The sequence below is a fragment of the Ixodes scapularis genome, unplaced genomic scaffold, assembly GCF_016920785.2.
Source record: "Ixodes scapularis isolate PalLabHiFi unplaced genomic scaffold, ASM1692078v2 PGA_scaffold11__112_contigs__length_91849675, whole genome shotgun sequence".
NCBI classification, from domain to species: Eukaryota; Metazoa; Arthropoda; class Arachnida; order Ixodida; family Ixodidae; genus Ixodes; species Ixodes scapularis.
In genome coordinates, this window is record NW_024609837.1 from 17634830 (window position 1) to 17779008 (window position 144179).

At 43.6% G+C, this 144179-nt stretch overlaps 1 protein-coding gene across 1 annotated transcript; it reads right to left on the reverse strand.

Moving 5' to 3' along the window:
- Nucleotides 1-8718: 8718 nt before the first annotated feature.
- On the reverse strand, nucleotides 8719-85129 carry LOC8031857 (neurotrimin). The gene is made up of 6 exons (XM_042289148.1): nucleotides 85065-85129; nucleotides 84853-84928; nucleotides 81623-81907; nucleotides 32742-32952; nucleotides 23718-24014; nucleotides 8719-8855 (listed from the first exon to the last, which is right to left on the reverse strand). The coding sequence occupies exons 1-6, from the start codon at nucleotides 85127-85129 to the stop codon at nucleotides 8719-8721; spliced, it is 1071 nt and encodes a 356-aa protein (XP_042145082.1).
- Between the last annotated feature and the right edge of the window lie 59050 nt (nucleotides 85130-144179).

The window sequence follows — 144179 nt, forward strand, 5'->3', positions numbered from 1 at the left end:
CAATTACTCAAGGGACACTGGAAACTTAGTTTTTTGTTTAGCGATTATCTCTGTTACATTTGTTATTTGGGGCACTAATTGCAATGTAGAGAACGGTGCATTGTTTCACGAGTGTCCCACGCGAGTTTGAAGGTTTGACAGGTCTTGCTCGTGTTGGGTATCAGACACGTGTCATCGCATTTTAATATGTATTGCTTTTTCCTGACTTAAAACTTGAATTTAACTTTGAACGAATGTAACGCAAGTCCGCCATAAATATTTTTTACATCTTACATTTTTCTTTTATTTGGCATAAAACACTGGTAAATATAATAAAGCAAGAACGGGTAACGTTAAAGGCGCGTAACAAATATTTGATGAGACATGTTGAAACAGAATGTGATGCGTCAAGATTCCTTGCGTGAAAACTAACGGGCTATATAAATATTGTCTCCGTCGAGCGAAACGTTTACTTTTTGCAGCTACCAGAAACACCACTGCAGCTTTAGAGCGAATACGCTCTACCAATGTGTTCTTAGATAATTATTTAGTAAAGTTTAGTTGTGAACATTGCCACGTACGTGGATAAGTTCCCAGCCCACGCGGCTTTCAGGCTAAGGTTTGGCGTTCAAACACCGCCTACACTGTCCTTACTTTTTCTAAACGTAGCGCTTCTGGCGATTTTCAGTTCGTTCTCGCTACTAATTGCGTGTTCTGTCTGAAGACCGTTCCTGAGCACAGATTATCTATAAAATCTGCACAAAGCACTGCTTCGAGGCAGTCGCCATTTATTAGCAAGATGTGCCGTGGCCCTTTTGTATTAGTTTCAGACACAACTTAGACTCGTTTATGTTTATTTTTAGTCTTAAAATCATCTGTTGTATTTTTATTGTGACAGGATCTTACCCTTTATTATAGCGGTTCGCTCTAGCTAGCGAAAACAATCTTGTTCCCGCTTACTCACACGTTTGACCAAATTCATCATGGACGTTAATGCTTTTATGTATCAACTAGAACGTGCAGAGCCTACAAGGACGTTAAGAAGCGTAAGCAGCCCTAACATTTGAAATTTAATTGTTTAAGGTACGACACTTGAGTACCCGATAAGGTATACTTAATTCAGATACCTAAATCCTGCCTCTAACCAAGTCTCTCAATCAAACATCTGCTTTGTTATATCTGCGACGTCTCAGCTTCATGACGGGGTAAATATAGTATTTTCTTTATTAACTATTATGACTACGCAGCGGGCCATCTTAAAGCGACCTGTTCTTTTCATCTTGCCCAACTGCCGCCGCGTGACGAGCCTTTTAAAAATGAAAATATCTTTACCACTACCGTGTTTGTCTTCTCGTCGCAAGAAGAATATTATATCTAGGTTTATTTTGTTGTTAATTAGGTCAACTTGGTTGCATTTATATGACGACAGTACCGATTTGGAGCACACACACCCACGCACACACACACACACACACACACACACACATATCATTTATAATTGGCGCGTTTAATAATTCGAAAAAAAGTTGCCGCAATAGTGACCATGCCTATATTTTTGTGAAGCTGCCGGGAATGACCGGACCATAAATTGAATAATGAAAACCTTTATTTTATTTAGATTAATAACTTGAAATGTGTTTTGTGTTTTACAGCTCTCTATTCTACATAAATTCCACTGGGCGCCACATCGGCCATGAGTAATATAGTCCGTTAAAATACATATAAACGGATGGAAAGATACATAATTTCTTAAATACGAATAATAGTGCATCGAATTTGGTATAATCTAGATCGTGGTGTCATGGCGTCAGTGACGTCCATACTGAGTATTTCTCTGCGCGTCGTTTTAATTCTTATTGCCAACCGGATTTTTTGAGAAGATATTAAATAGCACCCCTGTTGGCCACTTGCCTGATTTCTAGGCATCATGGAACAATCGTAGGTTTCTACATTATAGTAAATTCCATGTTCTTGAATGTAGAAAAATAACTGAGCATCAATCTGGTACATACCGTGTAGAGGACACGTCTGTAATTGAAATTTTTTTCTTTTTGTGTTTTCTTTGAAGTAGATTTGGCAATCTGTACACTTTTTTGTGTGTGGGAGTTAGTATTCTACTTGTAGCTTTCGCGTAAGCGTCTTCCCATTGTTTAGTTTCTTCTATGAAAATATTGTCGTACTTGACAAAAAAGTGTATTAAAAATATCCACTAGTCTCCGCTTTGGACAGACTTATCCTTGGAACTAACCGCTCTGTAAAACCTCTGTATGGCAACATGAGCACGTTGCAAGCGAACCGGTAATACAATGAAGATTGAACGTAAAATTTGTTGCAAACGTTGTCGTAGGAGAACAGAATATATTATTTTAAATGGACGTTTTTAACAAACAAAAAGATCGGTCCGAAATTGCTGCGGCGTCTACGCTCATTCTCGAAGAATTGCGTTAGCATTTCGCGCAGCGGTTGTACTACAGGGTGTTTCAAATAGCGGCCAGGCACTTTAAATCGACTGCGAAAAATCGGTTTCTTAACCTATTGCGCTACGATTTTGTACATCGTTGTCCACGGTCGGTGCATTTTTTCTGTAAAACTTTCAAACAGAGAACTTACCTAGAGAAAACGTAAAAGAAAAAAAGAAAAAAAAAAAAAACTTCCAATGGAAACGCACCGAAGCCACCGGTCTTCAAACAATAAGGCGCCCTATTGTATGAAGACCGGTTGCTTCGTTGCGTTTCCATAAAAGTTTATCCTTTTTCTTTTTTTTTTTCTCAGGTAAGTTTGCTCTTTGCAAATTTTAAAGAAGAAAAAATGCGCCACCTGTAGGCAACGCTGCACAGAATTTTAGCGCGATAGGTTAAGAAACCGATATTTGCGGTCGATTCGAAGAGCTCAGCCGCTATTTGCGACACCCTGTATATAACAAAGCATGGTGAATGCAGCCTCTCAGCCTTTTTCAGCAGGGTCAACAATCCCGATACCCCTCTTCTGCCTGGTGCAAGCAGATCAGTTCACTTCGCGTGTGTGAATGAAAGACGTGTGCGCGATGCACGCCAAACAAAAGAGCCAGCAGACCATCCCTCGATGGGCGTGTGCCGTCCGCGTACTCTTTGTCTTCGGAGGGCCAATCTCTGCTCCCAAACTTCGGCGATTTCATGCAACCGGCGTCGTCGGTCTTCCTGGGCGTTACGTTGCCACGCGTGTTGTTCATTACAGGGACGACGACACCGTACGCTTACGGTCCAGCAAAATGGTAAGAGGACCACGCGTAACACTCGTGGGTCTAGAAATCTGCAAAGCTGGCGGCAGGAGCTTCCGAGAGCGTTCAAGGCGCGCACCCGCACCCCGCCAACCGTCTGTCGGCGTTTGCAGAATTTGTTTTCTAGCGAGTTTCCACAGCCAGTGCGGCTGTGGCGCCATCCCGTAGCGACTTGTGAACTAGAGTTAATTCAAACCAATCCAACGTCAGAGCATATGTACCAGGGCAGTAATGTTGATCCATTAAAAATTACAAAACTGGTCCGTTATTTTCAGTTATTGTTTCCGCGGATGTGAATTACTCAGGCTACGATAAAGCGGAGTTGGTTTTCCTTGGATGTTTGAAAATGTTTTCTACCTTATTATTACCAAATGAACGTAATTCTCGGTCAAGTATATTTCTTGTTCTGTCTAGAAACTACATTTCAATACTATGACTTGTTTACTTTTCCGCTATTACTAAAGGTGGATTGAAGCATAGGCGTAGACTACGAGGGGGCATCGGAACTCGTGCCCTGCCTGCCCCCCCCCCCCCCCCCTCCCCCGGGCCCGGGCCATGATCCCTACCGAGACGCCGTTTACGTGCCATGTAACGAGTGTCTAATAGTGGCATGTAAACGAAATAATGCACACGTTGCTTTTATTGACAAAATACATGGGAAATAAAATTTCAGCGCGCTTTCCGGGGGCGGGGGGAGGGGGGGGGGGGTCCTTTTTTGCTTGCGTGGAAACGCCCCCCCCCTCCCCCCGGGAAAATGAAAAGTCTACACCGCTACATTGAAGCACAATTACTTTTTATCCGACGTGTTGATATCCTTTACCCTATAGGGTAAAGAATATCGACTTGCCGGATAAACTCACTGGTCCTATAGGACCAGTGAGTTTACGCGCGTATTTTTTGCTTTATTTAAATGAAATGGGTGGTGGGTTCTGGAACTTCTTAGTTATTCTGGATGTACTACCTTTTTATCTTCCGATATCTTTATAAACTATATTTGAAAAAAAAAGAATTAATAAGTGTGAAAGTATTCATTCGATTTAAAAATTGTAGTGTTTTTTAATTTTTTTTTTACACTACTTCAATTGATATTTTGACTAAAGGCTGGAAACTTTCTTCAACCAAGCTTATCCTTGATCAAAAAGAGAGAAACAATTATTTGAGTAGAATATTGTAACGTTGAATTTATTTAACTCTATTAGTCGCACACGCTAACAACAAGCTGACACATTGATTCAAAAATATGTGACATTGGACACCACGAAATATCGTGCCCTCTTACACTTACCAGCGTTCAATGGTGGACTCCTTGTAACGTTGAGTTTGTGACACCGTAGTGGTTGCCTCCCATGAACCGCAGTGTAGGAATGTAACGGCCACGACGGGTAAAATCGGAACAGCCTTTTCTCATCATGACTTGGAGCACAGCTAATAAAGTGTGCATGTCGATTTTATCATATTGTCACTTTAGAATACGGCAGACGGTGATGGGGTGGCAGGAATAACTATAAACGATGGAATAAAAGGAAGCACGCTTTTGAGTTGTCATACTTTTATGCTGTTTCCAATCTTACATTAATCATATGGCCACAAAGCTCGCGCACTCTTTGGAAGCAACTGAAAAAATTCCTTGCCGTTTTAAAGGTATCCATAAGTTAGACAACACTAAAGGTCACATACATTTTCAAATTAAATGACACTACAAGCGTAGATTTATTTATATATTAATTTTTATTTATTTATTTTTTTTTTTGGGGGGGGGGTGTCATGGCCCAATTCTAGCAGTAAGTTCAATTTTAGCGGGCACCAACTTTTTTTTAGAAGGTTAAAAAACATTAGCATGTAATTTAACAATTTTTCGTTCATCTACTTTTACGGCAGACATGAGGAACACAAGCAAGCTTACATTCGAGCATAGTCGGTGATGATATTATCCGGTTCAGTGCCTGACGAACTTTGCAATTTCTGTTCTGCTCAAATGGCGAACATTGAAACACATCTCATTACTAAGTGTTGCCTTTGCATACAAAGTAATACTCACTGGTTAATTATTCGGGCGCTTCTCGAGGGGAAGTTCTCTCCAGCTGTTACCGCATCGTTTGTGACGCTAAGTGGTCAAATTTGAAGCAATTCACTGCCCGTACATTGTAAGTTGCCAAAAAGCACTGACGTCGTGTTTGCGTTAACAGCGCCTCGCAGAATACTTGGGCAGAAGTCCGGAAATTTTCGAACACTCATGTATTCACTCAACACTAAGTTCTTCGATATCTTAAAGTTGCGCCTCCGAGGAAAAACAAAATCTATTAGTAAGCCGATCAATCGAGACAAGACATAAAAAATCAACTTTGTAACATGAAGCCATTTTTATTTACAAAATGTACACGAATATCTTCAGCGAACGTTCGCCAACGTGAATCACATTTATGACTGAAACTAACTCACAGAGTTCGCAAATATGTGCGGTTCAATGAGCAAGTGCTTCTGTATGCGTAGTCCCTTACACTTCAGTATCCTCTCATGGTGTCGTGCTTTAACAAGTGAACATTCTTACATATTTCAGTTACTTATATGCATTCCTAAGTAAATCTCACACCCGAAAATCGCTCCTCAAGACAAAACAAAACAGGTTGTTATTGTCTATACATGAACTCACAGAGGCTTTATTTTAATATGTTGGAAAATTATGCTGACTCAAAACGTGGACTCTCGGTATTATTTGTTCTTCTCATTTTTACATAAGTTCAGAGATGAAAGACATTCGAATTATAGGATTTTTCAATTATTAGATTAAAATAAAAATAATATTTTTCTACATGTTTCATCATTCAGTCTGTATTGTTTTATTCATTCAAACGCTCTTTTTTTAATGAGTACTCGTGCGCCGCATTGTGTTTAGTTACGAGCTAATAAACCTGAGACAGCACGCTATGATGATCCACATAACACATGCGATACGTCCTACTCATAAATAATAAAAAAAATGAAATGTTCGAAGATCACCATGAAAGCTGGCGTCTTCCCTAGTTTCAAGTAGTGTCGTCGTTCACCCCAAAACAATCATGTCAACATTATTTGACCATCTCGAAGACAGCGCGTGTTCAAGAGTTTGTAAAAGAAGAAAACACAAGCATGCACTCGCAGTTCTCTTTTTGTCTTGATGAAACCTGCGAAGATGACTTGGTAGAACCTCAAAAGCTGAATCTGAAAAAAAACATACAGAAAACATGATGCATGTTTGCCTTCTCATTAACATCCCGCGTTTTCCTGTTTAAATATTCTTCTCCAAATACTCTGTTTAGTACTATATAGAAGTTATTTAGTAGTAACAATAAAAAAATTCGATGCAAATTTAAGAAAATGCGTATCTAGCTTATTCTGCCCTCAATGGTTTCACTAAACTTTCATTACTTGCTGTAGATTGAAAATAAGTTAACAATTTTTAAGTTTCGATTCCCAAAAGATCAGTGAATTATCTCAATAGGTGTGTTACCAAAAGATTCGCGTTTTTTTTCTATTACGAAACAATTAAGTGAAACATGCACTTTAGGCAGGGCTCGGCAGAGATACTCCACAAAGTAGTTGGGAATACAAATATTGAGAGACATGTGTTTTAAGGCCCAAAGTACAGATACTGAGATACATTTGTCTTTTTTGCAACGGGATATCACTGAAATACGTCTTCAAAACCGGCGCAAAAGTATTCCGGAATACAGCTACAAATTTTCATAGAAATACATTTGTTCCAAAACGGTGCTAGGTGGGGAGGGTGTAGTTAGTGGCAAGTACGAATGTTAATTTATGATTGTGCTCCTTTTTTGCGTAATTTTATGCTGTTCTCCTCACCTCGAACCCTTTACTTTTCATTAATGCCGCTAAAGAAAGCATGTCACCCATGTTAAACCACGTAGTTACAGAACGGTAAAGACCGCGTGCTGTGCCTGACAAAAAGAGTCTGCCCGAAATGAATCCTGTTTTGCCGTGAGGGCGCATCTCAAACTGTCGTATTATAAGCTTCTGAGTCATCCATAGTGTGGCGAGATGGGACACAAGGGGCCATAGTTTTTCTTCACTCAACTATTCTACAGTGTTCTTTCTGCTAAATTGGAAATTGGAGGGTACTGTGAGACGAGCTGATTTTGTTATCCTTGCCCATAACGTTTATAAACCACAGTATTTTTTGTTTTTTGTTTTGTTTTTTACGGTGACTGAGAGGGGTTATGTTACAAGGCGAGTTCATATTATAAATTACCAAGCAACTTGCACCAAAAAGATGTTTTTGTCTTTAAAATGTATCTTAAAAAGGACAACAAATGTAACGAGATGCCTATGTCTGGCAAAGTATCGCGATACAAGCGATACATTTGAAATGTGTTTAACTACTGAGATACAAATACATTTCTCAAATGTATCTCGATACAGAGATACAAATACTCGAAAGTATCTCCGAGATATTATCGCGATACATTTCTATCTCGATACAGAGGTGCAGATACTCGAATGTATCTCTAAGCTAATATAGGATACATTTGTATCGTGATACTGCCTAGTCCTGATTTGTGGTCGCTGAGCAATAGAACCATCTGTTTGTTTGTATTTGTCTAGCCTTACGTATCAAACATAAAATGACTAAGAAAATGTTTAAGGCGGAATACGGTGTCTGTGCTTTGCTTTACCTGAAGTCCGAGAACATCTGACGCTGCGAGTCAATGGGACCCATCTAGCCGCCTCAAAAACGCAATATCTTAACGCTTGTCATTTTTCTATACGTCTTCCATTGCCGTCTAAATCAATCAAGCGCAGTAAATGCCGTGCGACTTGCGCTTTCACGTTTTTGAGCCTTGGACTGCGCTCCAACGAATATTAAAGCGAAGAATAGGCATGTGCACACAATTGAACTTTGTACTGATGTTATTTTCTGATCAATATATAGAAAATGATGTACCAGAGGCAGTTCAAATGACACGCGTCATGTGGTAATAAAATTTAATGCAAGCTATAAACTTACCTGATCTCTGTGGGAGCCAGTTTCACAAAGGTCTGAACAACACTGGGCTGCCGTCAGTTCGCCGCACGTTTTAACACGTTTTCGAATCACACACAGGGAAACGGCAGCAGTCTGTGATCTTCGTCGGGTCGCCCTTGCCAGTCCACTGGCCGTAGTGAAGTTGGCAAAGTCTACTGGAAGGTAAGGTTGGGGAAGGTACTCTATCTGACATTGATTTCTCATGCACTCACTCGCTAACATCACCAACGGGGCTTGAAGTTGGAGACAAACAAAAAAAAACACGCAAAAAATGAATGAGCACTGGAATATCCACGGAAGTCTCCTGCTGGACTGCGGCCGTAATGGTAGTTTCACCCGATTACTGCGATGTCACTTTCGGTGTATCAGACCTCACTTCTGATTCCAAAAGTCCCAGTCAATCCCCGGCACGAGAACAAGATGGACGATTGTGTGTAGCACTGTCGATCTCGAAGACGCTGTGTTACCTCAGCATGACACCGGCGATGACGTAGCACATGACGTAGTGGACAACCGACCAATGGAAAATTGTCGCGATTGTTTGGGAGGAGGAAGATGATAGGGGCTTTCCGTCGTGCTGCATCGCCGCTGGTTTCTCACCTGCAAAAGAAAAATAACGTGGAAAAAGAAATATCTTGTGAATCACGCGATCATCTTCAATTGCACGTTTCAAAATGTACCATTAGCGACTTGTGCGACCCAAAGTGTCGCTGTGGTCGCAACTCGCGATTGGCAAAACGCTCACTGTGACGTATTCTTCTGGATTAACTTTTCCTTAGCCGACGGAAATCAGGGCGGACAATGTAGGAGTGTCAACTGTACGATGTGCTTTTAAAAATTCGATGATTCGAAGCTTCCATAATTGTTTTCAGATACACTATCGCACATGTATTTCGCAACCGATGATACGTAGTCAAGTATTACAACTCATAACGTCACGGTGAGGACAATTGTGGTTGTGGCGTCACGAACGGGCACCGTACGAGGGCGCCACCTAAATATCTCGCCCCTAATCGACCGTGGCAAAGTGCGTTAGAAGCTTCTGGGGTGTATTAAGCATTAATATTCCATTAATAACCTAACGGGGGGTGCACAATAGAAATGTTTCGTGCAATCTTCGTTGGCCCCTTTATGGTATTTCCATTTATAGATCTTACAAAAAATACTCAGATTCATCCGTATGCATTAAGAGCAACGATCCCCTGATGTTTTAATAAAATATTTCTAGTACCTAAGTACTCCCACAAACCATAATAAATACATGTTGGGTGTCTCAACAACAAAAAAAGTTAAATTTTTTTTTAATTTTTGTTTGCTAAATGTAAGCACTATATGCTCTAAGTAAGCTATATTACGCTGTCTAAATGTCGTTAACAAGCAAAAAAAAAAACACAAAAAAGGGAGATGGTTGTGTACTATACTGTAAGCTAGACAGATGGTAATTTCAAGAAGGGCACACCGAGTAGTAAAACTCCGAAACACAGATACAAGTTTCTTTTTATGACATTTTGATCCTTGTCTTAGCGCCAATGCAAAGACGTAATCCTAGTACGTCTTTTTAGTAGAAGCCCACTAGGCACGGGTGGACCAAGTAATACGCATTTAATAGTTCTACTGCTTAACTATATAAAACGGCATCAATAACGCACGTTTTAAATACAAATACAGCGAGAAGCTTAGACGGTTCTTGAAATTTTACTTCACGTTTTCTTTTTCCGTGTTTTAATTACTATAGTTTGCTTGAAGACGCCGAGGGCCACAAAACTATGTTTAGTTATCTTTGGAGACGTTTTATATTTCGAGCATCTACCTAGGATGTATAAAAACAACTTTGAATGCACCATATTAGCTTTAGGGTTACAGGGTAAGGATCAAATTTATTAATGGTCACTTTTAGAAGATTATCACGGAGTTAATAAGGCGTAATTTCAAAAGAGAAGTATTTAAATCGTAAAAAACAATCTGCAAGCAACAAACTTGCGACAAACCCGGAGGAAGAGGGGGGGGGGGGGTATTGATGAGCAGGCCATTCACTAGGTCTAAATGTTGTTTTCTTTGTTGTTTCTACAAACATTCATAAATGACGCTGACGGCAGCACATGTATTCTTTGGTAAAAGCAAGTCCTACAATTTTTTTTTCGTTATTACATGACGAGCGTACTCTTTTTTTCCCTCGCAGTGCCTTTCAAGCGTTATTTCTATGTTTGTTCAGTTTTGTATTTGTACGATAATTTATTTGATTCTATCACCTGTTTGTACGTTGAAGGCGATTTTAGAACTTTTAAAGCGAAAACGACGCTGCATTTTCAGCTACAAAAACCAAAATATGACAATTATTGTTAACACTTTTCTTTAAAGCTTAAAACCAACTTGGTTAGGATTTTTCAATACACTGCCACTCATTTAAAGCTACATACCGGTGTCGTAACTTCAAATGTATAGGGGGTCAACGACATTTATATTACGTCAGCGTCCCCTCAGAGAATGTCAATTCTGGTTTTATAACGGATAAAATAACACGTGCGGCCAAACAAACGCACTAAAATAGAACCTAGAATAATTTTAAGAGCTTTGGTCAGCGAAGCGCGGGGCCATATTTATTCTGAGCAATTTATTATATTTGTAACTATTTTTTAATCTTTCCAGCAGTAAAAAACAGAACATGTCTTAGTTATGCGTATGATATATTTTTTATTCAGCGTTAATATTTGTGATCTAACACTTCTCACCGAAATATTATTGATATCCGCGAGATCGGGGGCCAGCTATCCTCAAAAGATCCAAGGGACCGATGGGACATAAAACGAAGATATTCCAGTTTCTTCCGTTACCGCTAGGCAATTCGGAAATTGCGGATATTAGAAGAGACGTGGCGGCCGGTATCTGGCACTAAAACGTTTTTTTGTTTTTTTTTTTTTGTTTTCTGTCGAATGCGCAACCATCTAAAAGTACAGTATGAATGTATCAAGGGCATTCACACCTCGGCGCGTATCTGGCATAAACGTACAGTTCAGTGTTTTCAAGGATTCATTTTATTTTTAATTCCTGATTTTTTTTTTGATTTTGTTTTTTTCTCTCAGTTTGGTGGGGAAGCCTTGTGTATATTTTTTTTTCAGACAAAAAAAAAAAAAAAAATAGGCATTTATCTGGGTTATGTAGGACCTCGACGATGGATTCCTCAAACTCAAGAAAACATCCGCGTGACCGAAATGTGTGAAATGCCTTTCAATACCGATAATAGAAAAAAAAAATAAGAAAGACCATGCTTCTCCCCAGAAAAGCTGCTCCGCGGATGGTTCGCTGCTTGCTGTGTTCCGAGTCAACAGAATATAACGTTGCAGGTTACGATTTTTCTACACGCGATTTTAATATTTACTTCACGTTACAAAACAACTCAAATTTATGCACTTGGTGTTAGGGATGGCTTTTGAGATCAATAATTTATGTATTTGAAGTTGACGTGCCACAAAATATTAATAAAGTAGCCCCGATATTTACGAGAAGTCATTGAATTGCGCAAAGAGCACATAATTTAAATGTGAGCTTACGGTAATTTTTTTCTTTATACTACAAGTCGTTGCCTGGCCTTTCACTTTACCGAAATACAAATTTTACGAAAATACCTTCCTAAACATATGTAGCTTATTTAAAAAAAAAAAAGGTTGGGCGCTGTCTTCATAAATTTACAAAGAATGTAAAAAAAAAGCTCAACATAAGGAATGGCACTAAAATCATCTGATTAACCTCCAATTTTACTTACTACAGACGCAGTTTTATTGTGCATTTTCTTGTCTTTCTATTGGAACAGTGCGCGGAGCATAACATCATAAACAGGAACGGTCAGTATTTTCAATTTTTGCAATCCGGAACTCCACGTCCATTCACAAGAGACATCCAAAGTATGTTCGATGCTTTAATAAAAGCGTCTTCACAATGTACTCGAATGCAATTTGAAATAGATCAACCAAAATCCTAAAGCATAGGCCATTCGTCATTTTGATCTAAACAGCGTGACAAGGTATTCATATCACACTAGAAAGGAAAGGATCTGGAAAACTCTATATGAAATCGGGTGTGCCCATATTCCATGTATGCTCTTTTTCGTGTTCTTTTTTCTCCGTCCTTCGCATGATCTGGCCGTTCGTAATATTTTTTTTGTCTCGATTTCACTTACTTATTTGTTGTTTACTGGAACTATGAGTCAAACATCTGCTCTCGACTTACTCATTTTGCATATCTTTATGTTTGCAAAAGCAATGTCGAGACGTTGACAAAGCGGTAAACTTTCTATATTACAGACAATAGACAAATGTTCCTGCTAATGGTACTCGTCGTAGCCGCTCATTGTCAGCGATGATGTAAAATTCAGCGATTTTCCACTTTCCAAACAGCAGGGAAACCGTTTTTTCACCTGCTCACTGGAGGTAACATAAAAGCTGTAAAAGTTTCATTGATTCGTCTGGTAGACGTTATAAGGCCCTGGTAAAAACAAGCCGTGTTCGAAAATTCTTTTTTAGAATGAACCTCCGGTTTATGTGCACTATGTAATGCCGCGGCCCTGTAATTCTATTTATTTATTTATTTTTTTTTTTTTTTTGGGGGGGGGGGGGGGGTGGGTAGCGGCAGTAGAAGTAAAGATGCCGAGCGATTTGAAAAAGTAGGCCGTGAGGTTGAAAATTCATTTTGAATCTACAGCGCCCAAAACTTCATGCATTATTTATGTCGCCGACTCGGGAAGCTCGGGGAATGAAGGTGCTAAGGCGCTGACGTCTGCCTTACAGTCCAAGAAACGCTTGTTTTTGTTTTGTTCTTAAAGCGGATTTAGTTCTCTCAGCGATATTCGAACATGTACGCGATGAACTAAAACAAAACGAAAAAAGGACATCTGCGTGCGTTATGCTTTAGAGTATGATATCTGAGCGAGTTTCTGGCCCTAGAACTTTGGTTGGCCTTGAGTTGTGAGCAGTCATGGAGTTTTTAGCCGTTACTATATTTGTTTGGCCAACACAACCAATCTCTTTTTTTAGAAAGAAAGTGCTCGGTAAATTTAGGATTATTAACGTATTTCAAATAATTTCTAAGCAAAAAAAGCACAAAAATTCGTCAATTGAATTGCGGATCGTATTCACTGAAAGTGCCATACAAACTGTTTCAGACATTAATGTAATATTAACCGCTTACACTCTTTGTAGTATAGAGGGCCTTTAAATTAAATATACCGGATACAACTGTACTTAAGGAACAAGGTTTAACCTTCAAATTTCACTCGATATTTTTCAAATCAAACTGAAAAGCATGCCTCTTAGTCACATTGTTCGCTACAAATGCCGAAAAGACCCTCCTAAAGTCTACTTACTGTCGTATTTTTTAATATCAATTTCTTAAACAATTAAATTGAGCAAAGATGGATGCCAAATGTGCTATTGATTCCATATATCTTTTTTATATTAATTACGTTTTCATTTTTTCTGCCACTCGACGAACCACTTTAATTCAAATAATTGTTGTTTTACTGTAATTTTTTTTTCTTCACGGTTTATGTAAATACATATGCCGCCAGAGGCTTCGCAATTTCCTAAAGCATGTTGAGGCCGCTGTTTTAGTCTTCCCTGATGTTAATATACCAAATTGGTTCCTATATAGTGGATGCGTTGAAATCCAGCGGGGAAAGCAAGTTGAACATCGTATCTAATCAAAGGGCAAGGCCTTCACGAAGGAAGCAAAAGTGGGTGGCTGCCTTTTAAAACAGTATTCATTTTACTAAGTGCCGCTGATAACTCTTTTCCTCCGCTCGAAAGTGCATTGCCTTTGTCTAGGAGAGATATTGCGAAATCTTCTGATCAACATTTGCTACTCAGATTTTGCCGTTTTTGTGTAGAAATGTTTGCTTGAATCCTTAAATAGCCTAATAGCTTACGGAGACAAAGGTTGTTGAACTCTATTTTTTACTTTGTAGAAACAATATTACTCATTTAAGATTCTCTTTGTCTACCAACCCTTATCTTTTATGTACCTCAGCTTCAGGAATACTTTTTGCACGCATGTATTTATTTTCTTTGAGTGATCTTTTTTAAAGAGGAATGGTTTGTACACAACGTTTCGACCAAATAATAAGAAACAAGATACTTGGCACAATTTTTAGCATTTTCACGTTGTTTATTTTTTTTAATTCGTACTCTAATGATTATTTGTTTTTGTTTTTCACAATTACCCGTCATAATTAACCTTTTTTAACAGTTAAGGTATTTTGAACAGGCGGTGTGGGTTACAAGTATGGAGGGAGCTCAAGAGAAAAGAGAACCGTGTTTTCCGGGCCAGGTAAATAATCAAAGCATCGAAGAAAGCTCAAACTCTGTAAGACTGCGACGCTAGCGGTTGAGATATAACGCGAAATTTCGGGATCATGACTTTATCGGGATTAAATGATAACTAATAAAAACTCAATTTTTTTCTGAGCCGATGTTCACCTAAGCGTAATATTGTCACGAGTGGTGACCAGAATAACAATAAATAAACAGGAAAAACTGAACGTTTAATGTGGCGAACTTGTGCCAAAACAATAAGAGAATAGAAAATAATAACAAAGCGTCGCGAGCGTCGAGGTCGGCGAGACAGCAGAGTCGAGCGCTGGGGCGAAACTGACTCGACAAGGTCGCGGGTGGCCTCTTATCTAGAGTGAGTCACTATCTCGAAGATTCGGCGGAGAAGGTTCGAGCGTAGCGCGCTCGGGGCAAGAAGGAACAAGCACTTTCTAGAACAAAAAACAAGGATGAACGATAGTTATGTCCGCAGCAAGAATGAACGAGAACTTCCTACAAGTCCGTGACCCTGCGCGCGGCATTATCCCCCCCCCCCCCCCCTTTAAAAAGTGCATCGCCCCGATGCAGCACAAAACGAAGAACAACAAACAAAAACAAATCCAAAACAAAAAGGCAGCAGAATCGCGAGTCGCAGTTCACAGTTCACAGTTCACCCGTCGACGAGGGTGGAAAGTTCTATCGTTCGTAACACGGCTTCAGCCGGACGACGTGCACCACCTCGGGTCGCGGCTGACGTCTTGCAGATGGGCGCGTTCCGTCGGGTAGAACTTCATAGTTCAGATCGCCGAGGCGTCGGATGATCTTGTAGGGTCCGAAATAGCGTTTCAGGAGTTTTTCGCTGAGACCGCGACGACGTATTGGTGTCCAAACCCATACCCAGTCTCCGGGTTGAAAGTGGACGTCCCGGCGACGAAGGTTATACCGGCGTGCGTCGACTCGCTGTTGGTCTTGAATCTTGACTCTTGCCAGTTGACGAGCTTCCTCCGCGCGCTGGGAGATGAGTTGAGCGTCGTCGTTGACATCACCGGTTGGCACGTGAGGCAGCATGGCGTCGAGCGTCATGGTAACCGTTCGGCCGTGTACCAGTTGGAACGGTGTCATTCCCGTAGTTTCTTGAACCGCTGTGTTGTACGCAAACGTGACGTACGGCAGCACCTCGTCCCATGTCTTGTGCTCTACGTCGACGTACATGGAAATCATGTCGGCGATGGTTTTGTTGAGTCTCTCCGTCAGCCCGTTGGTCTGGGGGTGGTACGCCGTGGTGCGACGATGGCTGGTGTGGCTGAGACGAAGGACTTCTTGCGTCAGCTGGGCCATGAAGGAAGACCCGCGATCTGTAATCAGTACTTCAGGTGCGCCGTGTCGAAGGAGAATGGACTCGACGAAAAATTTGGCGACTTCCACGGCTGTTCCCAATGGCAGGGCTTTCGTCTCGGCGTATCGTGTAAGATAATCGGTCGCGACGATAATCCACCGATTTCCTTGCGTCGATGTTGGGAACAGCCCAAGCAAATCCATTCCGACTTGCTGGAAAGGCCTAGTCGGGGCAGGTATCGGCTGCAGGAGTCCTGCTGGCTTCGTCGGAGGCCTCTTACGTTGTTGGCACTCATGGCACGACCTTGTGCACAGATGGACTGTTTTCGGGAGTCTCGGCCAGTAGTACTTGTCACGAATCCGGGCGAGCGTCCGGCTGTAGCCAAGGCGTCCAGCCGTCGGGTCGTCGTGGCATGCTTGAAAGATTTCTTCTCGCAGGCTGGCCGGAACAACCAGTAGCCAAGCAGGGTTGCTCGTTCCGAAGTTCTTCTTGAAGAGCACACCTCGCCGCAGAACGAAGCTTGACAAGTCTCGGGCCAAGACTCGCGGAACTGAACTTCCTTGGCCTTCAAGGTGTTCGATCACGGCGCGAAGTTCCGGGTCGTCTCGTTGAAGTGCTCCCACGTCGGCATCTGTCACTGCACCGAGAAAACGGGCGTCGTCGTCGTCGTCAGTGCTTTCGGGAGGAGATTCGACTGGGGCCCTAGACAAACAGTCGGCGTCGTTATGCTTGCGGCCAGACTTATGCACAATGGCCACGTCGAATTCTTGCAGTCTAAGACTCCAGAGAGCGAGGCGTCCTGACGGGTCCTTGAGGTTGGCGAGCCAACAGAGAGCGTGGTGGTCCGTGACAACGCGAAACGGGATCCCGTACAGGTACGGGCGGAACTTGGTTAACGCCCAGATGACAGCGAGACATTCCTTGTCGGTCGTCGAGTAATTTTTCTCTGCCTTAGACAGTGCCCAGCTTGCGTAAGCGATCACCCTCTCTGCTCCGTCTTGTCTTTGGACGAGTACCGCGCCGAGTCCGGCGTTGCTGGCGTCCGTGTGAACTTCCGTTTCCGCTGATGGATCGAAGTGTCCGAGGATAGGGGGCGACTGGAGTCTTTCCCTCAGTTCGTTGAACGCTTGTTCTTGCTCCTCCCCCCACTGGAAGTTCACGTCGTCCTTGGTCAGATGCGTGAGCGGTGCAGAAATCTTGGCAAAATCGCGAACAAAACGCCTGTAGTAAGCGCACAGTCCAAGGAATCTTCTTACGGCTTTCTTGTCTGATGGCTTGGGAAATTCTGCAACAGCAGATGTCTTGGAAGGATCAGGGCTTACACCCTGAGCACTCACGACATGGCCCAGGAACTTGAGCTCGCCGTAAGCGAACCGACATTTTCACGGCTTTAGTGTCAGTCCAGCATTCTGGATAGCCTGTAGTACGGCTCGCAAACGTCTCAGGTGCTCGTCGAAGTCGCTTCCGAATACCACGACGTCGTCGAGATAGACGAGGCAGCTTTGCCATTTCAAGCCGGAAAGAACGGTGTCCATTACGCGCTGGAACGTCGCCGGTGCTGTGCACAGTCCGAACGGCATCACTTTAAATTCGTACAGTCCGTCCGGCGTGACGAAGGCAGTCTTCTCACGATCCCGTTCGTCGACCTCGATCTGCCAGTACCCACTCTTCAGGTCCATCGACGAAAAGTATCGGGCATGGCGCAGCCGGTCCAGAGTGTCGTCGATGCGTGGCAGCGGGTAGACGTACTTTTTCGTTACGGCGTTTAGTCGGTGATAGTCCACGCAGAACCGAAGAGTCCCGTCTTTCTTTTTCACCAGGACTACCGGTGAAGCCCACGGGCTGCTTGAGGGCTGGACAATGTCGTCATCGAGCATTTCTTGGACCTGCCTCTGAATGACTTCTCTTTCTTTCACGGAAACACGGTACGGCGACCGATGCACAGGAAGCGCGTTGTCTTCAGTGACAATTCGATGTTTCGCAACGGTCGTTTGGCGCACCTTTGACGACGTGGAGAAGCACTCAGTGAACTTGGCGAGAAGGTCACTGAGTTGTCGTCGTTGTGGGGTAGGCAGGGTTGGGTCGATGGCAAACTGCGAAGGCGGCGTTGTCTTATGTGGCCACGAAGAGAGGTCTTCTGATATTCCGGCGATTGCGGCTGCGTCCGGGAGTTCCTCGGCGTGGCCCACGGCAGTGCCTCTCGTAAGGTGCTGGGCCTCCTGTCGGAAGTTCGTTACGAGTGCGACAGTAGTGCGTCCGTCTTGGAGCTCCGTGACGCCTCTTGCGATGCCGATCCCTCTTCCTAGAAGCAACTGGAGGCTTCCTTCGAGCAAAACGTCGCCACAGAAAGTCTCATCGACCCCGACGGGTACGAAAACACTTGACTGCGGCGGTAGGTTCACGTGGTTTGCGAGGACTCGTACCGCGGATGACGTCATTTTGGGGTCCTCCTTTGGTGGAGCAGGTTTTCGAAGCGTCAGCCGGTTTGCTCCGAGGTCGATGACGGCGCCATACTCGCAGAGAAAGTCCATTCCGAGGATAACGTCCCTCGAACAGTCTTGCAGAACGACGAACTTGACAGGGCACGTCTCACCGTGGATCTTGACGCGAGCAGTGCATCTCCCGACCGGTGTGATGAGGTGCCCTCCGGCGGTTCGTATCTGAGGTCCATCCCACGGCGTCGTGACTTTCCGAAGGCGGCGGGAGAGCCTCCCACTCAAGACTGAGTAGTCTGCTCCAGTGTCCACGAGCGCTGATGCGTCGTGGCCGTCGATGACGACGTTTAGGTTATTGGACACCGTTGCAGGGGCGTGGTTTCGAACTCTGGTAGCGTTCGAGTGGGGGCCCTCCGACGTTCGTGGAGGATCTTGGCGTCGGTCGTCTTCGGCAACTCCACCTCCAGGGGTTGCCGCGCCTAGTTTCCCCGGCGAGGAGCGAGGGGCGACAGGCTTTCACGTCGGGGTCGGTGCATCGGCGAAGCTGGACGTCGTGGCGACGGCGACCGGAACTCTCGGCGGGACGTAGGCTCGGGGGACTGAGGTCGTCGCAGGTACTCGTCGATCTCCCGAGGGCGTTCACCATAACGGGGTCGCGGGTCGTTCGGGTGGAACCCGCGAAGCCCGAGTCGTCGGTATGGGCATCGGCGGTAGGTGTGGTCCGCTTCCCCGCAATGGAAGCACAGAGGGCGTCGGTCGGGCGTTCGCCACACGTCGGTCTTGCGGGGTGCGTGAGGCTCCGGGCAGGCGTACTGGACCTGGTCGTCGTGGTGTCGGTCGTGCTGCGGCGCAGGAGACTGACGTCGGGGCGGCGCGACATAGGTGCGACGAGGAGGAGGCGGTGGCCGTCGAGCCACTGCGGCGTAAGTCAACGTGGGCTCCTCGGGGGCTGCCACGACGACGGGAGCCTCTTTCTGGAAGGTTCTCTGGACTTCTTCCCGCACAACCTCGGCGATGGAGAGTGAGGCCGGGCGTACTGCAGCGGGCAGGAGCTTCTTGAGTTCCTCCTGGACGACTTCACGGATAATTTCACGGATGCCGGGGAGGGTGGTGCCAAGGTCGGATCCGGATGTCGCCAGAGTGGTTACGCCGGGGTGTCGCTGGTAGTGTCTGGCGCGTGCTTGTAGGGCCCGTTCCATATTCGTCGCCTCCGTGACGAACCCGTCGACGGTTGTCGGGGGATTGCGAATGAGGCCGCCGAATATCTCACTTTCACACCCCTCATCAAGTGGTGCAGCTTCTTCTCCTCGGTAGCCTGAGGATCGGCGCGGGCGCTCAGGCGGAGAACATCCTCAACGAAGCTGGTGACGCTCTCATGTAGGTCTTGGGTCCTTGTTCGCAGGAGATCTTCGGCCCTCTCACGTCGGTGTTGGCAGGCAAACGTCTTCTTTAATTCTTGCTTGCACACCTCCCACGACGTCAAAGAAGCCTCGTGGTTTTCCAACCAGTGCCTCGCAGTTCCTTCCATCGAAAAGTAAAGGTTCTGCAAGCAGTGCTCGGCTGACCACCCGTTATGACGGGCCACCCGTTCATAGTGTTGCAGCCAGTCCTCGATGTCCTCGTGTGCGTCTCCGTGGTACGGCGTCGGAGTTTTTGGTGCGACGGGCAGGTATACGACGGCAGGAGCAGCCGGGGCCTGCGCCTGGTCGGCCATCGTCGTCTTCTTCGGCTTGGGCTTGTCCAGTAGCAAACCGTATTCAGGATCCTCTCCCTTGATGCGCCGGCTGGTCCGAGTTTCGGGTTCCGCGGGGAGTGGTCTTCTCACTGGGCTTGGTACCGGACTTGCACTGCGGGATCTTGGAGGGGAACGCTGTACAGGCATGCGGTACCCCGCACCTCCACCAAAATGTCACGAGTGGTGACCAGAATAACAATAAATAAACAGGAAGAACTAAAGGTTTAATGTGGCGAACTTGTGCCAAAACAAAAAGAGAATAGAAAATAATAACAAAGCGTCGCGAGCGTCGAGGTCGGCGAGACAGCAGAGTCGAGCGCTGGGGCGAAACTGACTCGACAAGGTAGCGGGTGGCCTCTTATCTAGAGTGAGTCACTATCTCGAGCGTAGCGCGCTCGGGGCAAGAATGAACAAGCACTTTCTAGAACAAAAAACAAGGATGAACGATAGTTATGTCCGCAGCAAGAATGAACGAGAACTTTCTACAAGTCCGTGACCCTGCGCGCGGCAATATCACGAATAAAAGAACTACATTAAGGACGCGTTTGGTACTTATATTAGTGAAAAAAGCACTTATAAGCAAATGTAGGACATCGTTTTCTTTCTTGCCGACAAGTTTCGTTTTTTTTTTTTCAGCAAAATAGCTGTTAGATGCGCGCACAATGTCATTTTGTGTTTTGAGGATATTAGGCTTAGGTGGACGTCGGCTCATAAAGAAATTTAGTTTTTCTAAATGATCCTCTTATCCAGGTAACGTCACGTTCTTAAACCTTCGCGTTGTATCCAAATTGCTTGCGTCAGATTTTCATTGAGTTTGTGCTTTCGGTGTTGTATATTTTATTTACCGAGGCCGAAAAAGACGGTTTCCTTTTCTTAAGAGTTATGTGTACTGTTTTTCTGCGAATTTTGTTTTGGTTGGTGCACATTTATTGGAATAAAACCACTACGAATATTTAATGAGCTAGTCCCTATGTTTTTTTTTTTAGAAGTTGCACGAAAATGGGCGTCTTTGCAATAAGTGAGTGTTATCAAACTTGAAAACCATATGAGTCATACTATTTTAGTTATAAAACGAAATACTAGTGACTTGTCCACATATTGCCAAAAAAGCGTGTAACCTTCGTCTTTAGACTATCTTTTTCATTCCCATTGCAATTTCTCGGCATGCAATTTTGCCAGCCCGGATCTGGAGGCCCCTGATGGTTCACAACGTATACTTGAATTCATATATAGGATGGTCCAAGTCACCAGGCTCGATCTCAAATGGACCGTAAAACTCGACGCCTGCACTAGCCATCTAAAATTTTCATCAAATGTGTATTTCACAGGTCGTTTGTTTCTTGTAAAATTAGAAAGCATAGCTCTCTTTCTGTAAGAAATAGGGCCAAGAAACTTGCCAAGGTCTACGGCAAGCGGCGACCCAGACTACCAAGTTCAGCAGCGGGGTCTGTTTGGCGTTCGCATTGATAGATGGCGTCCGCATTGGTAGATGGCGTCGGGAGCAGCGTCTGAAGGTGCAGACGACCAGAGAAACAAAGCAGACGACACGCAGACGAAATCCGTTGGCAGCAAAAGCGCCACCGTTATGCCGACGCGTTTCTTTACTTTAAGTTTTGCCTTTATTGTCTGAATTTATTTTTTCACCGAAGGTAAATTTTTAAGAAATATTATTTTAATTTTAAGAAACCACGGTGTTCGCGAGCCGTCACGGTAAGGAGGTAGCGCCATCTATATTACAAACGCCAAACACACCCCGCTAGTGGACCCCTGTCGTCTGCGTCGCTGCCCGCCGCAGACCCTGGCACGTTTCTTGGCCTTATTTTTTTACAGAAAGATAGCTGCGCTTTTTAATTTTACAAGAAAAGAACGACCTGTGAAATACACCTTTGACGAAAAGTTTAGACTCCTAAATGCAGGCGTAAATTTTTACGGTTCATTTTAGATCGAGCCTGGTGACTTGGACCGCCTTATATATTGCTTGACCCAAAAGTAGCAAGAGGTTAATATGGTCTGATTCTTTTATATCGATAATGTGATGCAGCATGCAGAGAGAAAAATTGCTTTTTCATTTGTAGTATTATTAGAAAATAAATAAGGTGGAGAAAAATGTACTAGAGTGACGCTCTTAGTTGATACTATTGGAATATTGTGAACATCATTATTTACTTTAACAAATTTTCAACGTATTCTTTCAGGAATGATTTACGACCTTCATAAAGTGAGCACTTGCAAAGCTATCGCTTGAGTGTAATAGTACATAAAGATTATTCAACCCAGCCTTGAAATTTTTTGAATTTTTTTTAAACTCTGTGAGATAAGACTAACTTACTTCGCTTCAAGCAAGCCGGCCCTGTTCTCGTATGTGATTGTAGCAACTTACAGCAAGGGCAAAAAATAGTGCAAAACGTTTAAACAAAAACATGCTAATTTTTGCATTGCAATAAAAAAAACTAGAAAAAAAACAGGTATGGCTGCTCATTAGCCTTTTTTTTTGGCACTAGCGACGTTTTTGTTTTTTTTATTGTAATATTTAATTGCTGTCAATAGTTTCGATAACGGGCCGTCAAAAAGAAAAACTTTGTTCTTTTGTAAACACAGGCCATCCTCAATTTCCAGCGCTGTAAGCATAGTGCTTATTCTTGACATCTTCTTGAAGAATCATACTTATTCTTGACCCCACGAGTCCCCCAATTCTATGTTTACGATGCATTTGCTTTTCACAGAAAGGTTCAAACCTGTGAAGTAAGAATGAAGCATAATGTGAGATCATCAGGCTAATTAGCGGTGCTGCTTCTTACAACCGGCCTTGTTGGCTTGAAGTTGGCATAGCCTGCATTCCAACGGGCGAGTAAACTGGAGCTAAAGTTTCAATTGACTGGTCCGTTTCGACGCCGCATTTTCTTTGCCTACACTTCGCAAGTTTGCGCGTGACGTTAAACGCAGGGGCTTCGTGTTTGAGATTTTGACGTTTAATAATTTTAATTTTTGCTTTTGGTTATTTTATTTTTTACTAGACTTATCGGGATAGCATCCCCTTCAAGTTTAGCAGGAATCGAACAAAAGTCCATTGAGCGATCCATTGTCTATAGCCGGTACGCGATCTGCAAAAGCGTCATTTTCTGAACGATGCCCAATGTTCCCTGGCATGTCTCGTCGCTAAATGTAGCGTGATAGCGTCCCTGTCAAATATAGTGGCCACCGAACATAGATCCCTCCTGCAATCCACCGTCTTTAGCCGATATAAACCATAGATTGGGGGATCGGTGTCCGAGTGGGCTAGCGCACACCAGCTCGGAGCACGTGGAGCGAAAGCTCGCGCTGCAGAACCTAGGGATCCTGGGTTCAATCCCCACCCGTGCTCGCTTCGATCTGGATGGGCATCGTACCGGCATGCGGTACTGTGTGCTGCACGTTAAAGACCTCCAGGCTAGCGGTTGTACTGCAGTGGCTAAATTTATAATCTACAGCTGAGAGACAAGCCGCCCGTTTAGGCAGTCTGAGTTCAAGCTGTATGAATATACCCCCCCCCCTCCCCCCAACTTAAACCGTAGATTTATTTTTAATCGGTTTCTGAGTGTTTGGTGAGATGTATCGCGGAGACTGAGAGAGGGTTTGGGTCCTGGTATGCGTCGTCGACGCACATCGTTGGCGACTTACCGTTGACGACGTGCACGCTTATGCTGACCGGCTCCGCATTGGCCGGGTCGCAGGTGTAGTTGCCGGAGTCCAAGGAGACGGCCTTTCGTATGTACAGCCTGCTCACTGTCTTCTCTGGCCCGCCCTTGTGCAGGCTGATTTCTCCCTTGGCCGATACGTAGTTGATCATGCGGTCGTTGTGGTACCAGAACACGAAATGTGGCGGCTCCGGGCTCTGGCTGATCTCGCACGTCAGGTTGATGGAGCTGCCGGTGCGGATGAACAGGTCCGGGCCGCCCTCCACCACCGCCTTGGCCACTGCGAAGACAAATAAACAAAGATTTTTTTTATTGGGTTGCTTGTAATTTTTTGATAAATTGAGAACAACAGGGAGGCTTTTTCGAACGCCCGACCTCTAGCACACGCTCGTCGATTTTACCATGTTTCGACTTTGAGTGCATGCTCGAGGCTTATGAGACGCTGAAGCGTCAATCAATGCGAGAACCTTGCGTTGGAGGTAAGACAACTGAATGTGCTCGCATGGCCTCCTCTGTACTCACAGAGCCTGGCAGCTCGACGATGGAGCCATAGAGTGCCTTGTCGCAGATTTGGAGTGCGATGATCTGGTAGCAAACATCATCAAAGAGCCATTTCTCGGGGAACCTGGACGTCATCGCATAGCTCTGGCAGCTGCGAGGTCCCGAAACACGCTTGTTCGCTCGGGAGAAGTGTGTTTTGGCGTATCTCCGCAGCGGGGCGCCAGTCACGTGGCTCTCCTCTCATCCATTGTCTGCCGCTCTAACTTTTCCATTTCGACGGCCACTTCTCGTGGCAATCTGCCAGGCTTTGTCAGTATATAGGAGGCTGTCGTACTCCTTACCGTTCTCATTTTGTGAGTGTCTACATTTTTTTTGCTGAGACAAGTTTATGTACACTTGTCCAAAAAATAATAGTAGCAAGAGCTATCGCTGTAAACTGTCATTATTAGCTAGATTCCCAGCGTCTGCCTTTCCTATTTAAGTCGTCATTTAACCTGCAAACATTGATGTAATCATTACCACACCTTGGTTGTTGCGAAAATGTGCTCGATGAGAAGGTCGGAAATTTGGCCTCAAAAACTTGAAAAGATACATCGATATAAGCTATATAAAAAGTAGCATCGACATCTTGCACTGTGATCTATATTACCATGAGCTCAATTCCTCGGGCCCGCCTGCAAGTACTGATGAGCTGAATTTTTTTTTTTCAAGACTCGTGCAAGTATTACACGCCTTGCTTTCTACGGAGACGGTGCGGTGACGAATTCTAAGTTTTGCCCTAAACTCCTTTTGAGAAGATAAGTTCATGTATGATCTCTCAAAGGAAGCCACGAGAGCTAGAGCTGCAAACTATGATATTATTTATTTATTTATTACATGTACCCCACAGCGCCCGTGAAGGCATTATAGTGGGGGAGGGGCAAAAAGAAGAAAAACAAAGGGCGTCACAGAACATTAAGTAAAAGCACTCGCAGCCTGCAGCAAGGCATAGAACAACATGAAACTAGCCCTGCGAAAATGTAACGCAGAGAAACGCGCTCATTGTTGCACCAATATACACGTAGCAAGGAATAACACATAACGAAGACAGCATACATTGAGTGCTAAAGGTCAAGCAGAGCTTGAAAAATGTTTGAGTTGTTTTTCTCTAACACTAATTCCTCCGGTAATTCATTCCAGCTCTGAATAGTGCTCGGGAAGAAAGAATGTTTAAAAATGTCAGTTTTGGATGAGAAAGGTCTAATTTTCCTCGAGTGATCACGTCTTTGGGAAATGAAATGTGGTTCAAGTAAGTATGTTCCTTTATCAATTCCAGAGAGTTCGTAATGGATCGCGTGTAGTAGTTTTAATCGAAGGCATTTACGGCGAGTTTGGAGAAGCTCCCACTTGAGCTCCTCTTTTAAGGCGGTCACGCTTTGACGCCAATTATAGGAGTTAAGAACGAACCTGGCAGACCTATTCTGAATACTTTCTATGTCGTTTATGAGGTACTGTTGGTAAGGGCCCCATAGCTCGGAGGCATATTCAAGAATCGGCCTGATGTTAGTGAGGTAAAGGGTATTTTTTACTTCGCGTGGGCAATCTTTGAAGTTACGCCTGATGAAACCTAACATCCGGTTTGCCTTAGCTGTCATCTGTTCTATGTGGTGATTCCACGAAAGATTATGAGAGAAGTAGACGCCCAGGTATTTTACTTTGAGTGACAAGTTGATTACAATGCTGTTTATATTGCACGTGATAATTACAGGTTTTTGTTTCTTCGTGAACCTCACAAAGTGACATTTCGCTACATTAAATTCCTTTCCCCAAGTGAAGCACTAGCTCGCTATACGATCGATGTCCTCCTGGAAGGCAGCACATTCATCGGAATCTCTTACCGCGCGATAAATAACACAGTCATCTGCATACAACCGTATAGAAGATGAAACGTTTTCAACAATGTCATTAATAAATATCAAAAATAGAAGCGGTCCCAACACGGAGCCCTGGGGCACACCGGAGGTAACTGGGGTAGAATCGGACAATCTCCCGTTAATTACCACTGCTTGAGTCCTAGATCTAAGATAGTCAACGAGCCATCCAGAAACGTTAGGAGATATTTTGAGGGCTGATAATTTATAGAGAATAAATTTGTGTGGTACAAGATCAAAGGCCTTCCGAAAGTCAAGAAAAATACAGTCTGTCTGAAGGCCCTTGTCATATGCTTGTGCCAATTCGTGAAAAAATTCTACCATCTGGGTTGTACAAGACAATCCCGGACGAAATCCATGTTGGAAAGGGGTGAAGAAATTGTTAGCGTTTAAATGCTGTACAATGCTGGTGTAAATGACGTGCTCCATCAGTTTGGAGGACGTGCTAAGGAGCGAGATAGGCCTATAATTTTCTACTTTGTTTCTGGGACCATTTTTATGTACCGGCACTACATATGCTTCTTTCCAAGCGCTAGGCAAAGTACAATCAGAGAGTGATTTAGTGAACAAGACATATAAAAACATTGAAATCACACCTGAACATTCTCTGAGAACCCTATTTGGTATGCCATCAGGACCAGTTGATTTATTGGGGTTAAGTGATTGTAGAAGTTTCACTAGACCATCAGAGTTAAGCACAAGTTCCTTCATATCGTGTAACGGGGTGGCGGTAGGGGCCATAGCGGGACAATCATTTGAGCCAGGAGATGGAGAAAATACCGACTGGAAGTAACTACTGAAACAAGTTGCCTTCTCCTGGCCATCGTGCAGGGTCTGACCAGATACATCAATCGGCGGGATACCAACTTGGTCCTTCTTGTTGCTCTTTACCAACTTCCAGAATTCTTTGGGACTTCTCTTTATGCGGTCACTTAGAGTGCTATGAAAAATCCTCTTAGCGATTTTTAGTTTGACTTTAAATAGTTTCCCTAGGTTACGTAACCTTGCCAGTGACGCTGCATTAGACGTTCTGCGATATGTTAGATATGCACGTTGCTTCTTATGTAATAAACGGCGCAGATTTTTATCTATCCATGGTTTGTGGTTTCGCTTCTTGGGTCTAATTACTTTGTTCGGAATATAGGTGTCCATTAGAGCTATGAGCTTAAACCTAAAGAGTTTCCACAAATTGTCAACATCCATCTCGTAGGAGCTCATTTCAAATTCGGCAAAAAAGTCGAACAATTCATCTGCAAGATCAGCATAGTTTCCCTGGTTATAAAAATGTACTTTCCGTGGGCATGGTCGTACCGCCATAACACGCTTGCACCTCACTCTTGCAGTTACTATGTCATGATCACTGATTCCTGGAAGGTGGGTGACTGAGGATATAGCTGTCTGGGAATTACAAAAAAGAAGGTCAAGCGTGCTCGACCGCCTCGAGTCAGGTCGGGTCGGTTCCGTAACGTGTTGAATCAGTCCAAAACTTAAAACAAGATGGGAAAATGTGGAGTACAATACTGAAGAGTTGCAGTCAGTAACTTGGCCATCACGCCAGGTAACATCAGGGAGGTTAAAATCGCCCCCGAATACTAGGTAATCACTTGCAATAGAGGATAGTATTTCGGATAAGTACATTAGTGACTCATTGTTTGATCCAGGTGGCCGGTAATATGAACCAACAGCTAGAGTCTCTCCAGAGGACAGATAAATTTTACACCAGACAGATTCACAAGTTGGGCGGGATACATTTAATTCCGAGCTCTGAAGGGCACTGGAGACTAGAACAAAGACGCCGCCTCCATGCGTATTTCTATCTTTGCGATAGGCAACATACTGCTCAGGGAAGATCTCAGCGTCACTTATAGCCTCTGATAACCAAGATTCGGTACCTATTACAATGGACGGTTCTGTTGTTGATACAAGTTCTGCAAACTCATCGATTTTGTTTTTTATGCTCCGACAGTTGATTAGAAGTACATCGAGGTTCGACTGGTTAGCTCTTAACTTTAGCCTTTTCCTCGGAACTAGTTATGCGCTTCCCTGTAGTGCGGGTGCAGAGTTTTGTAATTTAATTCGGCGTTGTGTTGTTTCATCCCACGTAAATGCTTCACCATTTATAAATAACTTGTCGTACCGTAAGAAGACTTTATCATCTGATGTACGTGTGCCCTTTATACTGTCCCAGAGTTGACTACGCACAAGCTGAACCCTACGGGAAAAATCCTCGGATAGGAATATTCTCGTACCCTTAAGCCTACGTGAATTGCGGAGCAGGTTTAGTTTTTCATTAAAGTCATAGAGTCGCAAGATCACATGTCGTGGCCTGCGATCATCAGCTCTCCCAATCCTGTGAATACGCTCGACGCTGGTAACTTTAAGTCCTAGCTTGTTCTCAAAAATTTCGGTAAGCACCAGTCCTTTCAGCGATTCTGTATTTTCATCTTGAGACTCTTCAATTCCGTGGATGATTATATTATTTCGCCTTCCTCTGTTTTCCAGGTCGTCAACTTTTTCCGTTAATGCCGCTACAATATCCTGGAGTTGCCTTACGTTCTTATCACACTGCTCTGCCTGTAAGTTCAATTTTTCAGTTCTGCATTTTGTGCTGGGCGGATGTCCTATCTTCAAACATCTGTATTTAATCATTATCACGCCTTAGCCACTCTGAAGACCGGTGCGGAGAGAAAGTCGCAGATTTCACCTTACCAGCTTTTGCCAAGCTACGTTCTTTTTTACAGTTTCAAAAGTGTCAGCGATAGGCAAGGCTGTGGAGTATGATAGTATTAGCTAACTTCTCTACATTAGAAATCCTGCTACTGCACTCAGTGGCATATAAAATTATTTTAACGAGGTCGGAGCCCGAAGATAATAAAGTATAACGCATGTTGTGGAAAATGATGGACGTCTTAATACATCATTAATATGTCTCTGAGGTCATCACAACTCTCAAATCTAACTCCACGTTTTGTTTTCCTCTCCTCTCACGACGCTCTTGTTTTTGCTGTAAACAAGGACGAAAAACAAAATGTTACGGACGATGCAAGGTTATTCCCATTGCACACTCACTTGCATGTGCCTTCCAACAGCTGGAGCAAACAATTCATTAATAATGGCTCCTAATTTTCGTGGGCCTTATTTTCCGGTTGGGGTGCCTTCTCCGCCAAGCCTCTCGAACAGACAAAACACAAGTAAACTCAGTAACTCGAAAGACGAAACGACAAAGTCAAACGGCCTAACGAAGCCGCCCACCGCAAACTAGAAAAAAAAAAAGAAATCCACGAGCACTCATTAAGCAATTGTACGCCGTCCCCATTGCCGTGCGAGACCTTTCTGCCACGATCGTGCAATGAACTTACCGCCGCAGCAGCCCACCCTAATGCCGACGAAACGAAGCCGGCCTTCCTCCGCCGAAAGTGCCACCGAAGCCACGGCAACCTCCCCGATAGCCATTGGTAAAAAAGAAGGGTTCGGCCGTGCCCGCAGCGCGGCTAATATTGCTAATGAACCAGCGGCAGCTTTGTTTTCCTTTGGACCATCTCCGAGGCCGTTTGTTGGGGATGCGACCGAGTCGCTCCTTCGCTGGTTACGGCTTCTACCATGTAGCGGAGGCCGAAACTGCTCTCTCTATATATATATATTTTTTTCTTTATTTCTCTGTTGTGGGCAGCGGTTGGAGTGCCCCCAGGCGTGTGTTTCAGAACGAATACAAACATATCTGAGCGAACGTGGCGCCTACTAGGGGTATTTGCCTTGACGAAGGAAGTAAGATCAAACGCGGAAGCCTCAAAAAAGTCTGGTTCAGACGCTTGTCAGCTGATATGTGACGATATTGGCGGGAACAAGAGAAAAGGAGAAACATCCGCCATATTTTGGAGTTCATATATCTTTAGTTCTTTCCATTTCAGAACGAGGAGTTTCGGTGGCAGAGTACGTACTTATGGTAGAAGCGCTGTGTATCGTTTTTGTTTTCTTTTGTCGCGTCTTGAGAGCCTGTGTATCAGCTTAACCAGCTTCTCAACGTACACTAGTACTCCAGCTTCGCATGCAGTCACTTAGAGGAATACTACATTTTTTATAGTAATTATGCTAGAAAATAAAGTGGATGTCGTCAAAACCCGCAACATTATATGAACGAGAGAAAATTCACTGCTTTGGGAGTGAATGTTTTCTCACATTCTTGCATGAATCATACACGATGTGATACAATTTAGAAGTTAATTTATATATGATTGTTGTATTTTTTTTAAAGGTTGTCCAACTACTGGTGTTGACTCTGCCTCATGCGCGGTTACTTTAAAGCAGTTAAAATCACACATTTTCAATATTGAACTGCACTATCGTGTAAACAACGTAAAAGGCTTGCGCAGTGCATCTTTATCTTCGGCTAGATGCCCCCTGCGCACTAGATGCCTCCTGCTGCACTAGATGCCTCCTGCTCACAGGAGACATCTAGCATGCTTGATATATTTCGCTCCAATAGCCAGCCCGCGATACTTGACGCTCGTCGCGCAAATGACGCAATTTCATAGTTTTGGTTTCATAGTTTTGATGTCATAGTTTCGTAGTTTTGATATCCGATCTTGTAAGGGAGGGACGTTGAAATCACAGTCAATTGGTTCGCTGTGGCATAGAAATAATATTCGTGAACGCAGAAGAAACGGCGACACTGAAATAGAGGCTCCTGTACTGTGTAAGGGGTTGGCTGCCTCTTTTGCTGTGCAACGAACATAGATTTCACTGAGAGGAGATATGGCTTCATTTCTTTTTGAAAACAAAGAAATTGGTTCGCTCTAAAACGTTAAAAATAGAGGACTTGTGATGCTTTCTAGAAACCTGCTAAAACGAAATTCCGATGCTCCCATACAGAACAGCTTAGGGCAATCTTTTCGTGACCCTAAAAAGGCAAAGAGCGCGGATTTAAAGCTGTACAAAGTGTATGACCGATCCAGGCTGAACCGAAAAGTATAAATGTGAAACAGCATTTATGAAGGTGTTTTTGAAGGTGATCAATGGTTTAACCATAACTATAGTGTCTAAAACGCGCATCCGACTGGTCTTATACATGGTTAAAGTCAGCGAGCAACGTGAGGAATCTCTAGAAGAATACTGAAGACAGGACAGACGCTGAACTCACAACTTAATATTTCGTCCAGAAGAGAGGAAGATAGAAGATTACATAAAACTAACAGGCACGTGCTCATGGTACGAGAACTCTAGGGCGTGGGGCAATGGTTTTGAAGCATAGAAGCGTTTAAAAACAAAACTTTTTTTTTCAGAGAAAGTAATATAAGGATGGCTCACGCAGTGCTCCTTCGGACCTTATATAATATACGCCATGTACATTTCTCTGAGAGTTTTCCCTTAGATCATTCAATGATAGTGGTGCTGGCCAGATTTGGGGTACATGTACAGGCTTGACAGTGCAGAGGCAAGTGACCCCACAATTGTCGACCTCATAAGCAGGTTGCGTTTACGTAGCTTATAATTAATACATCTTCCTCTCTATCCCACGTAGGCTCTACCACATGTTAAGGGAATGGTGTATACCACGTGCGAGGTACAGGGCACAGAGTGTATAGATTGTTTCTTTTTACATCTCATTCCAGGTACTTTGTCCAAATTTAAGTGCACCTTGGAACAAATCTGTGTCATTTTTAGGCGTTAAAATAAAAACTGGAACTTAATATCTTTGGGCAACTTGTTTAAAGTTGTGCGATACCTTGTGCAAAATTCATACATACACAACGTATCGCACAACTTAAAACAAGTTGGTCCCTTACTTGCACAAGGTATCACACGCGCCTGTTGGTTTTGTCATATTCTTTCTTCTTCTCTTCTGGATAAAATATTGAGTTGTGAGTTAGTATGAGACTGTCCTGTCTCCTGTATTCTTCTACAGTTTGCTCACGTTGCTCGCTGACTTTAACCTGGTATAATGCTTACCGTATAGGCCAGCTCACCATCCTTCAACCGACGGGTCTGCTTACCTCGCCCTAAAAATGTAGTTTCTCGAATTACGCCTGATGACGTCATAAAAGTGTGGTGTTGATGCCGGCCCCGACATTGGCAGTGTCACAGCAGCGGTAATGAATTTGGCAAACGCCTGTTCTACCGCAGGTCGCTCTCTAGCTCGACAGTCCTCGGGAGCTTCGACAGTCAGGAGTTGGAACTCCGCGACGGCAGCGACACTCGCGTTCGCTCATACTTCCCACTGTGACGCCTACAACCAACCGCCAGGACCGCGACGTTCGTCAACAAGAGACAGCGGCTTCTGCGACGTCCTTTGTTGCATCTTCGGGATCTCTATTTGATGTGTTGGCGGGATGAGACGCTTAACACACTGCTAATCAGTAGAGAGTTTATGGGAACCATTTTTGCACATCCGATATGGTACGATGCGCCCTGTGAAAGGAACAGCACATGTGCGAGTGTTCTGCGGGAGCAAATGCACCGTTCGTACTGGAGATCCCATCATAGAGTGTCGGATGTGCAAAAACGGAAACTCCCTAATGACGCGTTCCGGGGAACCGGTGTCAGAACCACACCCGGCAACAGAAAAGAACTCTCGAATGCCGACGGTTGCTCCAACTTACCGAGGACGGTCAGGTTGACGAAGTAGCTTATCTTGGGGTCCGAGGAGACTTGGCACTCGTAGAGGCCTCCGTCGGAGAGCTGCACGTACTTGACCTGGAGCGCCCAGTCCGACGAACGCTCCAGGTGGACGGCCTGGAAGCGGTCGTCGGCCGTGTATGTGTCCAGGCCCACCGTGAGCACGTTGTAGTCGCGACGTCGGATCCAGAGCACCTGCAGTGTGGGAGCGGAAGATCGTTTTCATCGCTGATGTAACCAATGGAGTCACCTTCCGTAGGTCACGCGTCAAATCTGTTTATTGTTGGAGGAAAGTCACGGAATGTGAAATCCGGTGATGGGCACGATAATAGGGTTTATTACGGATAACGTCGTTTGAGATAAGGCAAGAATACATTATTTGCTTGTAATCGCGTTATGTGAACACATTTGTGAAACTAACATCCCCTAAATGAGGGGTCTCCAAACGTTTTCGAGAAAGGGGCCGGTTTGGGAACCTTTTGTAGTCTGCAAGGCCGAGAAACAAATAAGGCACATAAACGAGAACATTCTAAACATGTAAACATGAAAAGGCATTTAAATAACAAACTTAAAGTACATTACAAAGATTCAAAAACTTTAGGTAGATTATTACAAACACCAAACTTTTTTAGTTCAATATGTTGCTAATTATTACGTTACAAAACAAATAGAACACTCACAATGAATATATATTACAGTTCATAGGAATTTTGGCATTTTGAAGCAGGGAGGAAAACTAGTGGTGATGGAAGATCTAATAATAACAATGCGAAACAGTTATTACATAAGGAACTTAGCACAGAATACAGAAGAATAGAAAGAAATTTTTAGATAGCAGATATGAAGCAGGGGAATAAGTATACTAAGGCTGATGATAATAATGTACACAACATAATATGACAAAAGAACCATTGTTTTGGTGCAGTATTCTTATTTTTGATACCTCCGCTTTCAAATTTAATACACGCCACGTCGTCGTTTTTTGTGTGGTTTTTATAGCGTTTCTTTTTTGTTTTGGTGGCAGTGGTACGCGGGCCGGACGTCACTGGAAGGACCATGGTCATCCGAAGCCCGGCCAGCATGCCTCTGTGGGCTGGATCTGGCCCGCTTTAAATGATCAAAGCTGGACACGTTGTGATTAAAATAATAAAAAAATATAAAACCTTAGTGTATCTTCACCGGAATAATGTTGTAGAAAAATTGTTTTACAAGGACAGGCCAAAAGCATTATCAATGTGGCCCCTCAAAAGCGGGTTTTAAATGTATATTTGAATAATTAGAGGGCATGGCATTTCAGTCTGATTACTTGCCTCGGTTGTGTGCACTGAACCGCTGTTTGCGACCACACTGAGGACAACTATACTGGCCAACTCAAGCCATCTCTGGGGTACGTACGGTTAAAAGGTTTTCCTTCTTTTTTTTATGCTGTGCTGGTTCGGCGATTGTTGACGATTTCTTGATTTAGCTGCGGTGTTCTACAAAAAGAAAGTTTACAACAAAAAATATCTAATATAACTATAGGTGAGGCAGAGTACGTTGTGAACAATGGACCGGGAAAATTTAAAAAAGTAAAAGATACGTACATTAGGAGCTTCTATACTAGACAGGTTATTGTATAGGTTATGACAGTTTTGCCGACAGGCTCGGCTTCGCGAAGAGATAACATACATGTGAGGACATCGGACTACGCAGAGCAGTAAGCGGCCAATTGGGCTAAAAGGACGTGACTTCAGACAAAAAGAAAAAGCAAAAAAATATATAAAGTAAAGCGAAAATATGGAAGCAGAATCACGCGTTCAGTATAGAGGGAAAAAACTTGGCTTGAGCGCGCTCCCACGGGAGGGCGGCGGGATTCAATGATAAAAGGGCGTATAGGAGATCTTGGACACTGAGGTCGGTACAGTAGGTAATAAAAAGACGGCACAGGCTCTGGGACGACATCTTCAGTGCTAATTGCACGTACAGCTAAGACGATGTTGGCATCCGCTCTCTTTCGACAGCTGCACGTACAGCCTCCACTCAGGCGCGGCACGCAGCGGAAGAAAGGGGAGTAAGAAATGAATGGCTGGAAAGGAGGTGGAGGTTGCTATTCGATAGCTATCAAGACGTCGTCGTGCGCGACAGTGAATCAAAATACAAATTGAAAAGATAAATCATAAAAACACATACATATATATGCCTAGAGTCAAGACAAAGTAACATTGCGTGCAGCAGGGCTGTGGTGCCGCACACACAGATTTTCATCGTATTTCAATCAAAGATTGTAAGATTAAAGGTTCTCGCATATGAGTGGAGAAAATGAGCATAAATGGAAACAGTGGGTACGGAAGCGCGTGTGCACGGAATGTTCGCTGTTTCGTACACACACGAAATAGCGTGCCGTCCACACCCGCTTCTTTATGTAGCATAAAAGAAAGAACAGCTTCAAGTTGTTTCTTGAAACGAACAATTCGGACATTGCCCTTTCCTTCTATTCGATCGCTACCTCTTATCTCTGCGATTATTTTCCGTAATTGTTGGACCTCACTCTTATTTTTTGCTAAGTATTCTTTTTATTTTATTTTTAATTAAATAAATAACTAGCTACCGCTCACAACCCAAGTTCATCCGTTCCCGTCTATTGTCCTGCCCTCGGGTCACTTTTCTACAAACCCATTCGTCGAATTCCGGAAATCCACGAAAACCGTTAGGTTTTTGAACTGATGCAAAACTGAAAACAAAACGCAAAGAAGCTAGCGGGCAGTTAGATAGATATATAGATAGGCAAAGTGAGAGAGAGTGAGCTATAATTGAAAAACGAGTAGTTCAAGTAAGGGGAAAAGGAGGGTAGAAGGCAAGTGAAAACGAAAACACAACAAAAACAAGGAGCTTGAGCAAGTCCGCATACAGTCCCAGCTGCATCCTCCCTTCAATAAAGATCCGAGACGAGCGAACTCGTTGGCGGCTTCTGTCCGCTGGGGATTTGGAGAAGTTAAAAGTCTGCGCCGCGCCGCCTTTGTGAGCTGGCGATCTCCCGGGTGGGCCGGATTGCATAATAAGGGGGGGGGGGGGGGGGGGGGGAGGGTTGCCCCGGGCAACGGTTCCTCGCGAGCAGTCAACAGCAACAACAAGTGCAGAATGGCCGCGAGAGGACGGAGGTGCTCGCTTCGCGAAAAAGGGGGATAACTTTTGAACGGGGGAAGAAGCGGGCTTGGACGATGGAGTTTGACCTCGCCGCCGATAGTTGGTTCAGGAGAAAGTTTGTCGGCCGCGAGGAGATGGGCCGGAAGGGACGCAGAAGGGAGTTTAGGATGCGCACCGCCTCGTCGGCTCGCTTGCTTGTTGCTGTCGGTTGCTCGACTCGGTAACTGAGTTGTTTTTTTTTTTTGTTTTTTTATTGATACTAAAGCGAACGTGTGTTGTGAAGTTCAGAGAGCTGAAGACTGCACACGTGGACATGAGCAAACAAGTAGGGTACTTTTGATGTTTGTACCAATGTATTCTCGGTTTATATGTAATACGGAAAGAAGCTAGCAATGGGATGTCAGTTGATGCCTGTCTTCTTTGTGATTTGATTCACTATTTACTAGAGTAATCGACGCGCTGTTTATGAACAAGACCTGAAGGTAATATGGGCACATCATACATAGAGCCAGCCAAGGCGCAATTTTTCACTCCGCTACGGGGTGATCATGTGTAACAAAGACCACGTGACCACCTACGACACCTTGCTTTGTTTTAATGAGTTAGCATTAGTGCCCTGCACATGAGCTCACCCTGGACGGTTTAAAGAGTTTGGAGTATTCAAAGTTCGCAATGTCGCCACAGGATGGTGCCACGGCCTACTGCCTGTTGAAACTGGGTAGGAAACACCTTCTGTAAGCGCCGACAGAGGGCGGCGAGGAGCATTATTCGAGAGGTTAGGCAATAGGAGGCATATCAACGGAGGCTGCAATGGATTGCCTGGTATAGGGAGCGACGCCCTGACGTAACACCTAACAACCAAAGACCTACGGTGACGTCTCTCTTCGGAAATTTAGGCACCGCGCGTTGGGGGACGGTGGGTGTATCACTGGGGAACCTTTTAATCCCCTCCCCCCACCCCCATTCACGCCACTTTACGGTGACAGTCTGCGGATGGCTCTTTGCAAAATATTAACCCACCTTGGCCCACCCGTACTGGCTGCTTCGAGGAGCCCCGCAGGCGGCTCATCCTTAGCGCCCACTGTCCCCTACTGCATCTCAGTCGCTAGGTGTTACGTCACGCCGCCACTCACAATAACCAGCCAATCCTGTGCGGCCGCCGTTGCTATGCGTCCTATCGCCTAGCCTCTTGAAATAAGCGGCCGGGGTGCGGGTGCGCCCTTTGGAGGCCCTCGGAAGCTCCAGCCGCCGGCCTTAGGGACCTGTGAATGAACACGGGACGCTATTCCGTTCTTCAGCCTGCCACACCGTTTTTGACGCGAAGTCACCGTGCCACCGGGCCATAAGCGCGTGGTTTCATCGCCTCTCATGCACAACACGAATGTACAATAATGAAAAAGCTCTGCCGTTTTCGAGGGATCGCGCGCACGTCCTTCATGCACGTGCTTAGTGACCTGATCTGATTGCACCTTGAAGAATAGGGCTTTCGGGAATGTTCACGCCGCGGAAAAATTCTGAGAAGCTGCATTCACCATGCTTTGTTACAATAACCGTTGCGCGAAATTCGCACGTTCTTTTTTGAGAATCAGCTTGGCGGCAGCAGCAATTTCGGCCCCATTCTTTTTTTTTCTGTTAGAAGTTGGAATCTGGGTAGCGCACTCAAATAAAACATGTCCAGTACTTGTTCAATCGCCGGCGAAGCACTAAAATCTTCCTTTGTGATCGCGGGTCACACGCGCATTTGTTTAACACATATATATGCCAGTTTGTTTGTTTTTTAAACAACTTGAGACGGCGGAGAGCTAGAAGTCAAAGAAAAAGGAACAGAATGACAAAAGGCAACATCTGAAACTCAGCTGACTTTAGGAGGTATTTATGTCAGGTACGTCTTTTGTGTGTGCATGTGTTCTAACTTGTGGGTGGGTATTTTATCGGTCGTGGTTGGTTGGCGACTTCGAGAGTGTTGTGTATAAAAAGAGGCCACTGAATAAGCAGGTCAGCTGAGTTTGAAACGTCGCCTTCTATCATTCTGTTAATTGCTCTTTCACTTCAGATTCCTCTCGTTCTCCACTCAGTCCCAGGTGTTGTAAGGGAATGGTAAATCTACACCAGCTCACCCTGCGCCATCAGTGATTTAACAAAGATACGGTGTTTCGACTTACAACAGTTCTTGGCAGAAAAAAATGCGACCGAAGAATTCCTTCGCGGTGAGTTGATGCCACGCAGCAACCTAATCAGTCAGTATTTAATTTATTTTTACTCGCGCCTTTACTTTTGCTTTTGACATATTTCGTTGTAACCGTCTCTCGAAACCGATGCCGTTGGCCGGTTGAGATTCTTCGCGTGCTTCCAAAGCATTGGTTGTTTCTTCATGTCCGGCATCGGGCGCCTCCACGAACGCATGCACGCATCCACAGAGAGCTGTTTCGTCTTCAAAATTCCCTCAACATAAGAAAAAGAAGAAACAAAAAAGGAGAGCACAGTTTTCTTTAGTTGTAAAAGATTGCTTACGTTGCACGGAGCTAGAAGGATCCGCTGACAGGAAAAACAAATAGTGCAAGATTAGGTTTGGCAAAGTTGAATACATTATGGGAGCTGTGTCTCAACAGCCTGGGAATGGGATTGGTAAATAAACTGAATGAATTTCTAGATAAACTTCGTGCGTACTCTCGGCGGGTCACTGTTGGTGGAGATATTAATTTTGAGGCGTTTTATTGGGAAGGTTTAGTTCCATCATCTCATAAGTCCTTGGTGTATTCCGCCTTACGGTACATAATAATTTACACTATTTTTTTCAAGTTGTCAAGGATCCTACATTGGTCCAAAGTTCTACACATTCGCATATTGTTTTTTGTGTTTTCTTTTTTTTCTTTTTGTTAGCAACAGTTTGCTTTCAACTGCGTTCGAGTGTAGGGGTTTTGCCTGGTATTTCTGACCAATGCATGATATTTTATGACTTTCTATTGAAGCGGTTCCTTGTAGAAAGCAAATATATTTTACATGTAAGTGCGTGAGTCAGGTTGATCGCGAGTCTCTCTTGTACGAACTACTACTATCGCAAGCAAGCTTTCAGACATTGACTGATAATCCGGCGGTACTGATTAATAACCTATGGCTTTTCTTGAAAAAGGTTATTACTAAGTGTTTATCAAAGTGTACTCGGGCGAAAAATTTGGCAACGAACAATCCCTGGACGAATTGAAATATTATTTACATGAAAACAAAATATTAGGTTGTCGGGCACAAATTCGGGGTTTATTCGAGTCCGGTGGACGTGAGTGAGTCGGAGGGTTTAGTCAGTATCTTAAGCGTTGATTAAAGCTGTAGGAAATAAATGTTATAACCAAACTATGCCAGCCTTTTCTTTGTTAATTTTTCCCCTCACAAGTTGGGGGGGGGGGGGGGGGGGGGGCGCCTTTGTCCAGCAAAAGCGGCTATATAGAAGATAGGTATCGATGATCGTACAATTAAAGATAAATATAAAATATCTAATTGACGTGATCATTTTTTAAACCATGTTTTTAGCTGGTGATTGGCAAACATTGGTGTATTCGCAACTCCAGCCCGCCGCTCGCCCTCTCGCGGGCGAACAGAGAACCAGAGGTGCGGGGACGGCAGCGGCGGCGGCGGCGCGGAGACAGCGACATGGAACTGTCGGCATCGGTGCCCTGGTACTAATATTACCGAAAATTTTAGCGGTGTGTTCGTGCGTGAAGCAGTTTTAACGAAAAAGAAAATTCGCGCATTACAGTAGCAGTTTTTGTGTTCCGCCTCGCAACAGCGCTGCATAAAGGGGCCGGGATGCTTAATTTTATTGGAACTTTTCGTATATCGCACACGCGGCGGATTTCTGGTCATATGGTCGAAAGCTCAGTCTGTAGTCAACGTGACTGCGCACGCTCCTGTTAGTATTGTAGAGCTCTAGCGTAGGATCCTCACAAAGTTTGTTCTTCGTTTTAAGTACGAGAAATCTGATCGCGCACCGGCATGTCGAGCAATAGACATCGGGAATGGATTCTCGTTTTAAGGCCGTTACATGGAACATAGCCCATTTGCTTCAATCACTTCCAAAAATCAGAATACATGTACATGCTTCCAGGTAACTACGAAGGCAAATAAAGAGATGTTCGAAGCATCTTAATCGCGTCTGTGCTAGCCAGCCCTTTCTGATGATACTAGAACGGGGCAGATTTGGCGAGGTGGGTCGCAACGTTGCAAATAACTGTACGCAAATGTACAGTATATTGAACTTTTTATATTTAATAAAACCCCTAAACACATCAATGACAATAATAGGCAGTTTTAGCCGTCACCGTGGGCTATCGTGAGCACGGCAACCCTCCTGGCGCTCTGAAAAATTATGCTTACAGGTGCACCGCGAGCTTCCGGTAGCAATACTCCACCCTCCGGTAGTCGGCGGTACCGCTATCCTAAAACTTCCTATCAATAATCATAGCGGAGCTTGACCCCTGTGCAAATACACTAAAACAGAAACGGTGAGCAGCGAGTTGCGAGCCTGTGACACGAAGACATCAATACTGTGAACGCAGATATTCCGGAGCTTGATGGTCACCGCGTGCGGCCGGCTCACGCTTTAGAGCACTAGAGGCCAAGCAAAGCGTAAAGGCCACGATACCTTCAGCAGCCTCAAAAATAATTTGCCACAAACAGTGACGTGGTCGGTGCCCAAAACGGCATCGCCCTCCACTAAGCCTCCAGAATTAAGGTTTCTGCAACTTCTAAATATCAACATGCTCGTTTTCCTAACCAACATAATCTCCGTCACCTGTAATATGATCCTGCCCTGAGCGCTTCTCATCTCCAGACAAATGAATTATTTTAGCGCACTGAGCAGCGTCAGCGAACAGGCGCATTGGAAATCCTGGAGAATATATTCCCGTCTCTTCCGCTATCTTGGAGCGACCGCCCCTCCAACTATATGGCGTTGGAGTTGAGAATAACAAACGGGAGAATGTGCTGCCTATCCCGGATGTACATTTATCTTTTAACTGTCGATCTAGTTCCTTAACCAGATTGTATCAAAGTGACCGGACATCATAAAATTACGAATACGTTTTGTGCTGAATGTTAAATCACTGTCCCACTATAAATTTATTAGTTTTAGAAATAATGATCATCGGGTTTACTATTTTATTACTGGAAGATTGTTAAAGTCGTACTTGTACTAAAATCCATTGAAGCCTGTTTCATTAAACAAGGCAGGCAGATGTGATTAACATCAATACGTGTGGATTTTTAAACACAATTTCGTGTCATGCAACCTTTTAAGGAAATGTCCTTCTGAACAGCTTTCAGAACAACCTTCATAAATAGTTCTCCAACATAACCCAGGTGATAGAAGTAGTCGGTTATTTTTCCAAAGATCTGAACCTTAAGGGCCAGGTCGACGCAATACTTTGGATCTCTAAGAAACGTTCGATAAGCTTTAATCACCAAAAAATTACTCGTTAAATTTAAATTTATATTAAAATCTTCCGGAATACTTAGGTTGATAGGGACGTTCCTTTGTGAAAAAAACGGAATTGGCAGAAACCAAGGGCAAGCTCTCAGATATGAGCAACGTGAAATCAGGCGTACCCAACGGTAGGGTCCTCGGATCCCTGTTTTTTTTTTTTTTTTTCATATTGTTTTTCAATTGCATTATTCTAATTTAACTGTTTAAGGGCCACTAAAGCGCTTCTTGAGATCTTCGTTTTAATGGTCATACCTCAATCTACGAGCTGCAAGCATCCTAACAAAAACTGAAATTACATTCATGCTTTGCCGATCTACACATTAAAAAAAAAGATATATCAAAAATCCTTACAGTTAACGTTGGCGCAGGGCGACAGATGGCGCTACCGAACTTTGCTGAATCTCGTCGAACGGCGGAGGCCCTTGTCAGTCACTCGCGAGCGATCGGTTCCCGCGTGGACGAGTGGGGGATGGTCGAGCGCTCGTCCTTGTAGGCACCCATCCCTCGCGAGTGACGAACAAGCGCCGTCCATCGCTCCTCCAAATTCAGAAAGGTTCTGTAGCGCCATCTGTCATTCGGCATCAACGGTAAGGGTCAGATACTTGTATAGCATTTTACAGCGAAGCTGCATATGACTCAAGGGTACGATATCTGTAATTTCTTTTTTTTAGTGTTGTCGTTCTCACGGAAAAAGAGAACCTTCAGAAATTGAAGTGAAAAGTGCATATCACGCATACAATATACAGCACAGCATTCGTTTCAATAAAGAACAAGCACGAAACGAGCGTCTCAGCCAGATTATTTATAATAAGGCGCTCCTCACCGCAATGCAAAACACGTAGCGCGCACCGCATACGTTTTTCGGTAAAGATTAATGTTTGCCAATCTGCCGCAGCGACGGCAGCTTGAGAAGTGGGGAGTGTCTACACTAGCCTTCCATATATATAAAATGTCTTGATACAGCGCATTTACTTTTTTTTCGTCAACCATTCGGTATACGCCTCGCAAGTGGGCTCATTTTCGTCTTCTGCGCATGAGAAAGGAATTAGCGGTGACGTCAGAACGCCGAGCCTTGATTGGCTGATCGCGACCCCCTATCTGAGCGTCGTCCGCTTCTTTGCAACGTCGTCTGCTCCTTTGCTACGTCGTCTGCGTCTGTTTTACCTTTCCTGCGACCTTTACAAGTGCAGGTCTTTACGAGCGAGCTCGACTTCGCCTTTCAGAGAGGGCAGACGAAATAACCCGAGCGGTACGTTGTTTTTGTCTAACAACTAGCAGACGTGCATCAAGGAGGGAAGTCAAAGTAAGTACTCACTGGCGAGGTGTCCCGAGGCGCCGAGGTTTGTTTGCTAAGAACCGAGAGTGAGCGTGTTGGTGCCCCCAAGTTCCCTCCCAAATACTTTTTTCCTCCTTTCGTGTGCGGCGAGACCCCTCGTTCTTTAACGGCGTCGGCGGGTTGGCGCAGTTAACGTCGTCTGCTTTACGTCTGCTAGTCAAAGCGATGGCTGCTTTACCTTTCCCGCGTCTGTCGGAGATTCACCGCTTTTCACCGGCGAGAGTCACCGTTGCCTCGGGAAACGAGGAGCTAACAAGAGGAAGAAATTGACCTAGCTCTTAATCTAAAATTGAGGTCAGAGATCAAAATATAATACGGGAAGGGTTCACAAGGGTCGCGCGGGCATATTCCATTCAGCACGCCAGCCGGTCGTAGGCAGACGGTCGCCGAGTCGCGGAGTGCCTGCTAGGCCTAACTGCTGAGCTCGCTTCGTCGGTTTCGGTGGTATCGTGGCCGTTGGAGCTTTTCTCGGGTGTTTGTGGATCCAGCGTTCTTGTTCGTCGTGGTCTGTTTCAAGTACTTTTTACTTTTTTCTTGCTGCTTGAAGTCGGAACGCGTGAGAAGCGCACGTAAAAAAATAAACGTATGTGCGTCGTCGCGACCGCGACGCTGTCGGCCTTGCTGATTTAATCGTAAGAAGTGCGTAAGACAGCTTCGGAGCTGTCGTAGGATTTCGTCGTAACCTGCGCAAAACTTACAAAAATTTCGTTTCGTGAATACGAATTTGTTCTTAAGTTTTGTCTTACGCACATTTTTGGCGTAAGATCGTTTATGAATCTGGCCTCTGCGCTTCCGAAAGTCGCAGGAAAGGTAAGACAGACGCAGACGGCGTTGCAAGCAGACGACGTTGCAAAGGAGCAGACGACGCTCAGATAGGGGGTCGCGATCAGCCAATCAGGACTCGGCGTTCTGACGTCACCGCTACCCCCTGCGCAAGAAGCAGACGAACTTGCCCTCCGCATAGATCCTTTTGCCGTTTATATACATGAACTGCCGCTTGCGTTCCTAGCGACTTCCGGTCGCACCGTCTTCGCAAGCCTGTTGAGCTTGTTTATGCCACCAGTGCTAGAAAGCGTAAATGCTACGCGAACAACTAAGTTGGAGAATTAGCGGGGGTCTTCGGCTATACAATATTACATCTTGGAGGAGACAAGTTGGTTTACAGGAATACTCGAAACATATCAACAGGTCTCGCACTCCTTCGTTCTTTTGGCGTTCATTTGCACAATCGGTGGTTAAACGTTTCATCTACATTTCAAGCAGCGGTGTTAAGATGGCCTTCGTTCATTATTTTTTATAAACCGGAGGTTCTCTGGGAGCACCACCTAGTGAAGTTTGCCATAAAAGGGGGATATAGTGCAGTGGGCAATCGTTAAATTTGATACCACAGTGTCGCTGTCCAACTGCCTTCACTGCGTGGATTCGAGCCCTAACCTTTTTTAATGTGCAAATCGGCCGTGCATGAATGCATTTTCGTTTTTTAAATATGCTTAGAGGTGGTAGATAAAATACTGACCATAAAACGAGGATCTCAATACATGCTAAGTGTCCCTTTAAGGCAACGCTTTTTTTTTTAGTTTGAGTGTCGTATAGGTTTGCTCCAGCGTTTGCGCTATTGTAGCCTTCTGTTGAGTCTTATTTTGTTTGATTTGTTGTATTTTATTTCTTCAGCACTTCGACCAAGTCATATGAAAAGAGCAAATTATCAAATTTTATTGTTTTCTTGTTCAAGTATCTGTGGCTTTTGCCTTTTGTTTTTTGTATGCTCCCAAAGTGAGTATATGATAGTCCCATGAAGGTCTCCATGCTGTTTCGATACTATTCGAAATAGGAACGTTCATACAGGAGTAACCAGAGGTAAATGGGACACGTTATCGCTGGTCTGTCAAAGATATTTTCTTTCTTTCTAGTTTTCGCGAAGCGAACTTTCTTCCCGTGACCTTTGGGATATTTATGGGGACGCTCAAGTATAGATGGCCGACGCATCTACTGCGTCATCTTTCAAACGTCTCGGCGCGCCATCGCGATCTGACACCCTAAGCGCGCTGATGACAAAACGCCGACTCAAAATTCGCTGACTAAAATAATTGATGACTTACTTTTACGTTTTCCACGAACAAGACGGGCTTAAGGTATTGTGAAACTGTCGCTTTCCGAGCTCTGTCGTGACTTGCAGCGATAGTATGTGTAGCTATTCTCTTTTTTTTTTTTTTTTTTCTGCCGGCACTTTTTAGAAACTTAGAGACGACAGCCATATAATTATATTGAGCCCAGTAAGGGAAATATAATGATATTGGGCCGAGTAAAGTTTAAAAAAAATGTTTTCTTAACTTTTTAGGCTTTATTGGCATCAACCACTTTCTTGTTCGTACGATTGGCTAAAGGAGAGATTGAAAAATTCGATTTATCGGTCAAGAAAGAAATGACAACGACGCGTTAAAACTTTTAGTGAACAAATGAATTGGGCTGAGCAGAAAACAAGGAATGCAAAATTACAAGCACATCAGCGATTTGTAAAATTAAAAAAAAAAAAAAATGTTAAACACTAGGTTCTGAAAGCACAAAAAAGAAAAAGGTATAATAGAAGTGTGTCGCTTGTGCACTGCGGTTATTTTGTGAATAAGTATTGTGATGTATAGTATTTTCCTACAGTGGTGAACTACTTAAATATTGAAAAATTAAAGGAACTAATCTGGGCATTACAAATTCGGCAAATCGGTTCGACTCAAAGTAGAATGCTGTGCGTCATTGTTGTCGCGAAGAATTTCGACCAGTCTGGTTCGGTCTATAGCCTAGGTCAGCGAACTTGGAATACCCGTCTGGAATACCAAATTAGAACACCAATTCCAATCGGTATTACAATTTACGAACAGTTACAGGGAAGTAGAGGTATCTAAATGCCGTATTTTTTTATTTTTTGTCGAGCCGTAAAAATGAAAATAGAATCGCTAGAATCTGGTTAAATTAATTACCCTAGTAATAACAAATATTTCTTATTTGGTTTATTTTTGTTCTGATTGCGAAAGCGTCAACAGAACATGAAGAAAACTTATATTCCGCTTTAAATATCAGCCGTGAAGAAATTTTTTTTCAAAAAAGTCGCAGGACTTTTTAGTTTAGCCTTGAAGAGTGGAACGATATAGCGTTATCGAATTCTCGGCACGCTTGTTGCGCGTCGCCTCCGAAGTCCTAGCTTTCGTCTTCGCCCTCTCGGCTTTAGCCTTACGTGGCCGACCTTGTCGCCGAGCAGAAGCAGACGAAGAGGAGGCGTCCGCACTCGCAGAAGACGACGACTCAGAAGACCGCCGCTTAATGGTAGGCGGCACCGCATCTATCGGACACGCGTTATCTCCCTCGGCCTATACTCCGTTTCATACTTAGTGTGCAACGCTGGCAAAGCTACTGGCGCGAGCATGGGGCTTGATCTTGTTGGTCATTTGCACGCGTTTTCGCGCAAACTAAACCATAGATGAAGCCACCCGCTCGCGCCAGTAGCTTTGACAGCGTTGCAACACTAAGTATGAAACAGAGTATAGGGGTGGCCCCGCGACGGTGTACGCCTTCTCCAGAGACCAACGATGATGGTTAGGGTGCCTCCATTTGTCACCCACTCCGCTCACAAGGTGGAGACACCCGCCATTTTGTGGCCAACTTTGCGATGCTCTCACCGGCGTCATAATACGTCTATCTTTTCAGAACTTTCGCTAAACACAAAGCTTTTGCAGCACGACTTTCTCACACACACTCTTCAGGACCCACACCCAATGTGCAGCTAGTACTGACCTCAGGCGCATAATAGTGGCGGTCCATTGGCTCCATTGGTGTCTCCACCCTGTCAGCTGAAGCGGCCGGCAGATGGAGGCACTTTAATGACGGTAGGATAGCAGCGCCACTGCGCGAACTCGGCGACGGACAGAGACCTTCCTCTCCTCCACGACGGATGGAAACTTTACGCTAGTCCAGACAGACGAGCCTAAGTCATATGGCTGTGACATCATGGCCCATCGACCAATCAGGATTTTCGTGTCGCGCAAGCTTTTTCTGTGTGGCACTGAGGCCGGCGCTATACGCGGCCTTTTGAACGCTATCGGAGCGTCATCGAGGCCGACGGCGCGCCACGGGCTCCCATAACACTATCATGTTAAAATTAAGGAGACACCCGCTAACATAGGGAGTAAAGCAATGGGGAGGATATCCTAGAAAATAATTCGTTTCACATCAAAACTAAGCTACGCAACGCCGAACGATAAGACACGGGCCGAATGTAGCCGGTGTCTTTTCAAAAGTTCAGGGTCTTTTCAAAAGTTGATCGAAAAACATCGGCGGTCGCCATTGCTTGGACACGCAGCGCGTGATAGGATCCGAGTCTTCGCCGAACACTGACGTCACACTCGTGTCCAATACATGCTCAGAGCATGTGATCAGGCAACGGCGGACAGGCGATGGTGCGAACTTTTGAAAAGCGCCTATGGGAAAACGAGGGACACTTCCCAACAGCTGACGTCATTCGTCTTCATTCATGTGTAGCTTTCGTCGGCAGCCATTTTTGCCATTAAAAATGACTGAAATCCCTAATAACTTTAAATAAGACTACTTCCATCCCAGAAACTTTGGCATCTGGTCCAGGCTGCTATCACTGCGTGCGTACGGAAAACGAATGTTCGGCAGTACGTAAGCGTTTTTTGCAATAAAATACTTTATTTTCATTTCGGCGGCGGGGGGAGGGGGGAGGGAGGATTCTGCAGTATCCGTTTAGGTGAACATTGAATAATTGTCATAAAATATTTTCATGACTGACATTCAGTCGTACGTGTTTTATCTATCATCTGGATCAGATTTGACCACATTTCGCGAGTCTTGCTAACCAAAGTATTAGATCGGCGCGCAATATACACTTTCCAAATTGTTTCTGTTGCCAGGGTGCAACAGTTTCGTTCGAACGGTGCCAATTCCGTGTTTTTCGCACTATTTACATCCTGTCAAAATAAATCGGCGCTGAACGACGCCGACGACAAAAAATCCCGTGTCTCGCGCATCAACGTCAATATTGCCATCGTAAGAAAAAATAAAAAAAACAACAAGAACCTTTGCACGCAGTACATGCCTCAGAGGAAACAGCAGCAGCAGCAACCAACAAAAAGAAAAAAAAAACTTTATTCGTCGCTTTTGCTTCACCGCCAACCTTTGACACCATGTCGTGTCTTTCTATTGTGCTCCGGGACTGATATTACCAGCGCCGATTACACGCGCATTCCCACTTTATTTTTTTTTGTATGTCTGCTTGAGTAGATGTCGGGCCTTTGGCTCGTCGTTTACTTTTCACGTCGGCTCGTAGAAACGCTACAAGTGGCGTCGGAACGCTGCCAGTGATGAAAAAGAACGTTATCGTTCTTTAGAAGGAGTAATACCCTGTGTGCGGCCGTTTCAGTGGGTCACACTTTGTTCGTACGGGATCCAGTGCTCCGTAATTGAACATCGGGCTCGGCGTTAATTATGCTCTGGATATCTAAATATAGTGCACAATTCACGCGAAATACTTTGCTGTTCTTTTTTATTCCAGCCAAGTTTTTTTTAAATGTATTATTGCTGAAAAGAAAAAGTCAACCAAAAACTGGTAAAGATGTTTATCACATTTATCGGATTATAAATATGCGCTGGATGACGCAAACTGCGTATTTCTAAAATGTTGGAGCTTCTTTTTTTTTTTTTTTTTGCCTTCTCTATATGTTGAATTTCTTCAATCATTTCTTCTTTTTTTTACTTTCGCTTTCTGAGATTCCTTTTTTATTTCTACATTATGTTTCTCTCATACTTCTTTTGTTGTGCTTTTTTCGTTTCTTTTTTTATTTGCAAAAACAAAAAACAAAAAAGAAAAATGAAAAGTACGTGCATGGAGAGGGGTGGGTGCGAGCTCGCCAGGAATTTTTCGCGGTTGGTGGAAGATGAGACTGATCTAGGCTTTCTGTCGGAACGATGTCAAAGCGTACCGATGCAAATTCGTTGGTGAGCGTATATTATGTGGACCCCACTGAGCCCTTCGTCATTGTCAGAAACGCTTGGAAGGACGGGCCGAATACCAGAAAATATTAATAATAAAAAGAATAAAATATCACGAATAAAACGTAATAATTGAAGTGAGAGAGGCCGGTTTGTTAGGCAGCGAGGAGAATTAGATTACACGCCGTAGTTTAAATCCCTCGTCTTTTTGTTTGTGCATTTTGCTTAGATTTGCATTTTGCGTTCTGCCCTTCAGATATTATTTGCATTATAATTCCGAAATTATGTTCTCGTTGCTATGGAAACGTAACAAGAAGTCCAGTTTTCCCTATAAAGAAGGAATGTAACATGCCAGATTTATTTACGAATAATTTCAAACTTTTCTACAAATAACGTGCTTAAAGAAAACAAAAAAACAAGCAAACAATGAACACCCTTTGGGAACAAACTTACAGCCACAGAGGAGGTCAGATATATCACAAAAAACACACAAATTCGGATACTATCTAAAATAGATTACCTTAATAATTTTAATTAAAAAAGCAGAAGCATATTACTTTAATTAGAAAATTTCTGAGCGCAATCTAACAATCCTCTAACTGGATTAATTTCAGGAATGTTAAAGCTCGTGGCGAGGGTGGGTGTGGGCTAAAGTTCCCACTCGTGTAGCTGGCGGAAGGCTGACAATCTGAAAGCGCGGACGATTTTCTTCTCATCCGCGTTTCGCGTCTCGCGTTCGCAATAAAATTGACAGATATCGAGGATCTCCACGACGCTGAGTAAGTTTCTGAATGGAACCGTGTGTTTATTTTCACTCGTTAAAAAAAAACACAAATTAATACGTTTTAGGTAATTATTTTGCTAATCGGCACGTTTTCTGCAATCCTTGATGTCTGCCTTCGTTGTCAGTGTCCTCCAGAAAAGAGATTCGTTTTTTCTTTCTTTTTTCAACGATCTTGAAAGCACGTAAGAAAAACACTCGAGTTAATTTACCCTTTTGTGTAACGTGTGTCATAGAGATGGCAGCTTGCTTCTGGTGCGAATCGCTATGGCGTTGTGGACCGTTGCCGTTTCTCCGTCGCCTCCCGAGCATGATTACGAAGATGTACGCGGCATTTTACAGCGAAGCTGCTTATGGCTAGGGTTCCGTGGACTTTTTGTGGGCGTGACCAAAAGCCTCTACGCTCGCACCGCCGTACGCGCCGCACGCGCACGCCTTGCCCGTGTAAAAAAAAAAATTGAAAGTAAAAAACAACCAAAATAAAGCGTTGACGATCGCGCGTGCAAGGTGCCGTTAGTTTTAGGCTTTTGCTTTATAACAGTTAGTGCTGCAGACTCCTGCATGTGGGGGGGGGGGGGGGGGGGGGGGGGGCGTTGAACACCATTCCTTGCATTCTCCTTGGTGCTTGTGTAAGTTAGCAATGGGTCTATTCCGTAGATTAGTTATCAATAGGCACCATTTTCAATATCAGTAGACTGTCAGTCAGATAATAAAGGTTTCTTAAAGATTTCCCGTTGTGCGACCCACTTCGGCCATGCCCATGCCGACCCTCAAACCGCCCCCTCTTTGCCGAGTAGATTGTTGGGCTAGTTGGTTTTGGAATTCGGAATACATTTTAGCGCTCAAATGTGAGCGCTAAAATGTATTCCAAACTCTCTTTGCCGTCATTACAATCGCTTGCGTGCCTAGTTCTCTTTCCTTCCGCTCTCCTGGGGTGGCGTTCCCGTCGCGCGTGTCTACTTTTCGCCGGGTGGCGGCCCCGTCGCGCGTGTCTAGTTTCCTCCTGCTCCTCAGGGCAGGTCTGTGTAGTGTGCTAAACAGGTTCGTTGGTCATCCACCTACGCAGAGTGGAATGGCTCATGATTTTTTTGCTTCTGCACTCGATTCACGTTCGCGTGCCCCGTCCGTACTCTGTCTCTACGGACTTTCTGACGTCTAGTATTTAGCCATACGGCGCTGCGCGCAAATTCTTCTACCCTAACGGTTGCGCGCATGCGCTGGCACACGACAGGACGTGCCGACTACCGCAAGTACCGCCTACATTGACGCTTGTGTTCTGGGGCGAAGCCAACACACTTCCACACTGGCGTCGCCCTCAGATTGAGACGCCGCAGGATGATGACGCAATGTACGGGGGCACTGCGGGGGTCCTCAGGCGATAACGTTTGGGAACAAAAGGCCCGGGCTTTTTCTTCTAGGTAGAATTGCTACAGCCAACCACTTCTGAGTCACTGAGAAACTAAAAATGGCAGAGTGTTTTATTTTTTTTCTTTAACCCCTGTCAACCAACACAATCTCACTGCCTCTTTGTCGAGATTCTGGCGTTGCGTGTTTTATCGAGGCTCACTAGACGCTCAAGCGTTATCGAAGGTGAAAACAAATGGAATATATACTGCGTTTAGTTTCCCGAAGCTTCACCCATCGATAGTTCAGTCGGTAGGGCCGTTGGTTGTATGAAAGAAAGCGATTGCCGAAATTCGTGGATCTCCGGCTCGAATCCGAATCGACAGCGTGAAATGCTTTTTTTTTTATAATTTCGGCGGCGGGGGTGAACGCGGTCATGTGATTGAAAACATCAAAGAGAGTTTAAGGACAGCCATGCATTTTTCCCGGGAGGTTCCCACCAGCAGCTCTGGTCGTAAAACTTCCTTTATATTATTGTTCTCCAACCTTACGTCGATAGAAGTTGAAGCTTATCTTGAAACACCGAAATATAATTTGCAAACGAAAAATGTTAATAACAGCAACAACAACAACAAAAAAACACGGTTGTACATCAATGCAGCCTGTATATATTTTTCAGACGAACTATCCGGCTGGATGCACGCTATATGTGGCTCGCTTATTCTCGTCATAGGAGGGCCTATTTTGTTATGTATTCATGTAGGCATTGTGGCATCGTGCTATAAATTCAAAAATTAAATTAAAAAAGAAAAAACATTAGGTGAAGGTAGCTTCGTAGGCTTTGATATTGAACGTGTTTTTTTTTTTATGTACCTGGATCGGGGACGAGTCCCACTATGAGTCTTACAAACTATCTTAGTTTCCCAGTTGATGCCAGTATTGTGTTATGTATTCACTGTATAAGCTTTAGCATAAAAAAATGAGGCGCTATTGGCAAAAAGTAAGCGAGCACGCGAGATGGTGTAAATATTCTTTTTAATTATGAAAAGCGCTAGACTGGGAACAATAAACGAGGCAACATACGCACGCACACAATATCTCAAACGCAAATATTCGCAAGACAAGTTCTCTTCCGCAATCGAGGGGAGAGATGATCCCAGCAGCAAAGAAATAAAATCAAACAATAAAAGTGAAGCAACCTCTTTAAACGTTCGCTAAAAATGACGAGACCGGGAATCCTTTCTTGTGCGGAATTTGTTTTACTTTTTTTTTGCATCTATTTAAACAATCTCCCCAATTAACTTCAGCTGTGCTTGAGACCCAGGTGTGTGTGTGTGTGTGTGCGCGCGCGTGTGTTTTTGTGCGCGTGCGTGCGTGTGTGCGTGTGTGTGTGTGTATGTGCCTGTTTTTCTGTTAGCCGTATCATCTCGACATGATTAGCATTTACCTTGTAGTTTCAGTTTTTATAAGTTTGCCCATTAATATTAATTTCGCCATAATCGAATTATGCTTAGGGAGCCGTCTAGCATTCATAATGTGGAAAATTAATTTTAACTCTGACTTCTGAAACTTTAGGAAAAAAGGGCGCGGCTTACCTAATTTTGCCATTATCTAGAGTCAGCCTGATTGAGCACATTATCACCCGACGAGGGCAATGTGAAACAGCATAATATGCGACGACCACCTTCTGAGTTTGCAAAGCCCGGTTTTTGTTAAATCCTTCAATCATCATTGTCCCGAGTTGCACGAAGGCGTCAGAAAGGCATTCTCGTGTGTGTTTATTGCTCGGCTTTAATTACTGTTAGCACCCTCCACATGGTATTATTATTGCCTGTATGGCGGTCAAACAAATATGCAAAATTTCTGTCGCGAATCCCGTAACGGGTAGAAATACAGAAGGGTGCTTTAAAGCACTAGCTCTTCAGGGGGTTGCAGCTTGTTGTAGTGCTTACCGGCACACTATCACACAAAGAAAATGAAAACAAAAATAAAGTATCTTACGTTAACCGAGAGAATGGTGCAGATCTCGGTCAACATTAGGAGCTCAAGCTGTGGACGCGCTTTATCGTTCTCTAGCGTGAATAAAAACTACCGGGCCACAAGTTGGCTTGATGTCAAACTCCTAAGACAAATCTGCGCATTAAGACAGCCGAAGGGAACAACAAGCAGCGAAGCGTACAACGTTGTTGTTAATGCTAAACTCGGTGCATACACCTACAATTGTGGCTCCCCGTTACTGACATAGTACACGTTAAACGCATAGCACTGTTCACAGTGGTCATAGCATTCGTCATATCGAAAGAGTTGTGAAAGTTTTGGTCTTATACTCTTAAGTGTTTTACAAGGTTTATATACCGGGTGTTTTTTGCGAAAACTTCCAAAAATTTTAAAATCATTAGGGCGTTTGAAAAAAAAAAAAGAAGAAAAGAAACTGTCTTCGAAACAAACTAGCAACCACGGCCCCTCCTTCTCTTTTCAGTCTTTTGCGCTTTCAAATCCACCGGCTAAGTAGCCAGCTAATTGATTTAAATTTGTCAATTAACTTTTTAATTAGTGGAAATGGACACATGATTCGAAGTAGAAAGTTGCTGCGCGTTATCGGAAACCAGGAAGTCAGACATTTTCAGACAGACTTTGAGCGCGTGAGAAGAGTAGTGGAGCTCTAAAGGGTAGCAGTCGTGGAGCAGGTACAAGGCTAGCGGTTGCGGTAAGGCGCCCGCGCGATTTTTCCGCTTCTTATCTAGCCCCAGCCTTGTACCTGCTCTACGAGTGGTAATTTTAGTGCGCTTCTACTCTTCTCACGCGGTCAAAGCCTGTCTGAAAAATTTTGTATTAGTGGTTTTCGATAACGCTCAGGAACTTTCTAATTAGAACCATGTGTCTATTTCCACTAATTAAAAGTTAGTTACCATATTTTAATTATTAGCTGGCTAATTAGTATGTTTTCGGTAATCCCTGACGTCCGCCGTGGCTGGTAATGTGTTATCGAAGACAGTTTTTTTTTCTTTCAAGCGCCCTAATGTTTACGATTTTTGAAAGTCTTCGCAAAAACACCCGGTATACATTATATATATATTTTATACTCCATATTCCAATCACAAAGTGACACTGCAAGTAATAAAACGCTTTCAGGGGACACACATATGTAAAAGAATAATATTTACCACAAAAACTAAATTTTTTATTACGACAATTATTAAAATAAGGTGGGGGTCGCAGCCCACTAACCCCCGCCCCGTGCTTAGAAGGTGCTTACATCTCTCATTGTGTGGAAAGATGATTGATGCGTGAAAGGTTTGTTTTAAATTTCTACCTTCGTGTCGGAATAGTGTTTTAATCGACGGTTTCTTATGTTTGAGAAACAAATATTCTAGAGAGAATCGTTATTGTTACAAAGATATCCCGAGATTGCCTTTCCGTCTTGGTTTCAAGCGAAAAGAAACATGGCTGCCAGCGGTTGCGGTGCGCTCAACGAGCAGAGCTCGTTGACCTCGTTTATGTTTATGAGTGCGAGTTGTTCCGGCTCATCGAGGTGTTTGGAGGAAGATCTTTTCAACCGACCTAGCTTGCAGCAAACAGCCATCACAAGTACGCGCTTTCGAAAGCGCTGTGCGGGCGCTTGTTTTCGTAGCGGGACTCGCCTAAGCCTAGAGTCCCACGGGGACTATTTTGCTCGATCTCGCTTGCTTTGTTCGTGTGCTTGTTTCGGTTCCGAATAAAACGTTGGCTTCCGTAAAAGCGGCCCCGCTGCTCTGCGAATTGTGCAACCGTCATGGTTGCAACCAATGTTTGCGAAGAATATGCGAATCATTTTGTCTGGAAGGCAATCGGAAGTTTCGCTCGAGTCAACGTAGTCTAGGTATGTTCCCATCATTTCGTTTCGAAAGTCAAGTAACCCTCAAGTTTGACACTGCACCTGGCCTAACAAAGCGAATAATTTTACGTTGCGTTTTAAATCCGCGTCATGACGCTCAATCACCTTGCTCGCGGATGCCACGCGACCACAATAAAAAAAAGAACAGCAGATCTAGAAGGACTCCATATTTATTTTGTTGGTTCTTTTTTTAGTTATGTCAGTCGCTTATTAACGCACATCAAGAGGCGCTTGCAGACGCCTGTATTGGACCGCAGCTCGTCCATGATGGAACGCTAGAACGGCACTCTCAAGGTCGCGTCTTCTGAGAGTTGCAGAAGTTTTTAATGGCAGACGAACGGAGGCGAAAACGGACGCCGACGCGCAGATTTCATGTCCGCGTCTCGCGGGCTTTGCAGACGACGGTAGACGGTGGTGAAATAGCAGACGATGCCGGAGGTTGCCACGCGTCTGTTCGCACGACTAGAAGGCGTTGCCAGACTCAAGACTAGACGCACCGGATGTCGCAAAAGGGAGACGCTAAGCTTGTTAGCGTGTTCAGTCGAGCAGTCAAGCCAGTCCAGTAGTAATGGGTGAAACCACTGATTTGTGGGCGGGGCTTAAAGTGGAATTTGACCTTCACCTAATTTGCGTCTAGTGGCGTAAATATTGAGTGCAAATATTTTGTGGCAATATTATTTCAAAAAATATGGTGTCCCAAATAAATTTTACTTTTTTTTTATTGTAGTGTCCCCAAGGAAAAAAAAAGTGCTTATTCGCTATTTTGAATGCCTGAACTAAAAAAGAAATATTACTTTTTCTTGTTTAGAATTATCATTCACAACATTGCACGGTATTTGCTTTACTCGCATCTTTTTTCCGAATAGAATAGAAATGTTATGCTCTTTTAACTGCCTTGCATATTTCTATTCCACGCAAAAAGGGGAGAATAAAATGTATAAAAAATATCTTGGAGGGTGTTGATATTATTTTAAGCTTACTTGTTTATTAGATATTTTTTGGCCGTCATCATTTATTACCTGACTGCACTTAAAAGAGCTTTGTAAAACAAATTTCGAAGTTCGCCAAAGACATTGCGTGCGCTTTTGCATAACAAAACTCAGGTTATTCAGAACAGGGGAGTTGAATACATCGCAGGAGACATCCGTGTCGTGGATCTTAAAAAGCTCACCTGTGTTTATCTTTGCCGCATGTGTACGCATACTCTTATTGCATGTGAAAAGGCCTTTTTCTGCTCATCTCTAGATTCGGCGCTACACAAACACGATCGAATTTTGCATCGCTGATCTCGGCCATGCCGTTTGTTTGTGCAAGCACGCAAATGTTTGTTTTGTGATCTTCGCGTGGTTTACACTAGAATAAACGCAAATATTATTTTCTGCTGGAAGATTGTAGACTACACGCACTGTGTATTTCTGAATGACTTTAAAGTTTCACGTCTTTGTGCTTCGCATACACTTTGGCTTTAAACCATTACCGCTGTAAAATCAGGCGTTTGCGCAAAGGTAAAATGTGACCTTCGATTTGGCTTACTATCTCATACCAGATTGCTCTCTTTTGCACCAAGACGTGCCCTTCTTTTGTGTTCCTTGATATTTATTATTTAAATTTTGTTTTCAATACTTACGCAGTCAGATCAAATTTTTTTTATATCGTTTGTCTGTAAGCTTTTTACTAAGTACTCAAAGCAGTGATTGTTAATGCGAAATGTGTGGTGACTAGTTTTTATAAAAGAGACGTTGCCTCCTCTTTTACTACCTTCTGTTGTGTTCTCTTTTCTGCCCCAGTCTCAGGTTTACAATCATGTTAGTTTTTATGTCTGCGGCCACAAAAACATAGTTTCTTTCTCAGCACCACGCGACTGGTTTTTATTCGCGTCTTTATCATAAGGATGGCACGCGCTTGTGGATATAGTTTTATGTATTTTAAACAAGTAGAAAACAAATGTATTGCTTCATTTACCGTGTTTTTCTACATACAATACTATAAAAACACGGAAGAAAATCCAGCGTCTTGTTGGAAAGTAATATACATAACGACAACGCAAACGATAACTGAAAAACGTATCAGCACATGACAAACTACCCTCAAATGTCTGTCAACCGAAATCACGTCGCTGTATAGACAGCCAACGCAACGCCCGCACATCGCGCGCCTCCTCCCAGATTTTTCGCAAAGTGCAACGCAGTAAACAATGATGAATTATCAAGTCTGCCGAATTAGCATCCATGTCGGGATCCGATAACAACGTTGAGCCTCCATACTCGCGGCGGCACCTTCGCCGTGTGATGTAATCAACACGTGTTCCCGGGATGATAAATCAGTCCCTCATGAGCTGCGCGCGTCTCATAAAAATTTCCATTAGTAGTAGGGTCCCCCCTTGTTATCTTGCACCTAATAAGATTGTTGAATGATTTAGCTGAAAGCCACGCCGGTCGTGTCTGAATAAAAGATGGAGTGTTCCAGGCGGAAGTTGTGTGTTCGTTTTATATTAATGCTGCCCCGCCCCCCTTTCCTGTCTGTCTCTCTTTGGAGTTCTCTGTACGTAGGTTACGTCCTCGAGTTCTCTTCTTGTTTAACTCTGATCTGGACGATCTCTTGGGGGCTCCGGAAGTGTTGTGTCTTTCTCTTTTGGCTTTTGTTCGGTACTCTGTCTATCTCCTCGCGGCACTGCCATGGAAAATAGATAGTCTGGCTTCGATGATAAGGCTACTTGGTTCGCGAAGCGCTACGAGCAATTCACACCTAAGTGAAGATTTACCTAATTATTGTGTCTTTTTTCTGACGCGTCCTGAATGAAACTTGTACGTCGGTCGATTGTCCCTTTTTTATGGAAACATTCGTGTCAATCTAGGTGTTGAATCAATAACGTGTTACAAAATTAGCTCAAAATATTCAAGAAAATTAGGCTTTCACGTTAACACGACTCTAGCTGAGTCAATTACCTTCGAATGCAATTTTCCTAATTGGCTTAAAAACAAATTGTATTCAAGTTTTTTGAAGGGTCCGATTTATTTAATGTACCTTGAAATACATATCTAGTATTATTAAACTGCAACGAGTCCGTCTTTTTTTCTTTTTTGTAAACACATATGGGTTTAGGTGATGTGTCGGTATCAGGCAAAACTTTATGCGGAGGTGTAGGTACCATCCTTCCCGCTAATATTAAGCATTTGATTGACCAGAAAGGCGTCTAGCACGCACTTCCGTCTTTGTTGAAGAGCATTTGTGTGTTGACGCTGGTTTCAATTTTCATACAGGTGCTTTTGTACGCGTGTGAGGGCTTTGCACGTGCTCTGTGATTGGCGCTATAAATCACGTGTAAAAGGTCACGTGCCCTTGTTCATTCAAGCGTGCGCGAGTTGTCCACATTTTGCGTTCAGCAGGAGTTAACAAGGCTCAGTAACTGGGCTTCGACTATTACTGCAAGGCGCAGCACATCTAACGAACAAGCAGCTCAAAGGCTCGCGATGCACCAGATACCGATACTCCGACATTTATATCAATTTGTGAGATAAAAGTCGGGTTATTTGTGACAAGCGTAAATATAAACAGGACACGGTGAGGCAGAAGAAAGCTCGAAAATTTAGTTTTTTGACTGCCTGGTTTTAGTCATAATCACAATATAAACTGCAAGTGTTCCGCTAACGCCAGAAAAAAACATTTAACGTTTTTTTGTTTATTTTTGAATTATTGTTCAATTAATTTTTTTATTACTAGATTTTTAAGGGGCTATTAAATTGTCAAAGTTTAAAAAAAAAATACATGTTAATAAAGATCCTTACAAAAAAAATGTCGCCCTTACAGCTTTTTTATAACTCATCAGAAAGGCCATTGAAGTGAACGGTCAGTCGCGAAAGGGAAGTACAGAAATTACATTTGTTGGAGACGTGAAACAAATATTGAGTGTCACTCGAGTCGAGGGTTTAGGCAAAACTCGTATGAACATTTTTACAACAATTTTATCGTGCTAATTAGCTTAGTCAATCAAAATATTAAATCAGAGCTCTACAATTATATCTTTAATGAAACCCGTAAAAAAAAGAGAGATTTCGGGAATCAGCTTAGGAAGGCGGTGTTTCGTCATGTTTCTTTAAGATTAACCATGCTGTTGAATTTGTACCAAGGTTTTCGGTTACAGCGATGCTGTACAGGCCAAAATAGGTTTCGGAACGTCCGTTGCAAGATATTTATTTAGCAGTAACTATGGAGACTATCATACATCGCTGTTGTCCCTACATTCCATTGAGAACAAGTGTAAGGGAGTATATTACATTTATTACCGAAAGGTCACTTTGCCTGAGTCTAAAGAATGATCCTCCAAATTTTGACGCATAATGCAAAAACGCACACTCTAAGCTTATATTTGTATTTTCTCGATTGTTTTCTTTTTATATAGTGTAAAACATGATTAGCCGTTCGGGGCCCATTTCATTTCTTGTTCTGCATTTATATTTAAACATTAGCTTTTTTTTCATTTGTAAAAGAAATAAATAGATCACATTTTGAAGATATTCACGTACCAAACTTATTTGGGACATCGCAGAAAATAAACGTAATTTGACCATCGTCTCCCGCAAGCCACCAAAGTCGTATTAAACGCAAAATACCATTAATTTATATAAAGTAATAGCTGTGAGATTGCTGCAAGAAAACTGCAGGACCCCACATTTGATTAAATCACCTTCTGGCGAAGATGAATATTATTCCGATGTATGAAGTGTAGTTCAAGCTTTGCTACCACCATTGTTGCGTTCAGCTTACTTCCCGCAAAAATCTCAATACAAAAGTTTATCTCGCCTTGTTTTGATGTCCCCAACTCTGTCATTAAAATGATACATTTAAAGACATGGTCGAGCTCAAATGAGTGCAGTGAACATTTAGACTATATTCGACGAATGTCACTTCCACGAGGAAATGGACAACAAGGAACGTTAAGTTGATAACGATCATTCGCTCTTTAATAGAAGACATAAAACATGATTTAGACAATATAACGACTAATTAGTATTTTATATATTTATTTTATTAATGTAGATTTTTTTTATTATCTCATTAATAATGTTCTCCAAAACCGAAGCTATTTTTCGTTGATCTGCTTCAAAACTGGTTCAACACTCGTTTGGATATGGCTAGAGCAGTCACTCAAATATTATCTCAAAAGATGGTTTCGCTAGTTATTAATATTTTTAACCTGTCTACTTTCATTCAAGCTCAAGTTATTACCTGGCAACACTAAAAGTGAGATAACCGCCACAGGCACGTGTTCACTGTTTGGGCAGTAGGACGCATTCTGGAATGCTTATATTAAACTCAATGGTGCGAAACAAATAGTGTCAAAAATCACTTGAGCGCGCGCTCAGCAGCGCTAAATAAATGTGCGAAATACTTTTCTTTGTGGACTGCTTGTCTGTGCGTGCAGATGATTCACGTCACCCGAGCGCGCGCATTAATTTGAACCTTGGTTTCAACATCGCTTTTATTTTCCGCTTTCTCGATACCTATTGTTACTTCGAAAATGACGAATAGCGCGAGTGGAAGATCCAACTCCGTGCATTAAAACAGAAATGTAACTAATATCTGTCCTTCAAGAACGGCAGAGCGCCGATTTCACATTCGTGCTTCGAAGCTCGCCACGCCTAAGGCACGACATTAATAAGAGGATGGTAGTGAGAAGACGTGGAAACATTATAATTAAGCTACAAATCGACGTTAGATTATTTCTTTTGAGTACTCATTCTATGTTTCTAGCGTTCAGCTAGAGTCCAACATGGGCAGAGTTTTGCACCTGCTTTTGGCTGAGCCATGAGAAATCGTGTTTCGGAAAGTCCGTTATTATTCAAACCTTCTAAAGTCTTTTGCGACACGGCGGCTGGAAAAAGTGAAGATTATCGGATGGATTTGCACGTGTGTGAATTATGAATAGAACATTCGCGTAGAAAACAGGATTATCGCGAACGAACGACCCGCTTTGCTGCATCTCTCGGGCGCGTCATCTATATTATTCTAAGTTCTTCATCGTAAATATGTATTGCAGAAAATATTGAAGAAAACAGAAACAAATCGGGAAGAAAACTTGATGGAAAGATTACCGCTTCTTTTATGCATTCGTTCCTTTCACTTTTCTTTTTCAGCAATAGTGGCATCTATTGGAAGGATTAGAAAAATCTCTACTCGCATTGAACATTTTGGCAATATTTTTATGCCCGTCCGCCCTCAAATAATTCTTAAATGTTTTATTTTACATTTCTAAGAGGAAGAAACAACTTCGATTCACGAATAAATACCGCAACAAAACGAAAGTCGGTGAAAAATATTTAAACTAAAAAGAATAACCCAGCCGCGACGCTGCTCATAACGGTCTCCTTATTTCCAAACTCCAAAAATCTGGCGTCTAAATATTGCTTTTTATGTTTAAGCTTTTTTTAAAGTTACTTCTCTCATAAATTTGAATGTCTTGCTCTCTAAATTTTGTTTTGACGGTATAAAAAAAGGGAGACTTTTTGCTGAAAAAGATTCTGTCATATACCGATTTTGTAAACAAAGCTCCATTCGTGGAAAAACAAATTGGATATTTCATGTTTTCAACAATCCAACTTGGCATATCTCTCTTAATTTAGTGACCTTAACCAGCTCGCAGATTTTGCGGCTCGGTGACTCAGATGTTAGTAGAGCTTATGTCATGTATTTATTATGACTACCCTATGGAGAAGGGCACTTAACTCTTCTGTATGCATCAGTTTTAATTGTATTGTGAAACACTAAATCGTAGCACACAATCAGATTGTTTGAATGAAGGATGAACCAATATATAACATTACGGTATTTATACTATTTGGGTAAGAATAAATTGGCTTTCACTTAAATTAGACCTCTGCTCGTGACCTTTAGCAAATTGTTTCCGCTGAAAACATCCACCTGGCTCATGATTCGATCCCGGGACCTCTCCAATACTAGGAAAACAAATTAAGGCATAAATGGAGGCAAGTTGGTTCATGACTTAATAAATAAAAGCAGCGCGCAAAAAGACAGGAACAAAAAAAGAAGCACACAGGGCGAGCGCTCTACCAACTGATCTCACCAGGACCTGGCAGTAACTAAGCGCTCAGACGTTAAGAGTTGCTACGAGTCTTCATCATCACCACCGCACGGGTGAGATCTGCCCTTAAAGGTGTGAGTAGCGATATATTTTAGGTGGAAGCGTATCATTCGTAGGCAAATCTTCTTCTCCTTGGGGACTTTCCTAAAACGGGTTATATCAAAGCTACTATAATAATAATAACCTTTACTTTCGTGGGTTCCCAAACAACACCGAGCCTAAAATGTGGCAATGCTTTGACGCATAGTGCTGTTTGTGGGCACAATTTGGGGAACAGCGTTTTTTTTAAAGAAATTGCAAGGCTCCAAATTTACTTACTTTCTCAAAAATATATTTTTTTAATTGAATCAAGGTACGTGTTTTTTCCTTCCTTCATACCTTGGTACACTACAATGTAGAAAACAAATTTAACAAAGAAACCGTTGGAAATTCACAAACTAAACCAGTTCAATATTAATAAGTGTGCAACTTTGTAATTAAGCTTAATTAGCAGCTGTATTATAGTTGAGTTTTGTTAGTGTAGTTTTATGTTTTATTATAAATTTGCCGCTCATATTTTGGTCGATGATCATATCACATTAGTTTTATCTTTACCATCTGGTCGTTGGGAAAAGAAAGTTTGTTTATACAGTTCGAAATACATCCTAAAGGAATCTTATATTCAACCCCTCACCAACCGTTCACTTCCTATACCCCATTACAACAAAGAACAGTTTCCAACACAGTCGCAAACAAGAAATAGGATTGACAGCTGGCCAAATTACTACTGAAGTCCAGTTTTGTTTAGCACGTCTCTGCTCTCATTTCTCTTTATATTCGCCCCTTCTGACGGCCAATTTCAAGCACTTCTTTTCCCCTCAACACAAGCATCATGTAACATTATCTATTACGAATAATGTCCGAACCTACGTACAGTGTGTAGACCAATAGTACCTGAACCCCTATCTCCAACCCCCTCCATATTTCGAGCGAGAGGATCATGAACTCCAAATTGCCTAAAACGAAACGCAACAACCCACTTTCCCTGTTGACACACCCGTACACAAAGTGTTCAGCGATGGTCGACTTTCCGCTTCTCTGAATACGACCGACAATCGACGGGGATTCCAAGTGTTAGTGGCAATCGTGGACGTGCAGTAAATGCCTCGAACGTCGTCAACGCCGGTTCGTCCTCGCGGCGTCACGGAGTCGGGCGGCCATGACTTGCGTGTTTAGTGCCCAGCAGAAAACCAATCGTCCGTGACGCTCTTAAACGTTCTTATCGTCGACAGACAGACAGTGTCCCGCAAAGTAGCGAGTGAGGAGCACTGTTCCGGAACCTAACGACGACAGCTTTCTTTCGCCGAGCTTCGGAGGTTTGGAAGGTTGTCTTGAAGTGCGTCGTATTGTGTTGGCTGGAAGCAACGTCCCCTGCGTGTAGACAAGTGTAATTAATAACCCTCGTTCTGCGGTCCGTAAACTGTTCGCAAGGTAATCGCGTCAAATCTGAGAGGTGTTCATTGCTCGAATTTTACCTACTTTACTGAGAATCAGTCTTAGTGAAATCTTCTGACCTTAATTTTTGGCTTTAGAGGCCGGATTTGGATAAGATGTAATTCTATCGTGTCATGTTGTAATAAATTTGCACATATATTCACGACGATTAAAACAACTAAAGGCCTGCAACAGTATATATATATATATATATATATATATATATATATATATATATATATATATACATTTGGGATTAGTATGTTTATATATTTTAGTATATTTTTATATCAATGTGGGCTTATGTTTGGGTACTTGTTACAGAAATATATTGCTTTAATTGATACATTCCTTTTAATCATAATTTGTCACGATTGAAAAAAAAATTGGTACGAAATTAGGGATAAACGTTCATTTCAAAACCATCGTTTATTGATAGTAGTTAAGAGGAATTTTTTTTTTTAATTTAGAATATAAAGTGTAAAAATGTTAGTCTACAATTTTCTCTCGTAGTCTACCCAGGAATATCTCGTACTCGAAACAAGTGTTCAGCAGAATCAATAACGCTATAGTAAAAAAAAAAAAGACAAAAAGTAGCTCCTGTGGCGTAGGCTGTCTGGCCTTTCCACATCCCTCGCACAGCCTCGAAGTGGGGCGGCATCTCGTCTACAAAATCGCGAAGGCCCGTTCGCCGAGATGCCTAACAGATTCAACGAAGGCATCTGTCATGCGCTCGACCTATTGTGTGGAAACATGGCCCGGGAATATCGGAGCCCCAGAATTCCGAAACCAGTCCAGGACGCGTCAGAACGGAAAGAAAATCGTGTACCGCCTCTGCGCTCCTACGCTTTTCCGTCGCCGCCCGAACACCTGGTGCCGATCGGCGCGGAGGAAATCCGGACGGGCAATCCTTTTGAATATTTCATTGGACCGAACGGATTTCTCCGACGTGGGCTTTTCGTATAGGCTCTCCTTCGGGGCTGTTTCTCTTATCGCTCGCGCCTTCGTTGTTTTAAGAGTCTCCGCCACCCTGACTGAAGGAAGTGTAGGTGCGCAAAAAGGTACTGGAAGTACTTGCGGTACTGGAACATTTGTAGTACCACAGGGGGTACTGGAAATGCTTGGGGTGGCTTTGCTCGGAATGATTCACTTAGGTAGTTAGCTGCCAGTAAACAAATAAAAAAAGTTTTTTGTTTGTGTTTTTTTTTTTTCTTTTTTGTGCAATACGCAATGCGGAGCAGGGTTTGAGGTGAGGGTCTAGTGAAATAATAGTGTTTTTTTTGTTGTTTTTTTTACACGTAATAAAGTTCTTTAGAGGAACTAAACAAAAAATTTTGTCTGGTTAGTTTTTGAAGCTTTAACGACTATTCAGCCGCATTGTACTCTTTTGAGCACTGCTAAATGATGTCTTGTTTGTGTAAGTGACTTCGTACGCCGTAGCTATCTCAGTTTTCTCAACATTTCGTCTGAGCTTTTTTTATTGTAATTAAATCTGAGTTTTCAGCTTGCCTTTTAGTGTTTTTTGTAGTCTGCCTTTATTAGCTTTGCAAATGATCTATGATGAAGTAAGCGTATATTCATCTTTCCGAAGTGAAACGCACAACTTATAGTCTTACCCTACGTTTATTCAGTAGGCTTTATTGTGATATTGCTTGAAATTATACAGCTAAAAGCTATAGCGTATTGGTTTAATTAAATAATTTGTGTCCACGTGGCTGATTCTTAAAAAAAGTATTGTGATAGAAATATAAGCAGTGTAAGCATTAAAATTTACAGATTTTACGATTTTTAAAAACAAGTTACAGCATGCTTTATTGTGCCGACAAGGGCGGTGATTATTAACGGGTGTATAGCGCCAGATACAATTTACAAGAAACGATTATATATTGGAGCCGGGAATTTTGTTTTAAGCACCATTTCACCTGCATAAACTGAGTTTGAACTCTTTCAAAATTAAGAAAGAGATCTGAAACATATGCCGAAGTCATCAACTTGCGTTATAAAACAACAAAATGGAAAATTATGCAGTATTTTTGTTTTAAAATATTCTAGAATATTTTGTCAATGTTGTAAATGTGATTGCAAACCAATTTCTCGCACACGAATGTCAACATAGGGCAATGATGCAGAGCATCAATTTTAGCAACTATTCTCGAAGTCTGTTCAGTTAAACGCTAGCTTTATCATTTTTGTTCGCCTTTCATTACTATACAGACTGCCAAAGTGTTCCAGCGTAAGCCTACACACATGTAAAATAAAATTTCAACCACTAAATACGTTAAATCATCCTCTAAACATAATTTCCCTTAACCGAACGAAATTCCAATCAATATTTATGGACAAGTAACTTTATAGAACAAGCTAAACCTATTAGGTTTAAATAGTTTTTGAGAAACGACACATACGTTTGGAATATTAAGTTCCGCGTAAGTAAATTATTAAAACAAAATACTTTACAGTGCAAGTGCCTATTACGTTTATGTACATTAGTAAGCCGAGGGTTTAGGAAAATAATTTCAAGGATATTAATCGCCTTTGTTACAAAAAGGGTCGGAACGACATTAGGAAGATTGGAAACACTTGCGAACATGTGTTCCCGCCATCTAGTCTTCATTTTTGTTTTTAAGCGTATGGTATTTCACTTTCTAATTGCATCTCCGGGCCTTGCCTTGTTTCCTGCAGACTTCACGATGTCCTCAAGGGGGTCAGAGAAACATTTAAGTAGCTTCGAAAGAAAGCATATCTTTGGAGTATAAGATATCAAACTTCGCCAGAGACACGATCGAGGCTGCAGTTAAAAGTAAGTTTTATATTTTAATAACAATTCAAAAGTTTACATTTGTAACGACTTGGACGTGTTGCCGCTTTTTTGGGCTAGATTTTCAAAAGTTACAAGATTCTGTGTACAAAGTTTTATATATATATATATATATATATATAAAACTGAGAAGAAAACAACCCTTAGTGAAAAACAGCAACAGCGGACGATTTAATCTTCGACGTTTATATATATATATATATATATATATATATATTTGAGATTTCGTATATATCATTTTTAATTTTTATTGTTTGGTGTTTTTATTTGACCATATTTTTTGTAATTTAATTAGATTCATTTCACAAGAAAGATACGTACCGGGCTGATCACGAGCAAAAAGCAGGGGTCTTCGGAGGAAATCGATGCGTTAAGCTTTCTTTCTAACTCTGACTTCGATCATCAGTTACCTCAGATCTTTTTTGTCATGAAACCTGAACGTAATATAGAAGCGAAAACTGAGAAAGTGATCTGGTATTGCTTGTTCGCTATGAAAACAAACACAAACAAAAAACGAAGCTCTTTTTGTTTTAGTACGGAGAAACCTGTTCAAATCGCAGCAATTTTTTTTCTGCATTGTTTTCATTGATCTGAAGCATTTATTAAACAACCTGCCGTGTTTAGAAATGCACATAGTGATAAATAATGAATACTTTCTAGCTACAGTCATATTAGTCTGACTTAAATTAAATAAATCTAACATAATTTTTTCAATCCGAATTTCTTTTTTTTTTTAGTTACGGCAGAGCGATCTGGTGTGAAGTGTGTACACCGCCTTGACCCTGTGAACATAAACAAATGATCAGCTTTCCTTTTGTTGTTAAAACTATTAGTTCAGTGGAAATTGCTCAGTCGGGGCACAAACTGATAAAAGTTTGACGCTGATCAAACCCTTCTCTAAGTTTAATTAGGAAAATCGCTTCGCGCTGACTCTGTTGCCCTGTATACCGCCTGCGTGAGAGACGCATAAAACCTTGGTAGCACTGCTGCTATTAACGACCAATTTACATAATTTATTTTGAGGTGAGCTTTTCTTCGGACCTGCACAAAAGTGGGCGAGCTTTTCTCCGGTGAGCTTTTCTCCAGTGAGGTTATCTCCAGTGAGGTTATCTCCAGTGAGCTTATATCCAGTGAGCTTATCTCCAGTGAGCTTATCTCCAGTGAGCTTATCTCCGGTGAGCGTTTCTCCGGGATTCGGCACGGTAGCTTGTTCGACAGAAAGGAACGGCCAATGTTTTCACCCCTCTTCGTGCCCTGTCAGAAAGGCAGCTTTAAAATGCGTGGCGCTAAGTTCGCGGAAGTTGAACATCTTGAAACGTTCTCACGCTTCCTACGAAGTCGGCTGGAATGACAAATTATCTAAGCATGTATCGCTTTCGATGTACTCCCCTACAAAAATATGTATGGACGTCCTATGTCCATACTTTTGCCGTTCTATTACCCCTTTGTCCATCCTATGGATTCCTGTAGACAGTTCTTAGACCGTCTATGTACCACTGGTTTGCCACAGAATGGGCACAACAACGCTATAGAGATCTTCGCGAAAGACAAAGTTTTTTATACCTTCCTATTTCCGTTCTATGGTCCCGGTGAGTCTATGGACATCCTATTGCCTCTCTATGGTGTGAGCTATATATTGGTGCATTAATAAAGTGATGCCGGGTAGACGTTTTCTTTAGGTGTAGAGAGGTGTCCGAGTTAAAGAGTAGTTAATTAAATTCCGGGTATCAATATGTTACATTGATGTCTGGAGGCATATCCAACCTCAGGGTATATTCATTGTAGATATGGAAGTGTTTAGTATGTGCCGGAATAAAGTTTTTACTTTCTCAGTGGGAGGTAGATATATGTGGGTCGCTGCGGCCCCCGTAGATATTCGCAACTTTCGAAACCCATAGGGGGCGCACTGGTGCCTATCGAAATTGCGGTCATCTGGATGATCGTCGTTAAAAAGCGGTATACTAGGCTGGGTCTGCGCGCGACGCGTAAGTAATTCTAGGTATGCTGTATACGCGCAGTATCAAAACCTTACTTCATTTTTTTTTTCACGTCAGGAAAGTGTAGGCAATCCATTTTATTATGAGGCCAATCATCCAGGAGCTAGGGAGTGCGATTCTCACACCGCGGTACCACCATCGGTTAAAGTGGCTTCTCTATGGACCCCTTAGGGACTCCGTGCAGACCCTGTATGGCTTCTCTGCAGACTCCATAAGGAGCCCCTGTAGACCCTGTATGTCTTTCCTGTGGACCCTGTATGGCTTCCCTGTGAACCCCGTACGTACTCCCTATAGACCTTGTATGGCTTCTTTGCAGACCCCTAAGGACCCTACACTCTTTAAAATGATTTTTACAGAGCACGTTTTTGCGTAAAAACAAATGGGAAAAAGCTCTTTTTGTAGAAACTTTTATTGGAGATAGTACAAAATGACAAGGGCGTGATGTTTGCTTACACTTTTAGCTTACAGGGTTTTGTGGCACAATTAATATTTCTTTTTACAGCCATGCCTCACCGGCGAATTCAGGTAGCGCGTTTTGACTTGGGTGCGTCCTAACTTCTGTTGCAATTCGCGGCGCGTCCGCCTGGGAGATGGGGGTTGGCATCCCTGAAACCCCTCTTCTACCGTACATGTTTCGGCGCCAAAGTGGCCGATTAAAGCCAAAGCAGAACAGTTACATGCTGTCGAATATCGATAGTCCCAAACCAGCAGACGCGGTCATGCAGTTATCCGAGTGGCCGCTGCGGGTGGAATGGTGGCGTTGCGATCGCAATTAGTTCGGTTTTCGAGTACAGATCGGGTGCCGCTTTTTCAGAGCAAGCTCTTTAGCGTTTCCCAACTGACTTGCTCTAGAAACGTTGGTCGGTGCGGACCCCGTAGCCGACCCCCTGCAAACTGAGTGGCTTCTCTACGGACCCTGTAGGGACTCCCTGTAGACCTTGTATGGCTTCTCTGCAGACCCCATGAGGACCCTACGTAGACCTTGTATGGCTTCCCTGTGGACTCCCTAGGGACTCCTTGTCGCCTTCGTATGGGTTTTCTGCAGGCACCCTATAGACACCGTAAAGACGCTGTGTAGACTCCCTATAAAGTCCCTATGGACTCTATATGGCGTCTTACCATAGAGAGGGCATAGGATGACCACACATCATCCATAGAATAGGACGTCCATAGAACGTCCGTTGGCCAATATTCTATAGGGCAGCCATAGGACGACTTCACAGAGGCAACAGAGGTCGTGGTCTGCCTATAGACGCCTTTTGTTCTGCCTATGGACGCTGCTCTATAGAACGTCCAAGAAGTGTCCATACATATTTTTGTAAGGGCTACCTATGCGCATGGAAATGTACGAAAGAAAGCTAATAAGTCCTAATCCGAAATAAGTGCAAACTCGTAATATGTGTAAACGTTCATAGATTATCCCCCTCCCCCCGCAAAGTACACAAAGAAGAAACAATGGATTTTGCGTTGATGTTTCTATACTATTTATTTCATTCCATTTTGTTCTGTTCACCGGCACAGTACCGTTACCATCTTCGTAATGTGCTTATTTTGTTACCAGCAACTGATCTTCTAATGGTGGCCGTCAGGCATGGAAAATTAGTCAAGCAACCCAGTTTTCATCCAGCCGTCTTTGCACGCACGAGCTTTCGTCTCCATCACCGATGATGGGCCAACGCTTGTTCCAACACCTTTCAACGACCGCCTTCTCTCGAAACCGAACCGCAAATCGTCGCTGGGCGTCATTCTAGCCAGAACAGAAGAAGGGCACGGGGGGGGGGGGGGGGGGGGGGGTGTATCCAGCGTCGAACGAGCTTCGAGCAGCCCAATGAAGCGGATCCAATTTGCGGTTAATCCTATGACCACAGATGAGTCTCGCGGGGGGCAGCAGCAGGCGTTTCTGAGAGCGCAATCTCGTCCCACCAGGCGATGCTTGGCGGCCGACGCTAATCCGCGTGCCGACTGTCGACTACACGTAACTTTGTTTGCGTAAGCCGTCGCCGTCGCCGTCGCCCACGGGGGGAACCGCCGAATAATTCCTTACGGTCGCCCACCACAACTCCCTGCGGTAATCGATGGGTGGATGGCGGCTGATACAGCGACTCCGATGTTTGCGGGGCGCAAGAGAGGAAAGAAACGTTGCTGGCTGTAAGACGTCGCGTGGGCGATGGTGATGATGTAAACTTTTATTTAAGTGCCGAAATATCCGAGATGTCGCGACCGCGCGTTTGCTGCTTTTGCATCTTGAGTTGGCCGGTCGTTGGCTTTCTATGCTTGGCGCGTGATGTTGACGCATTGTGCGCTTTGGATTTCTGAGTCGCTATCTGTGTATAGCACAGTTCTTTGGGCTGAAATTTCGATATTTTTGTCTGACAGTCTAGGGCCTTTGAATATCGAAGAAGCCAAGGAAGACCCAAATTTGTCTTCTTTTTTTTTTTTTTTGCTAGCGTTAGAGTGTTTTAGCCCTAATTCGCCAAACGATGTGCCAGAGTTAGGCCTCTCCGCTGTTGCAGCTTGGCTGTCATTTGGTCTTTTTGAGCCTAAATCGCGAAACGAGTGCCAGATTTAGGTTTCACGCTCGTACTTCGGTTCATACTTGGACTTTTTTTTTGTATATTTTCACAAAAGGCTGGTACTTTGACGGGTATGAGGTGAAACTACAAAAAAAAACACAAAACGCAAAAAAGATTAGAAAAAACAAAACGAAAGCCGTTTGCAACTCCCTGCAACGCCGGATTAGAGCGCAGCTCTTGAGGAGGAGGATGGAAGGGTACTGAGGGACAGGATGAAAGGGTACTGAGGGGTAGGTGACTCCCTGAGGTCACGTGACCTCAGAGGGCGTCACGTGACATCAGGGGGTCACGTGACATCAGGGGGCCACGCGACCTCTGGGGGCTTACGTGACATCAGGGCGTAACCCTCATGACCCTCGTGAGGGTGACCCTTTTGAAAGTAACTAACCCTCGTAACCCTCGTGAGGGCTACGAGTTTTATCAGGGTTACTCTCGCGAGGGTTACGAGGGTAACCCTCGCGATCCTCGTCAGGGTAACCCTCGTAAGAGCAGCCCTCGTAACCCTCGGGAGAGTAACCCTCGTAACCCTCACGAGGGTTACGAAGGTTACGCGCGGTTACGTGGACGGCGACGGCGACGCCGCTCAAGCCGGAGACGAGTGCCTAAGAGCTGCGCTCTGAAAAAAACAGACTGCATTTTACGGATCAGAACGCCTTGGCGCAAAGTCGTATTAGACCCAAGTTCGGCCCTAGGATTGCCAAGTTGGGCGTTTCTCTGGCTTAATACCCTTGAACTTTGTCTTCTTATACACCTCTCTAAGAAACACTCGACGCCAGGTGCAAAAGACCTTTCTCGAGCCCATTCACTGGGTTTGAGGCTAGACAAGGGGTGGGCAAACCGCGGCTCTTTGCTGGTCCAAGTGCGGCATTCCTCATAAGTGGACCCCCCCTCCCCCCCACCGGCCCCTTTCCGCGTTTCCCCAGTTAAACGAAGGGGATTTCAGGCAGAATAAAGTAAAGTACGGCTCGCGGTTTGGCAGCCTTGTACCCCCGTACGTACGGTCGTACAGCCTTGTGCACTCGTAGGTACAGTCAGACTCGGAACAAATATTAAATTCTCCCCCCCCCCCCCCCCCCCCGCCGCGGCTCTTAGGAGTTACGTGGTTTCGTTTGCGGCTCTTAGGCCGGGTCAGCCTGGCCACCTCTGGCCGCTAGACTCTCACCGGCGTCCCTGCTAAGCCTAACTGAGTGGACTGTGATTTCGATAGGCGCGTCCTCCGTAAGCGCGGTTTGAAATACCGCTAGCGGCTAAATTCTCGCCTTTTCCCGCTGTATTTTGTGTTTCATAATGCATGTATGTTCCCGAAGACATTCAGAAAGCATTATCCACAATTAAAAAACGAAAAGCAAAAATTAAAAAAAAAAAGAAATGTAAACAACTTTTTTTGGGGTGTACGCGCGCGACAGCACAAATGCGACTGAAATGTTAGTTGTCGTTTTTGTTTTTTTTACGATAAGTTTTGATGGCGCCGCCCGACTTGCGGCGTGTCAAACGGCAAAGCGCTTTGCTGTCGAAAATAATTTACAACAGAAGATAGCCGAAAGGCATGCGTTTTTCACGCTCCCAAATAACTTGTTTACCGATGGACAGGACACGGACATACAATTAACAAGTGCTCACGTTCGAACAATACATTGTACGTACCACACGATGCAACCTTATTTGAAAATAATTTATTTTAGAATGATCTCAAATAACAAAGTCACATTCCACGACAGTGACATCTTGACGATCATTTTGGAGCACGTTTTGGGGAGAACTTCCTTTTTTCACACCAGCACCACGGCGAAAAAACGGACGCGACTGACTCCAACCCGAACTATTTTTTTTTTTTTTTTGGCTCAGACTGAAAACGATTCTACGTGGATTATTTCTTAGAGGAGGGTGGACAGCTGTCATTGTTCACAAAATCGCGTCGGGGCCGTTTGACGTCCTTCCTTCCTTTGTTTCCCGTGAACGTCGAGCAGAAACGCTTGAATAGCCAGGCACTTACCAGCCCTATTTCTCACAGTGGAAGGTAACACAGAAAGGGCTACGCAGCATGCATCAGAAAAACGAAGTTGAAACTTTTAAGAGAAGTCAGAAAACGTAGATAGCAAAACCGCAAAACATTGCTAGAGAATCGCACGGAGCGGGTTTCCACAGTCCAAAAGAGTGGCAGAAACTTTCTAGCTGACAGTGGGCACGAGAGTCGCACCAGCCGCATCAGCATCAGCAACATGGCGGCGGCCTAGGAGCGTTTTTTGTAAAGGTGTATATGTGTTATTTTCATGTTGTAATCTAGCCACTCGTATATTACGCAGTGTTGGAAGGAACGCCTTACAAGTAACGACGTTACTGGTAACGCATTAGTTTTTTTAGTAACGTACTAAGGTGCTCGTTAGAATCTTAAATGAGTAACGAGTAATGTTCTTATTATTTCACGGTATCTCTTATCAAATTACGTTACCCGTTACTCGTTACTTTAGATTAAATATATTTGAAAAGGAAATAATATTTAGTCTGTACAATACGTAAATGTGGCAAAGAAACCTCAACAAAGGTATGTATAAACGGCATCATTTCAGACTCCTTCGGAAGACACTTTTAACGTTCCCATGACCGGGCCCAAAAGGCATGAGATTATCGCTGAGCGGAACCTTAAGCGTCCGTGGTGCAGTCTTTATATAGACGCTGCTAAGATCACCGTCGTTGTATATCCATGAAGGAGCAGACGTCTCGCTGGAAAGAGAAATTTGTTCAGAAGGCCGCGGCTCGAAGAATTTTGCTTCAGCGTCCCTAGCTACTCCAGCTGGCTACAACCTTCTCTTCGAAACAAACAAGTTCTCGTTCTGTCAACAACAAAAAAGGTGAACTCTAAGTTTGAAAATGTTGACGTTGTCACACCATGAACCAAAACAAGTGGCAAGGTTATCGCAGCATTGAACGGCGACCGTCACCGGAAAGATGTCACCATCTTACCATCTTTTAGAATCCCTGCCCCTGTAGTACAAAGGTGTGGTCACTCGCTGGAGGACAAATCCAGTTCAAAAGTTCGCCTTCCACTAAGTCCTCTAGGCATTCTTTATTTCATAGCGCCTCAAAAATTCGAAGAAAAAGTGCATCCCCACCACGGACGGCACGTTTTTTTGTATCGCAGTTCATCAGACATAAATGTAGTACTCTTCCACAAGAAAGCATGCCCCCAACTCCCTGGCATTCAAAGACCGAATTATCTATTGCTGGACGCTGCGCCCGCCTCTTCCTTCTCACAGTTCCTGGTTGTGTGTGAAGGCTTCTGTAACATTCTTTTGGAAGGACACGCTCGTAGCAGTGATAATCATGGCTTTTAAATGTCTGCTTCGCCTTTACTTTGCTGTTGCCGGCGTGAAAAAAGGAATAGGTTTTTGGCCTTAAATGAGAAACCTAGGGTGAAGACCTTATAAACTCTCACCACCTTTTTAGTCATATGTACACGTAAAGATACTACGAGTAAGCATGTATTTATAACCGCAGTATTGCCGCCGCTATACTTCGTTTATAATCACCCATGATGTTATTTGGTTATAGTTATTTTTTATAGAAAGTGATCGGTGTCCTCTTTTATTTTCTGCTTCTGTAGCCTAAACCGGACCGTGACTAAAACCGGCGTGGCTATGAGTTGCGTTGTTTGTGAGCAGTGCGTGTACTGAACAGTTGTATCTGTCATGCAACCTCTACCTCTATTCAACAAGGACGTTTTGGAACGTTTGTTATATAAAAAAAAAAATTTACTACCATCTTTTATTTACTTTTCGTGCAAGATTGCAACGGCCACCGCAACTCCATTACCGATGATGCGAATCATAAAAAAAAAAAAAGAAAACTCTGGGACCAACTGAAGCAATATCGGCTAGGGTGAACCATCGTTAAGTTTCTAGAACGGGTATATGCGTAAAATATGGTGGATATATTATGGGGACCCGGAACTACAAGAACAGCAGCAATAAAAAAGAGAACTCAGACAGGGTTGCCCATTTTCTCCTCGGCTCTTTATGATATCCCTCAGTGAGATGAAAAAAGAATATTAGAGAAGCGTAACCTAGGATTTGACCTAAGTTACATGCAGGAAGGGCATAAATTAAATAATGTATTGCCAGAGTTAGTGTACGCAAACGATGTTGAACTCGTATCAGAAACTCGTGAGACAATGCAGGAACTAATTAGGCTTTTCAGCAGGAAAGGGGACAGTTTAGGCTTAAATAGTCAGTAGGTACAAGTCGGGCATAATAGGTTTCAACAACGCGAAGGGGGAGCCGCTGGAGACACAGGACGCAGCGATAGAACATGTAGACAAGTAGAAATATCTGGGATTATGGTTAAGTAATGGAAGAAATATCTAAAAGAGCTTGAAGATATTGTAATAAAGAAGGGGAAACGAGATTCAGCTATTATGAAACGCAGGGCGCTCTGGAACTATAATAGATGTGCAGACGTTAGGCGTGTATGAAAGGAAGACATGCTGCCAGGACAGTTATTTGGAAATGTGGCATTGTGTACGAGGTCAGAAATCCAGGCAGGTTTAGAGATACAGCATAGGAGTGTTGGTAGACTGGCATGGGGGCGGGGGGGGGACATGGGGGAATGCACCGATGTCCCCTCCTTCGAGGGTAGAGAAGCGATCAGTAAAGCTTGAACAAAAACTAGCTGAAATTGAAGATACACGGTGGGATGCAGGGAAAGTGTACTAGTATCTAGATAATGAAACGTCTAAACACTAAGTGTACAAACCGAACCAAAAGTTGAGATCTAAATACATTCAGCGAGATGGGGCCGATCAGAGCATATCAGTAGAAAAGGGAGTCAAGGGAACTGAGAAGAAAGTTTGGGAAGAGAGAATGCAGGAGAAATCAGCTTTAACAATATACAGGGCACAAAAACAAGAAATAAAGAAGGAACAGTTGTATGGTAATTTATTGAAGAGCTCATTGCTGTGTGAAACTAGGGGAGGGGTGCTAAGAACGAAAAGTTAAAGGGCAGAATTTTTGGAAAGGAATTTTTCCCTTTATCGTTTCGTTCTTAGCACCCCTGCCCTAGTTTCGGCAGGGGTGCTAAGAGCTATGCGACCGCTTATGCAACCGCGAAAGGGAAACTATAGAACATTAAATTTTAAGGTCCACGGGGTCTTCATCCCACTTTCTTAGGGGAAATAACTACGTATTTGGAGGGGGCAGTGAGATTTGCAGACATGGACGAACGAATGGATAGGGAAATGATTGTGGTAACCAAGATGAGATTGGAAGATCGGTGGAAAAGAACTAAGAAGGGGTGAAAATACAGATAAAAATATGCAATGGCAACACTTCAAAAGAGGCGGGGGGAGGGGGAAAGTTGTGTTAAAACAAAAATTTATAAAAATTAAAAAAGGGATGACGAAATGTTAGTCTAGATGGCGCATTCATTCATCCACCATGGCACACGGGCTAAGTGCTATGTTTGAATTTAGGTAAAAGAACACAGACAATTTGCTGTTTAAATGTCTACTCCGTACGTCGAAACTCAAGCAGCTGAGCACAACCGGGACGTCGAACTCTAATTTGAAAAAGCACATTACAGTCATATATTTTTTTAATGCCACTTACTTTCTTATCCTTAAAATATCGTAGTTAATTTTTGTTAACCAAAGGAACGTGCCTTTCCTTCGAGATCGCTCTGTTAGGCGCCATAGTTTTCCAGCTACATCTCTCAACGCTTATTAATGTAAGCTATCCAAAACTCTTCGAAAACGGTTCAATTTACTTACTTCCATATTTGAAAAGGAGGCTAAATTGATCATGGCAGTTATATATATATACACGCATATTTGATATTTGTTTAAATCTTTCAATATATTTAGACGTTTTGTTTTAATACTAAGTCGTGATGCTGTTTATTTAGTTAATATTTCTTTCCACCACACTACTGATAAATATAAATTAACAGTGGAGGTTTGCATGAGTCCTAATATTTCTTTCTTTCCACCAGTCCCTTCATTTGCAGAATCTATCAGAGCTCTTGGTGCTTCAAAGAAACGGAAAAGTGTGACTACAACTCGCTGTCCCGACGCGCCCTTGCTGAAGCAGATAAAGAACGACCATATGCATCAAGTTCCCGTTTCTCAAGAACGGTTCGACAAGCTTGTGGAGACGTTTGTGGATGAGACGCTACAGTCATATACTAACAGTTAAACAAAAATTAACAATGAATTAATGTAAAAGTAACGCCCGTTAGTCCTGACGAGTAACGAAACTGGTATTTTGTTACATTTGCAAAATGGTAACGGAGCTCTGTAACGTGTCAGCTTTTTTCTAAGCTAACAAGTAGCACTATTTTCGTTACTTATTTTCGGTAACGTGCACAACACAGATTTTACGGTGATAGGCCTTACAGGCGATCTTTCGCAACAGTCCTGCAGCGCTTTTAGAGTACTTTTTACCACACTAAATTTTGTAGGAAAAATTATTTCACTAATGTTAACGAGAACCTCTATTCGGTCGATGAAATAATGATTTTCTCCGCTAAATTTTACGGGAATCTAATCTCACGTGACGTGATGGCGCCACGTAACGTCTCAAAGCCACGTGATGTCATGTCGTCACGTGACGACACAGTGTCGCATGAACGCTTTCTGTTGAATTTAGCGGGACGGATGTCCGCTGTGCAACAGTGCGCAGGGCATCGGCCGTCACAACAGTTCGTTTGTAGATCACAGCAAGAAATATAGAATTTTCCTCTTCGTTTTAGTCGCCAATTTCGCTTTAAGCTTACATTAGGCATAAAATAAATCAATAAAGGTACATCAATTGTTCACTGGTACAAAATGCGAAACACTTTTTAAACATACCTTCAGTCTGCTGCATAGTATTTTAAATATACGTCGTATACTTTGAGTACACTCTTTGTATCCGATCTTTTCTGCAGCTGCTGAGTAATTGGGCTACTAAGGTGTGCCAAGTCAAAATACAATTTTTGAAGTAATCATTTTTTTCTAAGTGAAACGAAAATGGTGCATTTCTGATGCATTGCTCTCTGCAAGGAAAAATTGAGAAATGGTGAACCTCCTCTTTTTGTCCGCTCTTTAAAATTTTGTTGTCTCTCCCTTGCCGATGTAGTTTTGGTCGCAACTTAGTTATTTACATTTAGACTAAATTAGACTATGGTCTTTCGTTGCGGCCTTACTCATCATCTCGTTGACGTTATAACATATATTAAAACAATATATACAACACGGGCACTTCACATCATCGTATTCGTTTTGTTAATGTAATGCCCTTCTGGTTTCATCCGATGGTAATATAAGCCTAGCACTTAATACAACATATATTCGATATACTTAAAGGTCTACTTTACTCGTGCACACACACAATTGGTTTGGAAGTTTTATGATATTCGTATTACGCTTACATACACGATAATCATTATATTAACTTAGGGTTGTTGAAACCAAGTGATGACACCTACAAGTTGCGAATATATATTTACAAGGATTCGCTTCGCGTCCTCACTAGAGGTGTCGAAGCATATAGAAGTCAGCAAGTCAAGAGTAATTTGGAGAGCTGAGCTTAAAAACCAGAAAGGGCAGGCAGGCGATTTTTTCATATAAATATATATTAACTTGTGTTGTGTTCTCATTCAAAGATTTATATTTTGAAACATTTTAGAAGAATTATTCCCTTAGGGCAAAGTGAATCAAAAAGACTGAAAACGAAAACAAAACAAAGTATTAAAATCTTTTCATCAAAATATCTGCCCACGCAAACTTTAAACTGTGCTCAACATTCTTTTACCCTTATTTTGAATGGAGCGAGGTTTACAAACACGCACAGCATCGCACTGCAGACCCAGGCACTCAAGTTTAAAGCGTAGAAACATGTGGCCTCATAATTCGCAGGTTAGAGAAACCGCACATTATATGAACGTGTGAAGTCGTTTGAGATGAAGAGGAAACCATAAGGGGGAAACGTAACTGATTTGAACCGATGGCCCAATACACACCCACGACTCGACACGAGCATTCTGTGTCGACACACCCAGTGTCCTCCGTGTATCCGAGAAACGATGTCTTGCCCGCCAAAAAGCTACTCCCAAACCACACACACAAAAAAACATAAAAAGCACAAAATAAAAATAAAAAGAGGAATGCGGCTCGTTGAGTCAACTCTGTGTTGTACGGGGGTCTTGTCCGTTGGAACTCTTCCTTCCCCTGTGATTGCCCTCCTGTCGAAGTTAATCAACGTTAATTGCTTCTCGAAAGGCGGACACCTTGTCAGACCCTTATTTCTTTGTCCTGGAGGCGGTGTCCTTTTAATATTTCACAATCTCCTCGAAAATAGCGGCGGCGGGTCCTTTCCTTTCGTGGGCACCTTGGAAAAGGGCGGTAAGATCGGAGGATTCTAATATTGATGTAAGCTTGCTTTACTTTGGTTTTTGTTTGTTTCAGGCGTAATACGGTGGAGGCTGTGCAGGTTAAGTTGGTGGAGGGAGAGGGGAAGGTGTTTTTTTCTTACGGGTGCTTCCGCATCGCTCGTTTCTTTTTGGTGGAAGAGTGTGATAGTAGGAAAGAAGGTTAGTTGGGGAGGAGGATGGAAGGGGAAGAGTGGTAGTAGGATAAGAGGGGATGGCAGGGCAAGAGGTGTGATGGAGTGAGAGGGAAGCTGGGAACACTTAAGCGTCTGATTGATGGCTGCTCCTCTTTGTGGTTCTGCACGTCGTGAAGATTGATTGGCAACCAGATTGGTTTTCTTGGCGAGCTCGCGTAATTGGGAAGAGGCGAAATGAGGATGAGGTGAGGCGGATTTCCTGCTATTTTACGGCGAGGTTCAGGCGATAAAATAAAAGGGGGTTGCGTTGGTTAGGTCGGCTTAGGCGATGGGGGAGAGCCTAGCAGAAAGGGTTCGCCTTGGTCCATCCGGGATATTTCGTCACAAATTTTTCCATTAATCGAAGAAGGCGGACGTTTAGGTTATCTCTCTAAGTTTTCACAAGATAAAATGCAAATGTTTTTCTCAAAAAACTTCAATTTTTTTCTACGCACATCAAAAACGAGGTCGAGCAATCAAATCAAACTGTGTTTTGTTCTGCATCAACTCATTGAACGGTTTTCGGGGCATTGTGCAAAATAACGCCCAGCCAAATAGAAGAAAAGAAAACAATGCGCGATCCAAGCAATGACGCCGTAGAAGCCGTTCAAGTTTACATTGACCGTGGCTTTCTTTGTCACTTTTCTTTCATGTAGTTTAGTTTGTACCACGTCATACTATTGTGCAAAGCTTCTCCTGGTGAGTGGACTGCGGAAAGCGGCATTAATCTCTTCTGAATGGCCATGCCAAAGCCTATATTTCAATGCGCTATCACCGAAATATTAAAAACACACGACTCGGATTGGTTTTGCTTTGACGATTTGTAACAAGCAAAGATAAATTGCTAAGTGAGCCTGTCCAATAGTGTACTTTTGTATTTGAAAGAGCGTAGAAATCGACACCTTTTTTTTTAAGTTCAGCACTTTAAGCTACCGTTAAGACTACAACATTTATTATTTTTTAATTTTATTTTACTCTCCGATTGCTATAATGGTGGATGTTAAACCACCGTGGCGGTGGGTAAGATCACGTTAAACAGGAAGACGTCGTGTTTTTTTTTATCACAACACGCTTAGTTACGAGTGTTGGTTGTCGCTCCACGGTCACTACTGCAAAAATTGTTTCCAACGCGCCTCTTTAACGTGGTTGCTTGCGTCGATCAATAAATAACGGCGTGTTCAAGTTCATTTTTTTTTCTTAGCAATTGATTAGCTTGAGCGTCTTAGTCTTCTCTAGCCCGAATTCTACGATCCATCCGAGCCAATAAAGTGCTGCAAGCGTATCGTTTAACTTCACAGTCCGCTTGTCACTGCTGGAAGAGGACACGCCACTCGACGCTTTCTCTGCGTTGAATGGGCCCTCACTGCTCTCAACGATTGCTGCTGTCAGTGAGAGAGAGTGCACCACACCATGACGTCTAGTGGTCCGTTGGAACTTCCGGTAGCTGTTTGTTGCGTCACGTGCCAACATGACGTCAGTTGATTCTAAATGGCTGCCCAAATTTAGACGATAAATATATCCCCTAATTTTAAGGGAAAACATTCTGCCGTCGTGTTGCACATCGTCACTTGACGCTGTGGCGACATTATCACTACGCATACGGTTGCCGCCTCAGTTCAGCGGAAACGTGTCTCCGCTACATTTAGCGGGTCACGACGTACCCGTTGCACACGCGAAATCCGCTGTGAAACATTGCAAGTAACGGCTGACGCCGTAGCACGTCGCTTAAGTAGGCATTCACAACTTGCATTCTTATTTGTTTCCAACCACGGCGGAGTAACAAGTACAAGTCGTGGGTTCTTACGAGCCGATTGGTAAACGCCACATTTTGACGAAAAAAAAAAAAACTTACCGCCTTTCCACTCTGGTGAAGAAGGAACACCAGCGAGGCTGTGGACGACCTCAAGGAGGACTTCTTGGACAACCTCAAGGACGACGTCTAGAAGACGACCTCAAGAACGACGTCTAGGATGACCTCAAGTACGACTTCTAAAACAACCTCAAGTACGACTTCTAAATCGACCTCGACGACGACGCGTCTAGGACGACCTGAAAGATGACCTCATGGACTACCTCGTGAACATCCTCAAGGACGACGCGTAGGACGGCCTCAAGGACGACCTCGAGGACGACGTGCCTAGAGAAATTCAGCCTTACTACTTCAGTGAAAACCAGATTGGAAAGGCTGGAAAGGTTGCCGCCATCTGTAATCGACGGCGGTTGCTCTTCAAAGTGTTGTGTCGACCTTTATTTGTTGGCGGACACGAAACTGGGGAAACTAGCCCTTAAGAGCTCCGCTGTAAAAATAAAGCGGACGAAAATGTCTTTCCTGTATATTTTTGGCCTTTATGTAGATATATATATATTTTTTTTTATTGTAAGAGCTGAAGGGACATACCGTTTTGTCGCCCAGGTTGTTGACGATGCAGTGGAGGTAGGCCGTCTGTCCTAACTGAGAGGTGACGTTTCTTGACGTGGTGTTGTCAAAGGACGGGAACAGGCGACTCGTCGGCGGCCACAGCTCCTCGGAGAGCCGGGAACTGTCGGCGTCCTCCACGACCGACTTGCGCTGCCGGTCGCCAACAGAGGCCACCTCGGACACTCGACGGAGGGGCGTCGGGAGCAAGGAGGACTCGAGCAGCTTGGACGAATCTGAAACGTCGTAAGGGTACCTCACGTTAGACTATGGACAAAATCGGAGGATGTCGGAATGGCTGCCTCAGAAAAAAGCATAATCGTGAAACGATACTCTTGTCACACTTTTATGAAACAGAGAGATACTATTCGGGCGTCACCCATGTGAAACGTTCCTTTGTTTACTCTTAACGCCTGAAGAATGTTTAAAAACAATTGATTATACTTTTTTTTGGTAGTGCACGGTGTCCGCGTATAAGTCTAATGCTGCCAATTTACGGTTGCTCGCTCAAAATATTATATTATACACTATTAGCAACCTAAATATACTTGAGGTACACTCTGAAACACTCGGCTACTTGGTTAAAATGGTGGAAATTAAGTATTTATTTTGTACTGAATTAATAGTTGGAACTGGATGCACGGTTAATTCTTCTCATAGTGGAAAACTGAAACATTTCTTTAAAATTATGAGTTAAAGTGGATATCTGCTTTTTAAATTTCTATTTGTTAAACCGAATTAGCAACGCACTACGTTAATTTGCAGCTTCAGTCAGTTACTTTTTCTTTAAATAAAATCTCCTCAAAAGCCTTTCATCGCCTTATCCCAGCTTTGCATGATTTCACAAATGCTAACACTCGCACCAAGGATACACAAGGCGTAGCTGGTTCGGTCGTGGCGCCGCATTTGCGTACAAAAACCGCCCGTGAGACGCGCCGTAATTGCGCGGCCGTGTCAGTGAGAGGAAACCCGGATTTTTGCGGCTAAGCCGTCCTGCAGGCCATCCCGTTGGGCAATTCTATCGGAAAATGTGTTGGGCAATCTGTCGAACCCACTCTTGCGAGGCGAGCTTGAGCGCAGCTCCGTGCCAGGGTTGTAACCGCAGGCTTGTTTACGGGCGGCCCTTATCCCCTGAGCGCCTACCGTACTGACGTTGTTGCTACTGCGACCGGCAGGCTGACACGCTGGTGTCACTTTCAGGGTTGCCTTCGTTAGGCTCAGGGGCATCCACGCCTGCTTTCGCGGACGGCTGCGAGGGCTACGCTGTCTCGACACTGCGGGCCGCCGGCGTCGTAATTGCGTCGACGTTGCCTTGCGAAACCGTCTTTTCGCCGCCTGACCTTATCGCGAGTTTCCTTAAGAGCGCCATGAGTACACCAGAGATGAACGAGGTTCCGATAGAGGTGACGATCTAGGTGCTCCCAGCCCATTTCGTCTGCTCAGTGAAAGGAAAGCTGACTTCAAATTAGCATGTAAGTCAGACAGTTGTACTTCATATATGAACCACTTTATACACCTTTCCAGCTTTTATCACCCGAGGGAAAAAAACTCAATCACAGGGCCGTCGACGTATTGAGGTATACCAAGTATGAATGTTAGGTGAAACGTCATATGATTGGGCATACCAGTGTAGCTCAAAATTACCCAAATTCCCTTTACAATTGCGCAGTTAACTGTAGCAGCTTAAAACTATATGCTCGTCTTACCAGCTTAAGCGGCACTGTATACGAAGACAACCAAAAATGAGCATTTCTATTGTAGTAAACGCACGCTGCCTTCGAACCAAATTTGTGTTCGTTTTGGCTGTAAGACAGCGTCTTTCGCAACAGCCATAGTTTTCTCTTACGCCACATAGACTTATGTCGCAAAAGTCTTTTTTTTTTTGGAAGGAATGTTGGTTAGCACTTAATAAAAGGTGCAATGAGTCACAAACGTAACGTAATCCCATGCTACAAACACGTTTGAATTGACATTACCGAAGCCTGGAAGTTACCATTGCAACAAATCAATAGCGCCACAACTGTTCGATGTCTACTTGACCGTGTAAACATGTGGGGCACTGGTGGTTTTCTTTAACAAATCCAGCGACGTGAAATAGTATGCTGAACAAAACGGAGACAGGTTACAGCAAACTGATATGAATAATAGCATTAAATAGTTTACATTGTCTCTTTTACGAAATAAGGTGTGTGCAGTGGTAACAATTCTAGACGTGCCTTTATTGGTTCCCGCTAATATTGATTATATTGTCTAACTGACCATAAAACGCCTTATCTGTCATAGAAGTTTGAAAACCCTTTATTTTATGCTTTCTTCAATATCAGTCTCGCTTTCTTCGTCGGGATTAAAAACGAATCGAGAGAATATTAAGTCACCGTTGCGTGGGCACGAATTTCCGCGTAAACCATAAAACGTGCCCGTCAAGGTTCGGAAGAGATTTCGTACCTCGTTTGGCGGGTTGGGGCCTGAAGATAAAACACGGACAACTAAACGGGCAAGGCATAATGACGTGCAAACAAAGTATACGACCAACGGGGCCGAGGGGTTTCCACAAAAAACGTATTGCTCTTTTCACTGGGTCCGCTGCAAAGCATTAGCCCAGGGGATTAGCTTCCCGAAAAGCTCATTTATAGGCTTTATAACCCGGCCACTAAGCTGAACCATATGAGGACAAACACGACGCAAGAGCATCAACCCAGCCGCATAGCGTGGAATCAAAAAGAAAAAATGCTGGGATAAATAAAATGTCTCCAATCCCACCTTAGAAATATGGCTTTCAACGATAAATATTGTTTATCCAAGTATAGACACCTCTCCAGTTATGCTGTGCTATTGTTTCCTTCTCATTCTGAATTAGAATCAATGATGTGAAATAAGACAAAATGTATTTGCGATCGTCGGAATTGAAAGATTTGTTGTTCTTTTTAATTTAAATTAACTATTTTTACATCGAATAAAGTTACTAAGCGAAGCTTAAACCATGACCAATTAATAAATATGTTTAGGCTAAATTACAAAATTAATGAGGTGAGTGCCAACAAATTAAATTGGAATAAGTTATAATTTATCTAAGATATTACGAAATAGGTATATCCAGAAACAGGCAAAGATTGTGCTTCTGTCCGCCATTTTGTTGTACTAATTCTTTCTTAATATCCTAAAGAAAACCAATGGGTGTGTTTGGATTATGTATTAACATTTTGCTATATTACTTTCGCTATTCCATTCAACATTTTAATGTAAACTGGAGAACTAAAAATGCCGTATAAAATATGAGTAAACACGTACCTGTAAGAAAAAGCCATGCTCTTGTAAGATTAATCTTTATAGTAAAACAAAAAAAACAAAAAAAAGATCCGACAGAAAAAAAATATTTTTGGAAGACTATGCCCTAGATATACAATTCCGAAAACATGCAACATACCATATATAGTTCAGCTTTTCTTTTTTCTTGGAATTGAATATTACGGACAAAAAGGTCACAGTCATAGTTGCTTTCTTTTCCTAAGTCTCGAAACTGCAGTATTTTATTGATATTGACCAATTCCCACGTTGTTTTATTTCATTATCTTGCTTTAGAACAAGACATTCTTGCATCATGTGAACACACGGTGCCGGTGTGGCAATATCGAAGCATGTTGTAAATTGTCTGCGGCACTAAAGGAGCGTCGCTGTGGTTTTGTTTGTTTCAGTGTCTAATAAATTTCTCGTAATTTGAGGTTGTTTCTTGCTTTTTACATCACACTGGTTGTTATCAGGACTACGTTACAAGGGTGCTAGTAAATCGGGTATTTTTATTTTGAGGAACAATAAATCTATTCATTTTACATGATCGTACTTTACTTTCTCGAAATAATTTCGTTCATACTGTTGGGTCACTCTCGTTCATATTTATTGGCTCACCTTAGTCAACCTCAGAACCAGCTGTCGGAATGCCTCTCAACGTTCGCCAGGACGACATCGAAGTTATTGTATTCTTCGTCTGCCTGCTCACGCATCCCCTCCCCCCCCCCCCCCCCCTCCCTTATATAAAAAAGGGCAGTCATCAGTTGGATGAACATTTTCACACAATTCACATGCGCTGGAAATGCCTTGCGATCCTGTAAAGTTCACCAATCTTGTGATTCATAGGTTAAGGGCCGAACTTTCCTGCTGACCTCACAGGGCGCCCCTGCATCTAGGCAGAAGCTTCCGCGCTCTACTTCTCCTCCGTTGTTGCCTGCGAACAAGGACCTAGTTGCTCGTAGATAGACATGGAGCGGAGCCAGGAGGACTGTGGCGAGATACGCCACGCTGCTGGGCGTGTAATATTGCCATTCTTAATAGTTCACGTGCGTCATTCAGTCGGCGTTGCAAATCATTGCCGGCGAAATGTTTCCCCTTGTTCCGTCGGGTTAAGGATGATAAACATTCCTAAGAGAAGCACTGCCGTTTCACCATGATAAATTTGAAACGGTGCATAAATTGTGCTCGACTGATTCGTGGTAGTAATTGCGAAAGCAGTGTAAGAGACAAACGTATCCCAATGTGTGTGCTTGACTTTTAAGGAACGAATAAATAGCTACGGAAATTGTTCCGTTTGATCTTTCAACCAAACCATTTGTCTATGGTCGACAGGGGGCGGCTTTAACGTGGGTGATGTCTTGAGACTATAGCTCTTGTGCAATCATGGAAGATGTAAAAGCTGCAACTCGATCAGTGATTATCATCCGTGGAAATCAGCGTTGCAGAAAAAGTTGTGTTCTAAGGAACCGCGCAACGTCTTCAGCGAGGTACTACAGGCATAACTCTAGTTGTTTGGTAAGATTATGCACTGTCACAAGAACGAAGCAGTTAGGATCATCCGCCGGAGAAAAACGTCCGAGATGGTCGATCCTTCACATCTTGAACTTAACTTTTGATGGTGTAATGGAACGAACTTCAAATGGCTCGGTTTTACTAAGCGGCTTGAGTTTCTGACGTTGCAAGCAAAATGATAAATAGTTTGCTACGTCTTTTAAATGCCCGGACTACAACTACCTCTTCAACATTATCTGCCAATTTTGAGTCGCTGTCTAGATGCCCCATAGTAGGGTCGTCGTGGCGAGGGGACCGCTCCGCGTAGGAAAGGGACGACGGGCATCTCGCACTACTAGGTCTGAGATGACAAAGCTACCCCATGTGGTACGCTCTACGTAGGAGATGAGACGCAGGAGGGGCATCATACGCTTGTAGTTTAGAGATAATGTCTCGGATTTCCAAATCTCGCTCCTGGCCACCGTTCAGATTAAATGTTGTCGAACAAAATCAGGCGTCGTGGTATGGAGAATCCGGCATGTTCTTCAGTGGATGAAAGGATAGAAAGATGAGCTACGAGTCCTGGAGCCTTATCTCTTTTGGAAATTCGTGTCGTCCTTTCCTGTCTCCCCACACTCCAGAGTTAAAAGACGTCAGTACTTTACCAGCTTGCCTGCATCCTTACATTAACTCCATAGAGTCGCGAAGCTTAAACGAAATCATCCGGACGACGCTTTACGTGGAGTGTCTACTGAGACGAACGATGACACCTTAAGTTGCCGAGGTCCCGCTATCCAAGCTATCCAACTTGACGAGAAAAAAAAGCAGTCTTGTATTGATATAGAGCAATATCACAATGATAGCTGCGACATGACACAGCGAGGCCGTTGGGCGTCAAATTTGGGTACACGCGCCATCGGATGCGTTAACAATTATGTTCGTAACGAAATGGACATCTGAACATTTTGTTCCGAAGGTATCTCATTTTTTCTTTTGTCTAGGAGCGCATGAAAGCGCGTCTCTTTGCATCATCTCTTGACATTAAACGTGCTACAACAGCATTTTGCTCTGGGCTATTTTTTATCCCAGAGAGCGCGTGCAGGGGGGGGGGGGGGCATCAGGTTCTACAAAAACGCTAAGTATAGAGCAAGCTGTTACCGCTGCGGCGTAAAAGACTGCTTCACACAGACACGTTTTCTTACGTTACGTTGCGTTACGTTATGTTACGTTACGAAAGCTTATGTCAAACTTACCGGGAAATTTGTGCTTCGTACTAAGCGTGGCTAACAATTCAAGGAGATAGCCTGGCAGGCGGCATTCGAGACACGAATGTTTTGGTGACGATGAGCTAGGACGGTGAGTTACCGTATCAACCAAGGACACAAAACTCCTTGTAACGTAACGTAGCGAGTTGAGCTCGGTTCAATTGTTCGCACAGCAACGTTTTTTAGGTTACGTCTAAGTCACCAAAACATTCGTGTCGTGAACGTTGCGTGCCAGGTATACCTCTTAGAATTGGTAGCCACTCTTGATATGAAGCACAGATATCCCGGCGGCTTGTACGTAAGCTTGCGTAACGTAGCGTGAGGAATCGGGGTGAACTAGCCTTTACTCTGTGGTAACGCCTCTGCTTCGCACGCAGCCGATCTAGTTTTGATTTCGGCTGGCGGCGGGCGATCTTTTAAAGCGCTTGGCCACATCAACGAAGGACACCCTCTGCCCTTCTACGCCAACTACAACATCAACGACGACGAGAACTACAACTACACGATTACATAATCAACTGACGTCATTTGCAGTGGTGGGAAAAGCCCATAACGCCTGTGGCTATAAACGCGTCGTAAAGCACTGATTTTTGAACCGGGGGAAACCGTCATGGTTCAGTGCGAACCGACAGCTGCTGGAAAATTCCTCAAGTTGCTGGTGAAGTACAAGGGATCATATGTTGTTACGAAGCGACGTCCTATTTGGTGCAGTACTTGCAGATGCTTTCAACAAATATTTTGTTAATATTGTCAATAACACCGTAACGAACATTCCGTCCAACCCAAATTCTATTTTTCTTAACCTTGTAAATGAACAAGAAGTTATTACTACAATTATAAATATTTCAAGAAGTAGCATGGCTAAGGAGGGTGATCGGTTTCGGATAAAACAAATTAGGCGCACTGCCGACCGGCTTGCACTTTAGATAAGGCATATATTTAGCCTTTGCCTTAGTCAGGCTTTTCTTCCTCGAAGAATCCAGATGCCCAAATAAATGTTTGTGTTAGGTGGTAAAATTGGCATGGGAAACTACCGGCGCTTGTCAAAACTTCCAACATAACCCCCTATATGATTTCCAATTCGGTTTCCGTAAAGGAGTCGGTAAAGCGGCCACTTTGTTTGCGCAGAGAGAACTAATCTTGAGTGCACATTAGGAAAGAAAATTGGTTCTTGGTATCTTCGCCGATTTAACTAAAGCATGTGATCATGTAAATCATACGCTGATAGTTAATACATCTTCAAAGTTATGGTGTCTGTGCGAAAGCTGCATCCTTAATCCCGTCTTATCTACATCATCATATACAGACAGTCCATATTGACGATCATTTCTCCGATTCGCTTTTTGTGTCTTGCGGCGTACCACAGGGAAGTATTCTGGGTCCGTTTCTGATCAACATGTATGTAAATTACATCGTCTTTGTTCGATGAGATGTTAATATGATTATTTACGCCGACGATGATAGCATATTTATAATCGGAAATGTATCTAATAAAATAGGCAATAAAGCAAATTTATTGTTACAAAACTAGACAAATGGACGTGAAATAAAAACAAAAGTGTCTTATTTTGTAGCAAAAATACAATTGTTAAATCAGACAATAGGGCTAAATTCGACTCCCATTGCAGTTATATCTGGTTTTAAGGTTCACGGCGTTGTTTTTCAAGAGACTTTGCCGTGGGATACAGATAGTGATTCCGTAGCCCTAAACTGTCCCAAATAGTCAGACATGTATATCGTAATCGACAAATACTACCATTAAATATTATGTTGTTAATTTATAACTTTGTTTTTATTTATGCTTAACTACTGTCATTTAGTCTGCGTATCCACAACTCGAGCAAATCTACTTAAAATGCATATCTTAAGAAACGGTTCCTAAGAGTTGTTGAAAATATTCCGTCTAACTTTCACTCACATGAGGGCTTTCTAAAATATAATGTATTACCAATCCAAACAAATGTGCAGCTATCGGCTTTATAAAGCATTTAAAAATTATGTCAAAACTGAATCATTATTTTTAAAAACCTAGCTAACTTACAAAGTAATACCACAGCCAGTAATACCACACCACGGCATAGTGAGCCTTTGAAAGTTAGCACTCGTAGAACAATCAATGGGCAAGGTACGTTGAAAAACAAACTTGCACGATTAATCATTATATTAGCTGCCGAAAATATTCATTTTTAAGATATCGCATTTAAATTGTTGCGTTGTTATTTCAACCCCGAGTCGACATTTCTTATGTAAAAAGTGCTGTGTAATGATACTACTAAACTTTGTGAGTCGTTGTGCCTGTACGCGATCTTGTTTTTTCTTGTTTATTCCTTTGCAGGTATCCTTCGTGAGCGTGATTGTGACGTAATTTGACTGTGCTAATTGTTGCTTCTTTATTTTTTTTTTTCTATTAATGCTGTAAACTGTAAGGTATGTTTCTTATTTTGTTTAGTGCGGCATAAATGCCAATGTGGAGGCCTGTGGCTTTTGTCAAGCTGGCCTTGTGATGGCTTTTTTCTCAAGCTTCCAGTATCCTGTGCATCTTACTTGGTACAATAAAATAAACTACAGCAAAAACAACAATCTATTGCATTGAGAGCATAACTGGGCAATTGCGAAGTCATCATTTTTTCGAATCGACAGCCCCATTAGACAAACGAACGGCTTGGAATTTTTGACGCCATCAGGGGAGAGATTGGCAAAAGCTCGACTGAGAACACTTAAATTTGGCGATGGACTAGTCTTAGCGCCATTCCGAATGAAGACAAAGAGATCGCATGAAGTTCGCGCCGCACGACCCATCCAGTCGTTCCTGTGGCAGGCACATTCTTGACGCACATTATACGCTTTATATTTATTTTTTCGGCCTAAAGTAGGCCAACGAGTTTCTAACACCTTCTTCTTCTTGGCATGCTGTTTATTTTCTTTAAATATAGTACAGCTATGGACGAAACGGTATATAAAAAGTGTTGTGAAAAAACAACATGTAATTTTATCCGCGTTTTCTTGTGGGTTAACGTCACGAAGTATAACTTAAATGTCGAACAGGCAGCCTAAAAAAAAAAAAAAAAGAAACAAGAGTAATTTGCGTTAACTTTTTTGTTGTTGTTATACGTTCCTGAGTTTAACTAAATAATTTCACACCATTAAACTACTTTTAACCCTTCGGAAAAAGCTATAGTTCCCCCATATATCCCCCTGATACAACATCGAACGTAAAGTGTCCAGTCTTGCCAGTAATGCCTGTCAGCCTTTCACACGAAATTTAAATATTTTAAACTTGACAAAAAAAATACTTTTTTACTGGAATTGGGGTTACTAGTTTACGTTTGTCTATCAGTGTGTCGAAGCATTGTGGAGGAAAATCGGTAACGATAAAAAATTTCGTCTGAGCTTGAGGAAAAGAGAGAGCACAAGGACGAATCAAGTTCGTCTCGGAATCCCTCGCCGACCTTCGCGTGCGTGCTGGAATCTGCGTGCCACGCAGCGCGTCGCGAATAGACCGCGGAAGAGAAGGAAGACGCGGCAACGTAGGACACAAGCCGGCCTCATCATCGCCGCAGGGTTGATTTGGCAACGTCCTCGTTTGGCGTAATCAATACTCCGGGCTCACACTCCACTGGAGGATCCGGACGTCTCGCCGGCGAGCCCGTCGGGTCACGCTGACGTCAGCTGCAACCCCCTCGCGCTCCTTCACTGCGCATGCGCCCTGTGCGCGTTTCGGAAAGGGCAGAAAACACAACGCCAACGTGTCCGTAGCGTGAACCCGGTCTTCCTGGAGGATCGGCTTTTCCGCTGCACTCGGCCGTAATGCAGATAAGCAAAGCGTGTCGTAGGCTGAGGGGGTGAAGTATCTACGTTACAAGATAGCGGTACTAATCACAATTTTGACTCGTAAAATGTCCATTTAAAGCTTGTCTTTTTTTTTTTGTACTGGCCAAGGGGGGGGGGGGGGGGGGCAGCGGAGTTCGGTGCTAATAGTACGATAATATATTGGTTTTAATGAGGCAGTTGCGCATGGGGGGGGGGGGGGGGGGTGGTCTCCGTTGGTTCGCCATTTCCGGCATACTCCACCATGAAGTTAAGAGGGAAATCTGATGAATCGAGCAACATCTTTGACCCTTCAATAAAATTACCAGAAAAAGTGTAACACACATTTATTCGTCTTTGGTAATCGTTTAAGACAGAAAAGTTACTTCTGTACCTTGCTTTTTTGGAAAAATAGAGCTCACCAAACACTGGCGTGTAAAAACTCTGGTGCGCGTTAAAATTACACGCGGTTTACATGAGCACACAAGATACATGAATATGTACACTTTTACGACCGCCGTAAAACATTTCCTTACGACGAAGCTTGTTCCGGAGAGATCGGTGAACGCATCTGATAAAGCAACAGTAAAACAAGTTTTGAACAATATTGGCGACGTGCAAATCGAAGTTAACTACGGTATCCCTTGAGTGAAGAATTTAGAGGTTGCGAGACAACGAAGTACGAAGAATATATTTCAGGCTCCGTGTTTTCCGTACGTATTGATCAAACCCTAAAATTTTCTTTCGAGCCGTTTTATTTTTTTTTTTCTCGGGTAAGAACTGAAAAACGCTAAGCAATCTTTATTTAGAGCTTTATGATTTGTTGACTGGCAACTCAATCCGCTCTGAACTGTCCCCAATGCTTCGTCTTTCATCGTAAACCCCTTACATCGTTCTTTTTTTCTTTTTTTTCGCATCGGTAACGGCGTGTTTTTTAAGTATTCGGGTAATGATTGTATTCCCTGGGGTTTTGGGGAATCCCCTGTCGTTATCTTCCTGTACATATGCCCCGTTCAAAACACACATTACTTTTACCTACACGAAAAAAAGAGGCACTGAAAAAATACAAAATACTAAAATACAAAAAAAAATACAAGGAAAGAGAAAAAAGACAACAAATTTTAATAAAATTAAAGTAAACTTCGCAGACACAAGACCTTAACATATATCGAGTCGTTTGAATTTTGGAAGTTTCATCTGCGCATCTTTAGAAAACAATTACAGGTTAAAAACAAACAGACGCAGATTGGTTTGGGGGGGGGGGGGGGGGGGGGGGGCAGAAAGACAAAAACTTATTGTATTTTCAGGACTATAAATCGCTAACTATACATATATAAATTTAAAATTTTACGCGGTGTGGACTGAAAAAAGGCTTCATTATCAACATCGTTCAATTCACCGAGACGGCGCGGATTTTGCGAATCACAAAGGTACGTTAAAGGCGATTTTCTTGCGATACAATTTTTTTTGTGTGTGTGTGCTTTGATAAAGCGCACATTTTTTATTACGTGCACTGCGAATGGCAACATTACGTGTATACATATCTACCAAGTTCGCACTATCTAAAATAACTTTTTTTTTCTCTGCCGAATTTGGTTCTGGCGGTCATTACTCCGGGTGAGGACTAAAGTTCGGAAAGTATGGTACCAATGGGAGACTACGGGAAACGTTTGGAACGTTATCTCGTGCAGCACGAATAGTCTGTTTACTAATAAAGTGCAGATCCGGTAACGTGAATAGACGAACCGATCGATGGAGCTCGGAAGAGCTCTTGATGAAGGGGAGTCATTAGTCTCCGTTGTCCCGCCTAGGACGCGACTTCACAAAAGGTTCTGATTTCTCGACGGGGTTTGCACCCTCTGCCCCCCACCTGTTAAAGATGTCCGTAAATTATACGGAATGATTAAATCGGGCTTAAGCGCGGATATATCAGGTACCCGAGTACAGCTCCCATCGGTAATAATGGAATTCAATGAGTTTAAATTAGTAATGAATCTGAGTATTGTAGGGAGCGAAGTTAAGCTGAAAGGAACGTAAAAATATTCAGGTAAACCGATATTTTTTTTAACAATATGCAGATTTTTTTTAAGCCTAAATTTTTTTGGGGGGAAAGACTCGCGAAAGTTAGAGTTACGCGGTTTTTGCAGGTAAGTTATTCGGCAAGGGGCCATAGTACAAATGGCTAATCGTAACGATCAGTCGGCTAATTAAGTAAAATTTGTAAATTAACATTTTAATTAGTAAAGATAGACTTATGGTTCCAGTTAAAAAAACTTCCTGAGCGTCATTAAAACTCATTTTATCACTAATGCTTAGAAACACTTTGAGCGTGTGAGAAGCGACATAGTGCGCTAAATTTACTACTCACGCAGTAGCAACAAGGCTACCGCTGCGATAACAGACCCGCGCAATTTTCCCGTCTCTTATCATAGCCCCAGCCGTGTGTCTGCTCTACGAGTGGTACCTTTAGCGCACTACTACGCTAGCCTTGTGCTTGCCGCACGGGTGGTATCTTTAGCGCACTACTACGCTAGCCTTGTGCCTGCTGCACGGGTGGTAACTTTAGTGCACTACTACGCTACCTCACGTGCTCAAAGTTCGTTTCAAAATGATTTACGTCGTGTTCATCGAGATGCTCAGAAAGTTTCTAATTGGAAAACTATATGTCTATTCTCACAAATTAAAAAACAGTTAATTAACAAATTTTAGTTCATTAGGGCACTTATCGTGAAGATTAGCCCCATATATGGTGTCCTTTGACCGTATAACTCGCCTTCGCAAAACCGTATTAGCGTAACTTTTGCGCTTTTTTTTAGCAAATCATTTAAGCTTAAAAGAAAACCCCTTGCATAAGAGGGTACGTAGTTTGTGTTCTTAAAAATAATACCGTAAAACATAATGTAGATTACTGGTCTCGAATTCTCAACAATTCGCAAGATGTTTGTCTTGTTGAAAAAGTTATCTGAAGGTACCGTCGGGAATAATTTGCGTGATGTCCATGGTATAACTGTTATATTTTCTACTGCTATATTTGATGATATATATATGATAAACTAGCAGTAAACACTTAGCATATCACTCTGTTGTCTTAAATTGGTGATGACAGAGGCTATCAAGACGGCTTAAAATAAATTGACATCAGTCAGATTAAAAGCAAAATCTTGCTAAAGCAATTTTTAAAGAGGAGAGAGGATGTTTGCTGCGGTATAAGAAGATAGGCATGTCAATCACTTAAACCTAACTAAAATTAGTCACTACAAAAGAATCTACCGGAAAGCCTTGGCGTTTTTTTCAGAATTACGATTTATAAGTGAAATAGAAGGTGCGATGTTTGGTGTCAATACCAGGATCAAAACAACGAACTCCAGTCAGCATTATTCGGCTCAATATAGTTGGACGGCATCTGTCACACTAGGAATAATCAGTGCTGCAAACCAGTTACTGAGCCACGGACATTGTGTGAATTAACCGCAGACTGCCGTGTCCTTCAATGAATTTATTTTACTCGCCCCGACCACTCACGGTACCAGATTTCAACGCATGAGTGCGTGCTTCTTTGCGAAATACAACCTCCACCAATATTTAAAAAAAAAAAAAAGATCCCGTTCAATAAGCCAGCTTCACACAAATGTACACAATTCGCTTTGGCCGGACCCACGTCGCATGGGGTGAAAACAAAAAAACAAATAAACTTTTCTTGTTTCTATTATGTCCTCTAAAAATAAAGTGACTTTAGCTACATTGGTCTTGGCACCACAGCACAAATCGCCTAGACGAATAGGTCTTTCCATCTGTTTGAGATTGTCCACACATAGGCTGCGCCATAGATTCTACACTCTAAAAACGTCTGTGCGTCTACTTTCACGCACAACAAATCAGAGAACCAATCACCGCAACTCATGGAGGCAGGTCAGCGAATGATGACGCCGAAAGATATGTTCAGACCAAAAAACGCAGACTGAGTTGTGACATTAAGCAATGCAAACACGACGTTTTGCATTGCTTAATGTCACAACTCAGAGTGCGCTTTTGGTCTAAACATGTTTCGGCACCATCACTCGCTGAGCTGCCTCCGTAAGTTGCGCTGATTGGTTCTCCGAGTGTTGTGCGTGAAAGTAGACGCACTGACATTTTTTAGAGTGTATACTTCGTTTCAGCTTCGGTCCGAGCGCGGCCGATGTTATGAGCCGAAGGGCCAATCAAACAGCGAAAGAGGCATAAGGCCATGACGTGCTCTCTGCAGTTGATATGACCAGCCAGTATTCGCCGTCTCTCTGTGCGTCCTCCTCCGCCGGCTAGCCTTATTAAGCGCAGAGAGCACGCCATGACGCTGCGATTTTTGCGGTGTTTGATTGGCCCTTCGGCTCATGACATCGGCCGCGCTAGGACCGAAGCTAAAACGAAGTATAGTACTCATGCGTTCCTTTGTCGCTTGGAAACATAGAGGTATGGGAAGCTCCTGCCGGCCACATGGCGCCGAAAAGAGGGACACGCTCCCGACGGTGACGTGACCAAAAACCAAGAGACGCTATTGGACGAAAAGGAGTTGGCGCCAAGTCAGCCGTCCTTTTCGCTCAATAGTGTCTCTTGGTTTTGGCCATCGTTAAGGGCGTGTTCCTTCTCTATAGCGTAATGTCGCTGCAAGATGCTTCCTACCTCTACGCCTGGAGAAGAGGAAAGCTGGCGGAAAGGCAAAGACGCTAAGAGATGACCAACGCATTCGTTCCCTCTTCACACAGCCTAAAAAAAGTCCGTGCGTCTATTTTCCCGCACAACGTTTCGGAGAGCCAGTCACCGCAACTCACGAAGGCAGGTCAGCGAATGACGATGCCGAAACATATGTTTAGACCAAAAAACGGAGACTGGGTTGTGACATTAAGCAATGCAAGGGCGTGACGTTTTGCACTGCTTAAAGTCACAACTCAGACTGCGTTTTTCTGTCTAACATACAGTATGTTTCGGCATTGTCATTCACTGACCTGCCTCTGTGAGTTGCGGTGATTGACGCTCCCAGTGTTGTGCGGGAAAGTAGATGCACGGAATTGTTTTAGAGTGCAGCTCCTATAGCAAACGCGGCCCCATAAACCAGGTGGCTCCGATCAAGCTGTTCAAAACACTCTGTTATCGAGTCACAATATACTGCACTTTTGTAGGCGCTAATGAAAGAAAAAAGTAGCGCATTAGGTTAATCGTTACTTGCAAATAAAAAAAAAACGCGTTACCGACCCACGTTACGTCAAAGAAGAGGAACATTTTACCGTGACTGTTACCGATAAAAGGTTACGCGCGTTGCTTTTCTGGTACTTTTTATTCGTGAATTAAAGCGTTTCACAGTTTTCATGTTACATGTACGCATAAGCACTATATTTCAAAAAAGTGGTAGCCGTTACGTAACGAAAGGAGAGGTAACGCGGTAACGGAACCACAAGTACGTTACAGCGCTGGTCAAACAAGTAACGCGTTTTCAGTAACGCCGTTACATGTAACGCGTATCCGCAAACACTGCACATAGTAACCAATCCTTGCACTTTTCCCGGCACAATTTCTCGACCCCTACTACGCGGTCTTTGTTTAGACTCGAGGCAGTAAAGACGTTATAGCCGCGCCATTGCGCGGCTAATTTCGCGACGAAAAGCGCGGGCCGGGGAATCCGCGAGCCGGGGGAGTCTTTGTTTTCCTTCAACTTGTGAGCCGGGCGCACTTCATTCATCACGCCCAAAAGGGACCACCAGTCTGAGCGAATAGAAGCCGCAGCGTGTCGTTTATTAAACTTCTTTTCCTGCAGCGTATCGTACAGAGCCGCACTATTGCGCGCTACTACTGCGGCAGCGGCATGAAGCCTGGGAAAAAACATAAATCTTCCAGGGAAGGAAATTTCTTTTCCTATTCGTCATTAGTCTTCGTCCTCCCAAGGAGTGAGGCTTATTTTGCCCGACCCTCGTAGAGTTGCGTCTTAATATGTACATATATATTTTTTTACCCAACTATTCTCCTTTTTCTTCGTTTTTTATTTAGAATGAGCTGGACGTAGTTTACTTTGTTTTTTATTAATTCTTAGAAGAGACTGAATCTGCTGACATTTGCACTTTGGCGATGATGGCAGTCTGCTTCCGTCTTTTGATTCGAGGGTTTTTTCGTTGATTCTAGTAGAAATACCCGAGGGAATAGAAGGACTCGCTCCGACCTCAAGGCCACGTGCGATCGCATAATGTGTTACTCGTGTTTGATTTGTATCGAGCTATATTTAATATTAAAAGTAGTCCGGTTGTTGTTTTAACGATTGGTCTCGCATTTAGAAATGGGCGCCGGCATTTCTTCCCCACTCTCTTTGGAACATCGTCTTAAGAAAGGCAAATTCCAGACACACGCCAAAATACATTATTTTTTTACGTTGTAAATTGTATTTTACTTTTTGTTTTGAACATGCTACATTCCTATGTATTTTGAGTTCATTATTCTGAACTTAAATAATATTAACATAAGTAACGATTATTACAATGTATAATAGTTATATAGTTATGGGAAAAATATTACTTTGTAGCGTAACAAATTCAGATAGTCTATATATATATATATATATATATATATATATATATATATATATATATATATATATATATATATATATATATTATCGTATTTATATACAACTTTTTTTATTTTAGGTGGACACTTGTGATTTTGACACTTCTGAAACAGTTGAACCCTTTTTTCTGAATACGATTTTTATGTTGTGGAAAGTATTTCACTCTCTGCTGTTATAAAAGGCGTGCCACGTTTTAATAAATTTACACCCAAAACAACGTATCTTAATTTTCTCCTTATACAAGAGTTAACGAATAACCGCGATTTTCCGAAAAGAACCCAACAGAAAAAAAGGAAGCTTATGGCGTGACCGAAAGAAAAAAGATCACTCCGCACTCTAACAATTATTTGGCCGTAAAATAACTCTTAGGGGTTCTTCAGCTTATCCATATTTTGCACCCTAAAAAGTTGTTTTAAGCACCCCCCAAAGGTGTTCCTCGTGACAAACCTATGAGGGGTTTCTTTAAAAGCCGCGACGACCAGACTCGAGATAAGATCCTCTTCACCATGGAGGAAGAAGAAACAGTCAACGGTAGACAGGGTAGAAGGGGGGGAGAGGAGGAAGCGGGCCAAAAGTGGAAAGGGCGAACTGGTCCACGGTCTCAGAGCTCCTTCTTTAATATTCGAAAGAGTTCTCTATCATCCATCTGCCTTCTAATGAAGCGCCAGGGTGCGATGGTGGTTGAGGCGAAACCTCTCTTCACGAGCTGAAAGAGTTCTGGAGTCGTCTAAAATCTTTCAAGAATGGATCTTTTTTATAGAGTGGAGAAAAGTAATGCAAGCTTAAAAAATCCGTTTTATTTCTTTTCTTTTCCACAAAAAATAAAACTAAAAACCGTGTCGTTGACGCAGTTACTCGTAGATATTACCATATATGCTCGGATTTCATCAACCTGCTTTTCCAGCGTTCATTTAAAAACAATATGCGTGTTGTTGTTTTTTGCTTTTTCTCGTGTTATTTGTGAGTAGTAGCGTCAGCCAGACTGCTTTTAACTTTTTCCTCCTTGTTGTGCGTAGGAAATAAAAATATTTTGGTCTAAAATGTCTACTATTAATTCTACGCTTATTAGCTTTTAGTACAATACATGCACAACCAAAGGAAACCTTTGTAGAAGTATTTGTAGCGCTCAGTTCATTGGTGTATTTATTCAATATATTTGCGGCCCCAACTGCGCTCGCAAAAGGCCTGCGCATTTAGGAAACACTCACCTGAAGCATAGGGCAAAGGCAAAGCCAAAAGTTTGCAACAAAAAAAATCAACAACAAGGGGCAGGGGGGGGGGGGGCATACATAGACAGCAATCGATGAGGTGGCACCAAAGAAGCCACCGGCAATTTCTTCTGCTCCGCTCGCCACACACCGAGCAGCAAATTGCATTTCAGAGCACCGTCCCCAAATATACTACCGGATGCGTCTGCCCCCCTTCCCTCTACTATCCTTCCGTCGAACGCGATGTACAATCGGGAAGATACAAAAAAGACGCGAAATAACTTTTTTTACTTTTTGGGTTAGGCTTTTGCACTGTCGACTACCAAAGAGGCCTCTTTTTGAGCTCCAGAATCAAATTTAGACATTTCCCTTTCCTTCTGATTCCTCCTCGCCTATCTATACCCAGTTACTATTTAAGATGGACCATAGCAGATGCTACGAGCAGTCACGAGCAATCCAGGGCTGATGACATATGTAGCGTGACTGCCTGCCAAGTGCCTCGCTGCGCCCAATCCCAAGGCCACGCTGCACATAAACGACATTGCAATCGGCTTCGATGACTCGTGGCGTGCACATCGGTCCATTGTAAAGTGAATGCGAAGCATTTCTCCCAAATCCCGAGACCGAAATTTGGGCGACCAATTTGTGCCTTGCAAAAGTGTCTTGATTAGCGACAGAAAAGGTTTGCATTCGGCAGCGCTTCAAGCGGCAGACTCGCGAACTATAATAGCGCTGGGCCGACCGAGTGTTGGGCTGGAGAGAGTCAGGGGGATAGGTTTGAATGGGGATAGCTCTCCAAATTTGGAAATCTATGCACACCACCTAAACCCCATCCCCCCCTCACGAATTCTACGAGGGTACTGTGAATTGGAGGCCCGAGCTGTTGGCTGGGACCCTTTGTGTCCCTCGAAACCTGAAGAATGATTGTGTTCAGTGCGCAGAGGCCTCTGTGAATGGCAGCTCGTTGTTTTCCCCCTCTCCTTGCAAAGCACCCTTTCCCACTCTCACGTCGAAGGGTCCTGAACCAGGGTTTAGAACGCGGCGTGAAGGAGGCTGTCGATTGATTCGATTTTAAAGGGGGTCTTGTCGCCTTTCTTCCCTACTATCGAATTTTAGGGATTTTTCCGTTTGTTTTTCTAGATGTCTTGTCGCTTCAAGTTTAGACACGTTGACAGGGCGTTGTTGACTGATCGTTACCTAACTTGAGTTCGGCTTTACAGAATGTGTTTTTGTGAAAAACATGCACGAAAAAAAAAAATCCGTCGGCTGAGTCTATAACAAGCCGTCTGAATTTTTGCTTTAACCACACTTGTAAAGGAGATCTACATTTATGAGCACGCGACAGTGGAATCGATGAATTTAAACGCGAATAATGTTATCTTGCTTCCTGAAGCATAGAGAAGGATAAGAGATAAGATCCAGACCTCTTTCAATTCAAGCGTATCGTTTAGCAAAGTTTAAAAGTTTTTTTTTTTTTTAATTTTAATAGTAAATGGGATAAGCGATGCTCACGGTAATTCATAAAGTTTTCTAGTGGTTCTACGGCTGCGTTTAGCAGTACTTGTCTAACCCGATATATTAACGCATGCCGTGTAGCATATTGCCTCTCCAAAAAATTCATTTAATGACGCATTTGCTGTATTTCGCAAGCCGATCCGCATGTAGTTTATCTGGAAAAGTCAATTCGATGTACCGCTTCCGCCAAAAAAAAAAAAAAGAAAGCAATGAAGAGCATATTGAAATCGATCTCGCTAATGAGACACGGAACTCCCTTCTGAAACCAAAAACTAGTTGCGTCATTCTTTCATCTCTCCGCCTTGCGGAGCGCTCTGCAAACGCGCGCACTGAACACGGCTCGCGTGCACCCGTTTGTGTAAACAGTGAAATTAAAATAAGTTATATACGGATGGAAAAAGAGTATATATTTGACGTCCGCTCTTTTCATCGTTGTTGAATGGGTTTCACTCGAACGTAACCTACTCTACAGTCGGTGTGGGCCTTTGGCGCCTCGGATTGTAGAATCCAAACCTTCTACGTAACAAATTCGTAGTGCTTAATATTTAGCGTCAACTAGAGAAGCCAAACGCAGGGTGCGGATTGGATGCGACGGTCGGCTCAGCGTTCGGTTGTAACTCGTGTCCAATCAATAAGAAGGCGAGTCCAACCTGAACGATGACGCAATAGTCGTCTCCAATCTGTGCTTGGCTATGACCTTCGAGAGACACCGAGTCTCCAGCGCTTGTTCATCTAGGAGAGGGGTTGGTAGAAGCGTGTGAAGAGCGCAAGTTCGTCTGGTTCTTTTGCTGGGGTTGTGGTTACGTCAGAAGGATGCCGAGTTTTGATTGGCTCTGATTGGAAGGATCGCGGGTAGACCTCAAGGCAGCTTGCTTTGAGGTTTATCCACTATCCTTCCAGTCATAGCCAATCAGAGCTCAGCGTTCTGACGTCACCACAACCTCTGCAAACGAAGCAGACGAGTTCGCGCTGCGCATGTACTCATTTCCGAGTGTTACTCATTTCCGCTCATTATGTCGTAAATTAAGACACTTGTATATGAAATTAAAATCACTTACTTCCAATTTCAATTAAAAAACAGTTTCCAAAGAAACTAAAAAAATCTTAATTTTATTATTTAATATTTTTTCGGACTACGTCGAACATAAAATAAACTGCAGAGAAATCTCATTGCGAGCTTTATGTTATACTTTTGCTAGCGTCACAGAATTTGTTTTATGCCAACTGAACTAATTTATCTATTTCTGAACTTGAGAAAGCTTTCCGAATATCGCCTTCTTCTAAACATGTTAATGTTTGTCCGTTTCATGACATCAAATACTGTACTAACTATCAATGTTATCCCAGATACGAGAAACACTGTTATTCCCCGTGTCTAGGAACATTGCTTGTTGTTGATGATTTTGGTGAAACCAGGTTCTTCTTGGTCGACTCCTTTATACAAGTTTTATTTTTACGAGCAGTCAAATATTTTTAGAACTTATACGACAGAATTCACAAATGTTTCTCGACTTCTCCTAGAGCGCGGATCGTGACACCATTTATTGATCCGAAGTTGTGTTTTTCTGTTTATTTTAGTGTCGTCACTGATTCATTAAAACTACTTATTTTCTTAGCTACCCTTGCCTTTTTTATATAATCACCTGTTCGTTCCGTGCATTTTTTCGGCACAGGCTAAGAAAGCGGTGCTACTTTAACCTGGCACTACGTAGCGGAAACTGTGCGTGAACTTAATAATTTACTGTTACAATAACCATCGGATGCAGTCCCAGTGAAACTTTTGCCCAGTTCACATCTCAGGAACTCTTAATTTCAATAAATAACCCCAGAATATACGCAAAAGTTTGAGTGTGCGAACTTTCCGAGCTTCTGGTACAGAATTCCTGACACCGTTCCATTTATTTTCTAGCAGAAGCTGCCTGACTATCAATATCACTATCATAAGTGTATAGATATATTGCTCCAAATTCTAGGCCTGTTCTACTAATCGAAAAAAAAAAGACTCAGTGACGTTTAGTTTAAGCGAAGTCGGATATTGCGTACAGGAGCGGATCAGAGTTTGAGCTCTCAGATATGGGTCCGGGGGCTTATGCTTCCCGACGAAGATGGGCGCCTATGGATGTACGGCTTCCGAGCGAATTCCGGTCACGTTTCTGAGCAGGACGGAGCAGCCGGAAACGTCGGCGCTCCGGATTATTCTTTCGTACGGCCAACAGGGGGCGCGGAAGCACGCCCAACTCCGTCTTCCTCTCCGAAAGGCTAACGCCAAACACGCACACGTGACGTCCGCTCGAGTCACGTGATTAGAGAATCTCTTTATCGCGTGATGTACGAGCCTGGCTGCTGAATACAGTCGGAAAAAATCTTCCGCCCCCGTTTGACTTTGTTTTAGTTTCGCGCGGTTCGGCTTTTGGAAACGACGCGTGCATGACGATGAGGGTCGGATTCTTCCGCGACAGTTATAAATCCATCAGCTCAAATGTTTCCGCGGAGTGGCGGCAGATTCGCGTGCCTACGTTGTTGCTTTAGGGTGATGGCAATACAATACGCCGAGACGCTGTATATACAAACAAGTCGACGTCTGCTTACACTATACGTGGGCTCTTTGCGTGGGCAAAAACCCAGACTCGCGCACGATGCGAAGTTTGCACATGAGCAATATAAACATCAGCACCACTGCGGTGATTCGACGGCAGAGAAGAAAACGAGAGCACGCGTACGCCAAGCTTTGGTTGGAATGATGGGAGGTTAGAAGCAACGCTAGGCTGCCATGCGCCCTGCTCTCTAGTCACACATACGAACGCGTTCGATTGCCAAATGCCGGTGTCCAGCGTTCCGCGTTGCCGATCGAACGTGTTTCAGGAGTAAGTGGAGACGTCTACCCATACTAACCATTCCAGTCATAGCTTGGCGTTCTCACGACCCCGCACGCTGTTCTCAACTCCAACGCTCCCTCAGTTTCTCGGCGCATGGCAGTAAGGTTGCCCCTTAAAGGTATAGTGTGTCAGCTTTGACTATGGTTCCAGGAGCGCGTCTTTGACTGGTGTTTACCACGTATTCAAGAGTGGTGCCTCGCTTACCCGCCTGATGACGCCACACACATGTCATGTTCTTTTCTGACGCAATCCTGGCGTTGACACAGAAATGAAGGTGGGTGCGTTTGACACCTGTTCCAATGTTCTAACGCGAGTCTTCCTGCAGTCAGAGAGTCGACGAAAACCGAAGCAGACACAAGAGGGGATGTCGCAACAACATCGACCCTCCCATTCACTCACCCGTTTTCTGGAGCACTTCTAGGACCAAACCCGTATCAATTCCGACATTTAGGGGCATCGCACACCGGCTCCTGAGAGGCAGTATGTTGCCCCATGAAGACCACTCTCGGTGCATGGCCCGTATAGGATGGTAAATACACCAGTCAAAGGTGTTTTGCTATGCACAATAGTTTTAACTGCGAAGGCTAATGAATCTCCATAAAACGAAAGCTTGGCATCCCAATCGTGTTTAACGTGATTTGAAGCACCTTTTTTTGCGTAGCCTTCATATTGTTAATGAATAAGTTTCTCGTTCGAACTACGAGGCATAAATATATTTTTTTACTTGCTCACAACAGAGCCTGTAGCAGGTTGACGAAATAATGATGCTAGGTTTCAAAACGCGCCAGTGTTCATCGCACTTTAGAAATATACTCCCTAGCTCAAGCTACACCGATACCCCAAATATCGATTAGCGGCGTCTCTTTTTACGGAACTCTTCGTTACGGATCGATGCTATCTTCAAACCCTCCTGCAAAGAGACAAATGGCCACATCGATAGATGTTAAATCAACACGGACACTAAGAGTGTTACGCCACTGAACAAGGCCGTATGTGGCGCAATGAACCCATCGAACAACCTCGTCGAAATCAGTGACTTCGTGTATGCCCAAAAACGCCGACAATCATTCTACTAATAAGCACCCTCCCCCTCTCCGCCATCCCCCCGCCATCTTGAAAACTCGGATGTCGCAAGAGTCACCCTCTCAGTCAAAGTCTACCCGCCGTCGCTTAACTCATCCCCGCATTGAAGCTCCGCAGGAGCGAGTGTTATCGACGACTCGGAGCAGTCTAGCACCCACAGGCTTTGTCAATATACGTCGACGGTCTTTACGTCGTTTAGTTCGCCCGAAGGCAATTCGTTATCGCCTTTTTCTCCCCCGCCCCCCTAATCCCGAGGTCCCTAACCCTTCTCAAAAAGTGACTGACTCTCTTACACTTTTTTGTGTTTGAGTTCGTTTTCCCCGAGTGCCTTCCTTGAGCCACGGCTGCCATAGATCCGCCTTCTTTCTCGCTCGCTACCCGAGGCCTTTCTTTTCTTTTCTTCTTCCGCCGCGGTCTTCACTCAACCACGTCGTCCTTAATTTGCCTCGAAAGGGAATCCATGAACAGTGAGCACCGCTGCGACTCATCCCCATCCGAAGCCGGCATAAGAATATAAACATCAATTGTTCCCAACGAGGAACAGCGGAGCCACGGTAAAACAAGTGCTGCACCAGAAGACGTTATCCCGAATTCGAGTCGTTGCACACCGGAACTACTTCAATCGCGTCTTTCTCGCGACGTCTTTTTTGTTTCTTTTCTCATTTTCCTTTGCCTTTATTCCTCGTCGTGACGCCCTTCTTTTCCGCGTGGATGAGCACGAGCGAGGGCGTGACGTAATCGAATTTTCTGTTCAAAATGGCGCCGAGGTGTCCTCTAATTGGGTTACGAAGCGACAGAGACCGCCGGTCCTCCGGAGTGTTAACGCCGTCGAGCTCCTTCGACGCCGATCCCCTTCCGCGGCCCGGATGTGTCTGCGATGGCCTTCTTTATTACTTCTCTCGGTGGAAAACAGGCAGAGGGTTCCGCCGCCGAAGTTTCTCACGGTCGGCGCCAGGGGGCGACGCTATTCCTCCCTGCCACGCCTGGAGCCAGTTGCGCCTTGGGAGGCTCCGGTCTGATGAAGGATTAGGAGGATTGGGAGAAATGGCGGTGACACGCGGGTGGGAAATCAGGAACACCGCAATTGTTTGAACAGGGCCCCGGGATTTAAAGGAAGGTGCAGCTGCCTTTTACGAAACGTCTACTTTGGGACGACAGGTCGGGAACCCTTTGTTGCTGTCAGAAGTAAATAGATAGGCGGGACGTTGTAACGGTAGAGGGATCCATAGCTAATGGAAGCAGTTTTCAGTGTTGGATACCGCAGAGGTCGCGCCACAAGGAGTGGTTGTACATTTTCCAGCAATCTTGCCCTAGATATAGTTGTTTCAAAGAGGTTATGATTTATGCAAATGTTCTAACGTAAAAAAAAAAAAAAAAAAAAATATTGTTACCTTTTTTTGCACTTTTTCTCCCTTTTTTGGGAAGGTCGCACCGAGACACTATTTCTTAGACTAGTGAAATTCCCGTTTAACAGCAATAGCTGTTATAGAGACCCCAACAGCGTTTGCTGCGGCGTTGTGCGAGGCAGGAAACTCTGCGACGCCATATCACGTTAACACATCCAGCAAGATTAGTTCTCCCTTTGACCGAGAGATGGCGGGGGCGCCAGGCAGTGACTAACTAAGAAAGGAGGATTTAATGGTGTATGGGTTTGTGGAAACACATCTCAGAGACATGGAGCAGCCACCTTGCAACCCTGACTATGTGTGGGAAGAATGCAACAGAATGGAGGGAACGAGGAAGGGAGGTGGAATTGGAGCATTTATTAAGAAGAATATGAACTTTCAAAGGTTCAGAAAGGAGTGCGCCGAACACTTGTGGCTGAAAGGAAAAGTCGCTGGGGAATCAACAGTCCTTGGAGTGGTTTACTTATGGACAGGGACAGGTGCTAAAGAGGAAAACAGAAAAATGATTGATTGCATATCAAGAGACATTAGTGAACTAGGGGAAGGCTCCGAAATAATTATTATGGGAGACATGAATGCCCATATTGAGGGTCTGGATGGGTATACGGACTCAACTGGAAGCATATTACTAGAACTGGTGGAAAAGCATGATTTAGTTTTATGTAATACCAGTCAGAAGTGTGACGGGCACATAACTTGGGAAACTGGCAATCTACATTCAACTATAGATTACGTACTCATGTCACACAAAATATATGGTAAGTTACAAGTAATGAAAATAGATGAAGAAGGTTCCAAAAGTCTTGGTAGTGATCACAAACGTATTAAGCTGAATTTTGCCAGAGAAGTAAATGCTGAAACTAGACAACATAATTCAAAGCAAACTTTCTGCAGCGACAAAGAGTTGGAAATAGTTGTTGAAAGAATAGAGGCAGCAGTTTCAGGGCAACGGCATACAGATTGGACCTATGAGAGCCTAACTAGGCTTTTTGCTCTAGAACTAGACAAAGTTAAGAGTAAACGAAAGGGGAAGCAAGGACATAGACCAAAAAGTTGGTGGGACAAAGAAGTGAAGCAAGCGATACAAAAACGTCAGGAAGCCTCTAGAGAACACAGGTATTCCAAGCGTAGTGGGGAGTCCGAAACGGAAGTAAAAAGAAAATGGGACAATTTTATAACATGTCGCCGAGAGGCATCCAGTTTGATCAATGCGAAAATTCAGAGAAAGGGTGAGGAATGGATGAGTAATGTAAGTAAGAAAGATAGAAACGCTGCCAAGAAGTTTTGGGAGCACTTGAACTCACTCGGTGAAACGACGCAAGCTAGACAGAGGTTCATACTCTCGCATCAGGGAGATCAATTAGAGGGAGATGATGCGATACAATATATAGGAGCAGTGATGGAGGAGAAATTTCGGGAACGGGTACATGTGGAAGATAGGAGAACCGAAGGAAGTAGCAGTCCAGTTTGTGACATCGCGGATTTTGGACAAAGAGAATGGGAAAAGGCGGAACGAAGAGTCCCTAGTGGCACGTCGACAGGCACAGATGGTATCCCTATTAAGCTGGTGAAGAATTTGGGTCCTAAATCTAAGGCAAAACTAAGGGAGGTAGTGAGTACCATGATAACAAAAGGAAATATTCCAGATGAATGGAGGCTTAGTAGGATGAGTATGATATATAAGGGAAAGGGAGATAAGTCTGATATTAGGAATTATCGTCCTATAACCGTGACACCGGTTATTTACAGGTTGGTAATGCAGATTATAAAGAACAGACTGGAGGAATGGGTAGATTGCGAGGGCATACTGGGCGAGTTACAGAACGGGTTTCGAAAACAAAGAAGGTTGGAGGACAACTTATTTTCTCTAACACAGTGTATAGAAATAGCGCAAAAAGAAAACAGACAGCTCTGGCTGGCATTTCTGGATATCAAGGGTGCCTATGACAATGTGAACCAAAGAAACCTGTGGGACATAATGGAGAACTTAAACCTAGATGAAGGACTAACAGCACTATTAAGGAACATTTACAAAGATAACAAGGTGATTATAACATGGGAAGGAAAGGCGACAGGGAAAATAGAGATAAGACGAGGCCTTAGGCAGGGGTGCCCGTTATCGCCTTTGCTGTTTATGTTGTATCTGAGAGGATTGGAGGATAGACTAGAGAAGAGTGGGCTTGGGTTCAACCTTTCTTACAGTAAGCTAGGCCAAAAAATTCAGCAATCCTTACCGGGATTGATGTATGCGGATGATATTGTACTAATGGCTAACAACAGGACAGAGTTGCAGGAATTAATGAGCATCTGTGGTAGGGAAGGAGAGGAATTAGGTTTAGAATTCAGTAGCGAAAAATCGGCAGTCATGATTTTTAACGAGGATGAAGTTGAGAGGCTGAAGATACAGAATATTACAGTTGAGAGAGCTAGTAAATACAAGTATCTAGGAGTATGGATATGTGATGGTGCAGAATATCTCAGAGACCATGAAAAGTATATAATAGGTAAGGGCAACAGAAATGCAGCTGTAATGAAAAATAGAGCACTTTGGAATTACAACAGGTATGAGGTGGTGAGAGAGATTTGGAAAGGGGTCATGGTGCCTGGCTTGACTTTTGGAAACGCAGTGCTATGCATGAAATCCGAAGTGCATGCGAAACTAGAAATAAAACAGCGCGGAGTAGGTAGACTGGCTTTGGGGGCACATTGCAAAACGCCAAACCAGGGAGTACAAGGAGACATGGGATGGGCATCATTTGAGAGCAGGGAAGCGGTGAGCAAGGTAGAATTTGAGGATAGGTTGAGGCTAATGGACGGGGAGCAATGGGCACGAAAGGTTTTCAGCTATTTATACATGAGGAGTGTAGACACCAAGTGGAGACAGCGCACTAGGAAATTAAGAGGAAAGTTTTTGGGCTATAGCGAAGATACGGAAGAGCAAGTCTCAGTTAAGAAGAAAGTTAAGGCCACAGAAAGAGATCGGTGGCTAGAGGGAATGCAGACAAAGACGGCTCTGGAAAGCTATAGATTAAACAAAAGAGTTATTGCCAAAGAAAGCATTTATGACAATTCTAGGGGAAGCTCATTGCTGTTTGAGGCAAGAACGGGTGTTCTGCGAACCAGAACATACAGAGTGAAGTACCAGGAAATTGATACAGTGTGCACTGCTTGTGGAGAGGAGGACGAGACGGCTGAGCACTTGATACTCTACTGTAAAGGGCTTCACCCTATGCCTACCGAAGACAACATAGATTTAATAAAGTCATTGGGTTTTAGAGACAGCGAAGGGAGAGTGGATTTCAAGACTGTAGAGATTACCAAGCAAAGATTAAGTGAATGGTGGCAGAAATCGAGAGAAAACTAGGTATTTTCTTATTCACTGATGGCAAGGGGGTTTCATAGCCTCACTTTCTTTGCACTGCGGAGTGAATATAGATTTCACATTTAAATATTCTAAGCTTAAATGGTAAAACAAAATGGCTAGGTGGCGTAAGCTACCGCCCGATCCAAAGGGCTCAGCCGTATTCATCCATCCATCCATCCATCCATCCGACGCGGGGCCACCACCTGTCTTTTGCGGGAGCAAAACATTACATTGATAGTTACAGATATCTCAACGGTGCTTGTGTCTATTTTGTCTTAGGAAGAGACGTTAGCTCACGTGTGTAGTGTCTTTCCTTTACTATATATTTCAGCGACAGTAGTGAGTTTTAGCAAACCGCTGCAGCGTTCCGAGTGCCGGACTACCGAACCCTTTGAAGCATGCTTTTAAGCGCGCTACCGAGTGATACCATGGCCGCGGGGAACGCGCTCAAAAGCATGCTTCAAAGGCTCCGGTAGTGCGGTACTCGGAACGCGGCAGCTGTTTGCTAAAGGTTCCCAATAAGTCTGTGTTGTGTGTTTTGGAGTAAATGAAGCATGGATACGAAAATACCTGTGGGCTACTACGCGAAAAAGACAGTTATTGCTTTCACATCTTCGCACACTGCGGCGAAAAGTTGCAAATGTTTGTTCTGAATATTACACCTCATCTATAACTTGCCTTGTTTCGCTGTTACAAAAAAAAGAAAAACATATTTTTATTTTGTTATTTATGTTTAAACATTTACGATGTCAAAAATGTATCAAACACATTCCAACATGTAAATTGCATTCATCAAGGATACACTAACCCTATGCAAATCAAATTCTAATTTTAGTAAAACCGCTTCAGCCAAACGGAACAAATTGCTGTCTACGACGTGAATGAAACATGAAAGGTATCTCCGATACAAATTCAGCCATCAGTTTCCCCGGCTGGTCGACGCAAACTCAACCAAAAATAGGTCGTCATTTGCTTTTGTAACTTTTATAAAATTTTATAAATGAGAGAATGACGATAAAAAAAGAAAAGTTTGCTGTAAAGTCCCCAGGAGAGTCCAAAAGAAACGCGTAATCAATTGCGGAAGCCCAACGACAACCCACTCAGCCGCTACACACGCGCAGTAACAAAGAAGAAGAAGGAAACAAAGTGGGACGTCGACGAGAAATTCCCGGTAACAATGCGGATGCCGGGCGCGGTGAAAGCCAACTCCTCGTTCCCGCCGCGTATATCGAGGGCTCCAGTGACGAACGTTCTCTGCAACGCTGCCATTTGGCGTGCATCCCGCGAAGCTCCCGCGAAGATGGAGCGTTTTCATTTCCTGCAGCGTGCCACCCGAAACCGTGCCACAGCGCTTTTCCAGCGCAACGAGAGATGCGTCGACACGCGCTCGCGTAGAACACTGTCGCTTCCACATTCCTCGCCGCCTCCGCGAACGAGCTATATCCGTTTCAAATGAAACCTTCGTATACCTATTCTTTTTTACTTGTTCTCGAGCGGACGTACATAGCGCGAAAGCTAAACATGCCAACCGTGTTTTCGGGTATACGTTATCGTCTTCCTCTGCCTCTCTGTCTCTCGGCCAGGTTTTGTTTTCGTTTCTACTTTCAATGAATTCGGAAAAAGGGGTATTATTGTTTCCGCGCGGGAAAAGGACACGCATTGACTGTTACGTCCGTAGCGAAAAAGGGCGGACCCACTTTTAGATGTGAACGTTACGTTTTAGGGGGGGGGGGGGGGGGGGGGGGGACGGTTCTCTTCGCAGGCAACATTGGTGAGCTGGGGGGGGGGGGAGGGGGGCGAAGACGCGATCGGAATTTTTCAATCAAATCGTCCTTGGAAGGTCGTCGACAACGACAACGATGAATGCACAGTACAGACAGCGTGCAGCCCTTTGAAATGCGTATATATTTCTAGATCCACCATATTTCGTTTCTTTTTTTTTTTTTTTTGGTGAAACGCTTAAAAAGACTTGGCGATCTAGAGAGAGGTAGAGACCGCTGGAGAGCGGCGTTCGAATGCAGCTCTTACGTTTCTTCGTTTTAACTTTTTTTTTTTTTTTTGTACGGTTAGGCACGAGATGGTCCGGTCGATTTGTCCAAGTGAAATCGGATTCCGGAAAATCGAAGTCCAGTTCCTCGTTTGTACTGCTACGAAAAAGAAAAAAAAAAAAAAAAAGATCATTTGTTTTTGGATTTTGGACAACAATAGAAATGAAAATTTAACGAAACATAACAAGCAAAAATACACCGGTCGAAGATTCTCGAAAATAGCAACCTGAGGAGCACGGAATACCCCCCGCGCGTTCTTTCTCATCTCGTTTCACTGCGCAGTTTTTGCGAAAAAAAAAAAAAATTGTATTTGTTTCGTTTAGTTTTTTGGGTTCTCGTTTCGTTCGTCTCCGAAGATGACTGTTGACGATCCTGACTGATATTGGAAACGAGACGGCACGGCTCGTAAGCGAAGACGGGATATTTTGATAAGGGGCAGGCCTCGCTTGTTTTGCCAGTTCGGGTCATCAGTCGGGCAGGCACCACGTTAAACGGGACACCGTTAGCGAGACAGCCGTGGCGCAGAAATCAATACTAAAAAAAATTACACGCACACGCAAAAAAATAAAACACACAAAAAAAGGCGCCTGATATTTCCGTAGATTTTCGGTGTCCTTTGGACCGGAACGTAAACTCGGCGGTGCGTGTACTTGAAACAGAGGAAGGACGAACGCGCGTGCTTTTCTATGGCCAAGGTAACGACGTCTTTGTTGTCGAAGGAAATAGGTTGGCGGTCAGACACGTGGAGGTATGGATAAAGTTCCGTTTCGTTGACGGAAAAAGATGTATATCGATGGGAGCAATCGCACACGAAACTTCGAAGTTTAGTTTGCCCGTTACAATCAGAGATGTTTAGGGCGGAGCGCACCGTTCGGTGCACTCTGTATTCAGTATGCCTGATCACTATCTTACACAAACGTGCCTCCGGTGTGGCTGCGGCGGGCCTAAGAAAATCAATTATTTCTACCGGTTTCGCCTTCGACAAGATTGGTCTAATTTTTACTTGTTTCATCTGTAAGTGTACATTTGTGTCTGCTGTTAGTGTAGCCTTTTGGTATTTTACTGTCTTCCCACTACGTTATAATGTATTGGATCCCCATTATTAAGCATGTATGGTTAATCTTTTTGCCTATCGCGCTGTTGAAATCGAGCCTTCTCGTGCTGACGCGAAAAAATGGAGTTCAGCTGAGTTAAAAAAATGGATCAGCTAAAACTTTATGTTAGAAGTTTTAACGAAGCTTTCATTGGCGAGGAGTTTGCCATCGAATGTGTCGTGGCACAACCTCCAGTCTTGCCACACGACCAAGGTAATATTTTGAAACCAGTTCCTATTTTTAGCGAACTCGGAGGACGCTCTTTACGCAAGGTTAGTCATGATGACCAGAGTACCTAAACGGCAAATCCGCTTTCATGTGCTGCAAAGGCGTTCGAATTGCTCTCGAATTTGATCGTGCAGCCCTTCGAAGGCCTGAACTTTGTAGAAACACCATGAGGTATATTACTAAACTTAACATTTAAAACGCTTTGCTTTTTTTTTAGAGCGCAGCTCTTAGGGGCCCGTTTCCAGCCTGAGCGGCGTCGGCGTCGGCGTCGGCGTAACCGGGGGGGGGGGGGGTCACGTGACACCCCCCCCCCCCGAGATCACGTGACCCCCCCGAGGTCACGTGACTCCCCGCGAGGTCACGTGATCCCCCCGAGGTCACGTGATCCCCGAGATCACGTGACACCCCCCCCCCCCCGAGAGCACATGAACCCCCGGGGTCACGTCACTACCCGCAGGTGACGTGAACCCCCTCATACCCTTCCCTACTCCTCCTCAAGAGCTGCGCTCCAATTCGGCGTTACAGGGATTTGTAAATTGCTTTCATTTTTTTCTTCCAAAGCTTCTTTGAAGATCGGAATAGTTCTCCTTTTTTTTCGTTCTAGTTATTTTCGGTATTTATGAAAGGAGTCAGAATTTCCAAATATATGAAAAGAGTTTATTTTAGATAAATTATTTTGTGACTGCTAATGTTCGCATAAAATTATTTTTAAGCCACTTCATTTCACAAGGAGGTCAATTGTCATTTCCTTATTAACTACGGGTGAACTCTTCCCATTAAGTTTTTTTTGCGATGTTAAAAAAAAAAAACATGAAAGTACAAGCTATCCCGTACTCTGATGAAGTATTTTATAAACATAGAAATACAATATTTTTTATATTTTCAAATTTATGAGGCGCATGAAAGTATATTTTGCATTACTTCAAGCACCCTTTCGTATTTAACATTCTGCCATTACCCAACCTTTTTTGTTTCCTCTGGTGCGTCTTTACTTTGAACGGCCTTTGTCCTTAAACATTTCACGCGCCAAAAATACCAATATGACACTATATTCAAACTATATTTCTAAATCCCATCAAGTCTGTATTTTTTATCCTGTAGACCGGTAGTCTTCCCATAAGCAGCCTGTCACAATTTTAGAAACAATGTAACCAAACTGAAGGCGTTGCTTACTTATCGGGTCCTGGTAGCGTTTTCTATCCTCGGTTTTATTTTCTCTCTAACCAAAACCCCAACCCACTCCGCCCACGTAGCCAGCGTTCACGGAACCAATCCAAGATGGCGTCGTGGGCGGCCATTAACACCTTATCAGCGCCGAGTCGCGTCGGCCGCCAGCCATCACCAGAACGCGGTCGGGGCTCTCTCTTGCTGGCCGATCTCGGTCGCCACAGCAGCAGAAGCGGGCGTTCGATCATCAGCGCCTCACTTATTAACGGAGACCCGGGGGGAGGTTAAATGGAGCATCTAAGCATGCTGCTATCCCATACTAGGCGTGTCATTAGCGATATGCTTGGCGGGGCGTGCGGACCATTGTACAACCAGCATCACGCTAGACTCGCCCGGCGACCTCCTTTCCTCCTCCGCCATCTTTCTTTCCCTCTTCTGGTATCCGTACTTTTGTTTTTAGGTTAGGTGACATTAAGCTCATTGTGGGTTGAAGGATGAAGTCTGTGTGCTCCGTCTGCAGAACACACCCAATTACTACAATTGTCCCAAACATTGTTTTATTTGTTTGATATGCCCGGGATTGTAAACTGGCGACTTGATTGGTCCATTCGTTTTGAGCTACTGAGCTCTTTGGTGCATCAAACGCTCTTTCGAGGTTTCGAGGTGCAGTTTTTATTATGCAAAGAAGCAATAAGAAAAGCCCCTTAATTAAAAATGAAAGAACTTCGAACTGAAAAAACTCAAGTTATCGGATTCCTTGTAGATCAAAGCCACAATACAAAGCAAAATATATGTTGGCAATCTAGTCTAAATTATGCTTGTGGTTGGGAAGTGGGAGGATGTGCAAGTGCAGCTGGGTCTCGGTTCATTTGATAGCGAGCATCGACGTATTGGGTAAGCTGGAATTGAGGATACTTGTGGAAGCAAATATCTGTTTTTCGTTTTATTTTTTTTCTTTTATCTGCTATCCAAATGAGCAAGCGCCAGATGTTGATGAGCGAGTGCTTGCACGGTCGGGAGTACATTTCATTGGGGTCATCGCTTTTGTTTTTGGTTTTGAAGAGTTGTTTGGGAAGAAGTACACAGCAGAATTAATGGAATCAATTTCGACAAAGTGTGATGGTAGAATATTTGTTTCGGGTACCAAAGTTTTTATGACCTCTGATATATCTCGTCTGCGAGGACTCTTCACTTTTCTTTTCTTTTTGCTGCTAGAGTTTTGTTTAAAGATGAAAGAAAAAAGAGTTACAATTTGCAACCTTTATGCTTGTTTTAAATAAAATGTTATAAGAGGTACACAATTTTGGTTCTGTAAAAATCACGCGCACATTCTAATTTCGTATTTCTACTAGTGCGTTGTGAAAACCAGTGTCATAAATTGGCATTCTGGCTGGAACTAACGATTTTTGTTGTGTAGTTTTCAGTCGGCCCCTCTCTTGTGCTTTAAGATGCTTTAAAATACTTCTGGTGCTTTTAAGTTCTGTTCGGTTGATGTTAGATGGGCAGTACGAGTTACCCGACACACGTGGGGACGCCTTGGTACCTTTTGTACGTAACCTCTCAAACACCAACTTAACAAAAAAAAAAAAAAGGCGTCTCGAGATTTTCAGGGCCAACTGCCACCTCGTGCCCTTGTCATTTTTATATCTTTATTTAGTCCTCCTCGTTGACAGAAACAGTTTGTTCGCGGAAAGATAAACACGTATACCTACTCAGCAAACATCCAGTCCACATTTCGGTAGGACACAGAGCCAGTCTCGAAGCGACGGAAACACACCTCACACAACCGCAAAAAAGAAAAAAAAAAAAAAGAAAAAAAAACGTAAATGTTTTTTTGAACGAGAGTACATCCTTCTCCGTCATGGCAGCTTCAACATAGACCGCGCCAATTCAGCTCTCCAGAGAAGACTCGACGACGATTCGACCACTTTGCTTCGCGGCAACACCAAAAGAAAAAAAAAAAGCAGAACTTTACGTAGTGGTTGAAATACATTACGACCTTCCCGGACGTCTTGCCGAGCACTCCGCAATGTTTCGAGACGACATTTTGGGAAGCGCGTGGGGGAGACCTTCGGGAGAAGGGAGGCGAACCCGGAGCGACAGCGGCCCTCTTTCATACTGAGTGGCACGCATATTTGAGGAAGGACTTAGTCAACACCCGACGATGAGATTGTGGAAGGGATCGAAGCGAGCGTTGGGCGAGTTCGGGGTGAGGGAGGAGGTCCCGCCGGTACTCGGGAAACGTGCCGCCGAGTCGGGCGTCTCTCTCTCTAGGGACGATGGGGTGGGGAAGAGAGGGAAGATAGGGACAGGTTTGTGCTCCATGGCGGTTAGACACACGACGAGGGACAGCGAGTATCCATCGGGGACAGAAGGATTCCTGGTTCGGAACTGTATGGGAGAACCGGCGGTGGACGTCTAACAAAAGAATAAATAAGTAGAAGCCCTCTTTGAGGATACTTCCGGGAAGAGGCGGACGTTCGGACGGGACACAGCGTAACTCGGCAAATGACGAAGGCTACGTCCCCATGGAGCCTATCAAAGCGCCGAAGAGAGACACGTGACTTTATTTTATCTGACTAGTGGTGCGCGGCGCTGTCGAGACCACGGGGCGGTAGAAACGGGAAAGCCTCTTTTGTACCAATTTCGAGTAACATATCTAGTAGGGGTACAAAAAAGCGACATCTCTGACACACAAACGAGTGTCCGGGTAAGAGGGAAGTTCCCTCTTCCCCTGTTCTCCAACTTCTTGCGTGACGCCCTTGTCCTTGTATTTATGGCAAAGGCTTCTCCTCGGTAGATCTGATTGGCTGGAAGACGCAGTAGTATTCACTCTTCTCCAATCTACTTTGAAAGGAAGTATAGGAGAGACAGACATGGATGAATAGGGAAGGGGGGAGCGTCCATCAAATATTCAGGGGTTTGCCGTGCACAGCTGTACCCAAGTTGGGGTTTCCGTATTTGCCGGCCAGTGTGTGCGCACGGAAGCGGAGAGGAAGGGAGCGGTTTTGGGGAATGAAAAGGGAGGATCGGTCCGGGCGGGAGGAGGTAGTGGTGGGAGTAGTCTTCGATGAGTAAGGAGAGGTGGAAGTTGGGGCTCCTCGCGGTTTGATTGTGTTGACTGTAAGCGCGTTTCGGGTATAAGCTTGATGTAAGCTTACCCGTATTTGCGCTTATAGAGTGAGGGGGGAGGTACGGACGCAGTGAGTCGCCTACCCGACCAATGTCGGCATCCTTTGAAAGCCGCGATCGGTCCTTAATAACGCATTTTTAATAGGAAGTGGTCAAACAAAGTTGTGTGCTTAGGCGTACGTATGTCTTTCGGGGGGCCGGTTTTTCCCGAAAAACCATTTGAAGATCGTTTGCATTGCGGTGAGAGCCTCCGCAAAAAACGTTTCCCGGTGGCTACCTGTGTGGACTGAAAAACAAGCGGCTCATCTTAAACAGAATTGGTGATTGCAAAAAAAAAAAAAAAACAGTTTGTGTTAACTTGCAGTTACAAATTCCGCATATATGATAGTGGAGAAACAATAATTGACGAGTGTAGTGTAAGGTGTAGGAGAATGAAAAAAAGAAAAGAAAAGAAATGTCTGTTGTACCAGTTCGGTATACCAGCTACCGGTTTCACATGCTAGTATTTTTAAACTTCGGTTTCTAGTCAAAAACAATTAAGAATTCCGTTATAGTTTTTGGCTGTTATTGGGGAAGGTGCACCTTTAGAGTTACGTTTGTAGTCTGTGATTATTCATTGCCCATAAAAAATCAAATAACGCAAGTTTTTTTTTAATGTGAACATATTTTTTTTATTTTTATAAAACAAACTGAAGAAAATGGGCTGGCGTATTCAAAAGCTGTGCAAAGAGTAAATCAACAAAAAACGAAACACACTATTACTGTATTTTAGCAGACCAACATTCCTTTTTTGCAGCTCTCGTGAGACTTGTTCACAAAGAGTCTGTTCTAGTATAAAAAAAAACTTTTTTAATACACATTCAATATACCCTGTGAGCAACAGTTTTCATGTTTGGTCGTAGCAAATTGGTCATTAAAAACATGTTGGATAAAAACGCATTTTTTCAAGAAATATGTAAGAACCCACTTTTTCTTTTTACTGGATGATATTTTAATTTGTTTCCTCCTGGAAATAGGCATATTTAGAAATAATTTGTTCCATGAGGAGCATCTTCAGGCAAGTTGCTAATAAAAAAGCCCTCATACTTATTCAAGAATCCCTGCATTGAGCGGATCCCCGTTTAAAAAAAGATATAGTTAATGAAATAGTCGGCGCATGTTTAATCTTATCATCTGATCACATCAAAAGTTATGTTCAAAATTATGGCCTTGATAAAACCTGCTCACACAATTAAGACTGGGCCAAGACATTCAGACATCCATACATTATATGTGTTGAAAATAACTCTAGACATAAAGGAAAACACATGCCGCTCTCAATGTCAGATGTGAAAGTTTCTGTTGTTTCTCACGTAACGCAACTCTTTGATACTTTTATCTTGTTACCCTTCACTAACTCCTTATTTGCTCGCTTAAATTACATAGCAATGAAATGCTTGAGGATTCCATAATTATGACGCAAAAGGTGTAGATCAGTGATTAGTTAAAGAGCAACATAAACGCAACAAAATCTTTATCATCTGCACCCAGGGTGGTATACAAGTGTTGTAGAAGAATTACGGATATATAGTCGGAATTAAATCTCCTACTTATTTAAAAGTAACGTGATACACTGCTTAAAATGTTTCCCCTCGCCGGCGCCTTTGCTCAAACAAGGTGTCAAATACTTCATTCGTCGCTCATTTGGATTATACAGCGCGCCAACCCCACCGAACCCTCCCTGGACACCCCACGTCCCGAAGTACGCTCTCGCATCGGGCTGTCCACACTGTCGCACTTTAGCGCTGCGCCGAGGGAAAGGAGGACTGCCATCGACGCGCCGTGATACCGGATTCGTCAATACAGCAGAGACGGCTGCCCCCGCTGTCTCGACAGGCGTCCACGACGATTGACGGATAGGTAAACAGAGGCAGCCGCCACTTCCAATTCAAGGGAAAGGTCTCCGAGTCTGTGCGCGTCCAGCCGTTCCAACTTCGCAAAAGCTGTCGGCACCAAGACTGTTAGATTAACGCCATTAAAATATGTGGCGCTACTTTACTGTTTACCGGGGTTCTAGTTGGAACTAGTTGGGTGTGCCTAACCCGACCCAGCTCACTTGCTCCCTTACACGTTGTTTGGACCTACTTTGCATTCTCTCGAACCTATCTTGGCTACCTCATCATTTACGACCTAACAACTCCAAAAAGCTTAGCCATTTACCGCTCAAAAAAAAAAAAAAAAAGGGGGGGGGGGAATTGTCGCAACTGAACAATGCGTCTATCCCTTCATCCTTGTTTGAAGAGGGCAAACTGATTGCGAACGACGCAGCCTCCTGACGTGGGTTCCCTAATTCCGAGTCCTTCCACAGGTGACAGGTTCGCGCCCTTGAGCCCTCCCGCTGTCCCTGCGGGATTTAGATTGCAGCAGGGAAGACCTCGTCTTCCGCCCTCCTTTCGGCCTTCCACATTGGTTTGGAGAGCTGCAACCTTTCCGTCTCGGGTAGGGGGGACTAGCCGCCGGGAACTAACTCATTTGCCTTGCGAATGTCGAGTCGGCGTCCGCCGCCGTCCCGCTGTCCGAAGGCTCGTTAGCAACTCAATTTTCGGAAGTCGTCCTTGGCAAAGTCGTTGCGTGCCGCCGCCTCCAAGCCTCTGGTGTTTTTTTTTTTTTTTTTTTTTTTTTTGCTAAAGGGCAGAAGTCGCCTGACTTTTGAACATTTCTTGAGTCCTACCCGCGCTTACTTCCTTTTTACTATTCGAAACACTTTAGGATATTTTTCGTTTTCTTTGGTTCCTGTATAAGGTGCCGCAATGTACGAGCGTCGTTTCTGGAGGTCGGGGATTTCAAGAAGCAAGCTTTTTTTATGCTTATAAAAGTATTTTGCCGTCCTGTACCCTTAATATACAAAACTCAAAGTTTCGAGCTTATGTGTAATGAAATCTGAATGGGAAATAGACCCACTCACCCACGCACACACACGCGCACGCACACACACGCGCACACACACACACAAACACACACACACACACACACTTACACACACACACACACACAGACACACACACACACTAAAAACTCCTGAAGTAAGAACAAGAGGAAAGTCAAACGAAACACTGCGTTTTGTGTCTTTCTAGCTATCTCGAAACCATGCGTCCTACATTTAATATCCCATTAAACTGTCTTTTTTACCCTTATCTACATCACCTGATGATATGAGTTTGGACGCTTCATATTTCTTTCAGAACGCACTAGCAGTATTCTAAATGAAAAAAAAAAAATCAATATTTGGCGCAATGTTGTTGAGAATCGCAGCGTGCTCGCGTAAGAAACATCTAAAAGAAACAAACAAACAATGACACGCATAACTCTCTAGGCACGTAACTGGTACTTTAGAGTGACAGCCTAGAGGCACTGAATAATCAACGCGTCGGAGCAACGACACAATTCATTCATACTTAAGTGCATTGAACGCGTCCCCGACTGGTGTGTTTACCGCTCCAAAATATAAAAAAAAATGATGCCTCGATTTCTGTTTGGTGACATCCTAGCACTGTCATACTGCCACCGGCCGCGGTTTTAGAGGTGTCCAGCAGCGGTGCCGAAGCTTTGGCAGCGAGTGGTTGGGGACGACGCGATGACAGTGACACTCACGTACGCTCGTGCTTTTCGCCAGCGTTTCTATGACCAACCGCCAGAATCGCGACATCCGACAGCATGACACTCCGACTTTTGTGACGTCATTTGTTTTCACTTCAGGACCACTTTTGATGCCTGGGCGGAATAGGACGCAAAACAAACCAGTCGAAGCACTGATCTCTATTGTAGTAGGCTGGATCGCGGATCGGGAGGCCGTTGGTGGCACCACCGGCGGACATTAGTTGACAATGGGAAATACGGGCAGTTCCATGGGAAGCAACACAAAAATAGGAATACTGAAGCTTGTACCGGGTTCTCAAAGGCGACTATTTTATGACGTGCTGCGAACAGTATATTGAAATTTTGGGGATCGAATCGATATTCATCAAGCGTTCGAACGCCCATTAAAAAATTCCGGGGACACCGAGGTACTTCCTATGAGTTGTGAATGCGAAAGCATGAATGTCGTTCTTCCGTTCCCTTAGTTCGCCTGCGACGTAAGGGCGTGGACAGCCGAGCGCGCACTCTCGTGGCGTGGCCGCGCCGCACTTAGCTCCCCCTACAAAAATATGTATGGACGTCCTATGTCCATACTTTTGCCGTTCTATTACCCCTTTGTCCATCCTATGGATTCCTGTAGACAGTTCTTAGACCGTCTATGTACCACTGGTTTGCCACAGAATGGACACAACAACGCTATAGAGATCTTCGCGAAAGACAAAGTTTTTCATACCTTCCTATTTCCGTTCTATGGTCCCGGTGAGTCTATGGACATCCTATTGCCTCTCTATGGTGTGAGCTATATATTGGTGCATTAATAAAGTGATGCCGGGTAGACGTTTTCTTTAGGTGTAGCGAGGTGTCCGAGTTAAAGAGTTGTTAATTAAGTTCCGGGTATCAATATGTTACATTGATGTCTGGAGGCATATCCAACCTCAGGGTATATTCATTGTAGAGATGGAAGTGTTTAGTATGTGCCGGAATAATGTTTTTACTTTCTCAGTGGGAGGTAGATATATGTGGGTCGCTGCGGCCCCCGTAGATATTCGCAACTTTCGAAACCCATAGGGGGCGCACTGGTGCCTATCGAAATCGCGGTCATCTGGATGATCGTCGTTAAAAAGCGGTATACTAGGCTGGGTCTGCGCGCGACGCGTAAGTAATTCTAGTTATGCTGTATACGCGCAGTATCAAACCCTTACTTTTTTTTTTTTCACGTCAGGAAAGTGTAGGCAATCCATTTTATTATGAGGCCAATCATCCAGGAGCTAGGGAGTGCGATTCTCACACCGCGGTACCACCATCGGTTAATAAAGTGGCTTCTCTATGGACTCCTTAGGGACTCCATGCAGACCCTGTATGGCTTCTCTGCAGACTCCATAAGGAGCCCCTGTAGACCCTGTATGTCTTTCCTGTGGACCCTGTATGGCTTCCCTGTGAACCCCGTACGCGTACTCCCTATAGACCTTGTATGGCTTCTTTGCAAACCCCTAAGGACCCTACACTCTTTAAAATGATTTTTACAGAGCACGTTTTTGCGTAAAAACAAATGGGAAAAAGCTCTTTTTGTAAAAACTTTTATTGGAGATAGTACAAAATGACAAGGGCGTGATGTTTGCTTACACTTTTAGCTTACAGGGTTCTGTGGCACAATTAATATTTCTTTTTACAGCCATGCCTCACCGGCGAATTCAGGTAGCGCGTTTTGACTTGGGTGCGTCCTAACTTGGGTTGCAATTCGCGGCGCGTCCGCCTGGGAGATGGGGGTCGGCATCCCTGAAATCCCTCTTCTACCGTATATGTTTCGGCGCCGAAGTGGCCGATTAAAGCCAAAGCAGAACAGTTACATGCTGTCGAATATCGATAGTCCCAAACCAGCGGACGCGGTCGTGCAGTTATCCGAGTGGCCGCTGCGGGTGGAATGGTGGCGTTGCGATCGCAATTAGTTCGGTTTTCGAGTACAGATCGGGTGCCGCTTTTTCAGAGGAAGCTCTTTAGCGTTTCCCAACTGACTTGCTCTAGAAACGTTGGTCGGTGCGGACCCCGTAGCCGACCCCCTGCAAACTGAGTGGCTTCTCTACGGACCCTGTAGGGACTCCCTGTAGACCTTGTATGGCTTCCCTGCAGACCCCATGAGGACCCTGTGTAGACCTTGTATGGCTTCCCTGTGGACTCCCTAGGGACTCCTTGTAGTCTTCGTATGGGTTTTCTGCAGGCACCCTATAGACACCGTAAAGACGCTGTGTAGACACCCTATAGAGTCCCTATGGACTCTATATGGCGTCTTACCATAGAGAGGGTATAGGATGACCGCACATCATCCATAGAATAGGACGTCCATAGAACGTCCGTTGGCCAATATTCTATAGGGCAGCCATAGGACGACTTCACGGAGGCAACAGCGGTCGTGGCCTGCCTATAGACGCCTTTTGTTCTGCCTATGGACGCTGCTCTATAGAACGTCCAAGAAGTGTCCATACATATTTTTGTAAGGGTCGGCCGTGCAGCCCCTCCGGAGCTTGCCCGACCGGGCTGTGCGGCCAGGGCCGCACCGCCGCACCTGTTACTGGTGGCTGGGCCACTGAGTGAGCTGCGCCTCCATGGAGAGGGTTTCTCTGGTGGCTTCCCGTGGAACTACACCGCACGAGGGCCAATGGGGGCCTCGTTCGTTGATGACGCGCGCCAGCCTATGGCAGCTTTCTGCTACAGGTGACAGGCTTCGATCCATTGAGACAAGGGAAGGGGGGAAGGTGTGGTTTGGTGCGGCTTCAAAGCTGTTGACGTCGGTTCCCTCCATGGGATACTTAATGCCTTCACATTAAGAAATCAAACGTGCCAGAGCACCCACTACTGAGCAGGCAAGCTTGCTCTTTTCGGGGAGTAAAAGTAGAAACTTGCCGTCAATAAAACCGTTCTCGGTTAAGCAATGAAGTTTATAAATTTGAAAAAGAAGTTTCAGCGTTAAAGCGGCTTTCCTGAATGAGCGAATTCCGCTTGGGAAATCCTTCGAGCTTGTCGTCGGCTACATCCAACTAATCGAAACCGCAACCGACTACGCGGTAAGTCCAGGTAATTCTTGTCACATCGAGCTGCACTACGTTTTCTCGCAGCGGAGTAGCTCTTGACCGCGAAACATTTATTTTATGCGAACTGCGAAGGCGGTCAAATTTAATGTTGGTGCACAAGCTTTTTGAAAGGGTTTCCGAAAACAGCCACAAAACCTCACTGTTGACAACAACTTAGAAACGTGGGAAAGGCACTTTTCTTTTTTTTTTTTTTCCAAAACAATAATGCATTAGCTGGTGCCGCCGTTGCTGACCCTCAGCTCCAGCAAGACAAGACTCGAGCCGCGATCCAGCCCACTACAATAGAGATCAATGACTGGTAGACTGGTAGACCCGTTCTAGGCCCTGTAGTCATAACGATGCGTTTAATCGAGGTTGCCCATAACCAACCTTTTGAGACCTGCTTGACGGAAGTGCCTCAATGTCCTGTTCATCATCTTGCTTGCTTAGTATAACAGTTCACAACAGAGCAGAACCATACCGCAAAGACCTCCTATAACTCCGTATCTACTGCTCAGAAATCCGTGTTTCAGAAAAATGTATATGTCCGAAACGGGCGCCCGTGCGGCTGCGAGTACCAAGATGATGAAGCCCACGACCCGTTGGCCCACAAATGAATGTCACGGGACGCGAACGGACGAATGACCGTCGCTTAGCGGCATCGAACAATCGTAGAAAAGTGTCCATACTCTTAGCCATTCTCCGAACAATACAGCCTTTAGAAGACAAGCCCTGCTCCAATTGCCCCCTAAATAACGTCACTAGCGGATCGACGCTGCTCTGGGTATTTTGCTTCAGCGTAACTGCCAGCACGCCTTCCAGTATCTCACAACGGGCGAGACGCTTACACATGGCAACGCCAAAACGCACGCACCTGGCGCTTTGCAGCGCACTCTCTGGGTAGGTGGCGCAAACCGCCGCCCGACTCAAAGGGTTAAATCTCATTTATTCATCCGTCCGTTCAAACGTAGAGCTTCTGCGTGTTTGCCACTTGGGGTGGGTAGGGTATCTACTAGCCAGAGCCGTAAAATGGGAGGGTGTGACCTGTAGGTTTAGCAACAGAGGCGCCGGAGAGGAGAAATGTACAGGAAAGGGGAAGAGCGCCGAAGGAGCGAGAGAGGAAGTAGGGAGCAAAGAGGAAACGACAGTTCTTTTGACGCAACACGCTTTCGGCGCAGAGCACTGTTGAGTCTACGCCTCGTCTGCTACAGGTCGACCTCTTTTTCGCCTGAATAAAAGTTTGCTGCCAAACTTCGAGAAAACCTAAATTGTTAGCTTTCTAACCCTCCGCGAAATAACACTATATAATTTTCTTGCCAGAGCCAGCAATCTAAAATGAAAGACGCGAAATTTTGATGCCGATCCCATGTATTCCACCGAGCGAATGAATGAAAATGGCGGCCCTTCCCGCACAGGAGTTCACGCGCATGCGCTCGCGCCTCTCACCCTACGACGCGGCTTGATTGGCTCACTCGGGAGGGGACCGTTAGGGCGGGGAGATCATAAACTGGCCAAATTCACCCAGTTTATGGCTCTGCCACTTGCGATGCCCAGGCTTTGTCTTCTATACGTGGCATTCGGAACGCAAGTTCGTCTGCTTCTTTTGTAAGGGTTGTGGTAACGTCAGAACGCCGAGCCCCGATTGGCTCCGATTGAAGGATGCTGGGAAAACCTCAAAGCAAGCTGCCTCGATGTCTGACCGATATACTTGAATCAGAGCTAATCAAAGCTTGGCGTTCTGACGTCACCAAAACCACTGCAAAAGACGCAGATCAATCTGCACTGCGCATTGCAGCGAGCGTATCTTTCTAGTGACCATTAGGGCTGCCTGTCCACGTCAGCATGGATCAGCATTTTCTTACGCACGGCCCCGACACGTTGCAGGCCTCAAAGGTATCGCTCTTTTGCTAGCCCTTCCGTACCCGTCCGAGCCTGCGCTCTGTCAGAAGGGCGTGCGCTTTCTTCCCTGCGAGGCGTGGCGCTACGTACAGCCTTACTTTACGTAATGAACTTTTTACGTGAGCGGGAAGAAGCTATAAGAGTCCGCGCGGCGCGCTCGCACGCGCGCGCAGCGAAGTGTTGCAGTTATGCGGTTGCTCGCTCGGCGCAGCGCGGGGATGTTAGACGTTGGGTCTTATACCGTGAGCATTCTAATGAGTTTAGATGCCGTGGGTCGTTACCGTCGAGCTCGGTGCGCGTGAGTACGCCGGAGAGCGATTAATTTTCGCCACTTTTTTTTTTTGGCATCGAGCAGCCAGGCGCTGTTTCTGACGGTCGCGGCAGGAGGTGTGTTGTGTCACAACACCGATGGCTGTCAAAAAAGCAGAATGTTTTATTAACTCAATTATTTTTGTGGTGCACAGGGGAAGCGAGGACTTTGTCGCCTAAATATTCAGCAAGTGGGGTGTAGGTACCACCATGGGAAATTATTTGTGTGCATAATGAATGTCATTAATTTAGATTCACTTTAAACTTAAGAACCGGAGGCCATGGCATGTAAAGCTTGTGCTTTTTTGCTTTGTGGCTTGGTCTTCCGCACACCCGTTGCCTAATTCCATTACCTCATTGGGTGCGGGGCGATAATAGGATGAACAGGATTAGCCACGCTCTGCCACTCTTATGTTCTCGGTGACTGTGTACGAAGCTTTCCGTGGCAGTAGATTTGCAAAGAAGGAAGTCATAGAGAACAAAACTCTGAATTCGGATCGCAAGTATCTCAATAAGAATTAATGACTATCTGTAGACATGGGTAAATTACAGAACAAAGTAACCAGTACATCACTACGTTTTGCCCACTCGGATAGTTGTTAAATAAGCTACTCGAACCTAGTTCCAAAAGTGAAGTGAATTACTTCGGCTCAGTTGTAAGTAGAATGCTATACATTTTGTTAGGTGGAACTTACTGAAATGTAAGTTACAACACTCCTTTTCATCCCCCCCCCCCCAAACACCCCTTCCTTTACAGTTTTGCGTGAATTACGTTGCAAAAAATTTTTCTTTTGAGAACGTTTTTTTTTTTTTTTTTTTTCACCTTAAGACACACGATGTATTTTATAAAAGAAAAACAAATATATTAAACGCGCATAAAAGTATATAAATTAACCACACAGATTGTGGTAAATTATTAACAATCAACAATTAGCCAATGTTTTTTTCCTTACTACGGTTCTATATAAAAAAAAATGATATACTGCCCACACTAAGGAGAGCGCTACTTTAACTTAATTGTAACACGGTACATCTCCTGCCATTTTAAACGTAAATCAATTGGTACCTGACGTTCATCCTTTTACAGAAGCTATAGGTTCCTTAATGAAACATTTACACACGTTCTGAGACCATTCCGGACATCCTCTATTCCGCGCTCCTTTAGAGTACTTCTAAGTTGGCACCGTATTGAAACTTTGTTGCAGGGTAATCACGGAATGGCCTAGAAGACACGGTCTTCGCGCGTGTGATGTCTTCAAAATCGAGTGTGTGCCAAACGCAGTGAGCAGACAATACACCGGATTCAAGCATGCCGCCCGATTAATGCGTCTTTATTTAAACAGACTCTTAAAATATTCAGTCCGTAAGAAGCTTAAGAAAGAAAAACAACGAAGGAATATTGTCGCATTCTTACGATCGCTTTTCTTTCGGTATTTTTTTTTTTTATTTGTTTTGCGCTGTTCACGAAGGCCCTCGCCTTCAAAACCCAGAGAAAAGGCGGGGAGCTAAGCCGCTTATTCATTGACCTTTGCCTTTGGAAACACAATGAAAGAACGGAAGAAGAATTAGAAAAAAAATAGAATAAAAGGGAAAGTCTCCTTTTCCGGGTTTTAGGCGCGCTTCGAAAGTCTTTTCTTAGGCTCCAATGCCATTAAAAACGCATTAATTGTGCACGGTACCCTTAAAAAAAGGAAAGGGTGAACATTGCGGAAATTGTCGCGCGTAGTCTTCTGAACTTCACTATTTTGTACGAGATTATTTTTTTGTCGTTGAATCGTGTAAGAGTGTTCCAGTTTTTCCGGTAATCCAGTGCGTGTCACGAACTCCAAACAGAGTGAGTATAAAGAGTAAATATTCGTCTAGACCGCTTTGTAATAATAGGAATGAAAAAAATCGGTCTGCTGAATTATAAGAAAGTGATATTACTGGTAGCTAAAACGAATCATTAATTTGAACGTGTTAGTACAGTGCTTTAGTGCAATATTTTATAAACCGTGATAAAACCTTATCTTTTCATTAATGACAGCCTATAATCCTTTCCAAAATGATGCTTAATAAATATATAATAGGTTTATAAGAAAGTTCTAGTAGTAACGAATTTCATTCTAAAAAAAAAAAGAAATATCAATATTTTTGAGCCCGCGGGCACTTTCGTAAATTTGTGCATCTTTCGTCGCACACAACTTCTTGTTAAGCTTATTGGTAGACTCACCGATAAACTAAACAATTTAGAGTAGAGAAAAATTCAAAGTGAATTTCATCACATTGGGGAAAGCCTAAAAAGAAAAAAGCTAATTGATAAAAAGGTTTTCTTTAAATCATGTGGAAACCGATAATTTGTCAGAAGTCGAGAACACTTATTGTTGGAAGAAGAGTACGCGATTCTGGGCTATTGAAAAAGTTTGATATGACGAAACTGTGGACCATAAACAGAACAAAATACTTTTTTTACAATCTTTTTATTTCTTTCCCGCACTGATGTTTTATTACTTTGACGTCAAAAATATTTGACCCAAATTCACCATGATTGCTCAAACTTCGCTATGATAATATTCTTTGGTGTTTAGTTTAAATACATTCCGGAGGAAGTTGTTTATTGGACAGCTGCACAAGACAGTTGCGCTGCGTAGCAGCAAAAACATTGCGCTGAATCACCCCATTGTGCCTCGTAATACCAATATTTGCGATTCATTTGAAACGACTCTCCTCCATCGTACCACGTCGTACTTAACGTTCGTCACGTTTCTGCCCTAATCTTTCAATTCACGAATGTTGCAATGAATGCCAACCCAGATACCGCTTCATCAGATCTCGTTTGCGACCCGACGCGTGACGAAACTAAGGGCAAGAAACGCGAAACTTCCGACTTAAAATTCGCGACGCGGGCCGGACGCATTAAGCCTAACCCGGAAGTGTGTGAGCTTTTCTGTTCTTCACTTTCTCTGCAATCAACTAAAAGAAGAGAAAAGCTAAAAGACTACTCTTCTTTTTTTTTTTATATTTCTTAAGGGTGAAGGAGGGGGCTTCTTCGCATGAACCACCACTCTTTCACTTCATCGATCTCGTCGGAGTTTTTTTTTTGTTTTTTCTTTCTGATGCCCTGCGACCGCAGAAACTCTACGCCACAGAAATTCATCAATTTCTGCTTTTTCTGAAGCCCTCACCTTTTTTTATCGTTTTTTTTTTTTTATTTGTGTCGCTTGTGACCCAGATTTGGCACGGGCGCTGAGCATGTCAGTTCCGGGGGAGGCAGCCCGCATTCTTTCCACGGTATCTCATTACAAATGATGTGCCGGCTCGGAGTCTCGGCCTCTCCCCCTTCCCTCCTCAACCCTCGTGCCAGGCAAGAGAGCGGGAAGAGTAACAATAGTGTCCTGTCCAGGGCTGTAGAAGGCCAGCAGAGAAACAAACATAGCGGAAGTTAGAGCACAGAGAGATAAGCGGAAAGCGAAACAATCAGGTACAAGGTTATATCAAGAAGGGAGAGAGAGAGAGAGAGAAAGGGAGACAAGTGAACGTGTGGAACCTTTAGAGTGTAATAAACACGGCTTTGATAAAAGGCCCACTTGCAACCCCCTCTATGCCGCAGGTGTAGCTGCACAAAAATGTGACGCGATGACTTTTTCGTGAATCTTCTTTATTAGTTAAAAAATTGGAAGGGAGATAGTACGTATTGAACCAGACATCAGTAAATGTTCGTTTCTAGTTGAAACAACTGTGCTGTCTGTCCTTGTCCTTCAGTGCTTTGATCTCTCTGATTCTTGTATTTTCACCAACTCGCTCTTGGTTCTTTGCGACTTTCTAGAGTTCCCTGTTTCAAATCCCATCAAACCCTTTCAATGTGAGCCTGCATATACAGATTTTAAGATGCCGCAGCAACGAAAAAAAAAGCCATCCTTTGTTGGCTCGACAAGAGCCAGGCCATGTGTGCTTGACAGATGGTCCCGGGAATGCAACTACATGAATCGAAATAACATAATACGTGTATATATAGAACTACAGGAACTAGACGGTTCACATAAGAAACAAACATTAGAAAAAATAACGTATAGTGATTTTAATATAGAATATCGATGTTAATGCTCTCTATAAAAGTGTTTGATTGACATGGTAGTCCCTAAGGCCTAAGCTGCAAATGCATTGGATTGTGTTCATTCTGTGTGCCACTCTCGGACGTTAGCCTTCTGCGGATTATCAGCCAGCTCGCCTCCGTGTTCATTATTGGTTGAAGTTTGAACCTTTACGCTTTCTAATATAAAGGCAGCCAATGGTCAAAAAATGTGGTTAGAAACCGCCACATCAGGGTTTCTAAGCTAACATTAGAGGCTGAATGTTTGTAACTCATCGCATGTTGGATTACACGAAATCTACGTTGAAAGCCTTGACGTGAAAACGGGCGAAAGGTCTGAGTTGCAGCTACCCCCATAGAGCGCTGCTTTCGTTCAAGACCACTGCACTATTAGTATGACAACAGGAGGGTGTGTACCCTAGTTGCCATCTTAAAATTGTACTTTGTAACAGCGCTTTGTTCCGCAACTCCATTATCTTGTTCTGCGTTTTTGTGTCTTGTTGTTGTAAAACGAGACGGATAATAATGCATTTTCTGGCTGTTGTTGGCCGTCTGCATGATCTCACATACAAGCATTTTTGTTTTGCTTTAGCACACCGGCCCATTTACGTAAAGCGTGTTAAAAAAAAACGCCGAAGAAGCTCTGAGTACTGAGCGTGGAATTGCACTTGCTGAATTTCTCAGCCCATATCGGATTTCTTTTTTTATATATCTAATCGTAATCTGAGTTTTGCGATTCCCTGCCATCAAGTATTGCTCTCCCGAATCGGCGATTCCCATTTTATGTGGGAAAGAGAACTTATTATTTTTTTTTACAGTGCATTAGATGTGCCTGGGTAAAGACACATAACGGTATATTGTTTCAAAACTTGTTCCTTTTTTTTTTTTCTGGATATAAACAACGGTTATTGACGTTCTCGGGAACTAAGGCGGAAACGAAAGAGGGTTTGCAAATGGAACAAAAATGCTAATACTTGGGAAAACATCCGCAAAACTGATCGAACAAGCGCCCAGTACGAACCGGAAGGGAGCGAGGCAAAAACGTCGTACACGCACCCAGACGCACACACACAAATGACGCGACCGCAAGACAAGGCGAAGGACGAAAGCTTGCTGGAGCGGAGCCAAACCGGCCCAATGCTCTGGGCTATGAGCGAGGCCCGGAAAAAAAAACAAAAACAAGTATCTGCATCCGAAGCTGGAGTAGGAAATGACTGAAAAGTCTGTGGGCCTGTCAAAGCAAAACGAAGTTGGAGAAAAGAGCTATCCTGGCACACAAAAAAAACGCACCATCATAAATGCGAGAAGCACTGCGTGCTTAAGGGCGCATGTGCCCCTGCGCGGCCATTCGCGTTCTATGGGAATTCGTCTTTAGGCTTTCAAATGCGTATAATAGGGCTTATGAATATGTCTCTCACGTAGTATACTAGTATGATTTGTTGGCACGTCTTTGTTGCACTTCATCGCAAACAAACATGTATATCTTAGAAGTAATAAATAAATTGTGAGATTTATAAAAGCAGGAAAAAAAGAACATTTTTGTTGGTCCCCTTCTGCCTCTGGACTTCAAAGCTGCAATAAACAGGTGCCGCTCATTCCCATAAACAAAAAGTGCCCCATATAGGTATTTTAAAGATACTTCAGATATTGAAATCGCATTCCAGTGTATTCAATATACGCGCACTTCAAATGTAGTTACCTTTACCTAATGACATTTAAATAACATTTAAACTATACATGGTGTTTTTCTGTAATTTTCTCAAGTGTCAAGTACGTCGCAGACCTTATCGTTCAATGTCAAGATGAAGGCTACACGATGTTCGTGAACAATACTCAACTTGAGTGCCAAGACTTCGAATTATTAATCTACCGAAACGTCCTGGAAGCTTGCTTTGAAACATCCTAAAATTTTTACCGCCACGGGCTAGAAACTAAATTGGGCATGTCACGAGGATTGTTATGCAAAATACTCAACAAAAGTATTTAGGATAAGATACCAAATACCCATTTGGAAATGTATACAGAATAGTTTTTAAGTTACTTTTACTATAAACTATCTTGCGTAGAGTGTAGCTATTTGAAAAAGTAATTGAATTATATTCGAAGATACTCGTTAATTACTTTGCAAGGCTGATAATTTAAGAATAAAAAAAGTAAAAAAAAAAGGGTGCTCTAGTTGTGATGACTTCGCTGAAAATCCATTCGACTCTGATCTTTATGACTTGGAAGAATTGACTTACCTGCTGCCATCGATGTTTACTTTTATATAATTCGGTATATGCAACGTAATGGGTACCGAAATATTTCAAGTACAAGGGGGACTCACCGTATTGTAGGCGTGACAACTGGCATGCTTTCGTGTGGCGGTAGGCTCAGGTGATGATACATTCCGCAGTGAGTTCGTACTAGTCATTGACTCGCTTCGGCGAACTTGACATCGATGGCACGGCATCGGGTATCCCTAGCAGCCGAACTAGAAGTTAATCTCAGGCAGCCAGACTTGATGTCAGTGTGCGAGTGAACGACAAACGTGTGGGCTCGGGAGGAACATCAGCAAGAATATAGCAGCCTCTGTCGCTGATCAACAACACAGAGCGAGTATTTTGTCTCCCCAGCCAAGCTACAAGGAAGAGCACCTGTGCCTTCGAACTGTTCAAAATATAAGGAAGGTCAAGAGGCAAACACAAGTAACACAAACGAGAGTCCACGAAACCAATCTTAATCCCTGGCTCAACCGGGCGGAAAACTAGGTTGAAAGATTTTGAGAATGAAATTATGAGAGCATTCGGAAAAAGATAAAGGAGATGCTTTCGAACGAGCTTTGTCAGCCAAAATTAAGCCACAATAGGCACACAAGGGGCTTTGGGGAAGCCCAATTTATAGGTCACTTCAGCTCAATAAAGCCAGGAGGATGTAGCTTCCTTGGCCGAGGGTGTGCCCAACGCTCAATCGAAAACATGCTTGCGCATTTTCATACCACAACTGGCGATTTCCCAAAAAGGTGCATTGGTGTGACCATACCCTCCGTTGGCGTAACAATCTTACGCCGACGGAGGCACTCTAGCTTCAGACGAATGGTGTGAAACCTGGATGACGTCACCAGCACCTTGCTAGCTCCAAGCGTAACGTGCCATTAAAAAAAAAGTTTAAAACTATGGCAAAGAGGACATAAAAAGGCGGGCGTGCTTGCGGTTATCTATTTGGACTTTGTTGGCATTCGGAGACTTTTGCTCGTGCGTGTTTACTGTCCTGTATTGGGTCACTTGCCTCCAAGTCTGCAATCGGTTCAGGACTGTCCTGGACTTTGACGATCCATAGTTATGTAGATTGTTCCAGTGGCAAATATTTTCGAAGGTTAAAAATGTACTTAAGATACTAAGTACAAGATAGTGAGAAATGTAATTAATACAATGTAGAAAATACTCTAGCCAAGATGTATTTGGAAGATACTTAAATACTACCAAAAGTTTTTGAAATACAGTATCTTGAGTTGAGTATTTATGTCAGGAAGAAATCTGGTCACGAGTGGTCAGACGTCCATCCCCTGAAATATTTGTGCTTCGACATGTTTGTCAACATGTCCGGACATTTCGTCGAACGCCGTTTCATCGAACGTCGTTTCATCGAAGCCGTTTCATCGAACACCGTTTCATCGAACGCCGTTTCATCGAACGCCGTTTCATCGAAGCCGTTTCATTGAACGCCTTTTCATCGAAAGCTGTTACAGCCTGCAATATTTTTGCAATTTATTTTGATTTTTATACACAACGTCATCTAATTCTCCCTTTTTTTTTAGTCACAGTATGCAGTGACGAGATAAGTTCCATTATGAACATGTCCTGCTTCGAGAAGAAAGCCTCCATGAAACAATGACCCCTCTCCATGTCACATGAAACAATTAAAAATTAGACAAAAAAAACAAAAAAAAATAACAGAAAGCACGATGTGCTTTCTGGGAAGCGGGTAGTGTTTTATTGTTTGACAGCGCTTACCTGTAACCTTGGGTTATGTGAGGATCCGAAAGGGTTCTGTCTTCTTGGGTGACAGAGTACACCCAGTGCTTTACTATTATCTGGTGCGGGTTGGCCTTCCTAAGAAAGCGTCCTGAAGATGATTCATAGGCAAAAGGGTCGGTAATAAAGTTGACAGTGAAGGGGAGGTGGTTCCAGTCCAGGTGTAGCCCGAAACCATGTTGGCTGACACTTTGTGCAGCTTTTGACTCTGTAGAGTTTGAAAACCAAAAAAAAAAAAGAAGAAACGTTCAATCTGAGCATAAAGCTGATATTCAGAGTATCATCATATTTTATTTCGTGAGCTCTCCTGGCACAGTATCGTTTTATTATAAGTGTGCTGCCCTGGCGGTTAAATGCTTTTCGTGAATGAACTTTCAACTAAGCGTAAGTGTGCAAATGAGCTGGTGTGAATGGCACATTACCGAAATCCCCGGACAGCCGGTAAAAAAAAAAGACTCAGACATTCAAAAGTGTTTTAATTGTCGGTCCTTTACCTCCAGTGTCCTGTTTTCTGACAGGTACATGAGTAAAACTTTTCTGTAAGTCGCATACCCATTTGTTTTCATACCAATGGTTTTTATTTCTAGTAATTTGGCTCCACCCTAAAGACAGTTTCACAAGTGACTACCTTAGTCTTAACAAATTTAAGGTAAAACATCTATAAAGCACTGTTATGCCCCAAAACTCGATACAGAGAAATTCGATGAAACGGCCCTTAGCGATTCGATGAAACGGCGTTCGATGAAATGGCGTTCGATGAATTGTCCATTCATTCGATGAAACGGCGTTCAATGAAACGGCGTTCGATGAAACGGCGTTCGATGAAATGTCCGCTACCCGTTTGTCAACATAACGGCTATTTCTTAGCATAACGCGTTTGAGAACTCTTTGTTCTAACCGAGAGTTTACCATAAATACCAGTTTCTGAGATCTATGTCTTATAATCAATCGGGTTGAGTAGCGTAAAAATAAAGGCTACCCGTAAGATATGCCTCTTTATCTGTGGAGGTGCCAAAACTCAATGGGTTGTGGCTCCACAGTTAATATGTGAGCGTCAATCGGAACGTAAGAATATCGCGGTATTTGTCATTCATATTTTCACAGTGAAAAATATTACTTACCTTCCATATTGCCACCAAAAACCTACCTGGATGTGCCTGGACTACGTGGGATTCAAGGTGCAATCGCTCATACACCGAAAAATGCATCGTTACGCAGAAGCGAGTCACACGTTTCCAGGACACGCATATTCCTATAGGTCACTCGTAAAAAAAAAAAAAAAAAACTTATTTTGTAAGCTCTTCGTAGTTGTTCCAAGGGTGCTATTCGTGTTGTTTTGTTCCAAAATGTCTAGCGATCATTTGTTTTCACACTCACGCGCCCCTGTGCTTCGAAGCCATCGGACCTAGTTTGGCATTCTCATTCGACATATTTTTAGACATTGTTGTTGGAAAACTTGGATGTAGAAGGATGACGAACTTCTGCACGTTTTTGCAAAAACCCTTCGTAGTCTATTCTTTAACGCTGCAAGATCCTTATAAAAGTACATCTGTGCATTTGAATAGCGCGAATACACGCTTGAAAGTATATTTTTGTAGAATTCAAAAAACTTATATTAACATAGTTTAGTGCACTTTTTGTTTTAGAGGTGGGCTTGCGCGTTTATACAAGTACTGCTGCCGCTATTGACCCAGTCCTGATGTAACAATGTCCTGAGACATGGGACGTTTTATGTGCAGTCAATCAGTATTTCGATATCGATTCCCTAAATATACTTTTTGGTTCTCAGAATGACACAGTCGCTAATTTACATTGACTTAAAACCAAAGAAAAACACAAGACGACAAAACAGACGACACAGCTTTCGAGCTGTATCGTCTGTAATTTAGTAATTTAGTGCATTTCGTTTAACAAAGATGAATGATGAGTTCAAGCTCGAAACCTTTGTTTTACTGAGAAAGACCTTGCGCAATGTCCACCAAATATAGATTTGACCAGACTTAATAGACTGAATTAATACTTTTTTTCGAAAATAACATTAAACGCACTGCTGACTTTCACGTGTAACTTCGTTGGCGTAGCGGTGTTTTGCCGAGCCAAAATAAGAACACTAGAAAAGATAACCTAAATCAAACGGGCCGCTGAATACTCAATACAAAACATCCAGCACCAACGAGAAGCTCCAGCCGCTGAATGATTGCCTCAAGACACTGGCGCGACTGCGCTTGACTCGAGCAAGTAAAAAAAAAAAAGAATAAAACAATAAATGAAACTTGAAACGAGTTGGGCCGAGGTGCCGTTCAAAATTAATAGCGTTGCTTTCGAAACGACGACTGGGAATGGTCAGGCTCGTTCTTGTTCGAGATTGAGCACATTGTTGCGCCGCGCTCAGGCGTTCCAATCTTCTCGCATTGCGAAGTAAGGCTGGAATTTAATGGCGCCTTCTCCGAACACCAGAATGCCTCTACGGCTTGCGGAGAAACTAGCCCTCCGGGAGGGGAATGTCTTTCGGAGTTGAGATTCCTCGTCAAGACAGTCTAGCCAAGACAAGCCTGGAAGCATAGCCTTCTGAGTGCATGCGGAGCTGCCGGTTGTTTGGATCAGGTTTTTGAGACTAATAATTTGGTTGTTTCATGACGTAAAAGTCAATTTACTGTTCCGCGGTTTCCGAAGTCGCAGAGGGGAGGGGGAGCTGACGTAATAATGTCTGGTTTCAGACTGTGATTGGGGCTAAAAGGAGAACAAACTATTGCGTTAGTATGAACATTCGGAAAACGATACTCTCCATTACGAAGGTCTACCATAGAAAAACGATTGAAATAATATATTGAAGGGAAAAAGGATTACAGCTGTATCGTTACTTTCCAAACAAGATGTTTGTACTGCCATCAAATATTATGTCTTGACATGTCTACAAAAGCGTGCGATAATAACCCCATGAGAAGTGTAACAAACAGGACGAACGACAAACAGAAATCTCCAAACATATCTTGGTGACTGGCGCGCGACTGAAAAAAGTCCGCCTGGTGCCTTTTAGGCATGTTAAAACATGCCTTAATAGACGTGTATTTATGTTTAGTGCGAAGTTTAAGCCCAAATTCAAGTGTGCAGAGGATCAACGTATCGCTATGTCACCATTAGAGTATGATACACAGGGTGTTTAATTTTGATTCAAAGATTTATTCTTAAAAATATTCTTAAAAGGTACACTGCGATTTGTGCAAGTGAGTTATACGGCCAGGGGAACGTTATATAGGCCGCTAATCTTCACGGAAAGTCAGATGATTACCTACATATTTTAAATGGCATTTTTATTAGAGAAATTAAACATATGGTTTGAATTTGAAACTTCCTATGCTTCATTGTAAACCACTATATCAGTCAATTACAGTAAGAATTGATGCGCGTAGAATGCGCTGGAATGTACAAATTTTCACATTCGTGTAACAGGCGCTTACAGTTTACCATATTCTTTAAATGATGGTGAGGTCAACTAGATAAAACAACACAGAATGATGCATTATATCGAGTGTTTCACGAAACACCAGAAAACTCAATATTGCGAAAACCTACGCCTCCCAAAAATAACAAGGCTTGTGCGGCAGTAGTCCCAGCCATAAAAAGAAAAAAAGCGAATAAAAAAACATTAGGAGCTTTCAGTGTAATTAGGTCATTATTTACGTCTCTGTAAATAATTTTTGATATTAATTTTAAAGGTAAGGTATCGATTAGAATCTTGATGCGAATCATCGAAAACTTGTAAATTCATCCCCATTACAATGAAATAGCTCAAGTGCAGCATTTTATGGCGTTCGAAAAATAAATGCTCAATTTGGACATGTTTGCTTTCGGTTTCTTATCTTTGCGCATCTATGCGCCGGCAATCCCGTTCCCATAGTCAAAACGGGGAAATTACGTGCGCCATCACGCATCATCATGCATAATCACGACCCTCTGCATCATCATCAGCATCATAAAGCCTTTACTTGTTACAATAAGCAGGCAATATTGGTCTGCAATGTAGTACAATTTACAAAATTCTTCAAATTATGATGTGGTCAAGTACAGGGTGTGTCAAATAGCGGCCAGGCTCTTTAACTCGACCGCTAAAATCGGTTTACGTGTATTAACCTTTCGCGGTACGAGTTTGTGCAGCGTTGCCCACAGGTAGTGAATTTTTCCTATGAAATTTGCAAAGAGCGAACTTACCTGAGGAAAAAATGAAAAAGAAAAAATGAAAGGCGTTTACAACTTCCTGCAATGCCGAATTAGAGTGCAGCTTTTGAGGAGGAGGGGAGGGTACGAAGGGGAGGGTACGCCCTTCCCCCTTTCCTGCTCCCCCCCTCCCATTTAGCGAGAAATGTTCACTACATTTCCCGCTAAATTTAGCAGAAAAATTTCCCGCTAAACTTAGCGGAGAAAATTAACCGCTAAATTTCGCGCGAAATTTCTTTGTATTATCTAGTGGAAAACTTTCCCCGCTAAATATAACGGGAAATTTCTCCGCTAAAATTAGCGGGAAACTTTTTGCACTACATTTCGCGGAAAAAATTTTCCCCTAAAATTTGCTAATTTTTTTCTTTTTTGCGAGTGTTTACATTCACGCGTTGTTATGTAGCCAAGTCGGGAGGAGATACGGCTCCATCCACACACTACGTCACTTCTGGTGTGGTTGTACCGCCCCTCCGTGACTTGGCTACGTCCACGCACAAATTGACTTCCGGTCTGTGTGCGCATGTGTGCGCTACAGCTGCAGGCACGAGCGGGTAGTCGGCAGAAATCCAGACTACTCGAGCGCGCGCGCAAGTCAGGAACGTGCGAAGCCGTGGACTCGCGCTTGTCCTCTTCGATGCACGTAAGTTCACACTAAAGGCTTGTTCACACATGCAGCCGAGCGCTTCAAGCATAGCGCTGACCTTGCGCTAAGCGCGTGCTGACGGGGGCGTTCACCAGCTTTATATTGCACCGTCAAACCTGTTGCACATGGCAGACGATAAGTAGCTGACGACACAGAACCGGCCTTAATACGCCTCGAACCAAGCCAATCACACACACGACGAAGCCTAACCTCCTCGTCTCGGCAGCGATGCAAATAGGGATGCCGCGAACTTCTTTCAAATCGAAGTTTGGATGATCGAATCAAGCGGTTCGAAAAGTTCGAAAGATTTGGATTTTTCGAATTGTCTGCATCGTAAAATTCGACGGAAGTCGAATTTTCGAACCTGTTGAGCTACGTTGGACGCTTTTCGAACCGTCGAACTTCTTACGCTAAAAAATTCGATCTTTTTCGAACTTTTGAACTTATTGCGCTGCAAAGTTCGGTGCTTGTCGAACTTGCGAACTTGACTGACCAAAAAATTCGATGAATTTCGAACTTTCGAACTTACTTATCAAGACATTCGAAAATTTTCGAACTTTCGAATCCTGAAAAGTCAGAATATCGACGAACTTCAAACTATTAGGGTAAAAGTTCGACGTTCGTCGAACTTCAAAAGACCAGCGGACGGTTTCATTTGAATTCAAGTAGCGAGGTACATTCGTAGATTTTTTTTTCTCGAACTTTTACACGCGGTGCTGCGTTCCTTACGAAAGACAATGGCGTTTGTTTCAATGTTCTGGGATGCTTAGTTTTAAAGAAATACATTTCCAAAGAGCGAGGAAGGACGACGGGTTTTTGATGATTATCGTTTGTGCCAGATTTGAAGCGCGCTGTAGCCGAAGCTATTTGTGGTACAGATGTTATACTTTTTTAAGAATGATCTATGTATAGCCTAGGTAAGTGCCGTCTTATGATGTGATTATTGTTATTCAACGTGAGCTTCGAAGAAATGTCCAAACATATATCTACATGCAATTATGCCCTAAACTTGATATTTATTTTCGTCTAAGTTGTTTGAGGTATCGCATTTAAATTAACACCACAGACAGTACATATCATTGCCATCTGCAGAATACAAAATAATGTATTTATTGTTTTTTCACGGTAAGGAATAAATTAACTCATGGGAGAAGATTTCTAATAGTGTTCAAGTTCATCACCGTCATTAAAAGAAAACTTTTTTTTTTTTTCGCTTCACGATCCTGGGACGTGTTTCTTTTAGCCTGTACACATTTTGGTAAAAGAAGCTTGTTTCGAAGTTCTGAACCTCTGAATACGCAAGAATGCAACACTTCCGGCGAATTCTTGATTGTTTTTTTTTTTTTCTCCAGCTTTTTATTCCCGCATTTATTCGTTTTATTTATTTTTTTTTTGTTTTACTATTGGCACAGGTATTTAGGTCGAAAAGACATAGCTTTGAACTTCCGAACCACTAAGCATGTGACGAGTAGTGCCTTCTGACAACGAGTTTCTAACAATGACCATCTACGCAATCTTTTATGCAGTGAAGAGCGACAGTAGCTATACATATGCATAAATAATTTCAGATTAAAATAAGGTCGACCACGCCCTCTTTCCACGTATTGTTTTCTTTAACAGTCCGAAATATCTGGAAAAGGAGAAGAAAAGTGAACCCCCCCCCCCTTGCCCCCCTCCCCCCCCCCGCGCTACCCGTCTTACCCCCCGTTTTTACTCTTCCGACGCCACTTGTATGGTAGAACGCTCCTCGACCTCGAGTTGTGTCGGCTTTTTGCGAGGCGATTCCTCCGTCCCAGAAAATAAACCTCCAGGACAATTACAAACTTAATTTACTATATTCCAGCGTCACTCGGGCGGCGTTCCATCGGATTACTACCAGCGTGCAAGGGGTGGCGAGGTAGTTTGCCGGTCGCTTCAAGGTTTTTCTGAGACTCAACCTCCTGCTCGTCCCTGGCCGTTTCGAACTGGATGAGTCTCGTAAAACAGTGTGTTCGTGTGATCACTACTGCGTGATGCAGGTTAAAGACCCCCCCCCCCCCCCCCCCCCCCGGGCTGGCGGTCACAATGACTGATCTATGGTCATACGTCACTCTGCACTGGCAAATATTCCAGCATATCCGGGACACTCGTCGTCTCATTTGATTGCCTGACCAACTTCGCAAAATCTAGATATCACACCCTAACTTTTCTAAACTTGATTTTGTGAAAACCAGTGAGTCGTGAAAACGTTATTTGAAACAAACTCTGGAGGAACTTGAAAACCGGACTTCGAACTTTGAAAACTAGGACTGGAAAGAAATTTAAAATCCTCGATGTTTTTTGTTTTCGAATTTAGCGTTAAAAGAGAATCGAAACCTTCGACCTTTTCGAGCTTTATGCAGAAAGGAATTCGAAATCTTCGAATTTTTCGAACTTTATGTCTATAAAAATTCGAAGCGTTCGAAGTTTTCGAATTTTATGTCCAAAGAATTTCGAAATCTTCGAATTTATCAAACCTGAAGTAAAAAAATATTCGAAATATTCGATTCCGAAATTTTAGAAACCGTGAAAGCTTCGAACTTTTCGAATTCAAAACTCCACTGTGATCAAAAGTAGCGAATTTTTCGATTTCGAACCTTGGTCGGTAAGAAAATATCGAAATTTTTCGAAATCGAACCTCAGTTCGCTTTGCAAATATCGAAACCTTTCGAAATCGACCTTGGGGTGGTTTGCGACATCCCTAGTTGCGAACAGGGACAAAGACCCCGGAGGCCGAGCCCGCAACAAGTCAACCACGCCCACAAGCACGGATGGCACACAGGCGGTCCACACGTGTGTGTGGCGCCTGGACAACATAACTATAAAGATATATTGATAGTATTTTTATGATGCATTATATTTACTATTAGTGTTAGAAAACAGTGAAAAAATTATAAATTGTCAAAAGCTTTGTAAGGTCACGAACTTTAACTTTAAACCACAATACTATCTAACCAATTAATTTTTATATCCTATATTTACTTATAAGAACGCATAATATGTACATAGAAATTTTGTTTTTATATTATAAGCCACGTGACCTTTTGCGTGGATGGAGCCTTATCTCCTCCCATCTTGGCTAGATCCCCGCGCGTGAATGTAGCCTCTGCCATCTTTTTTTCCTAAATTTAGAGGATAAAGTTTTTTGTTAAGTTTAGCGGAGAATTTTTCCGCTAAATTGCGCGGGGAATTTTTTTGCCTAAATTTAGCTGGGAACTTTATTCGCTAAATCTAGCGGGAATATTTTTTCGCTAAATCTAGCGGGAAACTTTTTCCACTAATTTTACCGAAAAAGTTTTATCCTCCTCCCTCGTGACCCTCGTGACATTACTCGTGACCCTCATGATGTCACTCGTGACTTTCGTGACGTCATTATGGGACACCTCCCATAATGCAACGCCCGGTTACGTCGACGGCGATGGAGACGCCGCTTAAGCCGGAAACGGGCGTCTAAGAGCTGTTTCTAAAAATGAAAGACGTTTACAACTCCCAGTAATGCCGAATTAGAGCGCACCTCTTGAGGAAGAGGAAGGGACGTTACGGAGAGGAGGGCATGCCCCTCTTCTTCCTCTCTTCTTCTCCTCCCCTTCTCCACCCTCTCCCCCTTCCTCATCTTCCTGCTCTCATTCTCCTTCCCTCCTCCTGCCTCCTTCCCCCCTCGTGACCCCCGTGAAGGCCTCGCGAAGGTCGTGTCGGGTTCTTTGAACACTCTTTTAACGAGCAAATAAGCTACGCACGATTGTGATTTCGGGATTTTTTGGGATGCTTAGAGCGTCTAGGTTGAGTTGTCACCACAAAATGACAATCTCGGACATGACTTCAGTGCTCCTTTAAGACCGGTGGCTTCGCTGCGTTTCCATAGGAGTTAAGCCTTTTTCTTTTTTTTTTAATTTTCCTCAGGTAAGCTCGCTCTTTGGAACTTTTATGGAAGAACGCACCACCTGTGGGCATAGCTGCACATACAGGTAAATAAACCCACAGCCAAATAAACCGGTAGGTAAATAAACGCGATAGGTAAATAAAGCGACGTTTACGGTCAATTTAAGGGCCTGGCTGCTATTTGATACACCCTGCAGATCAAACTACACAGAGTAATTTATTATACAGGGCTCTTCTTCACACTGACCCTTACGTCAAAAAAAAAAATGCAGAACGCATGTGATAGTGCCGAGGCTTTCTTATCTAACCTCTTCTACCTGCGATGCGTGGCGGCGATCGTATGTTGTGCCATAGCTTCCTATATACTGACAAAGCCTGGCAGATCGCCATGAGAAGCGGCCGCCGAAATGGAAAAGTTGGAGCGGATAGAACGGATGAGAGGAGAGCCACGTGACTGCCGCCCCGCTGCGGCGAGACGCCGAAACACACTTCTCCCGAGTGAACAAGTGTGTTTCGGGTCCTCACCGCTGCAAAAGCTATGCGCTGACGTCCAGGTTCCCCGTGAAATGGCTCTTTGATGCCGTGTGCTACCAGATCCTCGCGCTCCAAATCTGCGACCAGACACTCTATGGCTTCGTCGTCAAACTGCCAGGCTTGGTGAGTATAGAGGAGGCTATGGTTGTGCGCTTTGAGCACTAGGAGCAGGGTTCCTGACGCGGAGATATGCTCCAATAAAATGCCGAAACCTAGAAACGCGTTCAAATTGAGCGATGTTTGTCGGAACGCCGTAAAATACTGCGCGTTCCTCATATCACTGTTATCTCGGCGTGTTTTTTAGTTATCGATGATGCCCGGGAAGTTTCTAATGAAAAGCATGTTTTTAAATTAAATAATTCAAAAGGTTAACTACTGGTAAATACGGAGTCAATTAATTATTCTGAGCTATATTCGTTTTCCTAAACTGGCGCCCCTGGGTACTGACACAAAATGCATCTACCTGGTTGTGTTCGAGGCGTATATAGATCCCCTCTGCGTCTTCGAAAGTCAATCAAGACTTTTAGACACAAGATGAGGTAATGTTCGCTATAAGGTTTAATCGAGGAAGTGCTGGGGGTTAGAATCACGTGGAGACAGGCGAGGGTCCAAGGAACACGAACTAATATAAAACATGGGTGCAAAACTGGCTAAAACGTAATTTTAATACAAAAACAAAATACAAAAAAACACCACGTGCATGATTCAAAGTCCTCCAAGTAGTC

Bases quoted from the DNA above. Each gene is read 5' to 3' on its own strand.
- LOC8031857 (XM_042289148.1), bottom strand. From the start codon at position 85,129: ATGACTGTGACCTTTTTGTCCGTAATATTCAATTCCAAGAAAAAAGAA. The intron at 81,908-84,852 runs GTAATATAGCAA...TTTTGTCCATAG, and splicing joins TGTTGAATGGAATAGCGAAA to TCTAACGTGAGGTACCCTTA. The intron at 24,015-32,741 runs GTAAGTTGGAGC...TTGTCTTCGCAG, and splicing joins CGTCAACCTGACCGTCCTCG to TGGCCAAGGCGGTGGTGGAG.